This window comes from Myotis daubentonii, chromosome 12, assembly GCF_963259705.1.
Source record: "Myotis daubentonii chromosome 12, mMyoDau2.1, whole genome shotgun sequence".
Classification (NCBI taxonomy): Eukaryota; Metazoa; Chordata; class Mammalia; order Chiroptera; family Vespertilionidae; genus Myotis; species Myotis daubentonii.
The window spans coordinates 39,633,093-39,761,213 of NC_081851.1; the positions used below are offsets into that span (position 1 = coordinate 39,633,093).

A 128,121-nucleotide genomic window follows, 5' to 3' on the forward strand; every position below is an offset into this window, starting at 1 on the left:
ACTGTCATTTCTTGGCATTTCCTGGTTACATTCACAATGTGATATATCTTGTTATCCGTCTGAGTTACTTTTCTTATTCATCCGGACACAAAAACAAAATAGTTCTTAAAGGGAGAGAGGGGCAACGAAGGGGGGCGACTAGGGCACGTCACTGAGCCTCTATTAGGAAAAATGAGTCCTTATCATAAGGAAAAAGAATTAGTGCAGAAAAAGAATAAAACTCATGTAAGGAGCTTGAACAGGCTGCTTTAAAGACACTATGTCTTTTTATAAAACTATTCAAAGGAAAGACCTGTCAACAAGGAGTCTCTGACCACAAAAAAACAATGACAAACTTTCGTTCCCTCTCTCCCACTTACACACACCGGGGACGATCAAGATTCGAAAAGGAACCGCTTGTTAAAATGGTTGCTAAGTATTTTCTTCACTATCCTTCTCACACTCCTCCTGCCGGCTTTTATTTTCCCCGAACATAACTTTCTGTTCCCCCTTCTGCTTTCCTGGACTCCATGCCCCATTGTAGTCTGAATTCTCTGGGCACGGCCACCGGCACCAAAGCGGACACAGCCTTACGAAAGGAACCAGGGGGCGGTTTCCGAAAGCAAACACGGCGGCGCCCTGCAGAAGGCGGCCCGGGGGGGGGGGGGGGGCACTCCGCGCGGGGGGAGGACGCCTGGGCGGGAGTGGGAGCAGCCCGGGATCGCCGTCCCGGGGCTCCCACGCCTCCAGCGGCGGCCAGCGGCTGCGCTCCGCCCGGCCTGCCCAGCCCAGCCCAGCCCCGCTGGGCCAAACGGCTCCTGCAGGGGCGGCGGCCTGCGAGCGCCGCAGCGGCGACAGCAGCGTGGGCGCGCCGAGCAGCGGGTCCCAGTCCGCACACCGATGGAAAGATACCGTCTTCAGGAGCAAACCGAGTCCCTCCAGCCCACGGCTTGGGCTTTTTCTCCCTTTTTGGTGCGGCGTCTGGGTGGTTCTGACACGATTAGCCCCTCATCTGCTCCTCCCCCGCCCCCCACGAGCCTCCCACTCCCGAGCGCAAGCCCCGCTTCGCCCGCGGACCGCGCACCCCAGCATTTCCTCCCTCCCAGGGAACCCTCGCATTTCCTCCTTCCCCGCTCCGCCCCCACCCCATCCTCCCCGGACACCCGCCTCCAGCCACGTGACAGGAAGGGCTTCGCCACGCAACGTCACCGACGTCCGCGACCCCGCCCCTGCCCTAGCCCCGCCCCTCACGCAGGGGGGCGGTGGCGGAGGGGCGAACGCGTCGGCGCGCTCCGCGCTCCCCAACCAGAGCTCGCCGAGCGCCGCGGCCGCCGCCGCCGCCGCCGAGCCGCGCGGGTGCCCGGATGTGCGGCGCTCGCGGAAGCCCCGCCCCCGCCGCCGGCTCCGCGCGCCCCCGCCCTCCGCCCCTCTGCGCGCTGCTTTCCCCTCCCTCTCCCGCCCTCCCCCTTTTTCGTGCCTGGAGGTTGCGGGTCAGCGAGAGCCACTGCAGTGAGTCCGTCACGGCTCCGGCGTGAGCTTGAGCGCGAAGCTACAGCCCGGGAGCCGCCTGGCCCTCGCCTCCATCTCCCGCGCCTCTCCGCCTCGACCCCTGCTCGCCGCTTCTCCTCCCGCTCTTTCGGTTCCTGAATCTCGACCTTAATTTTTCTTCTCCCCCGCCCGCTCCCGCGTGCCCAGTCACCCCGTCGGCGCGGGCCCCGCGGCGCCGCCTCCCCTCCCCCAGCCCGCACCCCCTCCCCCGCGGGTGTCCCGAGGGCCGCAGCCGCCCCAGCCGAGTGCAGCTGGGCCGCCACCGCCGCCGCTTCCTGCGGGAGCCCGTCTGAGCGCCGACACTCTCCTCCGTCCGAGCCAGCCGCCGCCCGCCCGCCAGCAAAATGGTGAGACCTTCGCTTCCCCCGTGCACCAGCCCTCCCCCGCGCGCTGCGTCCAGGGGCGGGGGCGGAGGCGAACCCCGACGCCCCCGGCGGGCTTCCCCCGCTGGAAAATTCGAGACCCGGCCGGGCTACTGCCGCGGCGGGTCCGAGAGCCCTGGGCGGCCCCGGGGGCGTCGGGCCGGTGCTCGGCGGCGCCCCTGCCCTCGCGGCCGCCGGGTTCCGCCTCTGCCTCGACCCCCACCCGCTCCGGCCGTCGGCCTGGAGCCGCCCCCGGGCCGCCCCTTGGGACTCGGGGCGGCCCCTCCTCCAGGTGGAGCCCCCGGCCGCCCCCAGACTCTCTCCAGTCCGGGCTCTTCCGAAATCCGGCGGAAAGAAAATATGACAAATGGCTCTTTATATAAGACTTGCTTTCTCTCCGGGGCTGCGCCCGCTCCCACTCCCACTCCATTTTCGAGCAGGAGCCTCCCTCGGCAGCCATCCTGCCGCCCGCTTCCCCCTCTGCTGTCGGTGCGGGTTCCGCCGCCGGGAGCCGCCGTGCGGGGCTGCTCCCTCGGCGGCCGGTCTCCGCCTGGCGGGCCGGGAAGGGCCGACCAAGGTGCCGATTCACGGCCGCAGACCCGGACTCCGTCTTCGCTAAATGGGGATGCTGTCTTTTTTACGCTTTCTTCCTGCCCAGGGTTTTTGTTGTTGTTGGTGGTGGTTTTTTTTTTCGTTTTCTTTGTTGCCTCGTCAAGTCCCTCTCCCTCTCTCTCTCTCTCTCTCTCTCTCGGTGGTTGTTTTTGAATCATGGCGATTTAAATTTGTCTTTCCTTACCCTCACAGTCATCCCGAGGTAGAACTCCCTGCTGTAGTGTTTCCAGCCGACGCTAGGGGTGTGTCTCCCCGCCGCTGTCACCGCGGCCGAGAAATCCACGACGCCCTGTTAGCCCGTTACCGGTCCTCTGGCCCCGACCCGGGCGGCCGGTGTCGTTGCCTTTTGTCATCAGGGGTTGTGTACCGGGCGGCCGTGGCTCGCCGAGCTCCCCCGGGTGCATCCGAGAGTCGAGCCTGTGATTTGGTTGGCGAATGCTTTTTCCAAAAGTCTCTCCCCAATTTGGCAGAAGGTTTTCAGAAGGATGTGGGGTGGTAATGTCTTGCACCTTTTCGTGGTCATTGCGTTTCACCCTGTGTGCAGAATTTCGGTAGCGTTTCAAAATAGAGTGATGGGTGAGTGAAGACGTTCTGTGGATTGCAACGTGTAAACTCCATTTGGCGTGATTGGGTGAGAAGAAAGTGACGTTAGAATAGTCAAGTAAGTCAGCTTTTATTTAAAATACAGGTCAAGTGATTTAAGTTCATTTACTAGCTACCTTAAAGTCCAACCTAGGAGCGGACTTAATACATGGTCAGTGATGTTGATACGCATAAACTTTTCCCTGCCAACTTGGGAGGCGTCTCGGGCAACTTTGGTCCCAAGAATAACAAAAAATGTAGGCTTTCCAGGTTGTTACAGAAAACATCTTCGTTCAGTCATTCATATACAACTTGCTTATACATGTATTTTACTCAAAAGTCAGGATCTTGAAGATCTTTGTGGATTGCAGGGAATACTTTTATCTGTATTTATAAACTAAATTTTCAGGAACAATCATCTAGCCTTTTGTTGTTTGTACATTATATAGCAGAATGATCTAGTTTGCAAGTGTTTTTCTTTCTTGTAGTGTATTCCCCTAACAACCTCCCCACTCCCACTTGCTGAATTTGGGAAATCATCTTTTAGCTCTTAAATTTTTATCTTCCCGGTACTCAGTGTTTTCTTATATTTTAAAAAGATTTTGAGATTTACCATACAGTATTGTTTTCTTCCAGGTCATCATTTCCCTCTTCTTTCAGGTTTTCTTTTCAGTATTTATTTTCTGATTACTTGGCTCTTTTTTCTACCATCCTTTCAATATTATCTTAGGATCTACATTACTTGTTTTGACAGTGGCTTCCCAACTTTAGTATTATTTTGGTCAGTTGACCACAGCACTGGTTTCAGAGTGGCAAGGCCAAGTAACTATAGCTCAGCTCTGCCATATGGGATATTGATTAACTCGAATGAATTGGGCTTTGGAAGGATCTGGTTCATTTTCCTAGCATACAATTTTGAAAATTTTCACTCCCTTTTGAAAATCTTTATAACTCTTACTGAGTATCATGAACATTTACATTTTTGTCAACATTTTAATTTATGAATTAATTTATGAGTATCAGTGATTAAGTAAGGGGAAGGTAAAAGGCTTATTAGGTTAGATTGAAACAGTTAAGAATCTTGACAGGTATTAATTTTAGTTGCTGTCTTAAAAGTACTGTACTTTTTCTTCTGAAAATTAAACCTCTAATTGAGTTTCATTTTTTTATTTTTTAAATCCTTACCTGAGGATATGTTGTGGTGTTTATTTTGTTTAATTTTAGAGAGAGAGAGAGGGAGAGAGAGAGAGAGAGAGAGAGAGAGAGAGAGAGAGAGAGAAAGAGAAAGAAAGAAACATCAAGTGGTTGCCCTGACTGGGAATCAAACCTGCAACCTTTTTTTTCTTTGGTGTATGGGACTACACTCCAACCAGCTGAGCCACCCAGCCAGGGCTCTATTTGAGTTTTAAACTGCTGAGCACTTGGGGAGGAATAGTGATTATGTATCTGACTACAAAACAATGAGTACTGACCTCCTGGGAATTTCCCCCAAATCACTAAGGGTCAGTTGCCTTTGCTAAAATAAATAAATAAATAGATGTTATTGAAATAAACATATATCTTCACAATTCTCTAGGTAGGCATGTATAGTTTTAGAGTACTTAAATGTTACATGTAAAGTAATGGATAAAGAATAAAAATAATCAAATAGAAGAATGTTTAGGTCGCTGTGATTAAAAACAGTCTCTGAGTAATTTTTAAAGGAGTAAATTTTGTAGAGGCATTTTAAGAAACCTCCTTAACTTTTCACATATCAGAAATAGTTTTTACTATGTGCTTAGTATAATTTAGAAATATGACCAGGCTTTTTATGTCTGTTCTTATTAGACTGGGTAATATGAATTTTGTTTTGGATGAATATATGAACCTAGTGCATAAGTAATTTGCTACTTTAAATTTTGTTACCTAGAGCAACCTTGCATATAATAATGATCTTATGACTTTGTGTTTTTTACCTGTTCATTAAAATTATTGCCATGATACATAAATAGAATTTAAAACACACTTATTGCTGTTTACATTAACTGTACTTAGAATTGTACATCACATAGTCTATCTAGTTCAGATTCTCTGACAAAGAAAGAATAATCATAAAAAAAATCAACATGTCTTATGGCCAGCAGAATTAAAATTCACATCAGTCATGAGGAAAAAATTTCTCCACTCATGTTTAATATTCTCATCATAGTGGATGAAAAAATTAAAAAGGCTCAGAGGTCAAGGTAAAGAAGCTGACTTAAGGGTAGGTCAGTAACCATGGGGGACAGACCACTGTTGGAGGACCAGGCATCTGTCATAGATAGTAAGGCAAGCAAAAGCACAAAGCTGTATAAGGAAGTCAGCTTGGGCCAGAAGGATTAAGCGAGTTAAACAGACTATGGGCCCAGAATCTGGGCAAGCATAAGGGATTCAGTCATCCTATATAATAAAAGGCTAATATGCAAATAGACCGTACAGTGAAATGATGTATCTGTATGATGCACACTGACCACCAGGGGGCAGACTGCTCAGCCAGAAGCCTTGCTCATGGCTGGCAAGAGCCTCTCCCGCCTCTGCGGCAGTGCTAAGGACCCCTCGGGGAATAACTGCCTGCCGGCTTAGGGGAGTGAGAGGGTGCAGCAGGGCTGAGGGACACCCCCCCCCCCCCAATGCATGAATGTCATGCACCGTGCCTCTAGTATTAACAAATATTTGCAGATTTTGTCTGTTGTTCACTGGTTATTGTGCTTGGGTGTAGAGAGTTGTAAATTGATTAAGGCAGGTTTCCTACCTTCATTTATGTAGAGAACATAAGGCAAATGTCAGTAGATGTGAAAAAAGTTAGCATGAGCGATCATATGAATATATACACAAAGCCCAATAGAAATTGAGGAAAAAGCAAGATCAGTTTCATCTGGGGTTAAGGAAAGTTTTATGAAGGAGGTGACAATTGAGCTGGGTCTGAAATGATTATTGGGATTGCAGTAGGCAGAGTTGGAGGCGGCTAGGAAAAGACTCTTAAAATCCTGGAGATAGGAACAGACAACATATTTGGAACACTGATTCTCAAAATGTGGTTCCTGGACCAACAGCATCAGCAGCATCTGGGAACTTGTTAGGCTCTGCACTAGAACAACTGAATTTAAACTTGGAATGGTGCCAAGCAGTATAGATGTTAAAGATCTTTCAGGTAATCCTGATACATGCTAAATTTTGAGAGCCACTACTTAGAGGATAGCATTTAAATACAATTTGAGTATATTTTATGTTTGTACTGACAATGTAAACATAAGACTTAATTGTAATTTCCAGAGAACTTAAGTAGAGTAAATAAACTAAACATGGGTGCTGTAAAAGCACATGTCAGGGGAGAGACTTAATGTAAACTGGGGTGGGGATGGAGCAGGGAGGTGAATGTCACTCAAAGAAAGCTTCTCTAGAAGAGATGGTGTCTGAGCTGAGTTTTAAAATGATGATTATTTAGCCAGTGGGAAACTTGGCTCTAGATGAGAGTTTGATGTTTAAAGTCATGAAGGCTTAAGATATTCAAGCCTGTTCAGCATGGCTGGAGAGTAAGGGTTTAGGGTAGAAGGGAGAGGTGGGTCAGGTAAATTGAGTCAAGATCTGGGGGAGAGGTTTGCATGTCCTATGAAGAAATTTACATTTTTCCCTTAAAGGCTGTGGGAAGCTATTATTTTTAAGCAGGCGAATGACATTATCACATTACAGTAGTTTCTCCCCTTTCCCCAGGGGGATACTGTACAAGATCCCTAGTGGATTCCTGAAACCACAGAGAGTACTGAACCCTATATACCTAAGTTATGTGAATGTGGTCTCTCACATACAACCAAGACTGCTACTAAGTGACTAATGGACCGGTAGCGTATAAAGTGTGGACACTCTGGGCAAAGGGATGATTCACATCCTAGGAGGGAGGGAGTAAGACTGAGCAGGCTGGTGTGGCATTTATCACCCTACTCAGTATGGCACCCAACTTAAAACTTATGAACTGTTTGTTTCTGGAATTTTACATTGAATGTTTTTAGACGTTGATTCACCACAGGTAACTGAAATCAAGGAAAGAGAAATGTGGATGAGGGGAGACTACGGTACTTTTTTCGAGAGATCAGTTAGTTGGTCGTGTGGATAATAAAATAGGATAGATGAATCTGGACATGGGGATGACCAAGATATTATGGTAATTCATGTGAGAAATCAGGACTTGAAAGGAGGCAGTAACAGTGCATATGGAGTGGAGGTATGAGAGACATTTAGGAGATAGGAGATAGGACTTGGTGACTACTGGATTATGGGGAAGAAGAGGGGTGAATCCTGTTGTGGCTTCTGGCTTGGGTGATTGGATAGATGGTAGTGCCATGCATTCAGCAAATATTTATTGAGCATTTACTTCCATGGGAAGTGCTATTCCATCCTCAAGAAACTTCCAGTATGCTGTGATGACTGGATTTGGTAATTAACATTTAGAATGCGAAACATTCTAAGTTCAATGGGACAAGGTGCTGTGAAATATTAATAGTTCCTGCTGCATAGATACAATGGCCCAGGAGATAGCAGAAGGAACCTGATAGCCTAGCCATAGGAAGGAGCAACATGTTTGAGCAGTGATTCTCAAAATGTTGATCCTGAGCTGTTGATGTAGCATTAGCAGCATCTGGGACTTGTTAGAAATAACACTTTGTCTGCCTAGAAGATATAGGACAATGAAATTTGGGAGAGTGATGATTTCTATTTTGGACATGTTGAATTTAAAGTAGTCATAGGACATCTGAGTAGATATGGCCAACAGGTAACTGGCTATATCTGAAGCTAAGAAGAGAAATCTGGGCTTGGATTAAGGATTTGAGCATTGTCTTTGTATTTTTATTAGGTAGTAGTTGAAGCCATAAAACTGGATGACATCCTATAAAGAATATTAAATGAGAAGAGTGCAAACCTAGAAGAACATTGCATTAAAGAGTCAGGATGAGAAACATGTGAAGGCTGTCTGAGAATAAATAGCTAGAGGGATAGTTGGATAATTAGCAGAGTGATGTCAGATCTGAAGGAGTCAGCAGTGTCTAGATATTGCAGAGATGAGGAAAGAGGAGAACTTAAAAGTGTCTTTAGGAGGGATCAGGTAACTTTGGGAACAGTACAAAACACCCACACCATTTTGTACTGGTAGTAAGGAAAGCCAGGATGCTGTGAGTTGAGGAGTGGGTGGTGGTGGCCAGACGTTGAGTATAAACTGTTCCTTGAAGCTTTGACTACTAGGAGAGAAGATGAAAGCTACAGAATTTAGGTTTGAGTAATAATTTATTTGGAGATTAAGGGAACAAGCCAGGAAAGAAGGTGTAGTTGAAGATTCAGAGGGATAAAGATGGAATTACTGATAGTTTGAGCAAAAAGGCAGGAAGGCATATAACTCTTCTTAGACAAGATTTTTCTCATCTGTTAACATGAGGGAAGGAGATAAAAATGAAAGCTATTACAGAGGACATAATCTTTAAGACAGTAACTCAGTTAAGTTTTGGGTAATGAAAATAAGATTTCAAGGGAATTTAAACAAAATTGTCTTTGTCTTTTCATTGTTATATTCCAAATACTTGGTATATTATAGATGGTAAGTAGTGTTTGAAGAAGGAATTGTGAATGAATAAATAGAATAAAAGAGTAAGTTCTAATGAGACAGTGGAGGCAACGAGTATTTTTTTTGAAACATTTGTGAAGAAAGGAAAAAAGAAAAATTAAGTGGTTTACAGTTGGAGTAAGTTTTTTTTTTCTTAGTATAGGCAATATAGGTATTTAAAATTAGAAGAGAAGCCAGGAGAGGGAGCTGTAAGAAATGATTAATAGAATGAGCCCTAGAAGTGGTAGAAAGAGTGATAAAAGGAAAGGAGGGACTTCAAAAGAGGGCGGAAATCAGGGTGAGGAGAGTAGGCCATAGCAACAAATATCTTATAAAATAAAGAGGTAATATGCAAATCGACCATCTCACCATCACAAGATGGCTGTCTACAACCAGGCCAGCAGAGGGGTTAGTGAGGGATGACCAAATGACTGAACAAGCAGGCTGCGTGGGGCAACCAGGCCAGCATGGGGGTTAGTGGGGAACGACCAAACAACTGAATGAGCAGGCTGCCTGGGGCGACCAGGCTGGTGGGAGGGCTGTTGGGGGCGACCAGGCCAGCAGGGGAGTGCAGTTGGGGGCAACCTGGCTGGCAGGGGGGTGTGCAGTTAGGGGCAATCAGGCCGGCGGGGGGGCATTTAGGGGTGACCAGGCAGGCAGGCAGGTGAGTGATTAGGAGCCAGCAGTCCAGGGATGTCCTGGATTGAAGAGGGTGCAGGCTGGGCTAAGGGGAACCACACCCCTCCCCCAGCACGAATTTTGTGCACTGGGCCACTAATGTTTTAATAATGGAGTTCATACCAGGTGGCCTAAATCACCTCAGTAACTTGAGATAGTTTAAGGCAAGATTAACTGCTAAAGTTGAGTTTGAGGCAAATGGGGTGAGATTTAGTATGGAAAAAGATAATATCAGTTTTGGGGAATTTGGTAGACAGGTAGCAGGGTATTAAGTAAATATTACTAAGCTAGAGGCCTGGTGCATGAATTTGTGCATGGGTGGTGTCCGGCCTGCCCACCCTGATGGGGGCCCATGGGGCCAGGCTGGCGGGGGGAGGGTCCACGAGTGGTTGGCCGGCCCCACCCCCAATCCGGGCCCGGATCAGGCTGGTTGGCTGCCACAGTGCATGTCATAGAACAGGTCATTCTGGTGGTCCCACTGTTTCGGTTGCTGGGCTTTTATATATTTAGATAGTAGGTGGACCAAGATGGGGACAGCAGTGGGTCAGTGACCTAGGAAATGAGTCTGGGAAACAGAAGTTTTAACAAGAAAAGAGCTTACTGCCCAGCCAGCGTGCCTCAGTAGTTGAGTGTCAACCTGTGAGCAAGGAGGTTTGCAGTTCGATTCCCAGTCAGGGCATATGCCTGGTTTTGGGCTTGATCCCCAGTGTGGGGCATGTAGGAGGCAGCCAATTGATGATTCTTTCTCATCGTTGATAGTTCTTTCTCTCTCTCTCCCTTCCTCTCTGAAATCAATAAAAGTATATTTTTAAAAAGAGCTCACTGCTTTGTCTTTGCTTTAGTAGCTTCTGAGCAAATTACATGGATCTAAAAGGAACCATTTTCTGAGTTCACGGGGAAACATACAATTGTAGATTGATATTGTTAAAACATTTTTAAAGTTCTTTAGGCACTATTCATTTGCTTTAAAAATTAAACCACATGCCCTAACCGGTTTGGCTCAGTGGATAGAGCGTCGGCCTGCGGACTGAAAGGTCCCAGGTTCGATTCCGGCTAAGGGTATGTACCTTGGTTGTGGGCACGTCCCCAGTGGGAGGTGTGCAGGAGGCAGCTGATTGATGTTTCTCTCTCATCGATGTTTCTCTCTATCCCTCTCCCTTCCTCTCTGTGAAAAATCAATAAAATATATTTTTTAAAAAATTAAACCACATTGAAAAGTGTAAAATGGAAAGTAAATCTTACCTGGTCACCCACTTGCCCTTGTATTGATCACTATTGTGTTTCTTGTATATTCTTCCCTAAAGGGAGTTGTTGTTTTTTCTCTCCCTTTTTTTTAAAACCTTTCTCTGTGTGTGGATTTATTAACCTTTTTATAATTTAGTTTTTATTTAAAAAATTACAAAAGGTCAGACTTGCAGGTTTTAATGATGCCATGCTCTAGTTTTCTCATTACAGTCAGTTTATTTCAAGGTTTTTAATTGTATTTCAAATGTAAGCATTAAGTCAAAAACAATTGAGCATAATTTTTCTAATCAGGTAACAGTTTCATAATGATTGAAGTTGGTACTTTAAAAAGGGTCTGTACTATAACAGTATCCTTATGAAAATACTGATAAGGACAATAACATTTTACTAAAACATTGTACTTTTTTCACTTATAACCTTACTAAGCATTAACTACATGGGTAACATTTTCTGAATATAAAAAGGAAACAACCTCACAAGTGTAGTAGATAAAGCATCTATTTTATTTCAAGTTTGCCAGATTAAAGCTTCTTCCTCACTTTTAACCTTCCAAATAATTATTTTCTTCAACAGCCTACAGCTACTCTCTCCCTTTCTGTGTTTTCTCCTTGGACTTCCTCTTTGTGGTCATGAGTTTGACAATATAATTCAAGCTAATGTATACATCTGGCCCAGGAATAAAGTTTTGAAATGAAATGTGACTGAAATATGTTTCTGTGTTTGTCTTTGGTTTTTATAAACATTTGAAGATTTCTATAGGAAATCCTTTAAAATTTAGCACTGATAATTCAACAAGTTATAGGTTTTTATGGGTTATTTCCTCAGAGGTTTTGTTTGTTTGTCAGTTATAGCCTTTTCTCAAGAGAATCATAAAGAGGGCCATGCTAATAGTCCTATTGCTATCCCAAAAACATTTCTGTAAATGAATTACCACTTTGACTTGTTTTTCTGGTAGCATTATTAAATTCATCTGTGCTCTAGCCAGGTCTCTTGTGTTTTGTAAACAATACAGAGTATTTATTTTTATTTGCATGTTAGTTTTAGGCATATATTTTAACACCTAGCCACAAGAGAATGAAGCACAGCAACCCACAAAAGGATCAAACCTTTACCATTAGCCTTGTTAGAACTATTAGCATTTAAAAAATATATTGTTAAAATTGATTTTTAGAGGTAGAGGGGAAGAGAAAAGTATCGACGTGAGAGTGAGGAATGGCTCCGCTGCCTCCTGGACATTCCCTACTGGGGAGTGAACCTAAAACCTGGCACATGTCCTGACCAAGAATCAAACCAGCAACCTTTCAGTGCATAGGACAACACCCAACTAACTGAGTTACACTTCCCAGGGAATATTAGCATTTTTATCCTTTTTTAAAAACAAATATTTATTGACTTTTACAGAGAGGAAGGGAGAGGGATAGAGAAGTAGAAACATTAATGAGAGAGAAACATGGATCAGCTGCCTCCTGCATGCCCCCTACTAGGGATTGAGCCCATAACCAAGGTACATGCCCTTGACTGGAATCGAACTCAGGACCCTTCAGTCTGCCTAACATGAGGGACTTGTGAGGCACTCCAATATAGCCCTTGTAATAAGTGGATTAAAAAACTGGTACATCTACACAATGGAATACTATGCTGTGGTAAAAAAGAAGGCATTCTTACCATTTGCCTCACCCTCCTGGTGTCTGTGTCCATTGGTTAGGCTTATATGCATGCATACAAGTCCTTTGGTTGATCTCTCCCCCTGACCTCCACCCTCCCCTACTTTCCCTCTGAGGTTTGATGGTCTGATTGATGCTTCTCTGTCTCTGGATCTGTTTTGTTCATCAGTTTATGTTGTTCATTATATTCCACAAATGAGTGAGATCATGTGATATTTATCTTTCTCTGACTGGCTTATTTCACTTAGCGTAATGCTCTCCAGTTCCATCCATGCTGTTGCAAATGGTAAGAATTCCTTCTTTCTTACTGCAGCATAGTATTCCACTGTGTAGATGTGCCACAGTTTTTTAATCCACTCATTGCAAGGGCTATATTGGAGTGCTTCACAACTTCCTCATGTTAGGCCACTGTATGTGCCTTTTTATGTCTTTGTAGCACATGATTAATCAGTTTGTAGGTGTTTGGTTGTTATCTGTCTTCCCATGATTTAATGTGAGCTTGCTGAAAGTGGGCCTTAGTTGTATTGTTCTTTACTCTTATTCTAGAATATATCCCCTGCTGCCAGCATAGGCCTCTCTATATAATAGTAATTGTTTGTTTATTCTCACAGTTTCATTACATCGTATGTACTGATGATTCATATTTTGAGCCCATATCATTCTCTTCTGCTTCAGTCCATGGATCACATTTTTTACTGGATTTTTATCTAAATAAGGGTATCTGTAAGAAACCAAACTCAACATAACTAAAATTACATTCATTATTGTCTTCTTACTAGTGCTTCATCATTCTCTAGTTTTTCTTAATGGAAACCCTATCTATCCATTTACTCCTATCTGGGAACCTGGCATTCCTTTTTCTCCCCTTTACTACTACCTAAATCTTTATTGATTGATTTCAGAGAGGAAGGGAGAGGGAGAGAGAGAGAGAAACATCAATGATGAGAGAGAATCATTGATTGGCTGCCTTCTACACACCCCACACTGGGCATGTTCCTTGAACAGGAATTGAACCATGACCTCCTGGTTCACAGGTCGATGCTTAACCACTGAGCCATGCTGGCCAGGCACTAGTACCTAAGTTGTAAGCCAGTGATGGCGAACCGTTTGAGCTCGGCGTGTCACCATTTTGAAAAACCCTAACTTAACTTTGGTGCCGTGTCACATATAGAAATTTTTTGGTATTTGCAACCATAGTAAAACAAAGACTTATATTTTTGATATTTATTTTATATATTTAAATGCCAATTAACAAAGAAAAATCAACCAAAAAAATGAGTTCGCGTGTCACCTCTGACACGCATGTCATAGGTTCGCCATCACTGTTGTAAGCAGTCATTAGTTGCAGTCTGTACTAAAAGAGTAAAACATAGAAACATAGCCTGCCTGGTGTGGTGGTGGGAGGCTCAGTTATTTACTTGAGGGACTTTTGAGACATTACAGTCTGGCTCACATAGTGTTGATGAAGAGGAAAATAAACGTATTTATAACGTTCCCAGCATCTTAGTGCTTCGTGCCATGAATTAGTAGCAGCTGAATCCAAAATATATTAACACAGTTGAAAGCAGTGAACTGAAGAATGCAGTACTTTATAATATCCATATAGCCTACATTTTTTCTAATTACTCAATTTGGCCATATATTAGTGTTAGAAAAATTAATTTCACAATTTCCTCAGATGTTTGTGCATTTTTCCTTTGTTTTTATAACTTAACTTGAAATACACCATATTCTTTTTCCTGATACTTTGATTGGTACCTTTAAAAAGTTCCATACTTAACGTCTTTCTCCAATTATTTAGACACTAGAATTCTATATGCCTATTGCATTAGCTTTCTAAAGTCTTCAAAAACTTCACACGTTTACTGAGACCTTTCCCCATACCCAAGTCAGCCCTAATACCACCCAGAAACTACCAACTTCATATTTTAGTGCTTATCGTTCCACAGATTTTTAAAATCCTCTTTCTATAAATAAAAATTGGTTCAAACTGCAAAAAAAAAAAGTTCCATACTTATTTAGTACATCTTTATGTTAATATGCTTATTAGGATTTTTGTTGATTTTGTTAGTACTCTGGTTACTGAGTTGCTTAGGTTTTGAGTGTCTGCTTCCATCTTTTTTCCTTAAGCCATGTTATTTTTAATGTTAAGAACATGAAGTTTTTTCAGGAACATAAGTATCATGTTATAGCAAACATGTCCTCTCATTTAGATGCCAACTGCCTCTTGAATCAGCTTCTTTATTCCCATTACCACTGGCATTGTTGCATTTCCATTTACTTCTCATCAGGACTGTTTCTATAACCTATTTAATGCTTTGGGTTTTTTTGCCTCCAGTTTCTTCCTTTTTCCTTCTATCCTTAGTATTAGCACCAGAGTTTTTCTTCTGAAGAGGAAATTTAGTGTCACTACTTTATTTAAGTCAGTGCTACTAGAATTAATATTCTAGAATTAAAAAGTTAAGCTCCTTTCATGGCACTCATGTTCTATTCCTTATTTCTGGCTATCCTTATGCTATATCCAAGTCATGTCACTTGGTTCTCAGATGCCTCATCCTTTTTTAAAAACCCACCTCTTCCAGGCAAGTAATAGCCATTTGTAAGTAAGTTATATAATAGTGCACCATACATTTCATTGTGTTTAATCGCCTTTCCTCCTAAACTGTGGGCTCCTTTAGAGCAGGGGATATGTTTTTATTCATCTTTGTAGAGCCAGTTCCTATTGTAGTGTCTCTCATGGAATTTAAATGTAAGTGATGGATGGGTGAGTAGACCCTTGTCCTGCTGGCTTGGGAAGCCAACAGAGGTGCAATTGAGTTAAGTTATATTTATCATTAGCACTGTAGGCAAAAATGACAAAACTGAAGCTGTCCTACTTCAGGCACATCGTGAGGATGGGGATTCTTTGAAAAAGATAATAATGCTGGGAAAAGTAGAAGGCATCAGGAAAAGAGGAAGGCCAAATAAGTGATGAATTACTTCCGTAAAAGCAGCCATAGGCCTGAGTCTGTATTAGAGCCATTATAAGGTGCAAGATTTATTCTGGTCACTGTGCTTGCCCAGTTTGAACCTAACATGTAGCAGCTTTTGAGCATTTTATTATTCGTTGTAATTAGTACTTTACTCATCAAATAGAGTTGTATAATGTCAAACAATTATTTAAGTGCTGAAAGAATACTGTAATCATTTTGTTGGTTATGTTGCTTTCAGTGAATTTTTTGATACCATGAGATATAATATGATGTGATGAAACATGTATGGAATATAGAATTGGAAGACACATATCAGAGTAACCTGCATCTATAAAATGGCCATAAGACTGTCTGATTTAGAGTTCTTGTGGGTATTGGGTAAGATAAAGTGCAAAATTCTGTTTAAATTTCTGAAAGTCAAACTACTAAAAAGCAATATGTAGTACTCTTGGCAGATCTAGAATTGATATACTTCATTCTAATTTCTGTGTAGCTAACAAAGTAGAAAATATGTCAATGTTTTGGGTGACAAGTAACAGAAACCCTCCCAAAAGTGGTCCAAAAATAGGGAATGTATTATTTCACAAAATGAGAAGCCCATAGCCAGAGTTGGTTCAGCTGTTCATCAATTTCATCAAGGACATAGGATTTGGTTTACTTTAAAGCTGGGCATATCAGGAGAGAGTTGATGCAATTTCATATACTAGCATCTGTCTGAAGAGATCACTTCCTCAAATTTCTCTTGGCTTTACAAAGATGAATGAAAACACATTCTTAATATCCACACCAAAAAAAAAAAGAAAAGAAAAAAGGAAACAGTCTAAATGTCCATCAACTGATGAATGGATAAATAAATGTGATATACCCATATGAGGAAATAGTTTTTGGTAGTAAAAGGAAGAATTTTCTTATAAGTCTCATAGCAGGTTTTTCCTTAAGTCCAATTGTATTCTCCATGTGTTCTTGTATAACAAAAAAAGATAAAATTCCTTTCTCAGGCAGTTAAGTTTTTGTTTTGATTTTCAGTTTTATTGAGAAATAACTGACATATATCAGTATAAGTTTAAGTTATACAGTATGATGGTTTGATTACCACAGTAGGTTCAGTTAAAATCCATCCATTTCATGTAGGTACAATAAGAAATTTTTTTTCGTGTGATGAGAACTCCTAGAATTTACTTTATTAACTTTCCTATATGTCATATGGCAGTGTTAACTATAGTCATCATATTGTACATTACATCCTTTGTACTTACTTATTGCATAACTGGAAGTTTATACCTCCAGGGCAGTTAAGTTCTTAAAAACTGGTTCTAGCTTACAAGAGGTTAGGCCTTATAGAAAGTAGTAAAAACCTCTTCAGTGTTTTATTTCATACTTTGCACAATATTTTATTTGGTACGCTGATGGGATTGTAGGTACTGAAAATTACATTTGGTGTCTGACGGTATACTTTATACTGTACCTCTTCCCTCACCAGTTCATAGCTATTACCCTTGTATTGTCTGTCTTTTCACAAAAAGTATTTTCTGTACCAGGTTAACCATAACCAAAATTCTGCTACCGTTCAAAGGATATCATCTCCCATGCAGCCCCTTTAATTGGGCGAAGTCTGCTCATTTTAAGTTAGGGGTGGGTGGGAGTTGTTGGCATTGTGATAGATTAGGAGTTGGGAAACTTTTTCTGTAAAGGGCCAGATAACAAATATTTTAGGCTTTGTGGGCCATACAGTCTTTTGCAAAGTCTCACCTCTAGCATTGTAGCTTGAAGCAGCTATAGACAGTACTATATAACAAAATGCTAATATGAAAATCAACCAAATGTGGAATGACTGGTCACTATGACGCGCACTGACCACCAGGGGGCAGATGCTCAACACAGGAGCTGTCCCCTGGTGGTCAATGCATTCCCACAAAGGGAGCGCTGCTCAGCCAGAAGCCAGGCTCATGGCTGGCGAGCGCAGCGGTGGTGGCAGGAGCCTCTCCCACCTCCAGGATAGCGCTAAGAATGTTCAACTGCTGGCTTAGGCCTGCTCCCCACAGCCCTTGGCAGTCGGACATCCCCTGGGGGCTCCTGGACTGTGAGAGGGCGCAAGCTGGGCTGAGGCATGCGTGCCCGCCCCCCCAACCCCCAGTGCATAAATTTTGTGCACCAGGCCTCTAGTATATAAATAAACAAGCTGTGGCTGTGTTCCAATAAAACTTAAATTTACAAACACAGGTGGCAAATTGTTTCTAAAAGCACAGACAACAAAAGATTAAAAATAAATTGAACGTCACCAAAAATTCACAATTTAAGTACTTCAAAGGACACCAAAAAAATGAAAAGACACCCACAAAATGGAAGAAAATTTTTGAAAATCATAGATCTGATAAAGGACTTCTATTCAGAATCTATAATAATAAAAGCATAATATGCTAATTAGACCAGATGTCCTTCCAGACAAACTTCTCTGAAGCGGCGGGTGCCAAGCCCCTTGCATGAGTTTCATGCATCAGGACTCTAGTACAGTGGTTCTCAACCTTCCTAATGCCGCAACCCTTTAATACAGTCCCTCATGTTGTGGTGACCCCCAATTTCATTGTTACAAACTGAACATAATTAAAGCATAGTGATTAATCACAAAAACTATGTAATTATATATGTGTTTTCCGATGACCTTAGGCGACCCCTGTGAAAGGGTCGTTCGACCCCAAAGGGGTCGCGACCCACAGGTTGAGAACTGCTGCTCTAGTATGTAAATAATTCTTAGGATTCAGGAACAAAGAAACACCCAACTAAAAAATGGGTAAAGAATCTAAGTAGACATTCTCCAGAGAAGATAAACTAATGTTCAATAAGCACATAGATGCTCAACATCATTAGTCATTAGGGAAATGCAAATCAAGCCACCTGAGATACCATTTCACAACCACTGGCATGGCTGTAATACAACAAGATAAGTGTTAGGATATAGAGAAATCAGAGCCCTCATAACATTACTATGAAAAATGCAAATGTTGTAGTTGCTTTAGAAAACAGTTCTCAAAATGTTAAACAGAGTTACCATATGGCCTAGTAATTCCATTCCTAAACAATATATACCTGCAGAAATGAAATAAAAAACTTGTACATGAATGTTCATAATAACATTATCTTAATGCCCCCCCCCCAAAAAAGTAAAAGAAACAGTTTAAATGTTTATCATCTGATGAATGGATTAATAAATGTGCTATATTCATACAAGGAAATAGTTTTTGGCAGTAAAAATATTGATTCTTGCTATTATATAGATAAACCTTGAAGTTACTCTGCTAAGTAAAACAAGGAGCACACAGTGATTATACATAATGTCCAGAATAGGCAAATATATATAGAGAGAAAGAATATTGGTTGTTTAGGATTGGGGTGAGGCAGGAAAATTGAACTGCCAGTGGATGCAGTCTTGCTTCTGGGGCAATGAAAATGCTCTAAGTTTGATTGTGGTAATGGCTGCACAACTCTGGGAATGTAACACATAGCATGATGACAGTTAATGATAATGTATTGCATATTTGAAAGTTGCTAAGAGAGTAGGTCTTAAAAGTTTGCATCACGAGCCCTAGCCGGTTTGGCTTAGTGGATAGAGCATCGGCCTGCAGACTGAAGGGTCCCGGGTTTGATTCTGGTCAAAGGTACATGCCTGGGTTGTGGGCTCAATCCCCAGTGGGGGGCGTGCAGAAGGCAACCAATCAATAATTCTCTCTCATCATGGATGTTTCTCTCCCTCACCCTTCCTCTCTCAAATCAATCAAAATATATATTTTTTAAAAAGTTTGCATAATGAGAAAAATTATCTTTGTAGATGTATGGTAACATGTTAATTGTAATTACTTTGATCATTTTGCAATATATACAAATACTGAATCATGCTATACACTTGAAACTAATATGATATGTCAATATCTCAAAAAGGATACAGCAGACAAACCCCAAACAAACCCCAAGAGGGTGTAGACCTGATTTTGCCTGGGGGCCATCATTACTTATAACTCTTGTGCAGTCATTTCCTTCTATCTGACTGCACTTTTCTTTATTTCTTCTCATTGCTACCTAAAATCTTTCTAAATGCTCTAGTTTTTCATTCAGAATTTAGATTCCTGTGTCACATTTTCCTACTAGGTTCCACCATCACTTTAAATTGTTATGGGCATCCTTGTTTTAGTGTTCCCTGACCTCCATTTTACTAACCTACTTCTGTCTACTTCCACTATTCCTGTGGCCATAGTCAAGATGGTCTCTTACCATTATCCAGAACTGTTCCACTGCTAGGACTTCATTTGCTCTGTTTTGAGATTATTTTCTCAATGATAATGATTTAAAATGCTATGTCTAGAATTTTCTGTTGTGTTTTGGGATTATATGTGTTTTTAAATTAAAATATAGTACTAAATTAGTATTGTTCCTACAGGAAGTTATTGGATAGTTTTCATGTAATAATATTTTATATTTTCCATCCCTTTACTCCTCCTCTTCTCAACTGTCTCCACCTATCTCACACCCTCTTACTGTCATGTTTCTGTGATTATGACTACTGTGTTAGATATATGAACAACACCTTTTAAGTTGCTGTGCCAGTGTGAGTTGGCAGTGACAAACCACTTGAGTTTAAGTGTTCTGAGATGAAAAGAAAATGGCTCCAATACCTTATTGCTTTTCCTGTATAATATAGAAAGGGTGTGGCTATATGATATACTATTGGCAATAATACTATGGGAATCACATTAGCTTGAATTCAAATTTGGTCTCTGCCACTACCAGCTGTGAGACCTTGTGCAAGCTGCTTACCCATAGCACCCTTGTTTATCCAGAAGATTGTTTGGAGAATAAATTAGATCATGTATATAAAGTCTGTAACAGAGTGTCCATTATCATTTTCTTTTATTCAGTGAGTTTTCCTTTGTCCCATTTATGTTTGTATTCACAAAGATAATTTTTGAAGGTTACTTTCTAGATCCATCAGTTTTTATCTTTTAAAAAAATCCATTAGAACTTGACAGAGGAACAACACTTACTGTATTACACATTTGGTTTGAACTAAAGTAGTTACTGAAATTTAAATTAGTATATATGAAATGTCTGAAGGATTTTAGGACTTTGTATAAAGAATTGTTTTAGTACGAAGAAAAGTAATTTTATTGTTAGAATAAAACCAGATAATAAGAGCCAGCAGGTGTGCTGTTTTTACATTGTTTTTAAAGAGCTCTCTGCTTTAATAAAACTTTTGGCATGTGTCTCTTGCTTCTGGAGAGATACTTTGTACCTTTAGGAATGAAATCTTCTTAAATCCTTGTCTTTATTAATTGCTTACAGTGTATAAGCACGTTGTAAGATATCTTTCTTAAGCTTTTTGGACAACTACTCTGTCTTTTAAGAGTTTTCTTAAATGTTGGAAGCCTCATTCCTGGAAAAATTGTTGGTTGGCATAAAGAAGATGGTTAATTGGCAAATGGACTATGTATAAAGTTCATATACCAATTGGAACTCAAAACATTTTTTCAAAGAAACAACAAAGAGGGATAATAAAGAGTTACAAAAGCATACTTTGGAGATAATTCAAAATATTTTTTCTATACAGTATATTGTTTATATATAATGTTTTCTATATAGTATGCACTGAAGGATAGTGAAAAAAAGTGCTTTGCTCTTATGGAGCTTACAGTGTAGTAAGGTAATCATAATGGGAAACTAATTCTTTAAAAGCAACTCCTCTTTGCTTTTAACTTAAGTCTAGTTAAGGTAGAATCTTGTTCCATCCACAGCCACATTAGTTGTGTGACTATTCAGAAAATATTTTTTTCTGACAGAGACCCAGAATAATTTGGTCCATCTTTGTGTGTTCATAAAATAAGGAAGTACTTACAACTGTGTGTTATAGTAAATCGGCAGCTGATTTTTAAAAATGCCATCCCTTAAAGTCATTTTAAAGATAGTTTTGTAGGGCTAGTTATTGGTTAATTCTCTTACATTAGCAATATGCATAAGTTAGAGTTATTGATCAAATTAAAGTTATACTTTGCTTTTAATATTATTTAATAAAAAGAGAATAATTATTTTGTTCCTTTTGTGACTCTTAACTCCTTCCTACTTAAATTTTTTCTTACATGACTTCTAAAACTATATAAGAATATGAACCATAATTGAACCAAAGTAATATGTTTCATAGTATAAGAAAACTAAAAGAATAATATAGATTATGATAAATTCATAATAGAAGATTAAACTATTAGACTAGAACCATAGTCTACTGATTCTCTTCCACTGTTTAGTCATTCCTTTGTATTTGGTGATTTCTCTTGTATTAGTTTTCTATTTTAATTTCATTTTCCATTTTTTATGAATTCTTCTTTGAGTGCTGATCATTTCCAAAGTCATTTTCTAATATGATCTTTAATTTTTATTTATTTACTAGTGCTCCGATGCACAGATTCGTGCAAATTGAAATGAAATCAATTAGAGGGTGGCCGGCGGGGTGGGACTGGGTGAGATGGGCCGTACACACCCTGGAGCCAATCTCACATGGTCCCTCCCCAGCCAGCTGGCCGCACCTGGGATGGTGCTGAAGCTCGAAGGGCATCTGCAGAGAGAGCGGGGTCCCTCTGGCAGGTGGAGTCCCTCAGCCTGGCCTGTGGGGATCGGGCTGAAACCAGCTCTCTGACATCCGCTGAGGGGTCCTGGATTGCAAGAGGACAGTTCTCGGGTGACGCACCCTGGAATCAAGCTCCCTCCTCTCTGGTTCCGGGGTTTGCGTCACCCAAGAACTGCCACTGCTAAGTCACCACAGCTCTTGCTTTGAGCATCTGCCCCCTGGTGGTCATTGCGCATCATAGGTACCGGTTGTCTGGTCGTTTAGCCTTTTATATATATCAGTGATGGCGAACCTTTTGAGCTCGGCGTGTCAGCATTTTGAAAAACCCTAACTTAACTCTGGTGCTGTGTCACATACAGAAATTTTTTGATATTTGCAACCATAGTAAAACAAAGACTTATATTTTTGATATCTATTTTATATATTTAAATGCCAATTAACAAAAATCAACCAAAAAAATGAGTTCACGTGTCACCTCTGACATGTGTGTCATAGGTTCGTCATCACTGATATATATACTAGAAGTCTGTTGCATGAAGATTCGCACAATAGGCCTTTCTTCCCCTGGCTGCTGGCACCGGTTTTCCTCCAGCACCCAGGACCCAGGCCTTTGGTCCGCTGTGACTGCAGTGAGGCTTGGCTTCTCTGCTGCGGCTGCAGCGGAGAAGCCCAAGCCTCTTCAGTCTTCAGTCTTCAGTCTTCACTCTTCATTCCGGCCGGAGCCTTCAGTCTTCGCTCTGTGCCTGCGTATGCAAATTAACCGGCATCTTTGTTGGGCTAATTTGCATAGTCACTCTGATTGGCTGGTGGGCGTAGCGGAGTGACACCAGTTTGCATGTTTCTCTTTTATTAGTGTAGATAGATTTTTAAAAATAATTCTTTATTGTTAACAGTATTACATATGTCCCCTTTTTCCCCCAATGACCTCTTCTGGCCCTCCCCCTCCCTACCCCAGGACTTCACCATCCTATTGTCTGTGTCCATAGATTATGCATATATGCATATGAGGTGTTTGGTTGATTAACTTCCACCCACCCTCCCCTGCCTTCCCTCTGAGATTCTGTTCTCTGTTCCATGCTTCCATGTCTCTGGATTCACTCTGTTCATCAGTTTATTTTGTTACTTAGAGATCAAAATGTGGGACAATTTATACATCAAATTTGATGATAATAAAAGATTATAACTATTAAAATAAAATCTGTAAGTCCACACTGTAATATATACAGAAATGAAGGAGAAAAGAAAGTCTTTCCCTACAGGAGAAAGCCAAATAATAAATGTTGAAGAAATGAAAGAATTAGAAATCTACCCTATGGCAATTGTATGAGTTCATCTATTGCTCCATAACAAATTACCCCAAAGTGTAGTGGCTTAGAATAACACACATTTATTATTTCACAGTTCCTGTGGGCTTAATTGGGTTCTCTGCTTCATGGTATGTCAGAAGGCTGAAATCAAGGTGACAGCTTGGGATTGGGGTGTCATATGAAAGTTTGATTTGGGGAAGGATCCACTTCCTCACTCATTGATTGTTGGCGGCATTCAGTTTCTTGTGGGCTGTTGACTGCAGGCCGCCCTCAGTTTCTTGCTGTGTTAGCTTTATTAAAACATGTAAGCTAACAAAGCAACTCTTGGCAAAATAGAAGTCAGTCTTTTGAAACCCAATCACAGAAGTGATAATATTGTCATATTCAGTTGGTTAAAAGCAAGTTACACAAGGGAAGGGGATTGATTATACAAGGCTGTGAGTACCAGGAGATGGGGATCATGTTAGAGGCTGGTTATACCAGCAGTCATCATAATGTAATTAACTGAGACAAGAATCATTAATAGATGTTAAAATGAATGGGCAAAAGTTTTAGGAGTAACTTGGATATTTACATAGGCTAAAACTAACTTCCCATAGTATGCTTATTAAAAACAAAGGGGAAAATTAACTTTACAGTGGAGAAACCTGGCAGACCTTAATTAAGTAAAGTTAACATTACCAGTAATGTGAAAAATCAACATTATCTGCTTCCTGCTATCAGAAAAGAACATACTACCACCTCTGTGATATTTTACTGAAGGATATAATCTGAATCTAATCAGGAGGAAGTATTAGGCAAATCTATTGAGGACAGTCTACAAAATAACTAGGCAGTACTTTCTAAAAAAATCAAAGTCATGAAAGACATAAAACAGGCTGAGGAGTTAATTGTTCCAATTTACTATTTGGAATTAATGCCAAATAGAGACATGACAATTCACTACAATACATAATCTAGGGTTTTTACTTTTTTGCTATAAAGAATGCTATGGGCATATTTATGTATTACAGAGTAATATAGAGTATTATTATGAAACCATAATAGAATATTAGCACTATTAGAATAGATCCATAGTGTACTGGTTCTGTTGCTATATTGAATTTTTTTTTTTTTTATTGGTGAACTTCTCTTCAAATTCTTTAAATGTCAATATTCCCTATTGGCAAAATTTAAATCAAGATCTTTAAATTGAATCAGCTGTTTTTCTCAGGAACACTAAAACATCATTTGTTTTGCTCACTGTGTTTACATTTGCACTGATGGTGCAAAACCAGTGGCTGGTAATACCAATGGTTGGCAACATGCTGAATTAGTAGTTCTTGAGTTCTTCACTGCCATGCAATTGCAGTTTTAAAAAACTCCAGCTTCATGTAAGAATATCCTTGGTAAAGCAGTAAAAAAAAGTATGTTATTACATCTAATCATTGTGTATATATATCTTACTATTCCGAATGATAACATGATTTCTTTACAAAGCACCACTTCTGCATACTGAACTTAAGAGGATTATTTTGAGAAAAAACAAGTATGTGATTTTCAAGGTGAATTAGCTGCCTTTTTCATAGACCACCAAAACTACTTGAGAACATGTGACAAAATTTGGTTATTCACATTTGAATATTGGCAGACATTATGAGCAGTGAGCCTGTCACTTCAATGAAAACAGTTGATAGACATGAAACATGAAAAAAAATAGAAAATTTTAGCAAATAAATAGAAGATATAAAGAACTGAAAAATAACGGATAGAGTGGCTCAGTGAATGGCAGAATAGAGCATCTAGAACAAAAGGAAATGCCTAATCTGGACAACAGAAAGAAAATAGATTGCAAAGAATTATCCACAGAACATCAGAGAACTGTAGGATTATAAAAAAGATTTCACACTTGTGTCATTGGGTTCCCAGGAGAGAAAGAAAAAGGACAAGGTTGAAAAAGTACTTAAGGAAATAGTGGCTGAAGATTTCCCAGATTTGGCAAAAGATGTAAATCTGCAATTTAAGAAGCTGGTGAACATTAAACAAAATAAACCCATTGAAATTTATACCACGATACTGCATAGTTAGACTTCTGAAAACTAAAGACAAGTTAATGTTGAAATCAGCACAAGAGAAATGAGATTTTTTTTAAATTAAATCTTTATTGTTCAGATTATTACATTTGTTCCTCTTTTTTCCCCCCATAACTCCCCTCCTCCCAGTTTCCGCCCCACCCTCCGCCCTCACTCCCCACCCACTGTCCTCATCCATAGGTGCACGATTTTTGTCCAGTCTTTTCCCGCATCTCCCACACCCCTTTCCCCCCAAGAATAGTCAGTCCATTCCCTTTCTATGTCCCTGATTCTATTATGATCACCAGATTATTTATTCACTTGATTCTTAGATTCACTTGTTGATAGATGCATGTTTGTTGTTCATAATTTGTATCTTTACCTTTTTCTTCTTCTTCCTCTTTTTAAAGGATACCTTTCAGCATTTCATATAATACTGGTTTGGTGGTGATGAACTCCTTTAGCTTTTCCTTATCTGTGAAGCTCTTTATCTGACCTTCAATTCTGAATGATAGCTTTGCTGGATAATCTTGGTTGTAGGTTCTTGGCATTCATCACTTTGAATATTTCTTGCCATTCCCTTCTGGCCTGCAAAGTTTCTGTTGAGAAATCAGCTGACAGTCGTATGGATATTCCCTTGTAGGTAACTGAGTTTCTTTCTCTTGCTGTTTTTAAGATTCTCTCTTTGTCTTTTGCTCTTGGCATTTTAATTATGATGTGTCTTGGTGTGGTCCTCTTTGGATTCCTTTTGTTTGGGGTTCTCTGCGCTTCCTGGACCTGTAGGTCTATTTCTTTCACCAGGTGGGGGAAGTTTTCTGTCATTATTTCTTCAAATAGGTTTTCAATATCTTGCTCTCTCTCATCTTCTGGCACCCCTATAATTCTGATGTTGGTACGCTTGAAGCTGTCCCAGAGGCTCCTTACACTATCTTCGTATTTTCGGATTCTTTTTTCATTTTGCTTTTCTGGTTGGGTGTTTTTTGCTTCTTCGCATTTCAAATCTTTGCCTTGATTCTTGCACTCCTCTGGTCTGCTGTTGGGAGTCTGTATAGTATTCTTTATTTCAGTCAGTGTATGCTTAATTTCTAGTTGGTTCTTTATCATAACATCGAGGGTCTCATTAGATTTCTTGAGGATCTCACTACATCGGCGGCTTCTAGACAGTTCTTAAGAGACCTTAAAAGTGTGGTTCTGAACTCAATATCCTCCATTGACAGTTTTGTCCTGTTTCTTTGTCTCTGCATTTTTTATGCTTTCTTGGTGCACCCCCTAGTGGTCTTTGTGCGCAGTCTTGTTGTAGTTAAGCCTTGATTGTTGTCGGCAATACTGGGGGTGATTTGACCTCCAAGCTAACTGGCTATGAGAGTCCGCTGTGTCTGCAGTGGGAGAGCTTCTGTGCTGGATCTCTAGGGCGGTGCTAATCTAGCGTTTGCCTGAGGCTATCCGGCAAATGGCTCTGCGCAGGGCTTGGGCGGGGCGGGTCCCCGGGGATCTACAGGGCGGGCAGGAGCGAGCAGTTATGGCTGCTCTCAGTCCCGTCCCTAGGGGCTCTGCCTCACAGAGTCCCAGCAACCGCTGCAAACCTCGGAGAGAAAGCTGCCTTCAAGTTCCAACCGAAGCCAGACAGTCCCGCTTCTCCCATTTGAGTCTGGGTCCCTAGAGACTCTCCCGGATCTGGAGCTCAGAGTCTGAAACTCCCTCCGGATTGAAAACAATAACCATGCCCTCCGCCTCCAGCCCGCTCCGCGCGCGCACTCCGCACCTTAGTATTTCACTTCAGCACTGCGCCTCCTCTGAGTCTGGGTATGATATTCTCTTTCCTCCTAGTTGTAGAATTTCCACTCAGCCAGCCTTCCTGTGGTTCTGGATGATGTCCGTTCTGTCTTTTAGTTGTTTTTTGAAGTGGTTGTTCAAGGCAGCAATCTCCGGCGTAAACCTATGCCGCCATCTTGGTTTTCCTCTACCCAGAGTTGGGTGAGAAATGAGATTTTATATAGATAGGAGAAACAGTTCAGATGACAGATTCTTATCAGAAACCATAGGAGTCAGAAGGAAATGACACATTTCTCAAGTGCTTTAAGAAAAGAACTAGCACCTTTAGCCCCAAACCCTATATCTAGAGAAAACATTCTTCTGGAATGAAAGGGAAATCAGGACATTCTCAGATGAAAGAATTAAGGGGATATGTCTCTACCCTACTTAGCCTAAAAAATTGCTAAAATAATTTTTTTAAAAAATGAAAGAAACAATAAACGGATCTTGGAAAGAATAATTCAAAGTGTAAAAGTTTGGCTGAGTACAATAGATTTTCTTTTGCGTTTTCTAAATTATGTTTGACAGTTAAGCAAAAATTTATAACACTTGTGGTGTGGTTCTAATAGTATGTAGAGGAAATATTTAGGATAGCTATAAGTGGGGAGGGTAAAATGATGACAGTAGTATTCTGTGAAAAGTTAAGTTTATATAATGTAATACATTGAGCAGCCATTAAGAAAACTACATAAGGAGATATACTTAAAAACACTAGGTAAGTCAGAAAGGGATTTCCAGAAATATTCAAGTAACCCACAGGAAAGCAGGAGAAAGAAAACAAAGAACAAAAAGGAAACAAATGGCATATTAGCCCTTACATACTCATAACATTAAAAATAAATGGTGTAAATGTACCCATTAAAATACAGATATTGCCCAAGTAGATTAAAAACGTGATCCACCCCTGTGATGTCTACAAGAAACTTCAAACATAATGATATAAGCATATTTAAAGTACAAGGAAGGAAGAAGGTGTATCATGCAAACATTAATCCTAAGAAAGCAGGAATGACTATATTGATATCAGATAAAGTAGTCCTCAGAGCAAAGAAAATTACCCAAAACAGTAAATGGCCATTATATAATGACAAAAGGATAAATCCATCAAGAAGGCATAGAAATCTTAAATGTGCTTGCATCAAACAATAAAGCTGCAAAATACCAGTATATGATGCAAAAACTGATAAAACTGATTGCAGAAAAAGAGACATGTCCAAAATTATAGTTGGAGACTTCAACACCTGTTTCTCAACAAATGATAGAACAATTAAGCAGAAAATCAGCAAGAATATAGAAGTATTCAACAACAACCATTAGTATATAATTGACACTTATAGGACACTCCACCAAATTATGCTGTATACCACCTTTTCAAATGCCTACAGAACTATACCAATAAGCTAGCTATATACTGGGCCATAAAAACAAACCTCAACAAATATAAAAGAATTGAAATCATTCTGAATGTGTTCTCTGACCACAGCAGAATCAAATCAGTAATAGAAACATAACTGGAAAAATCTCTGAACAGAACAACTAAATAATCCATGGTTCAGAGGAAGTCTCAAGGGTAATAAAAATATTTTTAACTGAATGAAAATAAGAATGCATCCAATTGAAGTTTGTGGGACATGGCTAAAGCCATGGTAAGAGGGAAATTTATAGCACTAAATGCACATTTTAGAAAGAAAAATATTTGATTATCTAAGCTCCTACCTCAAGAACCTTAAAGCAAAAAGCAGCCTTGGCCAGGTAGCTCAGTTGGTCAGAGAGTCATCTCGGTACCCAAAGGTTGCAGGTTCGTTCTCCGGTCAGGGCACATACAAGAATCAACTAATGAATGCAGATTGATGTTGTGCGCTTTCCCTCTTTCTCTTCCCCCTTCCCCTCTCACTTTCAAATCAACAAATTAAAAAAAACCCAAAGAACAAAATTTACCCAAAGCAAGGAGGAGGAAGGAAATAAATGAAAGCAGAAATCAGTAACATTGAAAACAGAAAAACAATGGAGAAAAATCAATGAAAAAAAGAGCCAGTTCTTCAAAAAGATCGAATTGACAAACCTCTAGCAAGATGGAGAGGAATAAAAGAAGTAAATTACCAGTATCAGGCAGGAGTGAAATGGAGGATATCACCATAGACCTTGCAGACATGAACACCAGTAATAAGGAAATACTAAAAATAACTTTGTACAAATAATTTAACAACTTTGATGTAGTAAACCAGTTCCTTGAAAAATACAAACTTCAAATGTACTACATCTCACCCAGTGTGAAATAGATCATTTGAATAGCCCCTATTGCTTTGATGGCAAAAAAAAAAAAAAGTATCCCCCCCTCCCCCAGTAGATTTGTATTCCCATATCATTACAGATGGGTAAATCCTTAACAAAGCATAAGCAGATAGAATTAACCAATAGGTAATTTTGCAGGGATGCAGGGCTGGTTCACTATTTTGAAATGCAATATAAATAATTTGCCATATTAGCATGCTAAAGAAGAAAAATCACATGATTGCATCAGTTGATGGAGAAAAAGAATCTGATAAAAAAACAAACATTAAAAAACATATATATACAAAAGGAAATAACTCACTTGGATAAGGAACATTTATAAACACCTACAGCTAATGTATACTTAATGGCAAAGATTGAATGCAGTAACAAGGCAAAGATAATATGCTCTCTCAAAGATAATATCACTCTTTAAACATAGTGCTGAAAGTCCTAAGCAGTTCAATAAGGCACGAAAAGAATACAAAAGGTATATAGGTTGGAAAATAAGAAAAAATGTCCCTATTTGCAAATGACATGATTGCCCATATAAAAAATCCTGAGAAATCTACCCAAAAAAGCCCCCAGAATCCCACACACCTTAGAATAATGAGTTCAATAATATTTCAGAATACAAGATAAACATTCAAAAAACATAATATTGAGTAGTAGAGAAAAATAGGATTGGTTAGGTTATTGGTTATTTAATAGGTACATTTTAAAGTATAAAGTTGAATAATAGGTATGATTATTTCAGGGCCCATTATGCAATAAGATCTTTAAAATAGTTAACATATATACCTTCAAACATCCGCTTGGATGTAATTTTGGCAGCATTTATTAAGCTAGAAATTTTTAGTCCCCCCCCCCCCCCTTAAAATCATGTGAAAAGTACAGTTTTTTACTTTTGTTGTATTGGAAAACTCGTCACTGTTTTTAAAGTAATATACTGTTTTAATATTCCTGCCATACGATGAGCATCATAACTAATTCTTATAGAGTGTCCACAAAAAAACTATCTTTTGCCAGATTTGTTGCTCTAAGGTCATATTTGATTTATATTGCCGACAACTTGTGCTTCTGAGGTTTATTGTCTTTTCCTTTTTCACACTGATGTTTGTACTGGCTTGTGAAAGAAAATAAAAAATAAAGTATACTCTACAATATTTGGGAAACTTTTTGTCTCTTGGACCAACAGGGTCCTTTAAGGAGTTTCGGTGTTCTCTCTATCTTCCTCTGTCTTACTTTTCTTTCCATATTTAAATATGACTAGCATCTTATTTAATAGTAAAACAACTTAATACAGCTAGAAGGACCCCTTGTACTCATCTAGTCTAAGTTTCTTATTTCCTTCATGGAGAAGTCAGCGCCTAAAGAGATGGGTACTTGTAGACTCAAAGCTTGATAGAGACAGACTTGTCCATGGAATGCTATTGATATCAGCCATTTCTATTTTTTGCTTCTGCCCTTTGATCTTTTCACTTTCCCCCAAATTCACCTATCCAGTTTCATACTTCGTTTTCTAAGAACAAGGGATATCTGTTCTAGAACAGTTATTAAGGTGGTCATTGATTTTTACCATAGGAAAAAAATTGATTTCATTATTATAATTCAATTAATTGGGAAGTTGGCAAGCTTTATCTTTCAGCAGATAAAGACATTTGGATATATTTAACTTTTTCTTCAAGTCAATATTCAGTATTTTAAAAATTTTATTATTATCAGGTTTGGTACACACTAAGTAAGAATAGAAAAGTATTTTCTAAAGAAAATTTCTGGCAAAGAAATGAAAATATTTTATCTTATTTTGTTTAGAGTTACTTTGATCTTAGAGTGTCAAGATATGAGAATAAAAATAAAATTTATAAGTGCATACTGTAAAGTTTAGAATATTTTCTAAGGCATGCTGTCAGAATATTTAGATATTTATCTTTATCGAGTAGACTTAAGAGATGACAACATTGTCTTATTTGGTTATAGGCTCTCCTTGTGAACTATAAATATTACTTCACTGTTAAGAGTACTGCTTATTTAAAGTGTACGTAGAACCAAATGCTCAATAGATGCTCATTATGAAAAGTGAGCATCAAGGGAAGTGAAAATCTAAAGTTCTTTAGTAACTTGACTTTTAAGAATTTCTTGAATCTGGCAATAATGCCCTTAATCTAACCACGTTCTTTAACACATTGGTGCTTAAAATGCTAATTAAACCAAGTGCCTTAAGGTTATCAAGAGCAGTGACGGCGAACCTATGACACGTGTGTCAGAGGTGACACGCGAACTCATTTTTTTGGTTGATTTTTTTTTTGTTAAATGGCATTTAAATATATAAAATAAATATCAAAAATATAAGTCTTTGTTTTACTATGGTTGCAAATACCAAAAAATTTCTATATGTGACATGGCACCAGAGTTAAGTTAGGGTTTTTCAAAATGCTGACATGCCGAGCTCAAAAGGTTCGCCATCACTGATCTAGAGTTTTACATGCACCTATAAAATTCTTCCTTGAATATAGGACATTGTTAAATCTGGCAGGGGATATCAAAAGATAAGACAACTGTTGTCTTCATAGAATTTAAAATCTGAGGAGGGGACTAACTAAAGGATGAAAGAATCATAGTGGTAAAGATTACTATTACTAAGTTTCTGGCTTCTCGTGGTTCTGCAAGAGTAATCTGAAAAATATATATTTGCTACCTTGAAATGTATAGGTATCTTATAAAAACTATATTATTATTTTAAAGAAAATGATATTTTTATCTTTTTTAACTGAAGACTTTAAGTGTTATGAAACAATTCCATTATACTTGGACTCCATGTTGAGTCTTTAAAAAATCAGCTTTATTGAGATATAGCTTACATATAGTTTAAGTGTACAGTTAACGTGTCTTAACATATGTATATCATTTTGTAAGCACCATCACAATTAAGATGTAGATAATTTCTTTTACCCTAAAATATTAACCCAGTACACCTTTGCATTGAACACACTCCCCTCCCACCCGTCACGCACACAACCCCTGATATTTCAATAACTGTAGCTTGCCTTTTCTAGTATTTGTAAATGCAGTCATGTAGTATGTAACCTTTGTATCTGGCTTTTTTCACTTAGCATATTGCTTTTGAGATTTATTTATGTTATTGTGTATATCAGTAGTCTTTTCTATTCATTACTGAGTAGTACTCCATGTCTTAAGACACCACAGCTTGTTTGTCCATTTGACAGTTAATGGATATTTAGATTGTTTCTTGTTTGGACTGTCCTATCTAATAAAGAGGGAATATGCTAATTGACCCTCACGCTGTCGCAAAGATGGCGGCACCCACAGCCAATAAGTAGAGAATATGCTAATTGACTGCCCCGCACCCAAAGATGGCGGTGCCCAGTATCCTCAGCCTCGCCAGGGTGGCAGGCTTGTGGCAAGGCCGGGCCCATAGGCCGGGCCGCTCCACGTGCCTGCCTTCGGAGACCCCCGGACCCCTCAGCTCCCCAGCTGCCCAGGGCCGGCCTGAGGTGCAGGCAAGCATTGATGGTGGCTGCCCAGCCACCCAGGGCCGCCCCAGGCTCAGGTAACCAGGGCTGGCCGAGGCTTGCGCTGCTGGCAGTGGCAGCAGCAGAGGTGTGATGGAGTGTCGCCTTCCCCTGATTGTCAGGTCGCCTCCTTCCCCTGAGGGCTCCTGGACTGTGAGAGGGGGCAGGCCGGGCTGAGGGGCCCCGCTCCAGTGCATGAATTTTCATGCACCGGGCCTCTAGTTAACAATAAAGCTTCTATGAAAATGTGTGCATAAATCTTTGTTGAATGTTATGTTAAACTTAAGATCCACCAAACTTTTTTTCAAAATGGCTGTACCATTTTGAGTTCCCACCAGCAATGTATAAAAATTTCATCTGCACTCCACATTTTCACCAACACTTGGTATGTCAACATTTTTATTTTTAGACACAAATACTATATGTCTGGGTGTTAATTTTCTGTTGCTGTGTAACACATTTTCATAAACTTATTTGCTTAAAACAATACCTATTATTTCATAGTTCTGTAGGTCTGAGTTCAGCACAGATTCTCTTCAGGGTATCACAAGGCCGAAATCCAGATGTCAGACTGAGTTCTCATCTAGAGGTTCTGGATAAAGTTCTGTTTCCAAGCTCTTTTAGGTTATTGGCAGAATTCAGTTTCTTGCTCTTTTTGGATTATGTCTGTTTCCTTGGTCATTGTCAGCTGGAGACCACTCTCAGCAGCTCCTAGACACCTTCCACATTCAATGGCACATAGCCTACTTCATCTCCCTTATGTTGAATTTTCATATTTTGCATCTCTGACTTTTCTGTTTTTAAGACTCTTATGATTACAGCAGACCCACCTGAATAATCTTACCATAAGGTCACCTGATTTGGAACCTTAAGTACATATACAAAATTCCTTTGCAACAGTACCTAGATTATTGTTTGAATAACTGGGAGAAGGTGTATACCAGGTGCTAGGAATTTCAGAAGGCCATCTTAGAATTCTGCCCAACACAAAACCATTTATTTGTTGTACGTTTTCAGCAATACTTCACATGTTGGCATTTTTTAGCCATATACATACTAGTTGCACATATCCTGGTAGTTTTAATTTGGATTTCTCTGATGTCTAATGATGTTGAACATCTTTTCACGTTCTTATTTGCTGTGTATATATCTGTTGTTGTTAAATGTCCAGGTCTTTTGTCTCTTCTATTTTTTTAAATATCCATTTGTTTTAGCATCATTTGTTGCAAAGATTGAATGTGGTTATATGGATATGTGACTGACTGTGTGTGGATAATTCTTTAAGTCAGTGTAAGTTCTTCAACATAGTTGATTTTAAAAAATTTTGGCTTCTTAGTCCCTTGCATTTCCATATACAATTTCAAAATTGATTTACCGACGTCTTTAAAATATTTTACTGTAATTTTGATTGGGATTGTGTTTTGTTTTTGTTTTTTTAAATAGATCAGTATGTGGAGATCTGTCATCTTAACAGCTAGTCTTCTGATCTGTGAACATGATATAGCTCTATGTTTTTTAAGGTAATCTTTAATGTCTGTCAGCTGTGTTCAATAGTCTTTATTGTACAATCATTACATATATTTTATTAACTTTATCACTAAATATTTTGTATTTTTGATGATTTTCTGAATGGAAGTGTTAATTTCCTTTTCCTGTGCCAGAATTTCTTGCATCTTGTCTTATTGTACTGGTGCAAATATCTTTATGTATCTTGTTTCTGCTTTTAGATAGAAGGCATTTAGTGTTTACCATATTAAGTATGATACTAGCTGTAGGCTTTTTGTAGATAGCCTTTATAGATTGAGGAAGATCCTTAGTTTGCCGAGTTCTTATTTTACCATGAATGGGTGTTGGTATTTGGCAGATGCTCTTATTATATCTGTTAAAATGACTATTAGTGTTTTTTTTTATTTTGTACTGAATTCCATTAATTTTGAATATTAAACCAACCTTGCATTGCTGAATAATTCTGAGTTGGTCATGATGTTTTCTTTTAATGTTTTTCTGGATTTAATTTGCTCAAATATTTTTAAGGATTTTTATATCCATGGTCATGAAGAAATATTGGAATATAGCTTACTGGGTTTTCTATGTTTGTTTGGAGTGTCATCTGATTTTGGTATCAGGGTAATGATGTTCATAAAATGAGTTAAGAATTAGTCCTTTCTCTTTTACCTTCTGAAGGAATTAATGTAGGGTTGGTATGTTTTGGAAATTCAAATATATGATAGAATTGACCAGTGAAGCCATATGGGTGTAGTTTTTTTGAGGGAAGGTTTTTTAACTCAAATTCAGTTTAACAGCTATAGAGGTGTACAATTTTTCTCTTTTTCCTTGACTTAGTTTCAAGAAACTCATCTATTTTAAGTTATAAAATTGATTTTTATATATTTAGACTATATTTAGAATATATTTTATATATTTAGAAAAACTTACATAAGTTTTTGGTTTTACTAATTTATCTTTCTGTTTGTTTACTTTCTATTTCATTAATTTATTTTTTCCCCTCTCCCCTTGTTTTGGGTTTAATTAATTAATTTTTACTATTATTTTAGTTTTTTAATGTGGGAACAGATCATTGTATTTTAGATTTTCTTTGTAAAATAGTATTTTCTTCAAAACACTGCTTATCCTGTATTCAAAATATTTTCTGATTTCTCATAATTGCCTTTGTGACTTATAGCTTATTAGAATTTTGTTTTATTTCCAAATACTTCCATAATTCCAAATATCTTTCTACTTTAATTCCATTGTAATGACAGAATATATTCTGTATACAGTGTTGCCTTGACTTACGAGTTTAATTCGTTCTGAGACTGAGCGTGTTAAGGAGCTCATTAAAAAGCTTGTTGACTCAAATTACTCTATCAACTCAATGAAAAATATCGGCCAAGAGACAGCTGGTATCTCAAAAACTCGTTAGTCGGGACACTCAGTGAGTCAAGGCCCCACTGTATTTTAAACCTTTTAAGTTTATTGAGAGTTTTTTTGAGGCTCAGAATAATGTCGTCTTTGCCAGTGTTCCATGTGAACCGGAAAATAATATTCTGCTGTTTTAGGATCTGTTGATTGATAGTGTGCTCAGATCTTCTGTACCTTTACTGACTTTTTTTTGGGGGGGGGGGGGGGCGGGGGTGAGTGTCTACTTTTATCTGTCAGTTACTGTGAGAGAAATGTAAAAATCGAATATGATTGTCTATTTTCCTTTCAGTTCTGTTTGCTTTTATTTATTTGAAGCTTTATTAAGCATATATATAAAAGGCTCTTGGGACCCAATTACTATGTGTGTGTGTGTGTGTGTGTGTTTTCTCACATATCACACAATTATGAGACATTAATTGGGTGCCCTACAGTTTAACTCAATTCTGACACTCTACCTGGAAATCGCACCAAATTCCACAAGTTAAGGGGTCAGTCCTACAATACTACCCCCTTTTCGCCTCTTCAGATGCCAGTTGCAAGTCCAGGTTGTTACCTGGGGTTCTAGATGTTCAACTGGCTATGGATTGGAGGTTTCAAGGACCTCTTCTTTGGGTTTAATTAATTTATTAGAGCAACTCACACAACTCAGAGAAACATTTTACTTACTAAATCACTGGTTTATTTTAAATTAGCTAACTCAGGAACAACTAAATGGAAGAGACACATAGAGCAAGGTACAAGGGAAGGGGTGAGGAACTTCCATCTTCTCTCTAGGTGTTCCACTCCCCCTACATCTCCATGTGTTCACTAACTTGGAAGCTCTCAGAATGCTGCCCTTTTGGGTTTTCATGGAGGCTTTATTACATAGGTGTGATTGATTGGATCATTGGCCATTGGTGATTGATTCAAAATCCAGCCCTCATGCTCTGCTTTTAGATAATGTTTTTCTCATAGTGTAAGATATTGACAATATATATCACATTTGTGCTGCCATTGTCAAAGAATTTATTTCTACATATTATATACCACATAATGCATTGTTAACGTAAACACTGTTTGTGTTAAATAGCTATGTTTTAAAAACCTTTAAAAATGAGGATAAAGCATTTTACCTTAATATTTGAAAGATATTTTTGCTTGGTATAAAATTAGACAGGTTGAGGTTGAAATAACTTTTTGGATATATGGATTTGAAGCCTAGGAGACAGATGAAGCATTCAGTGATGGTAGAGAAGTTCTGAGGAGTCCTGCTATTCCCTGGTCAGGCTATTCCTTGGCTCTTAGTGGATGCTGGCTAGCAGGGAGTGATATAAGATAGATGATATAATTTATAAAGAATTGATAACATTGTAAAGGTCAGGGGGCTAGAGAAATAAGGACCTGGTTTCGAAGCCTTCACTGAAATTCATATAAGCCTTTTGTCATCACATATAAAACAATTATAGCATTAATTATTTTTTTAAAACTCCCAATGGTAATCCAAAGTATTATATTCTTCTTGGAGCCTTGAAAGAAACATAATTTTAGGTTGTGTGTAATAAGATTTTTTTTAAAGATGTATTTAAATATTTTAAGCATGGAAGAGTATGGTAAGAATTTCTTCCATCGTTAGTATATATTTTATATTTAAAGTGACCTAAAATTAAATTAATAGGTTCTGGAAAATTACAGTTACCCACTATAATTTTCAGTTATTGGCAAAATGATACAAATTGAAGATACTGATTTGCTGATATACTCTCATAGACCTTAAATTATGGAGAATAAGAGATACTTTTCAGAGTGTACAAGCTAGCCAGACAGATTAAATTGTTTTTTCAGGAAGTATTCAATAACTTAGGGTATATAAGTATATACAGGGGTGGGCACAAGTAGATTAATAATAATAAGTACAATAATTACTAAATAAATAATAAAAGAATAAACTCATAACTGTAAACCTACTTGTGCCCACCCCTGTATTTAAATGTTGATTCTATTGTACACTTAATGTCAGTATTAGATTGATGGAATATAGGATGCATGGTACACAATTTTATCTCTGAACTTTAAAAACTCAATTTACATTACTTTAAATTCTGTGGTCTTTTTAAAGAAGATCTTAATGGCTTTAGTTTTGTTTTGTTTTTCCTCACCAAAGGATATGTTTTTGTAATGATTTTAGAGATATGGGAAGAGAGAGGGATATATATATAGAGAGAGGATATATATAGATAGATTGCTTCCCATAAGCACCCTGGTCTGGGATCAAACCTGTAACCTGGATAATGTGTCCTGACTCAGAATTGAATCAGCAACCTTTTGGTGTGCGGGATGACGCTCCAGTCAACAGCCACATTGACCAGGATGATCTTAATGGTTTTTGCTTCGTGTGAATATGATAGTTGGAATTTTGACCATTTCAGATTTAGAACTACTACTGGTTCCATTACTAATCAAATGGTTTAGTTATCAAGATATTTTTCAATGTAAGCATTGGCTCAGGTCTGTAGTTTTTCTAGAGCCTTTTTTTTCCTAAATAAATTTCACATAGAATCCTAGTAAAAAAAACAGATACTAGTGGTTTTATATTTCTTTATAAGTTAGGGATTCAGATAAATTGTATTAACTTAGACCAGAGGTGGGCAAACTTTTTGACTCGAGGGCCACAATGGGTTCTTAAACTGGACTCAGAAGAAGGAGCTGCGGCCATGTTTCCCGACGTTGCCATGTTAACACTGCTGCTGGTGAAGGAGCGGAGGGGAGAGCAAGAGAACCCTCCGCTCTTTCGGCTCCGCGGGCCGGATAGAACAGCCGAATGGGCCGAATCCGGCCCACGGACCGTAGTTTGCCCATGGCTGACTTAGACCCTAACCATGAGATAAGATGTCCCATAAGAAGAAAAATTGGAATTGGCTGTCTGACATTGGACCCACTTCCCTTCTAATATAGAAAATTATATTTCAATATAAATATAAACTTGTTAAAGAAATTTACTAATGTTGTGTAACTAATAACTTTTTACTTTTTTTTTCCTTCAGGGAAATGAGGCAAGTTATCCTTTGGAGATGTGCTCACACTGTAAGTCAAATATTCTTGTTAATTTGTCTTATACTTACATTTTATACTTATATATCACATACTTCTATATGTTTGTGTAGCAATGTTAGCACATGATTATTTAAAATGGGTAGTGAATTTGACTTATAGTCTTAATCAGAATAGAGAATTAGAATTTTTTTTTTACAGACTTTTTTATTATTGGGATCTGCAGTATGCTATAGTTACAAACCAAACCTCAAATATCAGTGGCTTAATTGAACAATTAACTTATTTTGTGTTTACATAAAATAAAGTACTTGCTGAAGGCAAAACTTTGGTAGTCCAAGTAGCTATTGCAAAAAATCTTTTTTGGGGGGAGAATGAGGAATTTAAGCAGTGTGGGTGGGTTTGTTATTTCTGACTGTATTGGAGAATGTAAAAGCAGAACATGACACTGTTAGATGTCTATTCAAGGATCAGTCAAAAAAACCAAAAGGTTTTTTTGTGTGGAAGGCCATTGATAAGGGAAAGGGAGATCCTGAGAATTGGAATGGAGACATTTGGTAAATTTAGATGTCATGAGGCGGTCACAGAACGCCGAATCATTCTAAACCTTCCTTGCCCTTTTCATCCCTGTTTGATGGAGCTGCTCCTGCCTTGTTTGGAGACCTCTTACCTTGCAATGAGGTACCTCTTCCCTTTTTTTTTTTTTTTTCTTTATTTAAAACCATTTTACTTGTTGCTCATTATGTTTCATTAGTTTGCTTTCTTTTCCCCAAACACTTGTCAATTTCTTTCATTCTCATCAACACCTTTGCTTGCTTCTGAGCTCTGGGTAGAATGCTCTTGTGTCAAGTTTTTGTTTTGTTTTAACAATTGATAATATATTAAAAAGGTTGATTTAAGTATCGGCAATGGTGTCTTAAGCCTTGACTCCTGTATCAATACTATTGGAAGTAGTATATTTAACAACCTCTAACAATCTCAGAAGGGCTATACAAGTTAATGAGTCACTTGTGGGTCCTCATCTGAAATGGATCCCAAGTCTTAGAACATTTCCCACAGGGAGTTTTTCTTGTAGTGATCCTTAGAGTCTTGGTGGACATCCAACCTGGTCTTTTCACTTTTCCTTTGCTCCTCTGATCAAGTCAGCACACACCTTCTCCAAAGACTACATTGCAGCTAGTTAGAGTAATTCTAATTCAGTGAATCGCCACCTCTGGTTCCATGGATATCTTTCCTGTATCTTTAAAAGCCATGGCTGTGGCATGGTTTCCTGATGGATTTATTCCTCCGTAAGAGCAAACAGTGGTGAGTCAGGAGCAGAAGCCAGTGGAACAGAGCTCTGCTGCAGCTTCAACCTTGTCTTCTTTAAAGAGTTGTATCAAGTTCCTTACTTACTTGACTTCATTGTCTTTTAACTCTTAGATAAATGTTATCTTTCCTCTCCTAAGAATCTATCATGGGTAGTAAGTACCCTGTTTATTTCCTTGTAGCAAAGAAATTACTTGTTTTTATTCATCCATTTCTATCTTCCATTTTGTAAGTTATATAATTTATTTTAAAATGAGTGATACTCTATGACCAATTACCCAGAATTCTGCCATTTGAACTGCATACATTTTATTGTTTTTCTTCTCAGGCTTTCCTTTATAAATTTCTTACATAATTATGTTCACATTCAAATGTATATTTTTATTTTAATACTAGAGGCCCAGTGCATGAATTCATGCACCCGTGGGGTCCCTTCAGCCTGGCCTGCACCCTCTTGCAATCCAGGACCCCTCAGGGAATGTCGGAGAGCTGGTTTCACCCTGATCCCCGCAGTTTTCTGTGCACTAGGCCTCTACTATGCATATAAGATCTTTGGTTAATCTCTTCCCACCCTCTCCTCTCCCCTCCCCTCTTCCCTCTGAGATTCATCAGCCTGTTCCATGTTTCCTTCCATGCCTGTCGTTTCCACTCCTGCATTGAGCGTCTGTCTCCTGGTGGTCAGTGCGCATCATAGCTACCAACCAGTTGCTTAGGCTTTTATATGTATAGATAAAGATAAAATGTTGCACCTAGCATATTGTAAAAATTGACCTAAACGAAACCTGATTGTGACTATACTACCACCTATCGGCAGTTTCGTTAATAAAGTTTTATTGGAACACAGTCAAGCCCATTTGTTTACATATGGCTGTTTTTATGCTACAGTGGTAGAGTTGAGTAGTTGCAATGGAAACTATATGGTCCATAAAGCCTAAAATATTTACTATCTGGCCTCTTACAGAACAAGTTTGTTGGAACCCTATTATAGACAATAATGGTCTTTGAATTTGAGAACTGTCACCTCTATCACTGCCTAACCTATCTGAACTATGGTCAAACTAGAGTTTTTACAAGCTAATGCTTTAGGTGTTAGCTAGATCTAGAATTCTTATTTCTGGCAAAGTTAATATGTCGGTATTATAGTTTCTTTAGAATCAAAAGGGTGTGCTCAAAATTGTACCTTGCTACTTTGAGCGTGTGACAGTTATTCTTGCTAATGGGCAAGAGGGAGGTTTGGAAGTCTAATTAACCAGGCTTCTTGCTGCAAATGGAGTTTAGATTGAGTTTTGGAAGTATTGTACAACTCTGATTGGAATGAGGTACTAGGAAATTAGTTTTTGTTTCTTGGTCAAGGAACAGAGGTCCTAAGTATTTCCCAGGTTCTTCTCTTCGCTTCTTTTACCTGGTTGCAAAGAAAAATATATCAGGGCAAAAGGCAAGATGGATGGCCTTCTGCACATCCAGATGGCAAAAGCCAAGTCGTTTTTTTTTTTAATGTGTGGTATTTGAAATAAATGTCATACACTGTAATAGTTTTTTCCCCCCTCTGTTCCCTACTTGGTTCATCAGAATACAGTGTACTTTTGTATATTTTATACATGATTTGGATTAATTTCTCCAAAATGAATTTGTCCACATTAAAACCAACACTTTTTCCTGCCATCCATACATTGTAAATTTTTTTTTCTTAGTTACAAACCTCTTCATTATTGGAAGAGCTTAATATTATCTATATATAAGATAAGAATGTTAAAATCAGTCTTTGAGGCACTTCAATATTTATAGTTCCCTGTTTAGGTTAAACCCTGTCATGCCTTCTCATTCCTTTAAGACCCAGTTTGATTGATTGTTCTCAGTGAGGCCTTATAATTGTCCCAGTTTTCATTGGCCCTTCCTGTTCTTCAAGTAGTTATTGTCTGTTTTGTTCTTTTAGTATTTAATTGTGCTACTTTTTAAAAGGTAAGGTACTGTCTTCGGCCCATGACACAGATAAACAACACAAGTTGCTTATGGTCTAGCTACTGGGAAAAAGAGGAACGCATATATTATTATAGTGGAACTAAATCTTTATGAAAAACAAAAACAGGAGTCCCAGGGAGTGGAAATTATCCTTGGTTAAGGAAATTAAGAAAAGCTTCACAGAAGGACTGACTTTTGAAATTGTTTTTGAAAGCTGTATTAGTTTTCAATACTGATTAATTCTTTCACTTGTCTGGTCATTTGTCCCTTTCATTCTCCTTAAATTGCATCTAGATTTTCATCATTCTATCCAGACACCCTGCATAGTGATTCCCAATATCCTACTTTTACTTACTGATTTCTCTCCTAATTCTTAAGAAAACTGAGAATATTTTAAGTGTTAAGCTCATTATCTCCTTATCTCCAACTCCCCCTACTTTCCACTCCTCCCCACTGCACACAGAAACTTTCCCAATCGCATGCTCATACCCCCTTATTCTAGGTCAGCCTCCTTGCTTGTGCTTTGGATCTCATCCACTCTCATCTACAGGACTGTTTTGTTAGGTTCTCCCTGTTTTTCAGCTGCTCCATCTCTCTTCAATTTATAGACAGGATTAACTTCCTTGATCCTGACCCTTCATGCACCTCCCAGTTTTTCTCCATTTTTTCCTCATATTTGAGCTTCCTAGAAGAGCATATTCAGTTATCTCCATTTCAGTATTTCTGCTAATTTCACGGCCTGTAAACTGACTTTTATTCCCTACTATCTACTGAAACTTTAAGGTCACCTTCATTTTATTGCATAATTGCTAAATCTGATGGATTAAAAACCATGTACATAAAGCAGATGCTGAGTAAGTATCTCTTGACTGAATAAGCTAGTAAGAGCTCACAGCTGAACTAGCTGTGTTGGATAGAGACAACTAGTTGGGTAATTTTAAAGGCTGTACCTTTAGGAAAATTCCATAGTTACCAATCATCACACTTATTATTTGTTTCATGAATAATAAAACAAATGTGCCAGGCACTATTCTAAGCATTTCACATACATCAGTGTTTTTAATCTTCATGATAGTCTCATGAGAGAGGTATTATTACTTAATCCTTTGTACAGAAGAGAAAACGGGCAGAAGATCTCAGTCACACAGCCGCAGGTAAAGGAACAAAGACATGATTTGATCTCAGGCAGTCATGCTCCAGAGTCATATGCTTAATCCCAATCCTATACAGCCTCCCTTATAATAAATGTTATAAGATTATGTTATGTTTGTCTACACGTGAATTACTTTAGGCAAACTGGACTTGTCTAAGACATAGAAGTATTCTCTGAACCCCCCACTTCTCAGTTCAGTGTTCACTTTTCATTGAGTTAAATTATTCTAGGCCATTGTGACTTTGTTTCTGTCTGTTAGCTAACCTGTCTGGACTATAGTGGAAATGTATACTCTGTTGGGGTAATTTGCTCAAAGTTGAGACCTTACTTGTAACTTGGCATGATAACTTGGAAAAGTGACTGTGTAAGATACTACTTTAGATAGTTTAAACAGAGAACTAGATTGGGGCACAGTTGAAAGTGTAAATTGAAAATCAGATTCAGCTATTTATTACTGTTGATAAAACCAGTGTAATTCTGAATGGTTTTGATAAAATGAAGTACAGGGCCTATTTTGTAGACTAAATGTAGATGAAGGACTGATGATAGTTTTTTATCTAAAAAGATTTCTCAATTTTCTTTGATTAGAAGGTGACCCAGGAAGAGCTGGCAGATTCTTAAGCAATGTTTTCTTTTGCATAATGAAGTATGTGTAGAAACCCTGAATACATCTTTAGCCATTAGGATAACTGCTCTAATTTTAAGTAAACAACCTCATATTCAAGCAATTTTTTTTTCTGATGTGAATATTTACAAGTGACTTGAAAATATAGAGATAATTGACTTTGTGCTGTTAATTTCTGCTCTCAATCAGATTAGACTAGGGTTTTTCTTTGTTGTGAAAATAAAGCTTTTTCAGAGAAAAACTTAATCTGAACTTAATTTGATCTTTTCCTTCATATCTGCATTCCTTTGTTTCCTTTCTTAAATGGGACTAGAGCAGCCGTGGGCAAACTACGGCCCGTTTGAAATGAATAAAACTAAAAAAAAAAAGACCGTACCCTTTTATGTAATGATGTTTACTTTGAATTTATATTAGGTCACACAAACACTCCATCCATGCTTTTGTTCCGGCCCTCCGGTCCAGTTTAAGAACCCATTGTGGCCCTCAAAAAGTTTGCCCACCCCTGGACTAGAGTAACTCCAATTTTTAAATAATGTGTGTTCTAATGACTAATATCAATAAAAATTCAGTTTGAATGTGAACAGATACAAATGTTCTTAAACATTTTAAGCTAAAATGCCATTTGTTATTTACAGATTTTTTGTCATTAACTTTGAAATTGATATGTGCTTTTGTCACTTTAGATTAAAAACCTTCATAAATGTGTCACACAGTTCATGCTTAAGCAATCTACCAACCTTGATTTATCATTTACTTAGTAATTTGATGATCCTAAATTCTAATTTCACTTAGTTCACTGAGAATTACTACTATTCTGCTTTCTTTCAGTAAAGCTTTAGAGCTGGAAAGAAGAGAGGGATGAATGGTTTTCTAAAGTTTAGTGCATGAACTTGAACATCTAAGCTTTGAGTTGTTACCTTATTTTGCTCTTACAGGGCCTTTTATTAAATACCTGGTTTGTCTACTGTATTCTAAATATTTCAGGTTTTTCGGTCCATACCGTCAAATTTTGATATTATGGCAGCACTTACCAATTTGTAGATTCAGCAGTGAAGTCTATGACATAGTATTTTGGTAGTCTGCTACAAATTTGAATAATCTTATATTTGTGATGTAGAAGTCAGTTTTTTAGCTGATAAAAGCCTAGCTAACCATTTAGCAAATGTATAAATTCTTGGCTCTCCTTCAGAATGTTAGAGCAAATAATATGGAAAAAAAATATAAGAAAAGAAGGACTTGGGACAAATAGAGAGAGTAATAGCATCTGTCTAAAAGAAATTTAAGGAAATATATTAGCTAAGATGAAAGCACAAATAATCAATGAAATAGTGGGTGAAAATTTCCCTCTCCTGAAAAGTCAAATCTGATTGAAAGAGCATTCTGATAGTCAAGAAGGTTAGATGAAAAAGACCTACATTTAGTCTCAGCCTATTTTAAAATTCCAAGAGTAAGCCCTGGCTGGTGTGGTCAGTCCATGCTCCAAAAGGTCGAAAGTTTGATTCCTGGTCAAGGGCATGTACCAGGGCTGCAGGTTTGATTCCTGGCCCCGGTTGGGGTGTATATGGGAGGTAACCAATCAATGTCTCTCCCTCTCCTTCTCTCTTCTTCTTTCTCCCTCCTTCCCTACCTCCCACTCTCTAAAAATCAATGGAAAAATATCCTCTGGTGAGGATTAATAAAAAACATAATAAGATAAAATAAAATTCCAAGAGTAAAAAGAGAACCCTAAACAAGGGGGGAAATAAGCTGCCTAAAAAAATAGGCGTCCACTGGCATTGGATTTCTTAGCAGCAACAGTAGATAATAGAAAACGTGCCTGACTGGGAATCGAACCGGGGACATCTGGGTTCATGAGTCCATCCTTAACCACTGAGCCCACTGTCCAGACCAGAATTTATTCTTGTATTGTCTATAAATTACTGTATTATTTTCCATATAAGCAACTATAAACCTGCTTTTGCCCTATCCTGAATATAGATGATAGAAGAGATTCTTTATTTTACTACTTTGTATAATATAATTTAAATTGAACACAGAGGTATTTTCAACTATTAAAAAAGATAGTTCTCCCAAAGGTATCCTTACAAAAAGGAGATTAATAATATGTGTTTCAACTTGACAAAACTTATGAAAATGAGTATCTATCTGAGTCACAAGATGAGTCAAGAGGGTAGGGTTTGTTTTTATTCCCCTTGCCCATCTGTTTTAAAGGGAGTATGATACCAAGCAGTAGGAAAAATCTTTGATGAAATTTGATGACAGAAGTTGGAATTTGTTCTTTAATATTTAACTTGTACTAAGTGCAGATCTGAAACATTTAATGGTGCTGCCAAGATGGGTTCGATCTGTTTCAGAGATCTGTGCCTAATTTTTAGGAGATTGGTAAATGCTGATATTTCGAGACTTGAGACCTGCTTCATACTTTAGGATATGTTTAGTTCTTTAATACATCTAGTCTGCAGTGCTGACAAGTGGGAGTGCTGATTGACTGCTTCTCTGGCAGCAGTAACAGCCAAATAAGTCCGTCTGTTCCTTCCATTCCTAAAAGAGGTATTTTTACCATTTGTTTTTGAAAGCTAGCTTTCTTAGTCTTGGCTTTTAAAAATATTCACGGCATTGCCTTCTAAACTAGCCACTTAAGAATATTTTAATTGTTTAGGTATAGATTCCTTCATTGCTCAGCTAGTTCCAACTAGATAATAAGTACTGAGTAATGTAGGGTGTCTTACTCCTCATTGTAATCCAAGCAGGAAGGGATGGACAGAAAGGAGGGAATAAACGGGTGGTTGGAGAATAAATAGGTACTGCCTTCTTAAAGCTCAAGGTGAATCTGGGCTGCGTGAGGTATGTGAGAATGATTAGATAGAGCTTGTTCCCTTCAAGTCATACTTCAGGGTCTTTTTAAAAAGCCAGTTATTGGGGCGGGCGCGGACACCCGCAGCAGCTGCTGAGTGGGCGGCCTCAGGCTCCGAACGAGGCAGCGGCGGCAATGGCGGTGGCCGTGTGCGCCATGGACTCGGACCCCAAGGGGTACGAGCTCAACGGTAACCTGCGGCGGGACTCGGCTGCAGCGGCTGCAGCAGCGGCAATGGCGGTGGCCGTGTGCGCCATGGACTCGGACCCCAAGGGGTACGAGCTCAACGGTAACCTGCGGCGGGACTCGGCTGCAGCAGCGGCAATGGCGGTGGCCGTGTGCGCCATGGACTCGGACCCCAAGGGGTACGAGCTCAACGGTAACCTGCGGCGGGACTCGCCCAGCGCCCAAACGGGCGCCCTGCCGAAAAAGCCCCTCAACTTGAACAGTTACGCTAACAAGAAGAGCGCAGCAGAGAGCATGCTGGACGTCGCCCTGCTGATGGCCAACGCCTCGCAGCTGAAGGCTGTCATCAACGAGGGCCCCGGTTTCCACTCCTTTGTCCCCCTGGTGGCCCTGATCTCCATCTCCCTCGTGCTGCAGATCAGCGTGGGCGTGCTGCTCATCTTCCTTGTCAAGGCCGACCTCAACAACCCAGCCAAGCACGCCAAGATGAACTTCCTCAACAACCTGACCACTAGCCTTGTCTTCATCATCGTCGTGGTCAACATCTTCATCACTGCCTTTGGCTTCTAGCACCTGTAGTGGACCTGGCGCCCCGGCAGTAGGGCTTAGATGCCCTGGATTGTGCCTGGTCACAGCCACACAGACCCCAGAAACTGCCTCAGCCTTGGGGCCCACCTGCCTCTGTGCTGCACTTCCTGAAAATGCCAGCGTCAAGACTAGACTGGAGAACAGTCTGACCAGTGTGAGTCCTGCTCCATCCTTGGCTCCTCCTCCCCCTGAAGCAGGGGCAGCGAGGCCCAGAGGCAGAGCTAGAGATCCCCAAGCAGGGCCATGGCCAACATAAGACATACAGCAGGCCTGAGGAGGGGCAGTTAGGGACCAGGGCCAGCCTTAGTCTTGGGATATTTCTAGAAGGACAGGAGATGCCCCTCCTCAGCCAACGCACCCGCTGGGGGACCCCTGGCCCTTGCCTTTCCTGACCTGGTACCATGAACCACCAGCTAATGTGGCACCGCTGTGGCCGTGGACAATGCACACACCTTCCATCAGCCCCGCTTTTCTAAGCACAAATGACCAATAAAACGAATGCATCTCCTGTGCAGCTTCCAGCACTAGTCTCCTTCCTGAGCCTGGGCCTGGGCCCTGCACCTGCCCCAGGCCAGGCCTGTAGTGGTCTCTCCTCTGCTCAGGGCAGTCAGGGGGACATGGTTGACACCTCAGGTGCCTTCTTCAGGTTGGCATCTCCAGTCAGGTTTCCAGGTGGAGACCAGGGTCTTGGGTCTGCATTGCCTCAGTGTCTTTATTTTTACAGAATGATTTAAAGAGCTCCTGTAACCCTCGCTGGTTTGGCTCAGTGAATAGAGCCTGTGGACCAAAGGGTCCTGGGTTCGATTCCGGTCAAGGACACGTACCTTGGTTGCAGGTTCCTCCCCAGCCCGGGCCCAGGAGGCAACCAATTGATGTTTTTCTCTCACATCAGTATTTCTCTCTGTCTTTCCCTCTCTCTTCCACTGTTTCTAAAAATCAATGGAAGAATATCCTTGGGTGAGGATTAAAAATATAAGTATGTATAAATAAATAAATAATAAACAAGAAAGAAAGAAAGAAAGAAAGAAAGAAAGAAAGAAAGAAAGAAAGAAAGAAGAAAGAAAATAAAGAGTTCCCATAGCCCCGGTCATCATTGGCTCTATTGGGAGCCTTCCCACAGGTGTTTCCCCCTCATCCAGCTGGGGCTTCAGTGAGTGATACGCACACACTGTGCTGTCAACAACTTTAGCTGTAGCCTGGACTGCAGCTCAGTTGGTAGGAGCATAGTCCCGATATGCCAAGGTTGCAGATTGAATTTCCAATCAGGGCACATACCCAGGTTGTAGATTCAATCTCCAGTGGGGCAAGTATGGGAGGCAACTGATTGATGTTTCTCTCTCTCCCTTCCTCTCTCTAAAAATCAATAAACACATACCCTCTGGTGAGGATTGAAAAAGTAAAAGAAACTTCAGTTGAGAAAAGAAGAAAAGTCAGTTGTTGCCCCACATGTGGCTCAGTGATTCAGCATCTACCTATCAGGAGGTCATGGTTCAATTCCCAGTCAGGGCACATACATGCCAGGGTTTCAATCCCCAGTAGGGGGTATGCATAAGGCAGCCAATCAGTGATTCTCATCATTGATGTTTCTCCCTCCCTTTCCTTTCCTCTCTGAAATCAATAAAAATATATATTAAAAAATAAAATAGCCCTAACCGGTTTCGCTCAGTGGATTGAGCATCGGCCTGCAGACTGAAGGGTCCCGGGTTCGATTCCGGTGAAGAGCATGTACCTTGGTTACGGGCACATCCCCAGTAGGGGGCATGCAGAAGGTGGCTGATCGATGTTTCTCTCTCATCTATGTTTCTAACTCTATCCCTGCCCCTTCTTCTCTGTAAAAAAAATCAATAAAATATATTTAAAAATAATAATAAAATAGTCAAATGGTTAAAAAAAAAAAGCCAGTTATTGTCAAGTTAAAGGATCGTCACTGTTACGTTGCTTTGCCTTTGAGGAAGGTTTAAATTACTCATCCAGAACAGGTATCAACAGTTTATAATATTTCATAAGATAGTTAAAGCTGAAGAAAGTGGATAGATTTTAAATGTTGCTTTTTAAGGACTTTTGCCAGAATGTGTGTTAATGATACTCATAACAACAGGATATACAATTAATAATCCCCCCTTTTAATTAGAAAAATTGATAGTGGTTTCATAAATGGAGAATTCAAGGAAGGACATCCCATCAGAGGATTTATAAGGAAATGGAGGCATAAAATTTATCCTGTTGAATTGTGCCAAGAGCATTGTAGCTAAAGTAAAAGTAATGGGGTAGAGAAAGATGGAAATTTAAATTGAGGCTAACTATTGTCAAGGACTTAAGACTTTTTTACCCTGTTTGTATTAGGAAGCCACTAGAAATTTTTAAGCACTAGCAATTAGGCTGAATATAACCTTTAGAACGAGTGCTATTGACAGTGTAAAAAGGATGGATTGAGCCAATACATTTATTTGATGGTTTATGATTAATTTTTATTATCTTGATATTCATAATATTCCTTATTCATTCATTAAGACTGTGGAATACTGTCTTCTGGATTTCTGAAGTTCTCCAGGTAATCTACACTAATAAAAGACAAAGATGCTAATTGACCATACCTTCGCTATGCCCACCAGCCAATCAGCGACTATATGCAAATTAACCCAACCAAGATGGCGGTTAATTTGCATATACCAGCTGGGAGCGAAGACTAACGACAACGTAGAAGGAAGCCAAGCAGCAGAAGGGAGCAAAGTAGAGGCGGCGGAGACAGGAACGGAGCCAAGGCGGCGGAGGCGGGAGGCGGGAGGCAGGAGGCAGGTGGCAGCTGGGAGACAGAATAGGCCCTTGACGTCAGGGAGGGGCGGGACCTGAGCACTTGGCACAGAGGGATAGGACAGGCTCCTTGGGAGGGAACAGAGCAGAGCTGCGCTCACACTCAGCCTCGGACTTCATTTTCCTGGTGTGTCAGGTGGCCCTCCCTGCCTTCACCGGGTTGTAAGGTTCAGCTCAAAAGACTGAGAGCCTCCAGGGTGGTTGGGAAGGCAGTTCGGGTGAGGCCAGTGGGCGAGCAGATTGGCTGGAGGTGGGGCAGCAGGGCTCCCGGATTGGCTGGATTCGACAGGGCAGGGCTAACCTTTGAGAGGTGTGAGGGGGAGTGTAAGGGAGTGTGCACTCTCGTGTGCCACCGGCCTGCCAGCTTTACTCTTTCTTGCACGGCGACTGTGGTGGCAGCGGCGGCGGTTACTACCCGAGCCCAGATGGAGCAGAGGCCAGTGGAGCAGAAGGACATCCCATCATCCCAATACCAGATGGCGTGGCCCGCAGGTCATGGCCAAAGGGGAGGATGCCAAGAGCGGCTCCACAATGGGGCTGCTGCCTACAGGCATCCTCCAAGTGGGTGAACGCCAGGCCTAGGGAAGGTGAGAACCTGGCATCTGATGGAGGGCAAGTGGTGGCAGCGTCCGCGGAGCATGTGAGGTGTCAGGGGCGGTGGACATGGCCCTGATGGCAGGCTAGGCCCTGGGAACCCTACACGCGCACGATTTAATCATGCGCTGGGCCTCTAGTCTATATATATAAAAGCCTAATGCAAATTGTCCCCACAGGACTTAGACCAAGGAGACTGATCGCTTGCTATGACATGCACTAACCACCAGGGGGCAGCTCAGAATAAAGGGAGGCCCCAGCCAGCAGCCAGAAGGCCCTGATCGGCCTTGATCACCAGCCAGGCCTAGGGACCCTACCTGTGCATGAATTTCATGCACCGGGCCTCTTGTTAAAACATAATCCTTCAAGCACTTCATTTTCAGTTTTTTAATGTAACTTTACAAATTGTTATTTATGTTCCTATCTCAGTAAATAGAATTTCACAGATAGTTTCCATAAATACATGGCACTGTATTTCTACCTTTCCTCTTTTCCATTAATTATATATTCTAGAGCTATTGTTAAATGAAAATGACCCCTGATTCATCTGTGTACTGTTTGTGGAAACACTGTCATCTGTCTTTCCTTTTCTACTTGTAACCTACTTTAGTCATTCATTAATGTTCAGTTTTCTCATCACCTTTTGTGGTTTGTGGTTGTAAACTAAAGCAAATTAAAGATTGCTAGAAGAAGATAGTTAATTAATCCTTAGTATATAAATAAAATTAAGGCAAGCATAGAGAGGTAGCTTTCAGCAACATGTATGAACTTTGAAAAAATTCTGAAAGGCTTGCTGATTGGTGTCTGGTTAGATAAATGGTTTTACTTCAAATACTGATGGCATTTTGATCAATAAGCTTAAAATATGAAACATAGAATTAATACTCATGTAAGCATTTATTGAGCACCTGTTATATGTAATGTACAGAATGCCATTGAAAAAGTCATGGGCTCTGCCCTGAGTGGTGCGAGACGCATGTAAATAAGTAAGTCAAAAGCATTTGTGGGACTTTATTATGTTCCCTACATGGTTATCTAATTTCATCATGGGAAATTGGAAAATAAGGTTTAGTTGAACAGTTCTGCTTTTATCATCTATTCCATTAAAGAAGGAATATTGTTTCATAAGGGGATAAAATGCCCTATGAAGTTAATGTGCTTGTGAGGTTTTGATTGAATTATTATATGTGTATTTTGCTGTTTGAAGCAGGGTTTAGATGAATCATTAACACATTGTTTGCGGGTAGTTTTTATCGCGCGCTAACAGGTGGCGCGGGCCATTTTTGCTAATTTTTTGCGCAAATGGCAACGTTCAGTAAAATTACGATAACTTTAGTTTACGTATTTATACGTTACCCGCATTCTACCGCTAGTCTATAAAAAACGTATTAATACATGTCCTGCGCTCTACTACCAGTCAACATAAAAGGTATAAGTAAAACATAAATACGTTTCCCGCATACAATGTGTTAAAATAATGAATGTAAAGGCATTTCTACTATAATACAACATGTGCATTCCTGAATAACCTCATGTGCTGGGTAAACATGGCTAAGGAGACCACTCCTTTAGTAGCTTTGTAACCAAGTGCTAACAATAAAATACTAACACACACTTCCTCCCTCACTCCCTCCTCAATAAAAAAATCCTATATAATAAAAGCCCAATATGCTAAGTGTCTGGTCATCCATTCAACCAATCAAAGCATAATATGCTAATGATATGCTAAGGCTGCTCAACCACTCACTATGATGTGCACTGATCACCAGGGAACAGTCAACCAGTTGCTATGATGTGCACTGACCACCAGGGGGGCAGAAGCTCTAACCGGTAGGTTAGCTTGCTGCTGGGGTTCAGCTGATCGGGACTGAGCGAGAATGGCCGGACACACCCTGGAGCCCTCCTGCAGTCCCTCCCCAGCTGGCCAACCTCCTGCGTCTCTCCCCGGCCCCAATCGTGCACTGGTGGGGTCCCTCAGCCTGGCCTGTGCCCTCTCGCAATCCAGAACTCCTTGGGGGGATGTTGAAGACCCAGTTTTTGCCCGATCCCGCAGGCCAGGCCGAGGGACCCCACTGATGCATGAATTCGTGCACTGGGCCTCTAGTAAAATACTAACACGCATTACCTCTGGCATTTGTACCATAGTTGTTCACTTACTAGCCTTAAACTTCAGCTGTGCTTTCTATTTTGAGATACAGGTTCTTGAGGGCATCTGCTTCAGCAGAAACTAATTTTATAAAAAGTAATGAACCAGGGTATAGTCACCATTGTTAATTGCTATTTTGGGGGGAGAGGTGGTAGATAAGAGAAATTGTCTTTGCAACTTGTTCATTTGCACCTTGTTTCCACCAGATAACAATGTTGAAAAGCCTGAGTTCTTAAAGCCACTAAAGATGCTGTTACTTTCTGTTAAGAGAGATATTTGTTGTTCTCACCTTTTTTCTTAGAGTTTTCATATTTTACTTAGACTTTCTCTTTTAATCTTAGAGAACTTGTTCCCGGTCCCTTTGTAATATGTCAGAAAAAAATCCCTATGAACCAGTGATAATTCTGTGCTCTACTGACATCACTCCTTTACCAACTGCATATGAACTAATTTATATTGGAGGAGCCTCTTGTTATACAGTGTATACCTTAGTAGTACATATAATTATAGTTTTTATTCCACTTTAACATATTTTTAGATTTTAAAAATACATGCTTTACCTTTGAAGATGCCATATATATTTGAACTTTCAAAACAGTTTGGAATTTCAGTCTCTAATATTGTGGACCATAATACATGTATACATAATACATAATATATGACTGAGAAGAGGGGCCTTAGCTGATAATGTTAGGACCCTGATCTTGGACTTTCAGCCAGCAGAACTGTAAGAGATAAGATTCTGTTGTTTATAATCACCCACCTTTCCCCTAATACATAATACGTGACCATAGTACTCATGGGCAGCATAACATTTAACTTGTTAATTTTTTTTACTGGTGATTGTATTTAAATTTTTGTATAATTGTTTTGTTTCTATTAAGCCAAGATCAAAATTATTTATATGAATTAGTTTTTTAAAGGAATGAAAATAATAATGTTATTTAGAAGACAGTGAAAACACCTTTTTTAAGAATGCATATGATAAGAGACCTGATACTGAATTTTGATAGAGTAATTATAAACTAATGCAAACATTTTTAAGTTGTTTCGTTTTTATTTTCTCCTTTGAGCATTGAAAGGTGAATTTTGTTAGCTGTGGCTTGTGGGTCTGTTTTTTCTTACTATTTTTTGTTAAAAAAAAAAAAAAAAAAGCAAAGCTGGATTTTATTTGCTTGTACTTACAAAGAAAATTTCTGGAAGAATATTCAGGAAACTGGCAACATTGCCTCCAAGAAGGGGAATTGGATATCTAAAGGGTAGGATGGAAGGGGAGCTTTGAATTTTGAACCATGAACTATCTATACCAGTGGTTCTCAACCTTCCTAATGCTGCGACCCTTTAATACAGTTCCTCATGTTGTGGTGATCCCCAATTTCATTGTTACAAACTGAACATAATTAAAGCATAGTGATTAATCACAAAAACAATATGTAATTATATGTGTTTTCCGATGGTCTTAGGCGACCCCTGTGAAAGGGTCGTTTGACCCCCAAAGGGGTCGCGACCCACAGGTTGAGAACCGCTGATCTACACTAATAGAGGAATATGCAAATTGTCCAGGACACTGTCACAATAATGACTGAACATCAGGCTGTGTGGGGCGACCAGGTCGGCAGGGGTGGCTAGTGAGGAATGACCGAACGACTGAATAGCAGTCTGTGTGGGGCGATCAGGCCAATGGGGGCGCATTTAGGGGCGATCAGGCAGGCAGGCAGGTGAGCAGTTAGGAGCCAGCAGTCTCAGATTGTGAGAGGGATGTCCTGGATTGGAGAGGGTGCAGGCTGGGCTGAGGGGGAAACCCCCTGCCCCCTGTGCACGAATTTCATGCACCGGGTCTCTAGTCCTATATAATAAAAGCCTAATATGCTAAATGTCCAGTTGTCCTGTCGGCCATTCAGCCAATCAAAGCGTAATATGCTAATGATATGCTAAGGCCGCTCAACCACTTGGTAGAACGTACACTGACCACCAGGGAGCAGTCAGTCAACCGGCCGACCAGTCACTATAATGTGCACTGACCACCAGGGGATAGACACTTCGACCGGTAGGTTGGTTTTCTGCTGGGGTCTGGCCGAATTAGGACTGAGCAAGATGGGCCGGACACACCCTGGAGCCCTTCCGTGGTCCCTCCCGAGCTGGCCAACCTCTGCATCCCTCCCCGGCCCTGATCATGCACTGGTGGGGTCCCTCGGCCTGGCACAATCCAGGACCCCTCCCCTGAGTGCATGACTTTTATGCACCGGTCCTCTAGTTAGAAACACAGTAGGTCCTCGGGTTATGTCAGAGATCCGTTTCTATAGTGCGACGTAATGCAATTTTCGCTGTAAGTCGGAACCCACCTACATGAGCACCTACGTCACTAACATGGAGCACATACACAACAGTAATGAAGTGAAACAGTAAAAAAATTTAAAAGAAAGATAATTCCTGACCATTATTTGTGGTAAATAAATAATAAAAAAACATACGTTGAAATGACAGAACTTTTTTATATATATAAATAAATAGGAGATGGCGACATAAACATGAAACAACGTACGTCAAGTCCAACGTAACCCGAGGACTGTCTGTAAAGTGAATCTGCCTACATGTAGGAACCACCTGACTGCCATGATCAGCTTAGCATTGTCAATCCTATTTAATGTCTTGGTGTACTCAGCATGTAGTTGGCTATCTGTTATGGCAGGTGCAGAGAAGCAGAAGGGTAACCAAATAAAAATATTTATGATGTACTTTCTCTGTTAGAAGGAGCTAGTCAATAGTGTATGTAGTTCTTTTAATTAAATTGGAAATTAAACTATTGGTTAACTGCTGAATCTCCCTCCCCCCATAATTACTATAAAATCATTTTATGAATCATACTATTATTTTTGTTTACTTTTAGTTGATGCTGATGAAATTAAAAGGCTAGGAAAGAGATTTAAGAAGCTTGATTTGGACAATTCTGGTTCTTTGAGTGTGGAAGAGTTCATGTCTCTGCCGGAGTTACAACAGAATCCTTTAGTACAGCGAGTAATAGATATATTCGACACAGATGGGAATGGAGAAGTAGACTTTAAAGGTAAGAAAATAGTTTTTAACACCACAAGTTAGAGTCTTAAAAGCCTTATGTACAAAAATGTTTGAAAACTTTTAGCTTTTCTTAAATGCCTTTATATTACTGGTACTTTTATAATAATACAGTATGTTAAAATCTCAAAATCTGTAGCATATGAACCTTAATGAACTAAAAATCATTTACATTTTGGTTCATAAAGGATCAAATTGTTTTCATAAGATAATTTAATGAGATTTAGTATTTTGTTTTTAGAAAATTAGTCTCACATGAGGGAAACTTATCACATTAGAAGCTGCATTTTTTTAAACCTTTTTTACAGAATGAGACTTATACCAAGTCAGCAGTAAAAAATTAGTAATAAGCATATGGATATTATCATAAAATGATTAATTTAATTAATCTAGATTTCACAAAGACATTTGGCAGTGCTTTTGCTGATATTAACATGATGCATAATTTTATACTTGATTCTTTACTTTAAAGTAAATAAACATTTCATTTCACTGTATATAATCTTTTTTAAAAAGCCCTTTTTAATAGTCATGTTAAAAGAAGAAAGGGTTAAATAGTTTGTGAATAAGTTTTTGAATGTTATGCTCTGTGGTACTCAGAGAAACTTCAGGTTCAAATTTTTAAAAAATTAGAAATTATTTGTTGAAGTTTCAAGTTTGGCATTTTCCATCTTAACCATTGCTAAGTAATATTTTCTTTTGCAGCAAGAATATATCCTTTGGTGGATATGTAAGTTTTTTGAATATGTATTGTTCTATATAAAAAGTTGAAACTTCAGATTTGTAAATGTTTTCTATTCTTATTCAGAATTCATTGAGGGAGTCTCTCAGTTCAGTGTCAAAGGTGATAAGGAGCAGAAGTTGAGGTGTAAGTATTTTTTTTCGCTAAGGTATTCTCTCTCTTCTACCAGTACTACCCCATACTGCATTATAAACTCCTTTTAAAATAGTCTATAAATATCTTTTATTCTCAATCCTTAGTAGATATAATAGAAATTTTACATTCTGGAGAAAATCCTTTAGGACAGTGGTTCACAACCTTCTGGCCCTTTAAATACAGTTCCTCATGTTGTGACCCAACCATAAAATTGTTTTCGTTGCTGCTTCATAACTGTAATGTTGCTACTGTTATGAATCGTAATGTAAATATCTGATATGCAGGATGGTCTTAGGCGACCCCTGTGAAAAGGTCGTTTGACCGCCAAAGGGGTCGCAATCTTCAGGTTGAGAACCGCTGCTTTAGGACATTTACAACTAGTACTTTTTAACAGTGTGTCGTCACTTTTTAATTGGATAGAAGGAAAATCGAATTCCCTTCTATTGAAAATAACCATATAAATGACATATCTTGAATAAGAGATTTTTTTAAATGAAAGTGTGTGTGAGTAGGTTAATTTCGTTTACACATACTGTTTTTAGCAATATTTAGCCAGAAGTCCACTATTTTGGTTTATGTAGTCAGCCTCTATTATAGTGAACTTCTGATACCTTTTTAAATTACTCAACTCTTAACTAGGGAGACGGTTTATTCAATAACATTTCTCTGAAGCACAGGACATATGCAGGCATCCTTTGCAAATGAACTCGATTCATTTTTACAGAGTGAGACTTACAGTAAGAGCAAGTGCTATCTTGTTGAGCTTTTACTATGTATTAGACACTTCTGAGCAGTTTACATGTGTTATTTCATTCAGTACTCTGAAGAACCTAGGAAGTAAGAACTATTTTTAGCCTCAATTTTATATGTACAGAAACAAAATGCTTATTGGTAAGGTTAAATAAGTTACCCTAGACCAGTGGTCGGCAGAGTGTGGCTCTTCCACAAAATACCACATGCAGGCGCACACCTACAGTGCGATTGAAACTTCGTGGCCCATGCGCAGAAGTCGGTTTTCGGCCTGGGTGAGTCTATTTTGAAGAAGTCGCGTTAGAAGAAGTGGGGGTGTCGGTCGGGAGACGCGGCGCAGGTGGGCCACGGGATACGCAGCGCAGGGGAGGCACGCGCAATTCATGCACGAGTTGAGTGAGCCAGTCAGTCAGCAGTCTCATTGTGCAGTGGTTAGTGCTAGTCGCGTCCACAAATTGCATGTGGGTGACAAAAGTACCTACTCGAAGAATAAAGTTACCTATATTTTTCCAACCAGCTGCAAATCCTACAGGTATTTTTGTCATCATTTTAAGAATTGTAATTATTTTGTGTTGGTGGCTTTATTATTATAAAATGAACCATTTTTTTAGGTGCCCTGTTTGACATGGCTACAAAGAAGAAGCAAACTACCTATATAGTTTAAGTTTAAAAAATTTAGCTCTCAAAAGAAATTTCAGTCATTGTACTGTTGATATTTGGCTCTGTTGACTAATGAGTTTGCCGACCACTGCCCTAGACTATACTAATTGGCCCAAGCACCCTTGATTCCATTGCCAACACTCTTAACCAGTTTGTTAAACTGCACTGAAGGGCAACATCTGTGTTGTAGAAAGGAGCCGTCCTCATAGTTACAATTCTAGATGTTTGGCAACTTAACAGGTGTTTTTTTTTCATTGAAAATATTCCCTTATGATTGCCTATACTTGTCATTGATTTTTTTCCTCACTCTTTTTTTAGTTGCTTTCCGTATCTATGACATGGATAAAGATGGCTATATTTCCAATGGGGAACTCTTCCAGGTGCTGAAGATGATGGTGGGGAACAATCTAAAAGATACGCAGTTACAGCAAATTGTAGACAAAACCATAATAAATGCAGATAAGGATGGAGATGGAAGAATATCCTTTGAAGAATTCTGTGCTGTAAGTACACAAGATCTGATTCTTCTTTAGTTTTGAAAACATTTAAAAAACCCTTAATAGAGAATTCCACTGAGCCAAACCGGTTTCGGCAATAGAGAATTCCTTGTAGTTATTTTGCCTAATTGCCCCCATTCAAAAGTTTTGAAGTGTTTTTTGTTGTTTTTGTTAGTGAATAACAATGTATTCTCAAGAATTAATACGGGGATGGGTAAAAGTAGGTTTACAGTTGTATGGAAAATAATTAACAAATAATAATACAAGAATAAACTCTGTGTTTTATGTAGTCACAACTATAAACTTACTTTTGGCCACCCCAGTATTCTCAGTGATTGATAACATGCCGTAAGACAGGTACTAGTAACTTTTTCTAATTGTTGGTAGCTCCTCAAATTACAATTTATGTTTTTTTGAGGTTCATTTAAAAATAAACATGCTTCAAAATCCATTTTTTGGGAAATACGTGTTCGTGACTTTCAGCTAGAATCCAGAAGCTTGATTTCGTGAGGGCAACAGAGATGGAGTCCCTGTCCATCTTAAACTCACCGATTAGGCAGTGTAAAAGGTGATTCCCTGCCCCTTCCATTTCCATACTATTTAATGGGTAGTTCTTATGTTTAGGGGCAAGGGCTCTACAGAGGTGAGGACTACAGTTAGGGGAGCCCTAGAAAACTAAGTCTAGGTTGAGATGGGCAACAGTTCAGCTTCCAACTTACTGCTTTTCTTCAGTAGATCCTGAGATTTGCCACCACTCATTGCTTCTAAGTAGGCTTCTCTTCTCTACTTCTAATGCAAAGATGTTAGCTTTTTTGTTATAACTGCAAGCTAGAGATAATAGTGAATCCAGAAGAATGACAAAGGTAAAAAAGTTTTGAAGTTTTTCAGAGAGACTGGATGCTTTTATAGGAAGGTATTTCTTCTCCCTTTCTTTCCATTTTTTATTTAGACCACACAAGGAAAAATAAATAACTTTGGTTGTATTTTATGTAAGGACTGAAGTAGCTATTTGTCTTTAAGTAGAGGTTCACACTATCCTTTGCCATCTCAAGAGAATACTGTCTTTGCATTTCGTTTCAAAAAGTAGAGTAGTGCTCTAATTAAAGAACAGGCTGGGTCTTTTTGGAAGAGTGTTAGACTTGAGATTTTGAACTCTTGCCAGGTGGTACTGCTACAGGTGTTTGCTATCCCTTCACCATTGCCAAAGATCACCGTGGATTGGCCTCTGATTGAGTAGAACATGAAATGAGGTTGGTAGTGGCATCATAGAGAGCAGCCTGACCTATGACCTAAGAGGTCCCCAATTCCATTCCGTCAGAGTACATGCCCAGGTGCGGGCTCGATCCCCCAGTAACGGGTGTGCAGGAGGCTGCCAATCAATGTTTTCTCTTTATTGATGTTTCTCTCTTTCCCTTCCTCTCACTCTAAAATCAATAAAAACCTTTTTTAAAAATGTAACTTAAAATTACATATAAGTTACCTGTGGTGGAAGGAAATTATAGTTTTAGTTATAGAAATACTATTTACACTGAAGACATAGCTAAGCTTTGAGTTCATTTTCCAGTATTTTTGATAAATTGCTTTTATTTGTGTTTTTGAGGGGTATAGGTCAGGAATGGAGAAAAATGTTTATTTTGTGTTTTAAAACAACCTTTCTGAACATTGATCAAACCCATAATTTTGGCTTCATTGTAATCTTTGTATTCTGATTTCTCAAGCAATGACAGTAAAAGATGTGAGAAAAGCTATTTTAAAAGACTATGTACACTGTATGTATCTACTTTAAAATTTTCAGAATACTTAATATATACAAATAAAATTTGTAAATAATTAGTGACAAGATTAAAGTTGGTGGATTTAACATCTATTTTCAATGTTGTTTCCTCTCAAAACTCCAATGAAATTAAATGAATTAAGAAGAAAAGGTTATGAATTCCCAGGGACAAAGTGAACAGCAGAGAGGATAGCAACTAGATTTGGCAACTTATAAGTGAGTAAACTGATTTAGCAGACAGGAGAAAGTATGAATTCTAATTGTCTGCTTGGAAAGCTGAGAAGCAACCTGGTATATAATGCAAACAGGGCCAGAAATTGGTGTCACAAGATGACTGTAAGTAGGGGTAAAGGTGAGGTTCAAAACAGGAAAACTGCGTAAAGTTTAAGAAGAAATTAGAACACTAGATCTGCTTCCCTACTCTGTTCAGACTCTGGTGCCCTTTAAGTGGGAGATTGGAGAGGGTGAAATAGAGTCTCTAGGCAGGGAAACACAAGACATAGATGAGGGGGTTTTTCTGGGTTTGTGTGTTGAGGTGTTAGGTGAAGATAAGCATATTTGCATTTTGACAACTCCAGCCTTCTTCCTGACCAGGCTCCCTGCCAACTAGACATATTCTCCAGTCAAGAGAGGAAAAATTCTCTTTGAGAATCTGATCTTCCCAAAGCAGATCACTCAGTGTACCCATACATAATCAACAGCCCCACCATGTACATGAAGTTCCAGTGTCCTTTCTACAGAAGCAGAGAGCCAAGGGTCACCAGACATGAGAGGAAAACTTCTAATACGAAATATAAAGATGAAGCCAAGCCCCAAAATGAAGCTTGGAAAAACTTTTTTATGAAAATATGTCATTATCCTCAGGGACATGATATATTGAATCATTGAAACAAAAACTGCATAATATTTACAAGAGCTCTTGAAAATTTAAATTTAGAGATTCATTTAAAGAAATTTAACACCTAATTGCCAGGTGTTCCAGAAAGAAAATGGAGGGAAGGAACTCATCAAAAATGAATCAAGGATAATGAATCAAAAGTAATGAGTTTCCTGACTGAAAGGACTCACTGAAAAGTACATAGCATAGTATACAAAAATAATCTGGACCTAGGCACATTGTCATGAATTTTTAAAACAATGGATACAGAGAAGTGGTTCTACAAATTTCCAAAGAGCTGGGGTGCTAGGGTGCTGGGGTGGGGGAGGAGCTTTGTACAAAGACTCAAGAATCATAGTGCCAATTTCTCAGTAGCAAATTAGAAACTAGAAGACAATGGAGCATTGCCTTCACAATTCTGGGGAATAGTTATTTCCAAACTATAATTATCTACAAACTCAAACTACATGGAAGAATAAAGACATTTTCAGGTGTGGAAGGCCTCTCTTTTTGGCAAACTACTGGAGGATGTGCTCCCAGTGAAGTAAAGTTGTAAATCAAAAAAGAAATAATGTGGGGTCCAGGAAACATAGGGTCAAACATGAGAAAGAAGGAAATCTCTAGGATGGTGAAGGGAGATTCAGAGATGGAGGGCCTGGATTGCAGCAGGTTGGAAAGTTTTGGGAGTGACCTAATGACAATAAAATTGATAGAATTACGTAATATAGTTGAATGTATTTAGAACAAAAAGTTTGAGATTGAATTAATGATAAATGCATAGAAAACCCAACAAAGGAAAAGAGCAGATAATTACTCACTAGCAAAACAAATGTTGGGGGGGGGGATTACAGTATGCCCTTCTGTTGTAAATAGTATTACAAAATGATAATTAAAATGAGTTTCTGTCCAATCAAAATAAGGAGGTGTAAAAAAAAATAAGAAAAAAAGGAGGTGGGAAGTATTACATGGGGTAGGAGATAGACGGGAGTGGTTTGTGAGAAAGAGCTAAATCTTCTGTGCTAGGAAGTCAATGAATAATGCTTATAACTTCAGACAATGTAGGAATGTTTACATAGCAGAAATTGTAGAACTAATTGATTTTAACATTTATTATTCAGGTAAACATTTTTTAATCAGTTAATTTTTAACTTAATTTTTAAGTTAAAAATTAATACAGATGTCACTATAAATGGCAACATGAATTAATCTCACAAACATAATGTTGAGTGAAACAAGCCAGACAAGAAAGAGATTTGATTTGTAAAAGTATAAATACTTCTTAGAAATAGTATACTTTTTTAAAAGTAATGTATAAAAGACCCAACTAAAACATGGTGGTAAAGGCATGAGAGTGGCTAGCTACCTCTCTGGTGGGGCAGGAAGAGGGTGATGGCTGGTGCAGGACGGGGGCTGATTCTCAGCGTAGTGATCTGGATGCTGGTTACTTGGGTGTTTACTCTGGGAAAAGTCATCAAACTATGAACATTTATGACAATGCACTTTCTTTATGTAGGGTATACTTAATAAAGTTTATTCCCCAAATAATCAGATAATTACATGATTAGATTTCCGTGTTAGTATTAACTGAGATGTCTATAAGAATTTCATGTATATTTGATTGCATGGTAAAATAATGTGCAGAAAACCTTACTTGGTACTTTTTAATTTTTCTAAAATAGACTGAGAGTGAAGCCCATATTTGGTTTTCGAGCACAACTTTTATGGTAACATTTGGTGATCATTTACTCTTAAACTACTAAGGGTAGATTGGGGTCAGCAAACTACAGAGTGGACCAAATCCTGCCTATGACCTACTGTGTGCATCTTTGAGCTAAAAATGTTTTTGTTTTGTTTTGTTTTGTTTTGGGGGTTTTCTTTTGCACTTTTAAGGGAAAAGAGAAAATGCAAGAGAAACTATATATGGTCTACAAAGCCTAAAATATTTACTATCTGGCCCTTTACCGAGTAAGTTTGCCCACACTCCTGAAAGAAAGAAGCCATGAAAATTCTAACTAGAAGCAATGTAACTTCAACAAAAGAAAAAACACAGCTTCTGAAAATGGTTAAAATAGTATGTTTTTACATTATAGTTTTAATAAAGTGCTTAGACTAGTAAAAAGGAATGTCTCCAACATGGCTAAGCTTGATTTGTTCCATTGCAGGTTGTAGGTGGCCTAGATATCCACAAAAAGATGGTGGTAGATGTGTGACTCTTTTTTAAAGAGTACCACCCAACACTTTTGCTTTCTTCTCCATCTCTGAAGATCTGCTCAAGACGTCCAGCAATGCTCTCTGTGTATTTAAATGGAAGTATTTTTCTCTGTGAAGCCACATTTTCCAACATGAGCCTCATGAAGCCAACTAAGTGTTATTGAACTCTTATTCTCTCAATAACTCCGTGTAGCACTTTAAAGTCTGAAGGACAGCAACATGAAAAGAGCATATCAATGTGGTGAAGAAAGGGAAGGGGTTGGCTTTTTAATTTATTTTTCTTCATCTTTTATAACAAAGTATCTATATATACATATGTAAATATTTATATATAGATATATGTAGCTTTCTATATGTGTAGTAGGTTGGCTTTAATTTAATATACTTGATTCAGAAACAAAATGATAGAGTACAAAAGTGCCAAGCAGAACATAAAACATCCTTACTTTTATTTCACACAGTTTTTTATATAGGTAGAAGATTGTACAATTTGAGCCGGGTGTTAGGCCAGCTACTTTCTTTCCTGTGCTTTCTCCTTTGAGAGATTGACAAAGCATTTGTTAACGTCCTATTATTTACCTTAAGTACATTTTTGTAACAAAGGAGTTTGTAACTTTATTTATACCTATGAATATATTTCCAGGGACTATGTCTCATTGCTGAGCAGCTTTTATTACATCTTTGCTTGAGGAGAAAGTATAGTCAGTGCTACTGCCAAGAGCTCGTTCTTGTGTTCATATAGTGCCTGCACAAAGCTTGTGGCTGCTTCATTCTGTTACTTCATAACTGGGAGCCATTACATTTATTAAATGTCCCTAAGTACATGTAAGTTTCAGTTGTGATTTCATACATAAAGGCCAGAAGCTATGTGAGGCAATCATAATTTATCTTTGACATTACTTAATGAAGAGTACCTGAAGTAATCACTAACTGCATATCCATTTGTTTTATTACGTGGGTAAATAACTTGTAATTAAACCTAAGTTTGAACTGCAAACTTCCCCTCTGTGTTTCAAAAGACTTGCAGCTAATTTGAAACTTGGGTGATATTTAAATTGCATGTATGTATCTAAACACCCAACATATATTTGTGACTTAAATGGGAGAAATCTTACTCATGTGTATGCCACAGAAGAGAAAGTTTTTATCCAAATTTATACCTCTTAAATTTCTTTACCATAAGGCATAAAGAGTGCATGAAAATTTTCTTCCTTGATTTGCTCATATTTGTAATGGGTAACTTAATAAATTTGTGTGATATAAAAGTAGTATATCATGTTCCACCACTTGTTATTGTCCCTTCCCTTTTCTGCAAAGGTACTGTTGGCTGGAAGAAAACGTTACGGCTAGCTTTCTAGGACAGTAGTCTTTCCCTATATAGTTTTTCAGTAAAACTGGTTTTATAGTCATGAGTGGGAAAGGGCAGGTTGAGTCAAGGTGATTCTTAAATTGGGCGTACCTGCCTGCTATTGCTGTTCCTTCAACTGAGTGCTGCACATCATGGGCTCTGTCTGTGAGAGAAAAATCTCGGTGCTTGGTGTCCTTGCATGACATGGAGTTTTGCATGTAGATCGATTTAAAATGTACCTCTTGTTTACATAATTTGCATAATTTTAAAAGATAATGTTGCCAAACTTTGGAAATGTTAATGTTCAAACTGAAAATCTCCACTACATGTAACTTTCTTCCTCTGGATCAGTACGTGGTTTATAATCCCAGCCAGTGGTTTGATCTGTTCCAGTGTCAACTGCCATGTGCTCTGCTTCAAGGGGGAACTAGTCTTTTGTGAATTTTTTGTACATAAGTATTTGTTACAGATGTTTTAGCAAATGCTTTCTATTTCTCTTGCTTGTGCATATCTTGGCTGGCGTTACAGAAAAATAGTGCAAACATTATTTCCTTACTGGGGAATGAGGGTTTTTTCCTTTTTTTTTAAGTGTGTGTGGGTGGGGGGAGGGTGGTTTATGTTGAATGTTTAGTTTTCTTCTGCATGAAACATCATGTTGTGGGATCTTTAGACGCTTCATACGGTATGAATAAAAAATAAAATACTTGGAACCCGAGCGTGTTCACAGGGTCTTTGGTGGGCCTCCACAGCCATTAGTCTTTTTTTCATTCTTCTGGATTTTTAAAAAACTGGTAAATTGATGTAATCCATAGGTAAAAACAAATCTGCGTTATCACTTCTAGGTGTACATACCCTGAAGTTAAAAAGCAGGGACTGTAACGGGTGTGCCACAGTCTTTCCACAGCAAGGGTTTGCTAAGTACTGTTCTTTAGCCTCCAGCACGGGTGTTTATTTGTATACTCACAAATATGTTCATAGCAGCAGCATTTACAGTAGCCAAAAGGTAGAAGCAACCCAAATGTACCTGACAGATGGTATACATATAATAGAATATTCAGCTTTAAAAGGAAGGAAATTGATACATGCTACAACAGGGTGAACCTTGAAGACATTATATAAAACTAGAGGCCCGGTCCGATGCATGAAATTTGTGCAAGGGGCTTAGCCCTCGCAGCCCCGGCTGCCTCGGCCAGCCCTCGAAGCCCCAGCTTCATCCAGGTCGTTCTGCTGTTTGGTCTAATTAGCATATTAGCTCTTTATTATATAGGATAAGCAGTTATAAAAGAACAAATATTGTGTGATCCTTCTTATATGAGTTTCCGGATTTCTCAAATTCAGAGAAAGTAGAATGGTGGTTGCCAAGGGCCAGGAGGAGGTATTGGGGAATTAGTGTTTCATGGGTACAGTTTCAGTTAGGGAAGGGAAACTTCTGGAGATGGATGATTATAATGATTGCACAACAGTGTATACTTAAAAATGGTTAAAATGTAAACTTTATGTGTTTACCACAATTTAAAAGTGAAAAAGCATCTCAATCTTTCTGGATAGTTTCCAGGACTTAAATATTGTTCAAACTCATGTGTCTTCAAACATTATTCCTTAGTCTTCAAAAATTCCCACAAACTCAAAAATCTTATTGCATTACATAATGTTTAAAGTCCTTTGCCATTTCAACCTTTCACTTCCCCTGGGCATTATAAATCTATCAGCTAACCAGATCAAATGAGCAATTCCTTGTTCTCAAACCTACAGATTTACTTGGTGTATTTGACCAAATAAGTAATTAACATTTCCCCATGAGCATTTTACCAGTTGTAGGATGGCCATGTACATTGTCACTGTATACTTTCAGTAATCTAACATTAAGCATGCTGGCCCAATCTTAACATGGTTGAGATCAGGAAAGTTAGGTCCTTTTCCCAGATTCCTGAACATGAGCTTTCTTCTGTATCATCCTAATTCTAGGTAGCATGAGTATTGGAACCCAAATCTTCTGGAATGACTAGGAGGAAACACCAGCCACTAAGAAAAGACTACTCATGTCCATTCTCCAGCTAATAAGTAAATTGTTAGTCAGAAATTGTGCTAGATAGTAGGAGGAGAGGCAGACACTATAATTACAGTATAGCATGACAAATGGCATAGAAACATACACCATGGCTAAGGTTGAGGTGTTAGATTTAGTGACTTGATCCAGGATCTTAAGATCAACTATCGCTGTGATAATCAGATTTATCTCTTGATTCCTTCTTTGTTATTCCCATTACAAGAATTGAGTTTCCTCTAACATTTTGTCTCCCTTTCAAACCCCAAGTACTACTGCTCCCCTAGGGAGGTACCCAGAACTCAAGGTGCTAAATCAAAGTTCAGTGTCCCAAGTTTATGAATATAAAGAGATTTGCTACCATCTTACATACTCTTCGTGCTGCTGCGTCCGCAAAGGATAAAAAATTATTTGGGGTGGGAAATTCTTCCAGCAATTCCTCAATGGATTCCTACTAAAATATGTAAGTATATCCAATCCCATACAATGTACAGACTAGACTCTAACAGTGGCACGTGTAACTGATATAAATGAAACAGCAGCTGAATACTTTTTCTTACATGAACTTTAGTTATTTAGGCAGACACTAGTTAAAACAACTATTACACTTGTAGAACATATTTTCTTAGGAGTAAAAACATTACTACTTAGAAGAAATAAACCCAACTTATATACTTATGTGGAAAATAACATGTCAACCTTGTATTGTGATAAAAATTTTTAATTTTACAAGTGGCAGAACAGGTAGATTAGCCTTTTGGTTCACACACTGTAGCCAAACTGCTGCTTATAACCTGATTCTAAAATAGTCACATCACCAGTATTGAGGGACATGATTCAGAGAGGTTTTCTGGGAATAGTTCTTTAATTACAACTCGGAAGAAATGTTTATAAATCTATAATTTAAAAACAAATTCAAATAGAAAAATAATATTTCCTCCAAATAAGAGAACTAGAAATTATGCATGTAACTTAAAATAAGAGAAATTGTAATTAATGTTTAAGTATAATAATGGTATGAAATTTTGATACTTAAATTATCCTCAAAGCTGTTGAATGAATACTATCAAATTTTTCCTTTCGGGTTTATGCTTCTGGCTAAGAACTGACAAACAGAGACTGAGGTTTAAAGCGACCAAAAATTCTTCACATGGTTTCTTGGGACCATTTATAAGCTCTTTTTCTCTACAGTCCAAAGACAAGAAAAAGTTTCTGATTTGAAATCAGAATCGATCTGCTGCTCTGCTAGCCACAGCTCGAATATTGCCATAAACCTTTGATGGAGGATTTCCTGTAGAGGAAACAAAACAAGCTTATTTATCTGTAGAAATATACTCACATATATAGAAACTACATGGAAAATGGTCTACAAAACTCTAAAAGAACAGGAACATTTTCCATTGGATCTATCTTTAATCAACAAAAGGCCTAAAAAGGAAACCATATCCAAATATTCTCCAAAAAAACCCATTTTAAATCATAAGAGCCAACATATTTAGGAAGGAAGCTAGTCAGAAATGGGCACCAAGGGAGAATCTCCAGTGTTTTCTGAGTACATTGCTACGCTCCCTATAACTCCTGACCGAGTTACTGACGCTGATGCCCTGTGGGAAACGGGACCAAGTGGATTAAGCTGACTGGTGCTGATCAGCAGCTCCCTTTTCATTGAACCTAAAATACGGTGTCATTGCCTGATGCTCTGGGATGGCTTTTCTGTGCATGTCATTCATCAGGGAAAGGCAGTGAAGATTTAAGCAATATAAGCCAATAAATCCTTTTGCTTTAGCAGACATGGAATCCAAACAAAAAGATTCCTACTTCTCTCAGGTTCTCATTTGCCAGCCTCCAGGAGTCTCTATTTGCTATCTTTAACATTTCTCTAAACTGACTTGCAAATCTGGTTTACTCTAGATCCTCTATTCATTGTAGAGAAAATACAAAGAAAGAAACTATTACCCAGGATGAGGTTGCAAATGGCAGTTCTTGCCATCTTGATGTTTTGGAAAGAGCCAAGGATATGAACTTTCCTGTAAGAAAAAGTGAGACAAGTTAGCAACAAAATACATTTCCTTTACTAAGTCTTGTAATCCAGAAACTGAAAAATCATAAATACAGATTTCTAAGTAAAGGCTGTGATGATGGCTGCAAACTCTGCAAATATGCTAAGAACCCACTTTGAAAGGGGGAATTTTATGGCATGTGAATTATGTCCCAATATAAAAAATATTAGAAAATACATAAACATAAAAACAAAACTAAGACATTAGATTTTGGATAAATAATGACCAAAATAACGTGTTAGGGCTTCATACACTTGTTCTCCTTTAATCCTCACAGGAGAATCATTAGGTAGATGCTACTTACTGTTTTACAGATAATGAAAATGTTTCCAAGAAACCTGTTCAAGATTATACATTGGCAGACCTGGGATTATTGATTACCCAGAAATGCAAGAAATACTGTACTTACTTAAAACATCTTTGGATTTCTACTATATACCTTTCTAAGATTATCTAAATCTCTTCAGTACTCACACTCAGACCATTTAATGAGAGTTCCTTGCTGAATGACTTAAAGATCTAAAGAGAGCATTCTGCCTTTTCAACTCATCTTCCAAAATTTCAGTAAACCATCCGAAATCGGCATTGGGAACATCAAGCAGAACCCCCTCCCCGCTCCCCCCGCCCCACATAGGCTCAGGTATTTCTGAAATTGGGGTAAGAGTGAAGCTACTAACAAGAAAATCAGTTAAAGTCTACTCAGATGATCCCCAGGTTTTCTTCCCCATTCTGTGCAAACAGGCAACCACCCCTCTGTAACTCTGACGAAATTATTGGGGGGAGAGGGGAGTTGTTTGTTGGAGAAGGTAAAAAACATGGGTACCAGACTCGGCTGAGGAAGAATCATAAACGGGCAACGTCAAGCAAACATTTGCACACTGTCTTCCATAACTGGGCTCCAAAGCCTGGCAGCAGGTAATGCTGAACACTGGTCTAACAAAACCCACAGTGTGCGGACAGGACGGTTCGGAAGAAGAGTAAACTGGATCGTGGGAAAGGCTGAGAGTGTGGAGGGGAGGGGAGGGGTGAAAGCAAGCTAAATCCTTATCATTTATAGCAGTCAACAATGAATCTGAAAAAATTAAGAAGCTGGCATATAAATAAGATATTTGGAAATATGGAGATAAATAATTTTTAAAAATTCGCTGAGTTGAAATTGACTCCTCTAAGGAGGAAATGGAGGTAGGCAGTAGAAATTTTTCGCTTTTTAAAATATGTGTATGTCTAACAAAAATAGAATTCTTTAAAGCATGAAAGATGAGAACACAGAGACAGCAAGAATATATAAAGCGTCAGTAGTTTTCCTACTAAAACAAAGTAATGGGGCAGTAGTTGGAATGGCATGGAGGTCTCCGGACATACAAGCAACATGACTTCTTCTCTGATTTATCTGCATATATATGGAGCAAGTAGTTTTTAGTTTTATATCTTGCTCACATTATCTTGTATTTTACCAGATTAGCAACTCATCCAAAATAACATTGAGAGGTGTATAACAGTCCACTTTATGGCTAGATCATAATTAATCTAAATTGTTCAACTTGTGAATTTCCAATTAGCCTATTTGTAGCAAAAACTACCAGATAGTACATTTCTTTAATTTTGAGTAATTCAATTTACAAAAACACACACAAAAGATCTAAGAAGCAATTCAATAGCAACATTATTCATAATAGCATCAAATTGAATATCCCAATGTCCATCATCTGTGGGTGGATAAACAAAATGCAATATATCCATACATTGGACTGGTACTTGGCAATAAAAAGGGATTACTGATACATCCAACAAAATGGAGAGTCAAAACAACTAAATGAAGCCACATCCCAAAGACTACAGACTGTGACTTTCTAGGAAAGGCAAAACTGACACGAAGTAGATCAGTAAGTGCCTGGGTATGGGTGCTGCAAAGGTACACGAGGAACTTTTGGGGTGAAGGAACTGTGTGAGTAAAGTGGGATTACAGGACTAGAACCTCTGCCCAAACTCACTGAACTGTGTACTTGGAACAGGTGAATGTTATTGTATGTAAATCATTCCACAATAAAGCTGTTAATTTATGTCAATGAGTACATTTTTTAAGGTAATGCTTATAAATACTTATAAGTTTACCCATAATATGATTAACAAACCAGTTCATTTTAGATTTCTAAATTAACAAGTTTTTAGGGCTATCCTATATAATAAAAGGCTAATATGTGCCCTAACCGGTTTGGCTCAATGGATAGAGTGTCGGCCTGCAGACTCAAGGGTCCCAGGTTCGATTCCAGTCAAGGGCATGTACCTTGGTTGCAGGCACATCCCCAGTAGGGAGTGTGCAGGAGGCAGCTGATCGATGTTTCTCTCTCATCGATGTTTCTGACTCTCTATCCCTCTCCCTTCCTCTCTGTAGAAAAACCAATAAAATATATTAAAAAAAAAAAGAAAAAGAAGAGGCTAATATGCAAATTGTCTCCTCGGGAGTTCAACTGCTCGCTATGATGTGCGCTGACCACCAGGGGGCAGCGTGGAACGAAGGAAGGCCCTGATTGGCCCTGATCATAGGCCAGGCCTAGAGACCCTACCTGTGCACGAATTTCATGTACCAGGCCTCTAGTATTTTAATATGTGGTATACATTTCACAATTTCTGAAGTTTCTAGTTCAAAAAAACTTTTCCCCTGGCTCCCTACTCCCAACTCTAGACTCAATTCATAAAAGATCAAAATTATAATGCACCTGTCCTCAGGTACAGAGGTCCAGTCCACCAAAGTAGTACTATGGTTATTCTTTAAGTACAGAAATAGTTGAGCCTCTCAGTTTAGAGCAAAGATGAGACAATTTCAAATAAAATTATTTTTGGATTCGGTAGCAGGCAACGGCTTCGTCTCCCAACTTTGTGCATTATATAATCTCTGAGCCATCTGCTAGTTATCCCAGCCTGGCAACAGAGCAGCTTCAACCTCACGGAGGGGTAATTAGACTTCCTGCACCCTTACATTAAGCCCGTCTCATCTTATTTATGTCCCCATATGTTCTCTAGTTTATGCCCAATGTGACTACTCACCTTCCTTTTAGGAAGGGCCTTTAAATACATATTTTAAAAAGAAATCTCACAACAGCATTTGCTCTCCTCTACTGACTTAATAGATTCCCCTGAGAAACTATTTACATTTTCACCTGTCCTATAATTCCTTTTAATACTGGTTCCAAACATTCCCTTCATGCTAACTGAGGAAAATATTTCTAAGATTTTCCTAACTTAATCTGCTTTCAAAGTAAGTAACTATTCATCCAGAACCATATGCTGACAAAGATTTAGTGGCAACCGTATGCATAAAATACAACTTTTATGACCTTCTGAAAGGTCATTTTATCTTTATGACCAAGCAAAAGATCAAATGTAAATTACAACAATAATTTTCTTCAGATCACATACTTACACATCAGCTAGAACTATCCGTGTCCGTGTCACGTTCTCTATGGTGAATTTGGTTTTTCCTCCTTTGCCAGCGATTCTCCCTATTGCCCTTGACAGGTGGTCTCCCTTTAGAGGCTTCACTAAATGAGAAAAGCAAGACCTCAAGAGGCGAGCCATTCCAGTACACCACCCACTTCCACATAAAGTGTAATCTTTAACACAATTTCCCTCCTAACAGACATGAAGTATGCATTTTTTTAAAAAAAGCTGCTAATAATCCAGCTCAACCAAAGCTTTAGGAAAGCTGAGAAACACACAATACAAAAGGACAGTATTTCATTACAAAAGACCGCCATACACTCACCATCTGTAATTTCAAAGGACTCTAAGAAGAGGTCATCCAGCCTAATGAGAGCAAGTGCATCCTACAATATAAAAATAAACACTGTGAAGCCCTTCCATTTAAATCCCTGAGAATGAGTATTAAGCTAAAATACACAAATTATGGAATTAAAAATTCATATTTAAAAAAATCCCAATTCATTGAAACATTCATTTGGAGTATTTTTCAAGCCCCTATTTCAGATGTCATGAAATCACTCACCTCTACCTGAAACCCGAGAATAAAGGCTTTCACAAAATCGGCGGCTTTTGTCAGGGCGCTAACATCCTTGGTTTCTTTACAAGTCTGTTTTAAAAGAGGCACACATTACAGGTGGTGATGGAAAAGATAATATTCTAACAGAATACTAGGAATGACCTTTCCCTTTATTGTAATTTCCTTCACCACCACCCTTTCCCCAGTGTATTCTCCATGACCCAGTTTTTGCTGAGGTAAGTACTGTTTAACTTGCAAAATAAAACTTTCCCAACTCCAGAGGTAGACAGTCCCACCAAAATGCTGTCAAACGACTGTACTCCATCCAGATCTGACTTGGGCTGAACAGCAAGATCCCCCTGGCACAGCCGGAATGCACGCAGGCTGAAGAACGTCCTCAGACCAGCCCCTCAATGCGCCCAGGCCCAAGCCAGTGGTCTTATCTTTCAATACAGTCTTCCCTGCAAGTTGTGATCTAATCTCCCAACTTCAATCATGTGTGTACTGATGTTTCCCACAGCAACAACCCCAGTACTAACTACTGAGAGTGGTTTAAGCAGGGATCCTGCCCTCAAAGAGTTCACTGGATAATCACAGAAACAGCTATTCCTAACATGCCTACCACTGTAAATGACATGCTTTATGAAGGTGCTTTCTGTACTACAGCTCTAAGCTTCATGACAACCCTAAATATTAAGTGATATAAAGACTGATGTTCGAGGCAACTAAAGTACTAAAAGGTGAAAAAGGTAAGATTTGAACATAGGTCTGATTCCAAAACTGTTCATTTCCACTCTCCCACATAAGCTCACAATCTAATTGAGGAGACCACATCCTTGACAAATTTGAAACCATACAGGGTTATATAAAACTAGACCCGGTATGAGTCTGGTTTTAAAACTGGATCCTATCCCAATCCTCTACATGACCTGGAACAAGTCCCATAAATACTCTAGGTCTTAAGTTTTCTCATCGTAAAATAAGGGTGCCAGGGTAGGAGATCCCAAGAGGTCCCTACTAGTATCAAAATTCACTTATCAGCTTAATGACTTTGGCCAAGATACTCCTTTGACCCTCAGTGTCCCCACATCCATAAGATGGGGATATGTCACCTCCCTAACAGGGCTGTCCTAAAGACCAAAATGTGTAGCATGTACTAAAGCACCACCTTGTGCCTGGCGTATAACAGCATCACAACTGTTAGTGGGACCCAAACTGAGGGTGCTGCAATCCATACGACAGCGAAACACAATACAGTTTTGGCACTGAAGGCATGACTGAAAAATGGACTGATCATAAAGGAGAAAGGACGTGAGCTAGACCCTAAAAGATGAAGGGGACTGAGACAGGACGACAAAGGGGGTGGGGAAGAGAGGGTCTTCGTCACAGAGGAAAGCCACCCGTACATATGGACATAAAAATGTTCAGAGAGCTGGTGGGACAAACTTGGGACTGGGACTCCTACTTGAAAGGCAAGTTCAGTCCGAAACTTAACTCTTGTGTTTCAGAGATACTGAAGATGCCAGGTCATCAAAATAAAAGCAGTGTTGTCTGGGAAAATTAATCTGGCTTGGCACAGAGGACGGAGTGGTGAAAGATGATGTAAAGCAACGAAGCAAGGGAAACCTATAAGGAAACAGGAAGTTTTGGCATGACGCCATGGAAACCTGAATGAAAGTGGCAAGGAAGTCGACTGTCAAGTTCTCTCTTTTAAAGGTTACCAACTATTTAGAGTGCCTCTCGGCTTTATTCCATTGTTCTAGTCCAGCCGTGGGCAAACTACGGCCCGCGGGATTCGGCCCGTTTGAAATGAATAAAACTAAAAAAAAAAAAAAAAAAAAAAGACCGTACCCTTTTATGTAATGATGTTTACTTTGAATTTATATTAGTTCACACAAACACTCCATCCATGCTTTTGTTCCGGCCCTCCGGTCCAGTTTAAGAACCCATTGTGGCCCTCGAGTCAAAAAGTTTGGCCACCCCTGTTAGTCTCTCAGTGGAGATGAGTCTATAATAGTCCTGATGACAGACAGCACAACAATCCTCAAAAAGACAGATTATAATTGATTTTGGTCTTTGATTCTGATACAAAGTTGGCACTCAGAAAAAGAAGCTCTAAGTCAATTAATTTTGATTGTCGAACCACTGAGCTGACACCATGGGAAAAAATATATACACGTGTGTAGTACTGTATGTATGTGTATACAACATATATGTATATATATATAAATTGTACTTATTTCTAAGATACATTTTCCCCAAATACCAATAAAATAAATAGTGCAGCAAGTACTTCAGCTCATTATTTACAAACTTCTGTTTGTGATGACCTCTCTTCAGCTGGCCTTTTCTCAGTTCAACACAGAACATTATAAAAAAAAATATGCAGAGTATAACCACTATTTTGGTATGATCTCAGGCTCAACTTATGAACTCAACTAATATGTGTGTTAAATGCAAACTCACTAAGTTAGAAAACTGGGAGAAAGTCATTTAACAAAACAAGTCCCACGGAGGAAAGTCTATTCCTGCATGTTCATCCCTGTAAACCGTATTTGGAAATAGTTGGCATTCTCCATACCCTGATTTCTACATTCCTCGATTTCAAGTTAAAGCGAATCTGAAGTCCCAAATGTTCTACGATAGGAGTAAATATCTTCATCCAGTTCTCTTTCAATGGTGTGTATCTGTTAGCTGGGACTGGAATTCTCCTTGTTTCTTCTTTCCCATCCTGCAAGGAAAGAACGCACAATTGAGATGCCTGAAGGAAGGGGGGTGGAGCTGTAACTTGACAACTGATCCGCACAAAAAAGCTCCCTTTCTCTGAACGAATTAAACGTCAGCGGAGTCACGTCTGCAGCTTCAGAAGAGCCCACGCAGTCTCACCATCACCACCGACTTGGCCTCCCCCAGGTCCCTACCCCACTCCCGTCCCGGGTCCCGCCAGTACCAGGAACCCGTCCCCGGAGAGGGGCGGGAACACGGGCCTCTTCGCCGGCCGGGCCTCCTCGGTGTCCATGCGGCTCGCGTCCCCGCCCTCCCCCGCCGCGGACAGCTCCTTCGCCTGCCTTTTCTTCGCCCTCCGGCCACCCTTGCGGGTGACCTGGGTGAAACCGTCCTCGGCCACAGCGCTCTGTGCCTCCATTGCGGCGGCCATCCTCAGGAATCTCCAGCCTCCGCAGGCGCTTCCGGGTGGAACACGTGCGCCGCTGCACTGCGCAGGCGCACCATGTGCTCGCCAACCAGCCGCAGGGCTCCGCCCCCTTTCCTAAGAGGTCCCCACGCCGGGGACCTGAAGCAGGATTTTTGTGTGAGTTTGCTGGGGAGGGAAGGGGGCTGTCCTAGAATATGCCGTATTCTTATGGTCGCCTCTGGCCCCGCCACTCAACGCCAAAGCATCTTGTGGCCTGGAATCTGTGTATGTGCTAAAGGCAGTAGGCAAAGGCGATACCTAAGTTTGTGTCACCGGTGAAGGAAAAGCTCGTGGGATTTCAGTAACGCATCTGGTATTATCCGAGACAACTAAGGCCAACTGGCAGGGGGCGAGTACGGCGAGCGGAAGGGACAAACCGTCCGAACTGTTTGGGGTCTGGTTTCCAGGTTAGGGTTTGGGCAGGGGCTGAAAGTACCCGTTGGCGGAGGACAAGTCGGCTGGACCATGTCGGCCTTCGAGAAGCCCCAGATCATTGCCCACATCCAGAAGAGCCTCAACTACACGGTGTTTGACTGTAAGTGGGTGCCCTGCAGCGCCAAGTTTGTGACCATGGGCAACTTCGCCCGGGGCACCGGCGTCATCCAGCTGTACGAGATCCAGCACGGGGACCTCAAGCTGCTCCGGGAGGTGGGTGCCGGGCGAGACTGTCCTTGTCCAGGATCGCTGGAGGTATCGCTGGGGGGCGAGTGCGGATTCGGAGTGCGGGGTCTGCATTACGCCAACGCCTCCGTCCAGGGTCCCACAAAAGCACCGCTCGAGCGGAGCGGAGTTGGTCGCAGGTGGAGCCGTGCTGCCGACATACATGCTGTTGCCCGAGCCCAGAGTTCTCCTCGGCGGCGAGTCCATCCGCGCCCGCCCGGCCCCTCCTCCAGCGGCCCCTGCGGTGCAGCGCGAGGCCTCTGGAAGCGACGGGACGCGTCCGGGTCTGAATGCGAGGCCCTTCGGGGCAGCGCGCAGTTAGTGGAGAGTCTGCGAATGGGGGCGCCTTGTTCGTAAAATGCTTTTTCGTGCAAACAGAGCCAGAGCTGGCGCCGGTTTGCCTGCCGCAGGTGTAGTTGCAGGAGACAGATCCCCTAACTTCACATTTATTCTTTCCACAAGTGTCAGTTGACTGCCTGGTATCCCCGGGCGTGTGAATGACAGTGTTCCCCAATCTCAGGGGGTTTTCCTGCGGGAGAGAGAATCGGTCAAATAATCACACCAACAATGCGTCAGTGCAAACCAAGATGAATTCTCAAACATGAAAGAACACGGTGCTGTGAGAGTAAGAACAACCCCCTGTCTTCCTCGCTGAAATCAATAGTAGAAACTAACGAGGCCGCACTAACAGTCAAGGACGAGGTTTCCCTGGGAACCGGCCGGTGCGGAAGCTCAGCGACGGGAGAAAGTCCCTCCTTAGGAAACAGGAGTGGTAAGCAGGGACCGAACGTTGCGACACCTATACATACATCACGTAAAGTTTATGCCTGTCTCCCCCTGAGAATAACGGCATCATTGAAGGGCTTTAAGCAGTGTGTGGCATGATCACGTTTACACGTTTTGAAAAGATCAACAGTGAACGAATTTAAGAATCACGTTAACTAACGTTTTTTATACCTGTTTACCGTTTTAAAAAGCGCCTTGATTTGGGTTACCTGGACAAAACGATCGTGCTCAGGCGTGTAGGGTTGTCATAGGCTACGCAGCGGTTCTCAACCTGTGGGTCGCGACCCCTTTGGCGGTCGAACGACCCTTTTTCACAGGGGTCGGCCCATCCTGCATATCAGATATTTACATTACGATTCATAACAGTAGCAACATTACAGCGATGAAGTAGCAACGAAAATAATTTTATGGTTGGGTCACAACATGAGGAACTGTATTTAAAGGGCCAGAAGGTTGAGAACCACTGGACTACAGGGAAGGTTGACAGCTCCGGGGATCAAAAGCTATAGGGAGAATCTGCTTGGAGGAGTCGGAGGTTAAACTGGTAAGTGAAGGATGAATGTAGTTTCAATAGGAAGCTTAGACTAGAAGGGCCCCATCCCACTTTAAACGTCTGTGAGTGTCAGTTTTCTTGTTCAGCTTGTCTTCTCTAGTCAGGGACTCAGTAAATGTGGCTTGTTCTTGTCTCTGTTTCCTTAAGTTGCTCACCACTTGCCCCCAGTCATCTGTTGCTGTTGTAAGGTCCAGTTCAGATGATTTGATTTCTGGAGTCCCTTCCCGATCCCCACACAAAACAACCTTTCTTACATTGCGTTGCTGAGGTATTTACTCTCTGTGCCTGCAACACATCATTCTGTTCCATTTATCTCTAGATTGTAAGCTCCTGGAGAGTAAGGATGGTGTCTCTCTTTTTTTAAAATTTTTTTATTGACATTTTAGAGAGAGGGAGAGGGCCAGAGGAGAGACTGAGAGAAACTTCAGTGTGAGAGCTGAACATCACTGGGTTGCCTCCTGCACGCCCCCTACTGATCCCCAAACCCTGGCATATGCCCTGATCTGGAATCAAAACCAGTGCAAGGGACGACACCCAGCCAACTGAGCCACACTGGCCAGGGCAGTGTCTTTCTTTAATATGGTATGTAAGGAGCAGTAACTCAAATTACTTGTTAAAAGAATGAGTAAATGTATGTCTGTAAAGGATATAACTTGGGTAATTTATTTTTTCCCTTTAAATTTTGTTTTTTATTGGTTTCAGGTGTACAGCTTAGTGGTTAGATAATCATACACTTTACTTAGTGTAACTTGGGTAATTTAAATATTGGTTTATTGATTATACGATTGGGATCAGGGGTCTAAACAAATGGGAAACGTTAGAATAGCAGAAAGAAATTTAAAGGTGAAGTATTAGAAACAAATACCAACCAAAGCTCAACCAGAGAGCATCTCCAGACTTGTGACTTCTTTTTTATATATATAAATATATTTCTTTATTGATTTCAGAGAGGAAGGGAGAGGAGAGAGAGAGATAGAAACATCAATGATGAGAGAATCATTGATTGGCTGCCTCCTACACACGCCCTACTGGGTATCGAGCCCGTGACCCAGGCATGTGCCCTTGGCCGGGATCGAACCTGGGACCCTTCAGTCCGCAGGCTGACGCTCTATCCACTGAGCCAAGCTGGCTAGGGCTTGTGACTTCTTTTTTTATAAGACTATGATTTGTATACATTGCAGGAATACACTTGTTCCAAAAGTGAAATAGTGCTCTTTGGTCGTTTCTAGAGGATTCTAACGAGTTTTTCAAATAAACTTGCTTTTTAGCAAAAGTAATGTGTTAATGATAGAACATTTCAGAAATATACAGGGTGACCTCAAAAATGTATACACACTTTGAATAAGGCAGTCTTTATTAAAATACATTTCATTTTCAAAATGTAATAGAATCAGCTGTTACAGTGTCTATACATTTTTTGGGGGGGGGGGCACTCTGTAGATAGGAAAAGAGGAAAATTAGTATCACCCATGATCTCATATTTCACCTGTATCTAAGGACTATTCTGAAGAAGGACCAGAACTATTTAATTGATGAGTTCTTTCTCCTAAAGAGCCTGTTGTCTAAAGAGGATAAAACAAATGGGAAAACATTTAAGAATTTACCTTGTATTTGGATGTGATGATGCACTGGGAAAGAATATAGATTAAGTACATGTTCAGTGATTCTCAACTCTTAACGTGTATTGTTGCTGTTTGTGTGTGTGTGTTTTAAGATATTCATGCCTTGGTCCCACCCTTAGAAGTTCTGGTGCACTGGGACTCTTGCATTTAGACTAGGGTGAGGCCTGGACATCGGTATTTTTTCAGCTTCCACCAGATGATTCTAGTGAGTACCAGGGTTGACTTCAATGGGGCTAGAGGAATTATTTTATTACAATATTAGATTCTATCATTGTGGGACCACCTCAAGTCAAAGCTTGTGCATCCAAGACAAAAAGGAAGGAAGACAATGAATCTTTGTTGGTGCCTTCCTTAGCTTGTTATTAAAGATTAATGGGAATGACAGCAAGGCCTCCATATACAGTTGAGCAGTTAGTTGCATCACCCATGGATGTCTGGCCAAGAGTACAAGAGCTGAAATCTACCTCTTTCATCAAGCCTCACCCGTGAGACTTCATCAGCCTGTAAAAGGCACCTTTTTTCTAATTGGCACAAAGGACTGGGGGTAGTCCTGAAAAATGGCAATATAGTTGGGGATGTTTACACTTTAAAATTTAGTAATGAGCTAATACAGCTCTGCTTTTTAGCCCCTGTGGCACTGAATTTGCTGCTTGTTAGCATTTGGTGGCTAAACCTTTTAATGTTAATTAAGTAGTGCCAGGATGTGGAGGAGGAAATACTGACAAGCTGTACTAGACCCACCCACAGACAGAACAAAAATACCTCTCACTAGAATTATCTATCATGGGCTTCTTTAATCATGTTAACTTATTGTAGCAAAGAGAACCAACATCTGGGTCAAATACGACCATCGTGGATGGTTACTTCCACTACCATATAGCAAAAGTTAATATATACTAACTAGAGGCCAGGTACATGAAATTCGTGCATGGGTAGGGTCCCTAGGCCTGACTGGCGATCAGGGCGGATCAGGTTCCCTGCCTCCCCGCCTCCTCCTTCCCTTGCTCCCTCAGCGCCCTGCCACCACCACTGGTTGCCCACCATGGTCCATGCCGCCCCCTGGTGGTCAGCGCACGTCATAGCAAGCGATTGAACTCCCGAGGGGACACTTTGCATATTAGTCTTTTATAGATGATAGATAGATAGATAGATAGATGATAGATAGATAGATAGATAGATAGATAGATAGATAGATAGATAGATATGAGGCAGGTCCCCATGGCCTTCTAACTCTCTGAGTTCCTGGCACCATATTCTTGTCCATTAGGGCCCACCTACTTCTTACTGAGAGGGCTGTCTTCACCCTCTACCTCAGACTGTGGAAGCCGTTACCCATGATTTAGAGCTGGGGAGACCCAAGCCCACTGTGAAATAAGTGGGAGGAGGGAGTGTGGAGCTGTTTCATCAGTTGGCATAAGCTGGAGCTGTGGATTAGTTTAACCATAGAAATTGTGTCCTCACATTGATTAGGTGTTGTATCACTATTACTATACTAGAGGCCCAGTGCACGAATTCGTGCACCAGTCAGGTCCCTCGGCCTGGCCTGCGGGATCGGACTGAAACCGGCTCTCCAACATCCCCCAAGGGGTCCTGGATTGCGAGAGGGCGCAGGCCAGGCTGAGGGACCCCACCAGTGTGTAATCGGGGCCGGGGAGGGAAGCAGGAGGTTGGCCAGCCAGGGAGAGACCATGGGAGGGCTCCAGGGCATGTCCGGCCTGTCTCAGTCCCAATCAGCCAGACCCCAGCAGCAAGCTAACCTACCAGTTGGAGCATCTGCCCCCTGGTGGTCAGTGCACGTCATAGCAAGCAGTTGAGAAGCCTTAGCATATCATTAGCATATTACGCTTTGATTGGTTGAATGGCCAACTGGACACAGCCTATTAGGCTTTTATTATATAAATATAGGATTATTTCAGGTACTTTTATTTGAAGGATTTGATTCTCGGTATTATCCCATTGTAAGATACTCTTCTTCATAAAATTGGAAAAATAACTGAAATATCAACCTAATACAGTGAATAACTGATGTTATCTTGGACAGCCTATGCATTAAAAAGAAAAACAATTAACATTCTGTGGTTCTGTGCTTCTCATCAGTATGGTCCTTTACAACCATGTTATTGTAGATGACTGGTTTTTTTTTTTTAATCTTTATTGTTGAAAGTATTACATATGTTCTCTTTTTTCCCCCATTGACCTCCTCCAGCTAGATAACTAATTTTGTTTAGGACAATTCCAGGGAGTCTGTGAATGCTTTGTTTTATACCTGGCTACAGAGTAACTGCCAATTTATCTAGATCCCAAGCCATGAGAAAGCTCAACAAGCTGAGGATTTCCAAAGCTTTGTACCATATAGCGATGTCTTTTTAATCATGAAAGAAAAGTTTATAGTTTGTGTGAAGTGAATTTTCTTTTCTTTTTGTTTGTAAGTTGCTATGTAAACCCTATATGGAAATGCCCAGCCAAACGTTGAAAGTGGCAGGGAAATTATTTTTTAAATTGTGTGAAGCAGGCCCACCTTAATGGGAGGGATGAAGATTGGCACAGGAACTGAAGGTTTACAAGGGGAGGTGCCCTAGCAACTGGAGAATTCTGTGTAGGGAAAACAGTTTATCTGGATATATTGTTTGTTTGTTTTTTGTTTTTGTTTTTTAAATATGTTTTATTGATTTTTTACAGAGAGGAAGGGAGAGGAATAGAGAGTTAGAAACATCAATGAGAGGGAAACATTGATCAGCTGCCTCCTGCACACCCCCTACTGGGGATGTGCTCACAACCAAGGTACATGCCCTTGACCGGAATCGAACCTGGGACCCTTGAGTCCACAGGCCAACGCTCTAGCCACTGAGCCAAACCGGTTAGGGCTGGATATATTGTTAAGTGGAAAAAATCAAGTCAAAGGCCAATATATGATGATCCTCTTTATACTAAAACAAACTTATGTGTGTTTGTAAGTGTACAGAAAAAGGTTTCGAAGGATGGGGATTACTTCCGGGGAGTGTCAAAGGGAGACTGACTTTTTGCCCTTTTGTCTTGTTTTGTTTGAATTTTTAGAGAGAACTATATTATATAAACATTAAGAATAAAAAATATAAAAGGTGTAGAGACCAAATATGAGGAATAGTTTTGCCCTATTGAGGCTGACAGTAAATGGAAGGTGATATTATAAGGCCAGAGTATAGTGTGGGACAGGCATCCACTAGTGGCCTCATCTAATTACAGATTGTCCAGAGTTTCCAGGGGCAGAACCAGAAGGAAAAGCAGAGTGCAGGAGGATGTCAGTGACCTGGGAGGTGAGGTTGGGGTCAGTGGGGACCTTGGAGAAATTAGAAACATCAGGAAGTAAACGAGTAATGAAAGTTCCTCAGAGGTGTGGAAGTAGGTGAGAGTAGCATAATGCATGTGTATATGTAGGAGGAGTCATGTAGGAACTGATCCTATAGTTCTCCCCACCCCCCATTCGCGGTTTTTGTTTTCCACAGTTTCTATTACCCATGGTCTAAAAATATTAAATGGAAAATGCAATAAATAAACATTCATAAGTTTTAAATTGCATGCCAATCTGAGTAGGGTGTTGAAATCTCATGCCATCCTACTCTGTCCCACAACTGTATCTGTGGTGTATATGCTCCCTGCCTGTTAGTCACCTCGTAGCTGCCATGGTTATCATATTGATGGTTTCAGCAGCACCACAGCACTTGTATAAAAATAACCCTTATTTTTATAATGCCCAGAGCCACTCACATAACTCTTACTACAGTATATTGTTATAATTGTTCTATTTTATTATTAGTTATTGTTAATCTCTTATTGTGCCTGATTTATAAATTAAACTTAATCATAGGTATGTATAGGAAAAATCATATGTGTATATAGGTTCAGTACTATCTTCTGTTTCAAGCATTTACTGGGGGTCTTGGAACATATATCCCCCATGGATAACGGGGGACTACTGTATTTGGGCTGTAAACTCCTTGAGGGAATGGTCCATCTTACTCATCTTTATGTCTTCTTCTGCCTAGTTCATTGACTTCCATATAACAGGGACTCATTACTAGTAAATGTTGAATGCTCGAGTTGGGCAAATCTATAAAGCTCTAGACTTGGATATCTTTATCTATGACGGGGGTGGGAGGGTAGTATTAGATCATTTCAAGGATCCTTTCTGTGATATGTTCTTCACATGACTTCCATAAGCCACATGCCTTAAGTAGTGCATTGGTATATACAGTGGGGCCTTGACTTCTGAGTGTCCTGACTAATGAGTTTTTCGAGGTACGAGCTGTCTCTCGGCCGATTTTTTGCTTTGAGTTGCGAGCTAAAATTCGGGTTACGAGCCAGTTTCAGATATCCCACCGCTAGTTGGCACAGCTAACGTCACAGTGAATGCCACAACATCAGCCCAGTATCACGTGTCTCACTCGTTCACTTTTTGATTTGACATATGAATAATTTGAGTTACGAGCTCCGTCACGGAACGAATTAAACTCGTAAGTCAAGGCCCCACTGTAGTTATTTTACTAATGTAATTATATATAATACTCGGAGCAGTAGCCTTTTAAATGAAAGGAACCTGAGAAGATTGGCTAACCTATACTAATAGCAGTGCCTTTGGTACACACAGGTATACAAATCTCTATGAAAGGGTCCCACAGAGAACAGGACATAAACATTCTCAGTTTAGAGGGTTCTGCAGGGAAAACTATGAGATACTCATAACAATTTTTGTTCCTGTAGCCATCTGGAAAGAGCAATATCTTCATTGCGTTCTCATTTCTACAGAGGATCTTAAAGAAGAATACCACATTAAATGCCGAGATGTTCATATTTGCAAACCAATGGAGATGGTAGTTATCAGCATTTGAAAGTCTCATTAGCGAGATGAAAGGAAAGGCAAAATTAAAACTCATTCTTTTTGACAGTTATATACTTTTAAACTATAGAAGAACTAGAGGCCCCCTGCACGAAATTCGTGTACTCGGGGAGTGGGAGGGGGGTAAGAGGGGGTTCCCTCATCCCAGCCTGTGTCCTTTTGCAGTCTGGGAGCCCTCAGGATGTTTGCAGCAGTCGGGCATCCCACCACTGCTGCTGTGCTTGCCAGCCATGAGCCCGGCTTCTGGCTGAGCTGCGCTCCCTCTGTGGGAGCACACTGACCACCAGGGGCAGCTCCAGCGTGCGTCTGCTCCCTGGTGGTCAGTATGCATCATAGCGACCGGTTGGTCTGCTGTTTGGTTGATTTGCATATTAGTCTTTTATTATATAAGATGACTAAAGGAAAAGCATGATCATTTTTATCATAATTTTAATTGCTTTTTATATTACCACCTTATTTAAACCCTTTAATAAGGCTGTAAATATCATGATTATAAGTAGCTGACATAAATAATGTATCTTCTCTCCCTCCCTTTTATCAAGATTGAAAAGGCCAAACCTATTAAATGTGGAACATTTGGTGCAACATCCTTACAGCAGAGATATTTAGCTACAGGAGATTTTGCTGGAAACCTTCATATATGGTAAGATTACTTAATTAGTAGTAAGACCTGAGATTACAGTTTCTTTGATAGTCTTATTACTCTTCTTCTGAAAGAGATTTCTAATTTTTCTTTAGGTATTTAAAATAATGTTATCAGTACATTAATGTTCTAGAGAGAAACCATCTTCCCTACCTGTTTTCTAATGTGACCTTTTTTGACTTCTCACTTAGAATCTGCTACTTTGTAATTAAATTACTTTGATCTATTTATCTGTCTTAGGCTCCAAATATAAAACATAATGAAACTATTTTAATTTACCCTTGCTTTAACTGCTTAATAAGTAAGTTAGCATTTATTACAATGCATTAGTCCTCACATGTTATGTCATATACTTTCAAAGAAATGGGGAGAGAGACTAGTCTGAATGTTATTTTTTAAAATAAATATATTTCAGCACAGGAATATAGAACAAATGTAACTGTTGACTTTCTTCCTAATAGAGTAGAACAGGTACTACTGACTTGTTTTCATTGATAATTCTTTTAATTATGTTTTTAAAAAGTAATGTTTTTTTTAAATCTGTAAAAAAATAGTCTTTTAGCCTAACTGGTTTGGCTCAGTGGATAGAGCGTCACCCTGTGGACTCAAGGGTCCCGGGTTCGATTCTGGTCAAGGGCATGTACCTTGGTTGCCGGCACACCCCCAGTGGGGGGTGTGCAGGAGGCAGCTGATTGATGTTTTTACTCTCTATCCCTCTCCCTTCCTCTCTGTAAAAAAACCAATAAAATTTATATATTTTTAAAAATAGTCTTTTGCCCTAACCGGTTTGGCTCAGTGGATAGAGCATTGGCCTGCAGACTGAAGGGTCCCAGGTTCGATTCCGGTCAAGGGCATGTATCTTGGTTGTGGTCACATCCCCAGTAGGACGTGTACAGGAGGCAGCTGATTGATGTTTCTCTCTCATAGATGTTTCTAACTCTCTATCCCTCTCCCTTCCTCTCTGTAAAAAATCAATAAAATATATTTAAAAAAATAGTCTTTTAAGTAGAACCTCAATCCTGTTTAGTCTCCTGTTTCTTTCACAGTAATGCTATAAAGATAAATATCATATCTCAAATAGGTTGAACTATCTCAAATTTGCTAAGTGAAATTTTACAAATTTTGGCTCATAAGTTGGGATTACATCATGAAAAGCTACATTCATTTTTGTTTAAGTGTAAGTTATTGAAACCTGACTTGTTAAAGAGAAATGTGGATAGAAGCTCCAATAGAAAAGCAAAAGAAGGGGAGCAAGCGAGAAAAGGGATGTATCGCTATAACCTACTTGAGCCATTCATTATGCAACCATCCCTTGTAGGCTCAAGCACACATAGTAGTAGTTACTTTCCTGCATTCCTTTCTCTTAAATAACCTAGAATTAGACAAATTTCAGCCAGTTTAACTCTCATATTTGTGACCAGCATGATGATAAACTGAAAAATACATAACTAGATGAAAATCAATATGGAACTCAGTGAGAAAATAGTACATGATAAAGTGGAAAATGTGTCCTAGTACACACTATTCATATAATAAAATAACCCTCAGAAGATCTCTAGATGAAACTACCAAGGCCAACTTTGGAAACATTCTAAATCCTTCTACTTTACTCTATATTTAAAGCAGTAATTATCAGACTTCAATCAGCGAAGAGTCCACAGGTTTGGGACCCCATCCCAGAGATCATAATTGATGATGTCTGGGGAGGAGCCTGTGAATCCGCACTTATTAATAAGCAGACCTGGAATTCATCTTTGAAGAACACTAAGTAAAGTGGACATGGGTTTGAATTCGAGGTTGAATAATGACCATTCTCATTGATGGCTTAAAAGATGCTAAAGTGGAGGGAAGAAATTGGGAGTATTTGTATAAATTCATAGTCAAATCCTTATTTTTAAACAAAAATCTAAATATGGTATGCATTCTTACATTTTAGTAGTGAGCTACATGTTTGGGATATGTGGTGTAAGTAAGAAACTGTCTTCTGTTGTTTAGGAATTTGGAAGCTCCAGAGTACCCAGTGTATTCTGTAAAGGGCCATAAAGAAATTATAAATACTATAGATGGTGTAGGTGGACTAGGAATTGGGGAAGGAGCACCTGAAATTGTGACTGGCAGCCGAGATGGTAAGTCAAAGTATTTTATATACAGTGTTTTAATATTTTTAAGATAAATCTCTGTACAACAGTATATCCTCTCTGAGTGGAAATCCTCAGTAACCCTGACCCACTAAATCTAACAGTCTGCTTTTTTAATAGGCAGGTTTGATGGCATATCCCTAAATTGTTTCATTCTTGAGTATTTTGAGATAGAGGAAAAGCACTTAACTATTTTAGTTTTGAGCAAGTTCAACTACTAACAACCATAGTTTCATATGAACCTTGAAGGATTTCAGATTTCTTTATCGGTTTTTGAGGCAGCTGACTATAATGTGGGTGGCAGCTTTTCCTTTTTTAAAAAGCAGAATCAGTACTTGTGAAAATTGTCACGTTGACAGCTGTTGAACCCTGAAGTTCTGTGATCCTTCCGCTGAGCACTGTAGAAAGCTCCTAGGACACCACGCGCTTTTCTGCCTGCGGTGACCACAAATGGACAGGTCTTAAAAGAAAAGAGAGGTGAATTTTCTGATGGTTACTCAAGAGCGGTTCTGTTTTTGAAATGAAATAAATTCTTTCCCACCCTAGAAACAATACAGAATATAGAAGGAAAAACAGCATTCAGTCCACCATACCAGCATAACTGTTAGGTGTGCTTTTCTTTCCAGTCTTATATAGAACAATGAATAGCTGTCAGTGTGTGTATGGTTTTGTATCTTACTTTTTCCATTTAATGTTTTGTCATATGTAAATGTTGCTGTTTTCATACTTACATGTTAATGACTACATCACATTCTATCCTATGGAGATGTCACAATGTTCTAACCTGTTAATAAGCATTCAGTTTTTTGTTTACCTCAAATTTTTTGTTTATTGTTTTGGGAGAGTGACTTAAAAATAATAAATAAGTATCATTATGTCTATAACTCTTTTGGAATAAATGTGTGCTGTGGCTTTTAAAATTTACTGTCAATTTTTCCAAATTATCTTTTTACCTTATCAGCTACAATGGAAGAGATAGATTTCCAGTCTACCCTACCAGCATTGATTTTCCTAGTTTTTTAGATAAAAATGGTACGCCATTCCAACTTTATTAATTTCTTTCTGTATTTGTTTACCAGTTAATTTTGCTTTGTGAATTGTCTGTTTATGTTTTTTGCTCATTTAATTATTACAAACTTAATATAAATTTTATCAGTTTGTATGAAGCCAGTGGAGTGATACCTCTTGTCATATTTGCAGGAATTTTTTTCTCCTTAAGGCATCTTCTTAATAACCTATTTTATTTTATTCTTGGAGATAAATCAAGTGGAATAGTGCCCCCTTTTCTACATTAATTATCCCTTTTAAGGATTTTTTTTTTTAATGCTTTTCCTATGCTCTCTCAGGTACTTGCCTTTTAGTCATTTTATTACATGCATTTGTATTTCTCATAAACAATGACATCATTTACTTAGCAGTCCTATAATTTGCATTAAAATGAGGAAGTTGAAATTAAATTGAGAAGAATTATTTGTTAATTTTAAAAAATAATTCTTGCCCTAACCGGTTTGGCTCAGTGGATAGAGTGTCGGCCTGCGGACTCAAGGGTCCCTGGTTCGATTCCAGTCAAGGGCACGTACCTTGGTTGCGGGCACATCCCCAATAGGGAGTGTGCAGGAGGCAGCTGATCGATGTTTCTCTCTCATCGATGTTTCTAACTCTCTATCCCTCTCCCTTCCTCTCTGTAAAAAATCAATAAAATATATTTTAAAAAAATAATAATTCTTTATTGTTGGAAGTATTACATATGTCTCCCTTCCCCTCATCCCCCCATTTACCTCCTCCAGTCTGCCCCTGCCCTGTTAATTTTATTTAATATTTCCCTGTTCTCTATTGCTACAGGGAAATTAAACTTCATTATGTATGAAATAGTATTCTAAAACCCAATGTAAGAAATCGTAGATGTAAAAATTAGTTTATTCCTCTGTATAAAGAATAATGCCAATGATTATATGAGTAGTAAGGAAATAATTTAAATGGCACTGGTATTATCTAAGTAACTAATAGATTAGTTTTAGGCTTAAGCAAAGAAAATGAAGTGTGGTTTGAATTGCATAACATCTGTGTTTGCCTTGTCAGTCATACCTTGTTGATAATTTAGGAACAGTTGTTGGCTTTTCTATATATCTGTTTGGAAATTTAAGTCAGACATATGGGTTGTATCTCTGATATTAAGTACAACTTACCCACTTCAAAGTTAGAAAAATGTGAATACTTTTTCAGATGTTAGAACATCTATAATAGTACCATGTATACAGGAAGCCATAGGAAGAGAATGCAGAAAAGAAATGTCATTATTTGCTGTTGAATTTTGCCAGTGCACTTTTATGTATGGCAGGAACTGTGAAGGTGTGGGACCCAAGGCAGAAAGACGATCCTGTTGCTAATATGGAACCTGTACAAGGAGAAAACAAGAGAGACTGTTGGACTGTGGCATTTGGTGAGTTATTGAAGAACTCTTGGATTTGAAGTATCCAATGGTAAAAGCTTCAAGAAAGTCCTCCTGGTGGTCTATTTATAGTCTGTTTGTGGATTATTTCTGGCAGTTTATTGAGGCAAATAGACGTGGTGGTTGACGTCACCCTCTGAGGCCTGGGTTTGAAGTCTCACCGTCTACTTATTGACTGTGTGATTTATTGGCAAGTTATGAAGGATCTCTGTTTCTTGGTTGCTTCATTTGTAAATGGAAGTAATAATAGAATTTACTTAATAGTGTTGTTATGAGGATTCAAAAAGTTAATACATGTATAGTGCTTAGAATTGTGCTTAGATTATTAAGTGCTCAAAAATAATTTGCTGTTACTATGTACTTCTGTTTAACTAGATGATATTGACCCAGTTAGAACCAAATGCCAGTAATGGAGCTAAGTAGAGCCTCAAGGGCAAATGGTAGCTTTACAGATCTTACATTATACTCTCTATAGAGTATGTTTATTTTCTAGGAAGCAGTTATACCATTACAAAGTTATTTCTTATAAATCTGACAACTGTGTTTCTCTACTAATATATTTAAAATGAATGCTGGTTTTGTAGGGCTAATTGATGTTTACCCTTGTATCTCTTGCTGAGCATCAAAATTAAAATTAGTTTTGCTAGTAAGAGGTACAGACAATATTTAGTTTTAAATCTCTATTTTCTTTCCCCGTTTTCTTAGTATAATCCTGTGTAGATAATAGACATTAAAAGTAGGATTTAACAATATATGTGATTTGTTCAACTTTTTATGTTATTTTAAAATTGCAGTGTTATTTAATTAGAGGAAAGTTTTAGACTTCCACTATAAAAAAATAAATTATTGTATGGGAATTACTATGTGTGTATATTTTATGAGCAATTATATAAACTTAAGACATATGCTTGGGGAGAAATTTCAGGGTTAGTATTTGGAATCATCATCTAAAACTTGGTATAATAATTAAAAAGTAATTACCTTTGGGTTCATTAAAGCCTTTCATTATTGATCTAAGGAACATAAGTACATTTTTAAATATAGGTGCTTAAGTTTAAAAAGAAAATCCATTGATTTGACAAATTTTTATGAATGCCAAGTAGGTGCAAAGCAGTGGGCATATAAAGGTTAGACAGATGTGTTATCTGCATGAAGATGCTTATAGTTTAGTAAAGAGGACATGATATCTACATTAATTATAGTGCAGCCCTAGCTGGTTTTGCTCAGTGGATAGAGCATTGGTCTGAGGACTGAAGGGTCCCAGATTCGATTCTCGTCAAGTGCACATGCCTGGGTTGTGGGCTTGATCCTCACTAGGGGATGTGCAGGAGGCAGCTGATCAATGATTCTCTCATTAATGTTTCTCTCTCTCTCCTCTCCCTTTCTCTCTGAAATCAATTAAAATACATTTTTAAAAATTATAATACAAGGTAGGAGTGATAAAAGGTCATGAAAGACATGAACAAATGCAGAAGGAGTCCCCAGGGAAAGATGAACAGGGTGAGAGGGCATTTTTGACCAAAAGGATATATAGAATTTGAACCCCTGAAATTGGAAGGAAATTTCAAGTATAAGGAATAGCTTGGAAAGTGTCCAAGTATGTAGAGGAAATACTGTAGTGGTAGAAATTGCTTTAAAGATGGTTCAGGCCCACAGCCAGAGGTGTTTAGAAGCCAATAATAGTCTCGCATATCCTTTCAGTAGAAAATGAGCTTTAAAATAACTATATCAAATACCAAATTAATAATCTGATGTCCTGCCAGGATCGGATAACATGAGATTCTACCCAATGTGATTTTGTAAAATCTGATTCAGTACAAATTATATGCATCGGTTCATAAAATTATTTTACCAGCCTTCAGATTAGCATTTATAAAGATCTGAAATGATGTGTCTTGATCTGTAGGTAATGCTTATAATCAAGAGGAGCGTGTTGTTTGTGCTGGCTATGACAACGGGGATATCAAACTGTTTGATCTCAGAAGTATGTCATTGCGGTGGGAGACAAACATTAAAAATGGGGTAATGTACATTTGGATTCTTTTAATTTTATTTATGTATGTATATATGTATGTTAATCCTCACCTGAGGATATTTTTTCAATGATTTTTAGAGAGAGTGAAAGGGAGAGGGAGAGACAGGGAGAAATACTGATGTGAGGGAGACACATCGATTGATTGCCTCCTGCATGTACCCTGACCAGGGCCAGGGAACCTGCAACCAAGGTATGAGCACTTGACCAGAATTGAACCTGGGACCCTTCAGTTCGCAGGCCCATGCTCCATCCACTCAGCCAAACCAGCTAGGGCTATCTGGATTATTTTTAATTTCTCTGAGTATGTTGTCACCTACCTCTGAACTACTACAAAAGGAAGGTGATTCTAATAACTCATCCCAGTATAACCACTCTACCAGTGGTTCTTAACCTTTAGGGGCTCTGAGCCCTTTGGGAATCTGATGAAAATCATGGATCCTCTCTTGTTAAGTGAGCACACACCCAGATGTGGTATAGCAGAGCTGGGGAGTCGCCAGCCCCTGTGGCGGACTGTGGACACCTGTGCGCTGCGCATTGTCATATCCAAATGAACACGTAAGAGGCCTTTTTCTGCTAATAGGAAGCCTGAAATCAGTAAGAGCCTCTCAGATTTTAGGGTCCTGAGTTGTACGCCTCTCAGGAGGAATGGGGCTCCTTCCTGTTTCCTAACGTCAGCCTTGCCTTAACTGTGTACAGTAATTGGGGAACTCAGGTGGTTTGATCTTATTAACCAAGAATAATTTTTTTTATGGTTTAAAAGTTTTTAATGTATTGATTCAGTTTAAATGCTTTCACATGAGCTAATTATTTTAAAGTTGTTTTCCTTAGCTTAAAAGAATCTACTGAATAATATTCATTGGACCGTCAATAATAAATATTCTGTATTTTCAGGTATGTAGCCTGGAGTTTGACAGAAAAGATATAAGTATGAATAAGTTAGTGGCTACGTCTCTGGAAGGGAAGTTTCATGTTTTTGACATGAGAACACAGCACCCAACCAAAGGTTTTGCTTCTGTTTCAGAAAAGGTAAATCTGAGGGGAATGCCTTTCTATGAAGAGGAATGTTCTTAGCTTGTTTTAGACTAATAAATAGACTTAGTCACTAAGGTGCCTTCCAGGTCTTTATGGGAAGGGAGCTATTTTTAGTATATTCTTGTGGGATCTTGACAAGGTTTTCTCGGCAAAGAGTACTTTCAGAAAGCTTACCAGTTTTAGACTTCTTGATTATAATAAAGGCCTCAGTTGGCTAGGAATCTTATTTTGTAGTTAAGGAGCAATCATAGAAAAAGTAGCTGATGACAAGTATGTGATAAACAAAACGTAGCCTTGCATTTCCTAATAAATATATAATATTTGTATTTATACCTAATTATATACTCTTAGGTGTATACCAGTATACACCTTAGTATAATACTAATTATATACTTTTCAAAATATATCAACATATATGTATTGTCATTTAACCACGTTTTATTTTACATTCCACTTTGTTATATTAAATAAAATTATTTAAAGTGTTAATCACTCTGATTGATACATAGTAGGTGCTCAAAATGTATTTATTCTTTTATTCACACTTATATACATACATACTTTGCCTTGTTTTGAATAGTATTTGACGAAGCTTAAAAGGAAATGTGGTATACAATGTTAGAAAAATAGATGAAGAAAGCGGGGCAAAGGGAAAATACTTGTTAAAATGGTGTCAGAAGTAAGGGGATTGCATAAAATTCATGCTGAAACGTCCTCTCATTTGCAAGGGAGGGGTGAGAAATGGGAGTCTGAGCTTTCTACGTTTTAAAAATAAAGGTCGGTTACAGATTTATAGTTTCCATGAGATTAAAATAAATAAGGTGTTCAGGAAATAAAAATTCACTCCTTTTCTCACTCTACTATGGATTCAGTAGTACTTCCCAAATGTTCCTATTTTGTCTTATTATTACAGCAATTATTATTGCATGTAAATTACTCCCACTGCCTGATGAACTAATTTCTTAACAAGATAAATATATTTTGTAATATTGTTTTTACTGTTGTTTCAAAGTATATTAAGTATCTATCAACATAAATCACTCTACTAAGTTGTTTTATATGCAATTGCAACATGTTTCTTATTATCTACAAATTATAGTGTTATCTTTAAAATTTTTTTCTTTTTTTTAAAAAACATATTTTTATTGATTTCAGAGAGGAAGGGAGAGGGAGAGAGAGATAGAAACATCAATGATGAAAGAGAATCATTGATCGGCTGCCTCCTGCACGACCCGCACTGGGGATCGAGCCTGCAGCCCGGGCATGTGCCCTTGACTGGAATCGAACCCGGGACCCCTGAGTCCCCAGGTCAACGCTCTATCCACTGAGCCAAACCAGCTAGGGCTCAAAATTTTTTTCTTACATTTAGTTAATCTAGTAATTGCTTAATCTGACAAATAACTTGTATTTTAAGAGATCATATCTCCTCTTGGTTTGGGGGTTTTTATCATCTTCCAGCTTAATTTTTTTAAAACTACAAAACAAATTAAAATAAGTTTTAAGAGCTTGAACCTAATCACTTGAGGACTCACACACTTAAAGTGTATGTTTTGAGATGTGGGTTTTTTTTGCAGTTTTTTTTAAAGTATTACATGTCTCCTTTTTTCCCTATTGACCCCACCCCAAGCCACTCCCACCCCCAAGGGCAAGCTCCCACCGCCCCAGTGTCTGTCCATTGGTTATGCTAATATGCATGCATACAAGTCCTTTGATTGATCTCTAACCCCTTCCTCCCCTGCCTTCTCTCTGAGGTTGGACAGTCTGTTCAGTGCTACCTTGTCTCTGGATCTATTTTTGTTCATCAGTTTATGTTGATCATTAAATCCCACATATGAGTGAGATCATGTGATACTTATCTTTCTCTGATTGGCTTATTCCACTTAGCATAATGCTCTCCAGTTCCACCCATGCTGTTGCAAATGGTAAAAGTACCGTCTTTTTTATAGCAGCATAGTATTCCATTGTGTAGATGTAGATGTGTATTATGACCATAAACACTGTACATAAGTTCTTATGGCTCTTATTTTGAAGACCAGACAAGTCTAATGGTGTAGATTGAAAATAAAGCTCTAGGAGCTTTCAGTTAAATTTCATTCTGTCTGGGAACTCTCAGTACTATCCACTCAGTTTTGCTGTGAACCTAAAAAACACTAAAAAATAAAGTTTATTATTTTTTCAATATATTTTTATTGATTTCAGAGAGGAAGGGAGAGGGAGAGAGAGATAGAAACATCAATGATGAGAGAGAATCATTGACTTGCTGCCTCCTGCACGCCCCCTACTGGGGATTGAGCCTGCAACCTGGGCACGTGTCCTTGGCCGGAATCGAACCTGGGACCCTTCAGTCCGCAGGCTGACGCTCTATCCTCGGAGCAGCCGGCCAGGGCAATAAAGTTTATTTTTTAAAAGTTCAATCTACCTTTATTTTCCCCTTAGGAAGAAGTATGTGGTTTGTATTTTACTTTTTTTTGTTTGTTTGTTTTTGCTCTTCAGAGTGAGCTAGAGACATAAATGTATGAAATCTATTTGCATAGTTTATATGGTACTATAAACTTAGACTTTTAATCTGATAACGTATTTTTTTTAAAAATCCAGTACAACTTTGTTTCATAAAGCAATAAAGAAAAATTATGTTTTTCCTGATTTCTGATGGTTCCTTCTAAATCTTTGGAGCCATTATAAAGAGAAGGGCCAGAAAATAATTACTTTTATAGCAGTTGAAAAGATAGAAGGAAAATTTCCTTATTTGCAGGGTTTCTCTTCTAGGGCAGCCTTTGTCATAAAAACTTATAAACAGGTTGTGTGCTTCTCCTGCTGTTTAGGCTCATAAATCTACCGTGTGGCAGGTCCGACACCTGCCCCAGAACCGAGAGCTGTTCCTGACAGCGGGAGGCGCCGGCGGCCTCCACCTCTGGAAGTAGTAAGTCTCTGCTGTGCACCCGGCCCTTTGTGGGTCACTGGTGGGCATGAACTAGGACTAGAGTGAACTTTCCCCCCTATTTTCCTCCTCTGACTTAGTTCATTTTGCTATGATTTTAAATTTTATTGTATTATGTAAGTATTATTTTCTAAGCATTTTTAAAACAAATTTACTTCTTTTACACATACTAAATAGTAACCTTTTGACTCATTTAATATGTTTGTTATTTAGTTGTCTTCCCTATATTGTAGTGTGGTCAGGGGCCAGGAACAATTCTTTTCATAGATTTGAAATCAGGGATTTTTGCTATATTTTTTTTAAAGGAAAACTTTCACCAAAGGCTTTTGTGAAATATTATAATCAGGTTTTTGGAACGCTACCTCTAGAAGATAGGAAAAGGGTTGAAATTGTTAGTTTTATTTATTTATTTATTTTTTAAATATATTTTATTGATTTTTTACAGAGAGGAAGGGAGAGAGATAGAGAGTTAGAAACATCGATGAGAGAGAAACATCGATCAGCCGCCTCCTGCACATCCCCCACTGGGGATATGCCCGCAACCCAGGTACATGCCCCTGACCGGAATCGAACCCGGGACCCCTCAGTCCGCAGGCCGACGCTCTATCCACTGAGCCAAACCGGCTTCGGCGAAATTGTTAGTTTTAGATCCTAGTAATTCAGTTGCCCAAGTTCAGATAACATCCTTGTGATAGAACCAGAACGGAGCCCGAGGACCCTGATTGGTCTCCAGGAAAAGCCTTGTCGTTGAGTTTGCTTTCTGCATACCACAACCATGCGCTGTGCTCTGAATTCCAAAGGCCTGAAGAGGGCAGTTACTAGTAGCTACTCATTTAAAAGGCATGATAAAAACTGCATTAATGGTTATCTCTTTCTGTAAACATCACCCAAGGGGGGGGGGGCAGGGGGAAGAAATAAGCACAAGCTATAAATGAAAGATAATGTTTGAAAAAAAGAAATAAAAGAAAAATACCATCTTTAATGCTTCTGGGACTTTCACATTTACAAAATACTTTCTTTTTTTAAAAAATATGTTTTTATTGATTTTAGAGAGAGGGGAAGGGAGAAGGATAGAGAGATAGAAACCGATGAGCGAGAGAGACATTGATTGGCCGCCTCCCGCATGTCCTTCGCTGGGGAGTGAGCCCACAGATGGGGCATGTGCCCCCTTTGGGAATCAAACTGGGGACATCTTGGTTCATGGGTCAACGCTCAACCTCTGAGTTACACTGGCCAGGCTACAAAATACTTTTCTATTTATTAGCTCCTTGTAGATGTTAGAAGGGGTTCTAAAAAATAGGGCTACAAAAGCATTTAGGAATATAGCTGACCAAAAACCAGGAGTGAATGCTTTAGATCAAAACGATATAGTTTCTGTGAATAAAAAGCAGAGGGAAAGTGTTGAGATCTAGGAGAATGCCTGGTAGATAGGTCATTTGGTAATTTCCCTTTTCTCAACACCTTTGTCCATTGTTCCTCCCTGATTGTTCCAACCCCGTCTTTCCTCTGGGATCAACTCTGCAGATCCCTGTAAGCCATGCAGTGGCACCTCACTGTTGTACCTGAGGACCAAACTCTTTAGGCTGCTAAATTGAAGCACTGAGTCCAAGTTTTCTTAGCAATCCACACATGGAGTTGTTTTCCTTATGATATGCAACCACATTTATAGCTGGAATTTTGGACTCTTGTGGATTTAATTAATATCAGTGAAGTTGGGTCTGTATGCATTAGAAATTTGTAGCTTATCTCAAAATAAACTTTAACCTTTACCATAACAGATATCTAGTCTAATCTTCAAATTGGTTTGGAGCTTTGCTCTCAGGTATTATACCAGCAAAGGAGATCTGGTTTTTGCCAGTCTCCCTTGGTAGTAATTCCATTAAATTCTAAGTATTTCTTAAGCACCTAACCAAGAATTCCTAAGGTAACTCATCTAGTTATTTAGAAATTGTTTTATGAATGAATGGCCCCCAACATGCTGATTTTTTTGTTATTGTTTTATATTTTGAAAATCTCAAAACATTAACATACAGTCTGGTGGGTTTAAAAAGTCTTTGTTGCCCTGACCGGTTTGGCTCAGTGGATAGAGCGTCGGCCTGCGGACTCAAGGGTCCCAGGTTCGATTCCGGTCAAGGGCATGTACCTTGGTTGCGGGCACATCCCCAGTAGGGAGTGTGCAGGAGGCAGCTGATCGATGTTTCTCTCTCATCGATGTTTCTAAATATCTCTCTCCCTTCCTCTCTGTAAGAAATCAATAAAATATATTTTTAAAAAAATAAAGTCTTTGTTATTTTTTAAATACTAAATTGCTGCAGCTTTTGCCAAGAGATATGAAAAAAAATCTGTTGACTATTTATTAAAAGGAATTGTAGAGTCTGAGAGGAAGAAAGAACAGTAGGTTATCTACCTACCGCTTCTTGTATTTCTGCTCTGCTTCTCAGTTGCTTTGTATCCTGAAACTCGGCCTTTCTTAGCATTTATAAAATACAGATAGTATCATAGTTGATACCTCATAGGCTTTAAAAGGCCTTTTAAGGAGGAGCAATACCCCAGTATTTCACTAGGAACACATCTCCATGTTGGGAGGGATGTTTCTTTTCCCCCTCTCTCAAATTTAGCCCAAATAGTATTTATAACTTGTTCACCTTCAACTCTTCTTATTTATAAATTTATATTTTCAGCTGAGAGAAAATCACAGGATTCAGAATGGCTTTTTTTTTGCGTTTTGAAGCAATGATGTTCAGGTCTAAAATCTCCTTCCAGCAGTGCCTGCCCATAGAGTGGTACACAGAGGTCCTAGGATCTGGCCTGGAGCTCAGGGGATGGATGGATCAAGTGGATCAGGTGTCTGCCATCCATTCTGGAAGTGTTTGGACGGGTTCTGCAAATGGTAGTTGCAGCTTTTGCCTTTGCACACGCTGTATACCTTCTTTGTTCTTGCTTTCAGCGAATACCCTGTTCAGCGGTCAAAGAAAGATTCTGAAGGAGTAGAGATGGGAGTTGCGGGTTCCGTCAGCCTTTTGCAGAATGTTACGTTGTCTACCCAGCCCATTTCCAGTTTGGACTGGAGTCCAGATAAAAGGGGCCTCTGCATCTGTAGTTCATTTGATCAAATGGTGAGAGTACTGATTATTACAAAACTCAATAAAATTTGATCTGAAGATTTTGGACTTTGAAACCCTCCAGCGGAACACTCATAGAATTTTGAATGTACTCTGCATCCTCCGACTCTCCTTGGACAAGGCTGGATTTGACTGATGAAAAAGGCACAGACGCAAACCTCAGGCTCGCCTCTCGGTGTGGAATGCCCAGCGGTGAGCTCCAGCCACCTGGCTGGTCACTGCTTTGCTGCTGCACAGGGGGCACCACGGTTTCCAGAGCCAGCTCCGTTCCTCTCCCTCCATTTGTGATAAAAGTTGGTCCTTGTCTATATTTCACCAGATTTAAATTTGTTCTGCGTCCCCAAAGTCCATATTTCATAATAAACACCTGTGTTGCATTTCAGTGTTCACACGAACATGGTAGGGATCACTTAGTTTGGTTTAGGATGGTTTGTTTTGGTGAAACTACTGTGAATTAACCTTCATAAATACACTTTGAGAGCTTTCACAGTCACTAAGTTTCAGTACAAAACATTACTTCACAAAATTACTATAATGTGCAGTCAAAATAGATTTGGGTAACTGTGTTTAGCATTGTAACTCATAAAATGAAATACTGTGATTTACAGAGACCTCTTTTTTACCTAGAAACGGAGTTAAATTAGTGAGACTTTCCATTGTTGACTATGGTAAGTGATGTTGAGATGTTCAAGTTTTGGGGGTTTTGTAACCTTTTTGTCAAACTTTTTAATATATTTTATGAATAAATTTTTGTTTTTGAAATCTATGGTAGATCTGATTCTTTGAACTTAGTAGTAGTAAAATAAACACCATCACTTATTTTGCTTTATAAATGCTTAATTAGTACCTCTTACTCACTTTGTTTCTTCACTGTCCATATCTTTGGCTAACTCAGGTATTAATTGTATCACAATTTCATTAAGCCTACCCTCCTCCTGCATTCCATAGACAGCGCACCTAAAAAATTTGCAATATATGAAATTCATGTGATTTCAGGGGTTCTTGGAAAGTCACTTGTTTGGAATATTAAATTCAGAAAATTAACTTTTAAAAAAAAGCCCAAAGTCTTGGATAGAACAACACTATGTACATAATTATGAAAGTAAAATTAAATTGAACTTTAAAAATACCTATCCCTGCTTTTTGTTTGGTTGGTTTTTGTTTGTTTTAAATCCTTACATGAGGATTTTTTTCCCATTGATTTTTAGAGAGTGGAAGGGAGGTGGAAAGGGGGAGAAAGAGAGAAATATCAATGGGAGAAAGACACATGGATTGCCAGACAAGGACCTGGCAAAAACTTGGAATTTTCAATTATGCTGAGACTCTACTGTCCATCTGCCTGACCACTTTCAGTGAATTGTCTTCCCCTGGAAGGAGGCACTCACCTAAGGCAAAGACCCTGTGCTGCCCTGACCTCTTGTGGGGAAATGTGGGCATTGCAAAGCTTTCACCACAGAAGAAAATGATTTTTGTCTTTCACATGCAGCTGGCAAAATGTTTCCTGTTCAGTTTACTGTAGGCACACATGTCAAATTGGGCCTCAAAAAAGACATTATCTTAGGAGTTTCTTCCCCAAGTGGGAGTGTTTATGAAAAGTCACATTCTGTATGTGATAACATTTCAAAAGTCTTATGATTAGCTTTATTCTAGATTTAATCTTGTTTTTAGTGCACCATGAGAGCTGACTTCCAGGAGGAAACATTGGGCTTTTTATAAAGTGAGGGCTTACCTTGTACACTAAAATAGTATATATGCCTCCACCTCCCACCACCAATTGATTCTATAAGTTCTCAGTATAATATGAAGAGGTATTTCTCAAAGTAAGGACTTCTTTGTACCACCACCTAACTTCCTGCAAACATTCTAGAATCCCCTCCCCTGCCACCTTCCTTGCTCTGAATTTGCGTGGGATGTGGTCATTGTTTTTTCAAGCTATTTCTGCAAGAACAAGCCAATGAGCAGGCCTCCCATCTAACCTCCTTTTGGCTCAGTGGACCACACAGCTAAAATAAGCAACACAAAATAAACAGTGTGGTCAGAGACTCACAACTCTCCCTCACCCAGGAGGCTGAAGGCACTCACACTTTCTGCTCATTTTAAATCTTAAACTTCCTTCTGCTGAAGAATGCTCACACTGGGTCTTTTGTAGCAGATTGGAATGTCAGCTCTGAGAGAGCCCTTGCAGTCCAATGAGCCCAGAATCCCTTAGAGACAGGCTCAGGTGAGAGAGACTCAGGTGTGGCATCCCCTGACCCCCTCGTCCAGCACTCTTCTCCCTGTGCCACCTAAGGAGTCCGCTCCACACTCCATTCCGCGCCCCTACCGCCCCCCCCCCCCCCCCCCCGCCTCCCCGCCCCGAGGAGCAGGGCACCTCTCAGTCTAACCAAGCCAGAAACAGATCAGGTGGAGCAAACAACACCACAGGTCAGAGGCGATAAGAGTAAGCAAATAAAGGACCAGGAAGGAACAGAAGCAGCAGTTTGGCTTTCAGCACCCTGCAGATAAACAAGTGTTTGATCTGGGCTGGGCACAGTCCCTTATCTGGTGAGAGATAACATTCACACTCGGAGGGCGCCTGGAACAGGTTTGGAACCCTTTGAGTGCTGGCCTGGCCCGCACTGGCTGAGCCAGGGCTCCCACAATGGGCCAGGGGAAAAGGTTACCTCCCACCCAGGGTCCCCGAACTCCTGGGAGATCACGGACCCTGAGGAAGACAGACCCAGGAATCTGAGAAGAGTCTACTCACCACTGGGCCAATGGGGCTGCAGATTTCCCAAAGCCGTTCGCAGAGCTCGGTGGACAGGAGAGACCGCAGAGGCCTCGCTAGTTCTCCTCTGCAGCTGATGGAAGAGAGTGGTGAGGAGTGAGACCAGAAGGAAAGCCGTTGGCATGTCTCTGGAGAGGCTTGGCTGAGAGACCGTACATAAAGATAATATTGACAATAGCAGCTGCTATTTCCTGAGCACTCACTCCGTGCCAGGCACTATGTTACGTGTTCCTGCTGCATTATATTCTTTGATCTTCACCACGGAACTCTGAGGTCAGTACTATTGTAGACCTTGGCAATTGAGAAACAACCCGGAGAGGCTAAGCGGCGTGCCAGAAGCCCCACCACCGCTGACAGGAGTAGAAACATGGCTTGTGCATCTCTAGTACTCAGACTCTTAACCTGTATATTTTTAATACAGTGGGGCCTTGACTTACGAGTTTAATTCGTTCTGAGACCGAGCTCGTTAAGGAGCTCATTAAGGAGCTCGTTAACTCAAATTACTCTGTCAACTCAAAGCAAAAAAATCGGCGGAGAGACAGCTGGTATATCAAAAAACTCCTTAGTCCGGACACTCATAAGTCAAGGCCCCACTGTATATAGATGGCAGGTATTTGATGCATTTTTCCCAATCAGTTTCAGTATTTTAAGGTCATAAATCCTATTGATTTGGAAGGGATTCTGATGAAATCAGGAGAGAGCAAGGAAGCGCTGAAATGGGAGGGGTGGAGAGACCTTGGGTGGGTGGCCTGGCAGGGGCTGGCACCGGTTCCCATCGCACCCTCCCCGCAGCCCAGTTATTGTCTCCCACTGTGCTCCCCCACGGCCACTTTCCTCCTTCGTCGGAGCCCCATTTCAGCACACAGTAAAGATGACATTGCCAGCCTCCCTCTCAGCTCGGTGTGGCCACCACAGACCGTGAGGATGAGCCTGTGCTGCAGGGGTGGCAGAACCCAGGAGGTGAGGAGCCTGGTGCCTGAGGATTTGGGGGCCACCAGGCCTGCCCGAGCCCGTTCACCTGCACTGCCTCTCCACAGCTGGCAAATGAGCTTGTTTCTTGTTGAAGCCAGTGATAGCTTGTACGCATGGGTACCTAGCTCTTGTTATGGGTTCACTCAGCGAGATAGACCACCGACTCAGAATTTAAATTTAGGAGCCTTTATTAAGCTGCCCAGCTGACTACAGTCATAGCACCCTGCGGAAGCAGAGGCTGAACTACAGCCCTGACTGCAAGAGTTACATTTTATTATTAAATTTGGTGGAGGCCAAGAGAAAAATGTGTCTTTCAAATTCTGGGCCCCCCAATATGGAGGACACTCTCTTTATTTATACTTTTTCCAGTCCTTTGTCTCCCAAATTTGGAATGAGACTTCCGGGCCTTCTGAGAAAGAAAGCCTGCGTGCTGGGAAGGGGCCACGAGACCATATCTCCAGGCCTGGCCTGATGTCAGTACCTTCCTATCTATGTGTTTTAGGAACAGACAGCACAGAATGACCCGTCTGGCCAAAACGCCAGATATGCAGCCCAGCACATTCCCCACTGGTTTTATGTACATGAGTCAAATCATTGACTCTTTTGGGTCATTGTTGGGGAGGGAGTTGTACTGACCCCTCAGGACTATAAGCTTGCTAGGATTAATGAGGGCCAGGGGTAATCTTCAGAGGGCCCGAAGAGTCCTAGGCTCTCCTGTGCCTGGGCTGTCTTAAGCCGAGTGTGATGAAGCCACATCAGGACCCCGTCGACCTGACTGCCGTGGGAGTGGGCCTTTCCAGGCAGGAGTCAGTCCTCGGGTGGCAAATTCTTTACCCAAACAGGGTCACCAGGTTGGAAGGGATGAACCGGATACAGGCAGAGCATCTCGGATGTGCTTCTGCTCTGCTTTCTGGGTAGACTGTAAAGCCTGAAAGAACTTGAGTAAAGATTGGTTATGGATTTCAGCTTTTCTAGATTGGGTTTTTATGTAAGCTGGTGAGGTGGGGAGGTCAGGGTCTGGAAGAGTCACAAAAACCTGTAGAGTCCCCGCTGGTTTTAGGGCAGCCTAGTTCCCTCTTGCTTCTGGGGAGTCCGTGCCCGTTGGCCCCTCGTCCTTGCTCTGCTCATGTCTGTCTAACTGTCTCCTATATTACCTCAAGGATCCTGGCTCTGATTCTTTCAGGAAAAATGGGCGTTGGATTTCTTCTGTAACTGCTTCGTGCTGAGGAGGGTCAGAAGTTTCTCTCAGAGCCAAGAGATCCTTGCTGCCTGCCAGAGGTTACGTTGAGGCCTGGGCACAGAAGGAGGAGGGCTTGTGACCAGGAGAGACAAACTATAACAAATGGTCTGGTGGGAGGGAAAGAAAACATTTCAGTTTTAATAACCTCTATTGAACTAGATTTTTTCTCCTTAAAATTACCTCTATGTTTATCAAAAAAGCCAAATCAAGACCAATTTATCTATTGTATTTAATTTGGCCTGATCGTCTGCATAAACATAACAAGAATGGTAACTGACTACCTCTGCTGGAATGCCCCATAGGACCAGGAAGCCAAGCCATCTAGCTGCCATCAGGCCTGCCTGAAGTATATGCTGCCCATTGTTCTTGCTTTAAGGCCCATCTCAGTAGCCCTCCTACTCGTCAAGGCTCAGAGTGAGTGGGGGTTTCGTGCTCCCCTTCTACTCGGACCAACTGCCAGTGGTAGGGCATGGGCCTGACACTCCAGTGCCAGCTATTTTCAGGGCTACCAAGCAAGATACCAGGCTTTCTCCATGGCACTCTTACTGGCTTGAAGTCTTCAGAGCTTAGACAGGGCTCTTTAAAACATGATACTCCAGTCAAAGTTTTCTGTCAATAAAACCACTCTAGATAACATACTACAGAGGACTCTATTGGGAGGATGTGCATGGTGTAGCAGTCGGAGAAGCCAGGTCACTAGGGATTTATTGTAGGGGTTTGATTTTAGAAAATCGTGGGAGCTGGTGAAGCAGCTCTGTAAGGCTGCCGTCCAAGGTCCGATGCTGGGGCGTGGAGTCCACAGGGAAGACAGCTGGGAAGGAAAGTGAGTACTAAGTGGGGCAAAGCCAGAACCAGCTGGGACCAATACATGCCAGCTGGGAACCGCAGGAATGGGCCAAACTCCGGGGCCTCTGACCTTGGCCTCAATCAGGACTCTGCAGTATGGTGCTCAGCACACATGCCTGGCCCAGATGTTGCAGATGCTGAAGGAAGGGCCTGGGAAAGGCAGGGTCATGGAGGCAGGCCGCTGCGTCATGCTAGCCAGGTGAGCCAGCAGATGAACAACGACAGGTGCTTGACAGAGCGAGAGACGTCTTGACCTGGGGTTGAAGGGGGTCGGACAGATCGGGGGAGGTTGCTTGGAGTGAGGATGCTGATGATGGATGAGTGTGCAGGTCGAGGAGAAAGAGGGATGGCTCAAGAGAACAGAAGGACACTGAGCCTTTTTGGGTTCAAGACACAAGAACGTAACTCACACTGGGCTAATTCATTAAAAAGGGGAGTGTGTGACAGTGAATTCCAGGGTAAGTGATCTCCAGAGGTGGCTGAAGCAAGAGGCAAAGCTCGCAGGCTGTGTCCCTGCAGTTCCCACCTGGCTGAACCTATGCCCCCATCCCCTTCCTGAGCTAATTCTGATGGCTGGGGAGAAGGAGTATTCTCCTTTTCAGGCCCATGGATATGCCCACAAATTCCAAGCAGCATGGAGGCGGTTGGGGTGGCTCCCACAGCTGTCAGGCTCACGTTGTCACAAGGAGCCAGGTGCCGGCGGGTGGTGGCCAGAGCAGCAGACGATTTCAGGAGGCTCAGTCCCCGTACTGCTGCCTGCTCCTCAGGGGCTCTGGGTCTAGCTCCAGGTCGGCACCTATAACCTATAAAATGGACCCATCAAATGGGATAGGATGTGCATAGACCTTCTGGAAACTGAGGCAGCCCCTCTCATACCTAAAGGGCTAATGAGAGGAAACAAGCCAGCCCAGACAAGCGAGAAGATATCTAGAGTGAGAACATGGGAAATAGACACTGGGGTAAGTGTGGGCAGAGCCCTGAAGAGGACATAGACACAAAGATGGCAACTCCCAGGGGGTGAGGGTTTGGGGGGTGGTATGCCCCAGTGGTGTCACCTGTGGGTGCTGAAGAGTTGTTTGATGTTGGCCACAGGGCATATACCCCCGAAGGATAGACAGCTGGCAGAAGAGTCTACAATGGCTGCAGCTGCAGGCCTCAGCCCATACTCATTAGCCACGGCCCGGAGGCAGGGCTGCCGTTCTGCCTTCTGCGCTGGGGCCTTCTCTCCTCGCAGTGCTGTCAGCCAACCTAAAAGCCCCGGGGCAAGGGGACCTGCTGGCCACGGGAAGGCGGCGCCCTGGCAGAGGCTGGTCCCTCGGCTGGGCTGTTACTCACCAGGCCCCCCCGAGGCCCGAGGCAGGAGCACTCAGGGGAAGATGGCGCTGGTCCCCAGGGAAGAGCCATCCCTGAAGCCAAGATGGAAGGCAGTGGAATCCAGTGAGCCAGGCACTCAGCAGCTGCCAAGACACCTGCAAGGGCACATGGCAGACAAAGGGCTCCAAGAGAAGCCATTGAAATCTACGTGCCAGTGTTGCCCCATCTGGAGGGACCACCTTTCCTGGGGGCCGCTGGACTTTTAACGTGAGAACCAGAAGAGTCCCACGTAGACGGGGATGCGTTGGTGACCCTACAATGCAATTCACCCTCTTTAGGCCTGAACTGTACTCCGACCCCTGGGGAGCGCAGCGGGGCGCGCCACAGTGTGTGTGAGGGGCCAATTCAGATCCTGCCTGCTCATGCTTTGGTGGCCTTAAAGCAAGGAGAAAGCCAAGTTGCCTGCCCTCTTGTGGCCTGTCATGATCTTCAATGCCGGCAACACCATCTTGGCCATGGAATATGGAAGACTAGCAAGCCCAGAGAGGGTCCCTCCGCCAGTTCAGAGGGGAGCCAACCCCCTGCCCACCATAATCCATGGGCCAAAAAGAGGGATTTCCATCACAAAAGGAGGAACAGCAATAATAAAATGTTATGGAAGTGGGGGAGGGGAACGGGAAATAAAGATAGAACTATGGATCATTAGGCCCAACCCTCCTTGGGGCACAAGGCTCGTCCTGTCAATGTGCTCAATAGATTCAGAGCCACTAACTTTTCTGAATATCTGCTGTGTGCCAGAGGAATCACCATACACCTTCTTTTTAAAATATATAGATATATCATCCCTATTGTACCGATGAGCAGCCAGGATGTCCCTGTGTTCTGGAGCAGTCCCAATGCCGCAGGTAGCAATGACACATTACTCAGACATCCCCTGGGTTTCCCTGAGGTGACTGGACTTTGGTCCCTGTTGATTACCATTTGACAAATTCTACAGAACCTCATGCAGATTAAAAAGGGATTTTACTTGCTGTCCCTATTTGCCAAGAAAAGTGGGATTTGGTTTGGGGTCAGAACTCTTTTGTTGGCACTGCAGGGTGGGGTTCCTGACATGGGGTAGGTGAGGACCTGGTGAGGGAGGTGATGGCTGCTACAAGGGTCAGGAGGGGTCCTGTGGGGAAAGGTTATCACTCCCCACCAGGGACATGGACAGGGACAGGTCTGTTCATCTCTGGACGGCCACAGCATGCACATTTACTCAATAGCAAGTATGGATTGTTAGGCCAAACCAACCATAACTCAGAGCAGCAGTCTCTAAAGTGTGCTGCTGGTGGTATTTATCACCGTAATAAAATTGTCTAATTGAAAAAGGCCATATTGACAAACCAACAGGAAATACATTGATTTAACAGCAGTTTTGAATGATTGATTCTGCTGTTTTCTTATGCCATAGAGATGCTACATTTTTTTCAACAGATGGATCTCTTATTTTATTTTATTGATTTATTTTTTTAAATATATTTTTATTGATTTCAGAGAGGAAGGGAGAGAGAAATAGAAACATCAATGATGAGAGAGAATCATCAATTGACCGCCTCCTGCACGCCCCCTACTGGGGATCGAGCCAACAACCCAGGCATGTGCTGTTGATGCCTATCGAACGTTCCCCGGCTGCTGCCATTATATTATGTAATCGGTGGATTTGTGTCCCCCTAAAAAGACATGTTGAAGTCTGTATTAGTTAGGGAAACAGAGAAACAGAACCAATATATAGAGATAGACCGAAAGAGATGACTCGTGAGGGATAGACTCACATGATGATGGAGGCTGAGAAGTCCCACAGTCTGCAGTCGGCCAGCTGGAGGCCCAGGAAAGCCTGTGGTGTAGTTCCAGTCCCAACCCAAAGGCCTAAGAACCAGAGGAACCAATGGTGTAAGTCCCTGATGGAGTCTGAAGGCCCAAGACCAGGAGCAACCGTACCTGAGGGCAGGAGAAGGGGCTGTCAGCTCCAGCGGAGATCAAGTTTTCTCTTCTTCCACCTCTTTGTCCTAGTCAGGCCCTCAGCAGACTGGATGATGCCCACTGCATAGGTGAGGGTAATCTTCATTCTTCTCTCTACCTATAGAAATGCTCATCTCTTCCGGAAACACCCTCCCAGACATTCCTAGAAGTGATGTTTTGTCAACTATCTGGGCATCCTGTGGTACAATCAAGTTGACACACAGAATTAACCATCACACACCCTTCCAACCTTACAAGTTAGGTGCAATCACGAGCCCGATTCTGTAGGTGAGGAAACAAGGGCTGAGGGTTAAGCAGGTAGCTGGTGGTCCCCCAGCTAGAGAGTGGGAGGGCCAAGACTCAAGCCAGCAAGTCTGACTACAGGGCTGTGCTCTTGGCCCACTCTGCTGGGAGGCCCACCAAAGGTGCTGGGGTGTGGTAGGCCCTTGGAATCTGTCTCAGCTGACAGCTGGGCAGTAGCCTGGGCAGCCCCTCTGAGCAAGAATCACCTGGGGGCGTGGGGCAGCTACTGGTGCAAATTTCTATCCACCCAGAAAGTCTGGAGAACGGCTAGGAGTCTACATTTTTAATCCAGTGGTTCAGTAGGAGATCTACAAAGTCTGCAATTACAAGATAAACTTACTTTGAAGTAATGTTAGTTACTAAAGGGGTTTTGGCACCAATTCCAACGTGAGGAGGGAATTTCCAAGCAATGCTCTGGACACCAGGTGAGTCTCCAAACAATTCAATTAAATTCTGACACTATATACCCAGAGATAGCTTCAGTCCCTACAGGTGAAGGGCTCACTCCTACAAAACTGCCCCACCTCAGACACAGTCACAAGGTTCTCACCTGTACTTCCGACCTACGGGCTACAGATCAGAGGTTCCCACGACCCTGTCCTTGGGTTCGGTTCATTTGCTAGAGTGGCTCACAGAACTCAGGAGACCTGTTTACTCACTAGATTACTGGTTTATTATAAAAGGATATAACTAAGGAACAGCCAGATGGAAGAGATGCCTAGGGCAAGGTTTGAGGAAAGGGTGTGGATTGAAGCCCCCAGAGGCAGAGCCTGAGACAGGGGTTCAGGTGTGGGTAGTTTATTGGGGGGGGTGCTCCTCAGAAACAAGCAAGCAAGCAAACAAACAAATAAAAGAGGCAGGGAGCCCTGATCAGCATGACTCAGTGCTTAGCGTGCCAGCCTGACACCAAAGGGACTCACGTTCGAATCCCAGTCAAGGCCACGTACGTACCTGGGTTGCAGGTTTGATCCCTGCCCCAGTTGGGGCTTATGTGGGAGGCAACCAATTGATTTCACTCTCTCTGAAAATCAATGGAAAAAATATCTTTGGGTAAGGATTTAGATTAAAAAATAAATAAATAAAAGAAAAGCGAGAGAGGCAGGGAAGCAGGATAGGGAGGGGGGAAGAGTGAGCAAGGACAGTGCCTGAGGTAAAACCTTGGCCTCATCCATCGGATGGACACTGGAGCAGCGCTGTCCAGTAGATGTTACTGCAGTGATGGGCATGTTCTGTATAGTTGGCACTGTCCAGTCCAGTGACCACTAGCTACCTCTGGCCATTGAATGTTTGAAATATGGCAAGCTGACAAACTGAATTTTGAATTTACATAGCTATATACGGCTAATGGCTACCATATCAGACAACGTAGTTCTGGGGTATAAACCTCACGACAGAATTGAGGGGAGGAGGCTGGCCTCTTGTGCTGTCATTGGCAATGGGCCACCCTGGCCTTGGTGGGAGGGTGGGGCAGGGCACAATTTCCCAGGCAAGGCTGGCAGGACTGCACAGAGTGGAGGGGGGTGTGCACTGGCCAAGTAAAGGGGAAGGAGCGCACCAGAGCGCCCACTACAGGTCATTCTCACCTGGGTCATCCTGTCATCCTATTTTCATCCAACTTCATAGTTTTCTCCAAGAATTGAATTTTAACCATAGAATAACTCAAAGCTGACAACTGGCTATGTACCTCATACAGCAGAACGGCCTTCCTAACCCTCCCCCCCACCCTGAGCTGTTGTTTCCTCTCCCCACCCCACTCTCAAATCTCTACGGGCAATTCTACTGGTTTGGGAGTTTCAAGAGGAGGGTGATGATCTTTTGCATAAGTACACAGAAGGAATTTTTCTGTAGACTTATGATTTTTAGCTGTTTCGGCCACCGAGCGGAAATGTTTTGATTTTACAATCTCTCCTATAATCTTAGAGACAGCTAGCCCAACAGCGCTAAAAAATGAGAAAAGAACAAAAACAACTTTGCCTTTTCTACACTGACATGTCTTAGATATGAAGTTATAAATGAGGAAACCCGGGCTCATGTTTTATTTATACCTACTGCACATGATTTATGGTGTTGATACACCCATTCAGCTTAATTTATGCAGAAATTAACATTGGTAGAGATTAATTTTGAATCTATGGCACCTTCCTAAAGTATATTATCTTTATTCATAATCTTGGCTTGCAGATAGAGATGATAGTGAATAAAAAAAAGAAGTAAAATAAAAACAAGACCATAAATAAAAAAAAGAAATAAAGCCCTTAAAATGAGGATAACAAGTTGTTTTTTAAATTAGGATACCTTGGAGTTCACTGACACAGCCAGAATTTAGAATTAATCTAACTGTCCTTTCCATTGAGTTAAGCATTTCAGTAGAGAGTTTTATGTGAAAAGTCATAAAAGAGAAGAAAATAAAAACAAGACCTTGCACATATTAATATATTTATTATTTATTTGTGGGTTTTTTTTAGAGAGTAGAAGGGAAAAGGAGAGAAAGAAAAAGAAACATCAATGTAAGAGAAAACATTGAGCCCTAGCCGGTTTGGCTCAGTGGATAGAGTGTTGGCCTGCAGACTGAAGGGTTCTGGGTTCAATTCTGGCCAAGGGCACATACCTGGGTTTCAGGCTTGAGTGGGGGCATGCAGGAGGCAGCCGATCAATGGTTCTCTCTCATGATGTTTCTATCTCTTTCTCCCTCTCCCTTCCTCTCTGAAATGAATAAAAATATATTTTTTAAAAAAGAAACATTGATTGTTGCCTCCTGCATGCACCCCAACCAGGGATCAAACCGCAATCCTGGCATCTGCCCCTACCTGTATCTGCAACTCCTGGGTGCATGGGACGACGCTCCAACCAACTGAGCCACACTGTCCAGGGTACATATTAATATTTAGTAATAATAAATTAAGAACTCTGAAATATTAACCAGTATTATATCTATGTTACCTATGTCACATCTATACAGACTACCAGGCAAGTGTGTGTGTGTGTGTGTGTGTGTTGGGAGAGGAGAGCGTGGGAAGGGAGAAAGATAGCTGTGTCAAAAAAATCAAAGGGAAACACAAAATACAGCTTTGAGCCTCTTGACCAGGGGTCCTCAAACTACGGCCCGTGGGCCACATGCAAATACAAATATTGTATTTGTTCCCGTTTTGTTTTTTTACTTCAAAGTAAGATATGTGCAGTGTGCATAGGAATTTGTTCATAGCTTTTTTTAAAACTATAGTCCGGCCCTCCAACGGTCTGAGGGACAGTGAACTGGCCCCCTGTTTAAAAAGTCTGAGGACCCCTGCTCTTGACAGTCAAAGGAAACAGGGAACATAGACCTCATGCCTAATACAAGAAAACATACTACTTTGCCGAGAGGAACTAATTTTGTTTTTGTTTCAGACTATTGTCTTTATTTTAAAAAGAAAGCTTTCTTTATTAAAAAACAAATCAATAATATTGTAGACGTCCTTTTTTCTGATGCTTTTTTTAGACCCCCCCCCCCCCAAACCCTGTATTGCCTTACATCCCTTTCACTCCCTGACAGCTAGCTGCCTGTGTTCGTGACCCGTGGTCCTGGGGATGCTGTTCAGAGTTATCTCCTCCCCCCTCCTCCCCCCCCCCCCAGCCTCTTCCTGCTGAAGCCTGGCCAGTCAGAGTGCCTCAGAGGGTGGAGGAGACCCAGTGAGTGTCCCTCCCCCACTTCCCATGCAGATGACACTCTCCCCACAGCTATTTGGTTTCCCTGACGTTCCCCAGCCCCCAGGCACTGTCGTCCCCCCAGCAGCCAGCCTGGGCCCAGAGCGCCAGGCCATCTCTAGTGATGGGCTAGGGGTGCCCCAGGAGGGTGACGGAGGAGAGGGCACCCAAGAGGTCTCCCTCACAGATTGGGGTCTTGTCTGTCAGTTTTACTTGTAAAAAAGGTAGGGGCATTCTACCTGGCCATGCGTTTTGCTGGACAAAAGCGGAGAGTGTAATTTTTTAAAAAAATATATTTGTATTGATTTCAGAGAGGAAGGGAGAGGGAGAGAGAGGAACATAAATGATGAGAGAGAATCATGGATCGGCTGCCTCCTGCACGCCCCACGCTGGGGATGGAGCCTGCAACCCGGGCATGTGCCCTTGGCAGGAATCAAACCCGGGACTCTGCAGTCCGCAGGTGGGCACGCTATCCACTGAGCCAAACCCTCTAGGGCCAGAGGGTATAAGCCATCTGATAGATCCTGCCTTCCCCCAACTGGTGGGCGGAGTATGACGTAACCTGCAGCCCAGAAATACCTGAGTGACTAACCATGTACCTTATATGGACTATACATTGGACCACCAATCCACACCTGCCAAATACCCTAAGCCCTTGTCCTATATGGACAATGCAGTAAGCCACCAATCAGTGTGCGCCGAGTACACTAAGCCCCCACCCCTTCCCATTCCGCCCCTCAAAAGGCGTGCTCACCCCTGCACGTGCTGCTGTCCTTTCCTTTCGAGACAGCCCGGCAGGGGCTTCTCCTCTAATAAAGCCTGTAGTCTGGTTTTCGGCCTCCGTCTGATTTCTCACCATCCAGGCTGGTTCATCTGTTCAGTCCATTCTCAGTCTCGGCCTCTGGACTCCATAGGAGGGAGCGATTCCAGTTGGTTTCCAGTGGTTCTCAACCTTCCTAATGCCGCGACCCTTTAATACAGTTCCTCATGTTGTGGTGACCCCCAATTTCATTGTTACAAATTGAACATAATTAAAGCATAGTGATTAATCACAAAAACAATATGTAGTTATATATGTGTTTTCTGATGGTCTTAGGCAACCCCTGTGAAAGGGTCGTCCACTCCCAAAGGGATCGCGACCCACAGGTTGAGAACCGCTGGCTTAAACGGAGTCCTTGCGGGGGTGGGGGTGGGGGGGGGGAAGCGGGCGGGGGGTGGGGGGTGGGGGAGCGCACCTTTCCCGCCACCAGCAGCCGCCAGAGCAGTGCGGGGCCGAGGTCGGTGCGGGTCAGGTGCGAGCCCCTGCTGGGAACTTCCTGCCACGGAGGGGATGGCTGGCCCCTGACAGCGCTCGCTCACGGGTAAGAAGCAGGTGGTAAGGCGACTGGACACGGACGTTCGCCGGCCCCGCTCAGAACGGTGCCAAGCGCAGCCTCAAGGGCAGCATGTCAGGAGGTTCGGACTGGAAACGGTGTCGCTTTATGCTGCCGTTTTCCTTTCAGGCTTCTCCTCGGGCCTCGCCATGGCGCCTCTGCCCCGTCCTTTCTCTCCCCGGTGCACACACGCAGGTTGGCGATGCTGCTCGCTTGCAGACTGAGAAGAGCCGAGTGAATTCGGTGTGACCGACGGCATAGTCCCGGCTCCGCGGCATGTGCTTGCTGCGGGAGGAGAGCACGCGAGGAAAAGACGTTGCCCTGAAGGGCTGGGCCTGTCTCAGGGCAATGGCTCACTTTTATCCATCCCTGGGGTCTGACGGAGTAGGTTACTGAAAAGCTGGCCCTGCGGTGGGAAGCCCTCCCCGCAGCAGCCCTGCCCTGGGCCCATCCCGGCCTCCTCCTCTCACCCAGGCTCAGCAGCGCAGGCCCCCTGGGTCTCCTCTCGGTTCCTGACCCCCTCCCCTAAGGTTCTCTCCAGGCTCCAGCCCCTGGGCTCCTGGCGGCTGAAACAGAACCGCAGAGAAATCTGCTTAGCTGTCTGCACAGTGCTGAAAGCCCTCCACAGCGAGGGGCCAACCCCTTCATCTCGGGTCAGGGGCCTGCTGGAGCCACCGGGCTCAGAAGCCCGAGTCATGGCCCTGGCGAACAGGAGGCCAAAGTCTGCATCCAGAAGGAAAGAGCAGGTTCAGGCCCCAGCCCAAAGTCGCCTGTTTGCTGAGAGCAACCTCCCATCTCAGACTTCCGGAGCAATCCTGCTCCAAGCATCCTGATGTTGGGAGCTCTGAAGGTTCCCCGCCTTTATTGGAGCACGTGCTCTCACTGTGGCTGGGCGGGTGGAGAGGTTGGGAAAGATGTAGGTCTAGGAGCTGACAGAAATCCAGGTCGCAGTTCAGAGTGTGCCTGGGGCGTCCAGCCCCACTGTTAGGTCACTGGGTTGCTTAGAAGGGCCACGGGCTGGGGCAGCAGCGGGCTGGGACAGCAGTATCCGTTTAGCCCATTCTCAGCCTCGGCCATTACACGGAAATTGGGGCTCTGAGGAGTGTAGGAGGAGGAAGCCCAGCAGGATGTGGAGCTGGGAGCACTAGGAGGGCCAGGAGCCTCTGACAGGATTGCGTTGGAGCGATTCACAGGCAGAGGCCCTCCCCAGGGGCCTGGGTACCTGGGATAGAGGCTAAGAGGGAAGGGAGACCCAGCAAAAGGGAGGACTAGGATAAGCTGTGCCTGTTAAGTCATCCTTAACCCCTGGGATTTAACTTTTCATCAGGAATTAAAACTCTTACCACAAACAAATGACCTCAGACTTGGATACCGATGATGTGACACATTGCCAGGGCCATTGGTCAGTTCTTAGCAGTCTTCCTGGCATGTGTGTTTGAAGATGAAAAGATACCACTGTGGTGTGCCCCAAAGGGTTTGGCAATCTGGCCCCAGTCCACTTTTCCCAGTTCATCTTTCCCACCTTCCCATCAACCCCTTGCTCTTTTCTTAAAATTATTTGTTATTGATTTCAGAGAGGAAGGGAGAGGGATAGAGAGAGAAACATCAACAACAAGAGAGAATCACTGATTGGCTGCCTCCTGCACAGCCCCAGACTGGGATGGAGCCCACAACCCTGACATGTGCCCTGACCTGGAATTGGACCGTGACCTCCTGGTTCATAGGTCGATGCTCAACCACTGAGTTATGTTGGCAGGGCAACCCCTTGCTCTTGTCCTTGGGAACTCTACCTGGTTCCCATGCACACCTGCACTCGCACTGCTGTGCTGAGAGCGTTGTCATGCCTGAGACAAGTCCCTCTGGAAATTTCTACTTTGGAAATTTCTTGTTATCTATTCTTCATGTTTCCCATTGAGTTCCTTCTATCATGATTTTTCTAACTCCCCAGACAAAATTAATCCAATCCTTCTCTGAACTTTCATTTTTATGCTACTTTAGCATATGCAGAATTATAATTATTCTTCATTGCTATTGTTCTGCTAGATCACGTATGCTTTAACCAGGGAGACCAAAGTTAAATTGAGCTGCCTTGTCCTTCATTAAACTAAATAAACAGTCTGAGATATGCTAGTGCTCTCTCAGTATTTGGCAGGAGGGGAGAGAAGGGAAGTAGAGAATCTCTATCTCTGCTATCAAGGTTGCATGTTGGCATACACACACACTAATTTAAAAATACTTGTGTGTATACAGACATACACACATATATAGATGTATAAAGATACTTACTATGTACCATGTATGCGCTAAGCAATTTTACAGGGACATTTTTATTTAATCCTCACAAGGCAGGAAATAGTGCTGCCTCTGTTTTAGAGGTGAGGAAATAGAAACCATTAAGGATTTAAGTAATTTGACCAATGTTATATAGATAGTGATAGATATAAATTTAAGTTCAGATAGTCTGGCTCCAGAGCCCAAGACTTAATCTGTTATTATTTACTAGAGACCCAGTGCACAAAATTCATGCACTGGGGTGGGGGCCTGGGTACCTGGGATAGAGGCTAAGAGGGAAGGGAGACCCAGCGAAAGGGAGGACTAGGATAAGTTGTGCCTGTTAAGTCATCCTTAACCCCTGGGATTTAACTTTTCATCAGGAATTAAAACTCTTACCACAAACAAATGACCTCAGCCTGGCCTGTTTCCTCTCACAGTCCAGGAGCCCTCGGGGGATGTTCCACTGATGGCTGCAGGGAGCAGGCCTAAGCTGTCAGTTGGACATCCTTAGCGCTGCTGCAGAGGTGGGAGAGGCTCCTGCCGTGGCAGCTGCACTCGCCAGCCATGAGCCCGGCTTCTGGCTGAGCAGTGCTCCCCCTGTGGGAGCGCACTAACCACCAGGGGGCAGCTCCTGCGTTGAGTGTCTGCCCCTGGTGGTCAGTATGCATCATAGCGACCAGTCATTCTGCTGTTTGGTCGATTTGCATATTAGCCTTTTATTATATAGGATTACCTCCCTTAATCACACCTGTAATGGGCAGCTGTCATTTCCTTAGCTGCCTGTCTCCCACTTTAGAAGCTGGAAAATCTAGACATTGTCACAGCCTCCCTTGCAGCTAGGAAGTAGGCATGTGGCTCAGGCTTGACTAAACAGATGTACCTGCTAATGACTTTGGCTTGGGAGCTGGTGACATAAAGAGGCAGAGCCAGTGGGGAATCCAGAGGAACCAAGGTGATGGCAACGGGAGCAGCATCTCCCAAAGCTCAGTGCCTGTGTCTGCTGGGCAACCTGAAGCATTCATTGTTCAGTGGTCGGGGCAGTGGTGGTGGTTCCCTCACTAGAGGCGTTAGGTGGTATGCTTTTGGCTGGGTTCCACCTGCTGCCCAGTTTTCCTTCTAAGGTCTCTTTTCTAGCCTGGTCTCAAGAATGTTGGACTATTCAACAACAAACACTTTTTTCCTGCTTAATCAGCCAGTTAGTTTCTGGTGTTTGCAGCTAACAACCCCAGCTGCTATAATATTGAATATAAGTTGACCCTCACATACATCATTCCTACCTAGAAGAGAAAACACATATATACCCAGAATTTTATCAAAATTCAACAGAGTGGAGGGTGAAGGTGGCAGATTGTGTATCACTGGGAACGCCTTCTAGCTCACCTATGCTACTACCTATTTATGATTTATATTGCTGTTTGCATGGATGATTACAAGACTTTTCAATATGTTGCAAAACTACTATCCAGACATGGATTTTCACCTTGCAAGTGGAATTTGATCTCCAAGTCTAGCTCTGGGCTTTAACATTTTTGTAATGAATTTGGCTTTTACTTTACTAAATCTTGCCTGCTCATTACAGGCAAAACGGCTTCCCAAAATTGTAGTATTTAAAAAACTAAGATCACAGAGACAGTTGAATTGCTGAATTATGTAATATAATCTGACTCATTAGAGCCTTAGCTTCTGAGATGGAAAAGATATGATAGCTTAAATAAAGGTTATCGATAAATTCCAAGATGAAATTCACTTTGAAGAGAATGAAATGTGGTCAGCGGGGTAACTAATCTCTGTGGCCTAATGCGATGAGGGAGTCAAGTTTACAGTTTGAGCAAAGGTTTATAATTACAAGGCATCTCTGAACTTCTGGAAGAAGCTCCTGAATCAGATGGCCAAGTGGTCTACTGAGATGTCAGATAATAGATAGGAATAAACCTTACAGAAGCCAGGGGTTTGACCTTGGTGAGTCTAGACATGCTAACCTGATTATCATCACTCTAATCAGATTATGAAGTAAACACACACTCTGCAAAGCAAAGAATCTCATGAGGTTGTTATTTAGAAAACGATGACAAGCTGCTTTCTGTCTGTGTTGAGGACTCGGCCAGAAAGAAGGGGCTGGTTTGCAGCATAAGACATTCTTGGTTAGATCAACGGCTCCCAACCAGGGGTGAATTGGCAGTGACGGTAAGGGGTGGAAAGGGAGGGCGCTAAACATCCTATAGGGGACAAACCCCCACCACAAAAAGTTATCTGGCATCCAAAATGTCAGTAGTGCCAAGGGTGAGAAACCTCAGGTTAGACGCAAGTAAGGAATTTCTGAATCTGGAGTTACATAAATATCGAAATGGGTTTACGGGTCCAGGGCTAGTGTGAGGTGAGGAAAGCACTTGACTCTGCCCTGAACGTCAGGATTCCAGATAAATGACATTTTTAAAAATAAAAATCAACGCAAAAAATCCTTTATGAACAACATATCAAAATTTTAAGTAAAGGCAGCATCAACAGAGATGGGGTTTGGGTGGAGGAAGTGAAAATATTATTTATCTTGATTACTAAGGTTTGGGATATCTCCCCTCCCCCCTCCCTCCCCCCTAAATTTTGTGCCAGAAGCAAGTGCCTCCATCCCCTCACCCTAGTCCTGGCCTGTTGGATCATGCAGTATGGAATCATATCAGCTAAAAGGTGATTTCTTGCGATTATTACTAAACTGGGGTAATTAAACCTAGTGAAGGCAAATGAGAAGGTCTTTTCCAGCTCTAGACTTTTAGGTTTTTGTGACCATGTTAAGGAAGTGACCCCCGTGTTAACTGCATAGAATTTCCCTAACATGGATTTTTCACTTCTCTGATTTATAGCCTGACTTGATTAGCCAATAACATCTTCATTGTGAAGGGTAATATATGAATGGCTTCCCAAAGAAATATGTGGCTTTAACTGTGGTCTTTACAGCACTCTTCTATTATAACTCTACTTCCAGAAAAAGAACCACGGCGTGACTTCTCCACTTTACTTAGCAAGTAAACTAGTCCCACTTCGTTGATACTGACATTATTCCACATGACTTGCCCCATTTGCCCCCCAAATGTCTTCAATGGAATTTTTTAGGGAGGTATGTGAAACATTTTTTCTTCTAATAGGGTTAGGGAAATCGTCTGTCTATATCTAATTACTAGGTTCATGCATGCGGATACAGAGTACTTACAGCATAATGCTGACCCCATCAGAAATGTCAGATGAAAGATTCAAAAATAATTTACTATCCTGAGCAGGGCAAGATAGACAGTTATAAAAAATTATAGCAATATTACTAATTAGGAGAAATGTGGTCTTGGATCCATATCAGAACAAACACACTAGCTATTATAGATCGCCCTCCATTAATTTCCCGGTTTCCGTCTAGGCAAGGCTACCCCGTTAGAGGACCTGCATTCATTCAGCAAATGCACTTGTGCATAAAGTAACTGGATATGGGACCCACCACTCCCCCACATCCTGCCACTTAATCTGACATACGCACAATTCTTTTTGATCTATGCTAACCATCTTTATCTCAATGCAGATCTCAGCTTTCTATCTGTTACTTTAAAAAATGCTTTAATCAGAGGGTAGTGACAAGTTGGGTTAAATTATAGGGTTCGGGTTTAGGATTTTTTTAAAAATTCTGTTAGAAACAAGGCAACATCACACTTGGACTCCTTCTTCCCAACCTCTTAGTCATTGCTATTTTGATGAGCTATTTTGTGTTTATTTCTTTTTTAAAAAGAACAAAAAGAAAGAAAGAAAAAAAACCGGACCTAAGTGGTAGATGGGTGGATGAAGAATAATTCTAATTTAATGTGAATTACCAAAGCTAGACATATCCAAATGATTTCTTCTCTTTTTTTCCTTATTCATTTCCCATTTTCTTCTCAGTCCAGAGGTGAATAGAAGTTCATGTATGTCTGCCCCCTTACTGCTTGAGCAAAGGTTGCATGCAATTGCCTAGGATTTGCGACTCTGAGCTACTTGGATGTGCCCTTTACTTCACCAGGAGAGGGCAGTGCAGAGTACTAAGTGGAAAGACTTAGGGCAGAAGTTCTGTACCCACCTTGAGGATAATGCATTTTGACCAAGGACACATTATAGGATCTATATTATATTTCCTATTCACAAAATGGTGATGAATATGCTTAAAGGTTCTTCTACAGTAAACCTTCTATGTGAATATCAGGTTTGTGGGCTGCCTACTGTTCTGTGGCAGGAAAGAAACTATGAGCCCTGGAGAATTTCAGTTAGAGTTTCAGAAAGATCAAAAAAGACAAATTGGATGTGTTTTTTTTGGTCTTGTTTTCTATATTCCTGTCCTCTAAACAGATGTTACTCTACTAGTTTATATAATTGTATTAATACTAGAGGCCTGGTGCATGAAAATTCATGCACTGGAGGGGGAGGGTCCCTCAGCCCGGCCTGCCCCCTCTCACAGTCTGGGAGGCCTCAGGGGTGGTGACCTGGCGATCAGGGGAAGGTGACGCCCCCATCACACTTCTGCTGCTGCCACTGCTGGCAGTGCAAGCCTCAGCTGGCCCTGGTTACCTTTGCTTTGGGTCGGCCCTGGGTGGCTGGGGGGCTGAGGAGACTGGGGGACTCCAGAGGTAGGCGTGCGGCAAGGCCAGGCCCGCCTATGGGAGTGGACTGAGGGGACTGAGCACCACCATCTTGAGGCTGTGGGGGCCGCTGTCTTTGAGGGTGTGACAGTCAATTAGCATATTCCCTCCCTATTGGCTGTGGGTGCCACCACCTTTGTGATGGGGTGAGGGTCAATTAGCATATTCCCTCTTTATTAGATAGGATAGACTGAATAAATAAAGGAGCAAGTGAGTAAATCAGAGTTCCTTGTCAATAGTAAGTATTCTTTCATCAAACTGTGGTCTTGGTAATACATCAAGTATGGATCATAAAGTAATATGTGTTTCTTACTGTGGTTCATGCTAATCACAGCTGATAAGAGAGTATCATACAACATTTTTAACAGAATCGTAGAACTACAATTATCCCTTAAAGGACACAGGGGGTTAGCAGTGCTGTGTCTCCCACAGTAGAAAATACATGTATAATTTTTTTTTCTCAACTGAGGATATGTTCTTATGGATTTTAGAGAGAAATGGAGAGAGAGAGAGAGAGAGAGAGAGAGAGAGAGAGAGAGAGAGAGAGGTCAATGTGAGAGAGAATCATTGATCAGTTACTTCCTGTACACACCCTGACCAGGGATTGAACCTGCAACCTAGGTATGTGCCCTGACCAGGAATCGAACTCGCAACCTCTGGTATATGGGATGACGCTCCAACCAACTCAGCCACCGGCTAGGGCTCCACATATAACTTTTGACTCTCCACTATCAATCTACAAGTGATAGAAGAGTAGGGGTTGCCTAGGACACCAGTAGGGAGATTGACTGGAAAGGGACATGAGTGAACTTTCCAAGAAATGCTTTATAGCTTGATTGGAATGGTCTCACATTTGCCAGAACTAATTGAATCACACAGTTACAAAGAATACATTTCATTGTATTTAAATTATACCTTGATAAAGTTAATTTGAAAAAAAAATCTTGCGACCTAAAGTACTTTCCCCCTTAGGTGCTCATAATATGTTCTCAGCTTTTGATACATTTTTACGTGTGGGCAGGCATACACTGGTTTTAGGCCTAAACTTCCTGTTTGGGCCACCTGTGTAGTCCACAAAGAAAAATCATTGTATTCATTCCCTGGGGCTGTGCTAACGAAGTACCACCAACAGGGTGGCTTAAACAACAGAAATCTGTCTCAACTTCTGGGGCCAGAAGTCCAAGAGCCAGATGTTGGCGGGGTTGGCTCCTTCTGAGGCTGTGGGGGAGAATCTGGTCCATCCTCTCCCCTGCCCTCTGGTGACTTTCTGGCAGTCTTCCATGTTCCTTGGCTTTAGGTGCAGCACTCTGATTTCTGCCTCCCCACTGGCTGTCTCAGTGTCCATTTCCCCCAATTTTATAAGGACACCAGGCATAGTAGATTAGGGTTCACCCTATAACCTCATCTTAGTTGGATCATCTTTAAAAATTCTTATTATCAGATAAGGTCACATTCACAGGCGCTGAGGGTTAGGACTTCAACATCCTTTGGGGGTGAGGGGGAAGGAGGGCACAATTCAACCTATACCAAGTGTTTACAAATTAATGTAGAGATATGGGATGTGGCCTTATGACTGGTCGTTTCAACTAGTTTACTTTTCCTTAAGCCACAGTCTTTGGAATCTTTGACCATCTTTTCTGGCTCTTACATTATCTTGATCTAAGCCAAGTTCTACAGTGTTAGCACAATTGAATTGATTCAGTTTGAGGCAAACATTTAAACAGAGAAAAGGCAAACATAGGTACCAACCATTCATTGATTGGTTTACATTAGGGCTTAATGTAAATACCACCTAGTCTGAAAACTTGCCTTATCTGAAATAGTATGGCTGCAGCTGCAGCTGCCTTTACCAAGTCTATTTTTGAGACCTCTGACACTGTAATATCCCGAACACCCCCCACTGGGGATTGAGCCTGCAACCCGGGCATGTGCCCTTGACTGGAATCAAACTCAGGACCCTTCAGTTCACAGGCTGACACTCTATCCACTGAGCCAAACTGGCCAAGTCTCTTTATATTTCTTAATTTCGACATAATAGAAAACTCTCACAGAATATTTGGGAAATAGAATAAAAAATTCATCAAAATGTCATTACATTATAGAACTAGGAATTTTTTCTAAAGTTCTTTGCACATTACATTTAGATGTACTTATTGAACAAAAGATATTCTTTTCCTTCATAATATGGATGTACTTCTTCCTGCTAACAACTTTATTAATATAACATTTCCACTCTATTTTTGTTCAAGGTGAGGAAAATGATGCCAGGTTTCCTCTTTTATTCTAACCAGTTTACACACTTCTTAGTCTTTTCTTTGCATGATAGCAAAAAGAATAAAAATCTAATGGTCAACTAACCAGTCAACAACTAGATGGGATTATAGTAATGTATCAGGTACTGAAAAAGAGAGGCAGAAAGAGGTCACTGTCCTTAAGAACCCCAAATCTAGGTGAGGAGTTTACAAATGAAGTGCCAGATCTGAGCGCAGATCAAATTCCCTCCTGCGTTTATCTGCGCATTATACTTTTATGCCACCTGCTCTCAGTTGCTATTAGATGATTGCAGCGATGGCCAAAGACACTGAGGAAAGTGAGAGTGAGAAGGAAGCAATCAAGGAGTCAGCCTGGGGTGGGGGGCAGGCTACCAGAGGAGAAAGACTTGACCTTGTCAAGATTTTTTTCTCCAGAGACTAACAGGCACTTGGGGGAATGTAGTGAAAATAGTATTAGGGCCATCTTATTACTTGATATGAAAGGAAAAAATACGCTATTGACATAAGATATAAAAGCAGATATTCTGGCCCGGCCAGTGTGGCTCAGTGGTTGAGTGTTGATCTATGACCCCGGAGGTCATGGCTCGATTCCTGGTCAGGGTACATGCCCAGGTTGAGGGCTTGATCCCTAGTGGGGGCATTCAGGAGGCAGCCGATCAATGATTCTCTCTCATCAGTGATGTTTCTATCTCTCCTTCCCTCTCTCTTCCTCTCTGAAATCAATTTAAAAAACCCCAAAACAGATATTCTACCCCCATTTGGAATTAAAGAAGCAGGATGCTTGCTAGTGAAAATGAGAAATGTCCATTACGCATTCTGTAAAAGAAAGCAAAACAAGCAAATAAAGTTACACAACACCCTATTCGTCTTTTGAATTAAATACTTTGTGACTGAATGTGGAGAGTTAATTATTTTGCTGATAAGATTGAGCCAGTTTTGGTAATTAGAATTTTCAAAACCATTATCTCTGCTATCTAGATGCAAGCATTTTACTCCATGGGATTTTATAGGAGATCTATCAGAGAATGAGGCCCTCTTCATGGATAGCTATTTATTTTTTAATTAGCAAAAATCACAACTTACAGCAAGTTTGAAATAGTACAAATTACTTCAAATGCCTCTACTCGAACATTTCCAAGGTGAGGAAAATGAAGGCAGGTTTCTTCCTTTATACTAACTGGTTTACACACTTCTTAGTCTTTTCTTTGTATAATCGATAAAAGGACAAATCTAATGATCAACTAACCAATCACCAACTACATGGGATTATAGTAATGTATCAGGTACTAAAAAAGATATTAGAGAGGCAGGAAGAGGTCATTGTCCTTAAGAACCCATTGTCCGTAAGAACAAACATTGTTTGTTACCAGGATAATCATTTCTACAATTTAGTTTATTTTAGCATAAACAGGTTTTTTAGTTTATCTGGATAATTTTTTCAACTTCAAAGTTCCCTGGCTTGTCTGGTCCCAGCCTTTTTCTGGGAAAGGGCACAACTCAGCACTTCTTCAAATATTCATAGTAATTTATGATTCTATAAATTAATTTGTTTGATAAGGGCTACTGGGGCCTGAGTTTCCAGCAAGGGCACCCCAAGTTCCCAATACATTGAAGAAATTTGTGTTGACCTGCAGTTTTCCCCTACTTATTCCCCACGCCCAAGTTTTGGGGTGTGTGAGATTTGCCCCTCAGAGGTTTTCTGTTTTTGTGGAAACTGGCAGATAACCCGTCCCGCCCTTCAACATTAGCCCAGTTACTGAATCACAGTCATAATTAGCAACATACCCATTTTCCCATTTATTTTGAGAACCAGAAGTACTTTGTAATCATGAATTACTGAACCAGGCCAGGTCCTGGTCTTGTTGTCCTATCCCTGCTGCTAAAACTAGCCATACTGAGTCAACTAAGGAGAGTTTTTAATATATATTATCATTTGCAGATACCTTCTCCCAAACATTTATTGGTAAAGATGTATGTACTACCTCTATGTGCTTTGCAGCACTATTCAAATAGCCAAAGCATGGAAACAATCTAAGTGTCCTTTGACAGATGATTGGGTAAAGAAGAGGTGATAAAGATGTAATGGTGTCCTACTCAGCCATAAAAAGATGAAATGTTACCATTGGCAACAATATGGATGGATCGTGAGGGTATCATGCTAAGTGAAATACATCAGATGGACAAGGACAGAACAGTATGATTTCACTCAGATGTGGGATGTAAAACAAAAAGCAACAAACAAACCCATAGATGACAGACAACAGAGTGGTGGTTACCAGAGGTGGGGGGAGGATGAAGAAGATAAAAGGGTTCAAATATGTGGTGACGGAAGGAGACTAGACTTTGGGCGGTGAGCACACAATGGAGTATGCAGATGTTGTGTCATAAAGCTGTACCTGAAACGTATATAATGTTATTAACCAATGTTGCCTAAAGTAAATGAAAAAAGAAGACCCAGCTTCTTGGTGGTTCTGGAGTCATGGTCACAGACTGCAGGGGGGAGCCTGAGGAACCACAGAACACGTTTGGAAATAGAGCCGTAGAATTCCCTCAGCCTCAGAGGACCTGCTCTGGGGCAAAATCCCCAAACGAAACAATTCCTAACCACCCATTCCTGGAACAAGAAGAAACTCTGCTTTAAGGGACATTTAATTGAGCCACTAACACATAGCAAGGAGCAGAAGAAGCTCATTTCAGCCTCTGGACTCACTCACCTGGCAAACTAGGCATAGCATGTCATAACGCTCTCGTAAAACACACCCAGTTGTCCTTTATTCCTTAACGAACGCCTTAAAAGCTGACAATGTGATGATGATCACACCAAACCAGAAGTGAATTGGCACGTTTATCAGCCAACACCACAACTTCCTCACAGAAACCGAAGAAATCGTGTGGAGAGGAAAAGGGCTGCTGACTACAGAAGGAAAAGGCAAAAAATAGTGTTATCAGGAGCTCCTTTCAACCTCTGAGGAAGAAAGTAACAAAGTACATGCAAGCGAATGCTGTCCAGTGGGAAGGAATCTTAGCCCTGTGACCCTTTCGTCAGCTTCCCCTCCTTAGCATAGACTGGCTGAGTATGGAGCACTTAGAGGGAGTCAGCAGTGCCTTCCTTTCTTAGATTGTCTCACTTAATCCTGCTAACACCCCATGAGGAAGATACCATTTCCATCCCCTTTCACAGAGGAGGAAACTGAAACACAGAGAGGGAAAGTAATTTTCAGAAGGTCACACAGCTATTAAGTTCTGTGCCAGGGTTACAAGCCAGGAATTCTGATTTTATAGCTGTGTTTTGTGCCACTACACCAGTGATGGCGAACCTTTTGAGCTCGCGTGTCAGCATTTTGAAAAACCCTAACTTAACTCTGGTGCCGTGTCACATATAGAAATTATTTGATATTTGCAACCATAGTAAAACAAAGACTTATATTTTTGACATTTATTTTATATATTTAAATGCCATTTAACAAAGAAAAATCAACCAAAAAAATGAGTTCGCCTGTCACCTCTGACACACATGTCATAGGTTCGCCATCACTCTACTACACTATACTGCCTTTTCCTCTGCTACCTCTTAAAGCAATCTTTCTCAACTTGGGAATTAGCACTTAGCGAGCATATACCTTTCAGGATAATCTGAAAACAAAAACAAACAAACAAAAAACACAGCGAACACAAGCCTTTTTGGGGGACCGCATGACACCTGGGTATGGGCCTATGTTGAATTTCCATTTGCCTGTGTGAATTCCTGCCTTCTATGGAGCCATAGCCTTGCAGAGACAGGGATTTGGTTATTGCTGTCATTTGCTTCTGAGAGTCTCATGGCTAATTCTCCATGGACTGAAGACAATCTCTGAATCTAGCTTGTACCCCTTGTTTACATCTCTCCTGGGCCTTTTGCCTTTGTTTTCATTGGCTGTCAATTCTCATCAGCTGTTTTATTTCCTCAGTTCTTTATGAATTTAAAGTGTAGGGAAAGTGGAGACACAGGGTTCCCTGCCTTCCAAACCTTAATTAATTATCTGTGTTCCTATCGTTTTGAGGTTGTACAAGTCATTTTATAAAAAACTGACCACGTATAAAATCAGTCTCCGCTCAAATATCTCTCTCACCCTTCTTAACTCTAGGTTCTAGCACAGGGGTGGGCAAACTATTTGACTCAAGGGCCACAGTGGGTTCTTAAACTGGACTCAGAAGAAGGAGCTGCGGCCGTGTTTCCCGACGTTGCCATGTTAACACTGCTGCTGGTGAAGGAGCGGAGGGGAAAGCAAGAGAACCCTCCGCTCTTTCGGCTCCCGGGCCGGATAGAACAGCCGAATGGGCTGGATCTGGCCCACGGGCTGTAGTTTGCCCACGGCAGTAGCACCTTCCTTCCCAATGCCCTGGACGAAAACGCAGCATTACTGCAAAGTGCAATCGCAAATGTTGCGAAAGATGCTGCATTTTACGTAATTGAGCAAAGTAATGGGGGAAATGTCAAGTCATGGACAAATGGGGACAGGGCAGAGTTAAACCAGGTATTAAAGAGGAGGAAATCTGCAAGGATTAGGACAGATCGATGATTCAAAAGAGAAAGATTTATTTCAAAGGAGTAAGAGAGACCCTTGGGAAAACTGGTACAGCTTTCACACATATAAAATAAATCTCTTTGTGGTTGTGTGGTTAAAGTAAATGAAGACTGTTATGCCACCAAACAATTTTGAAATGACCTTTTAATTATGGAATAAGGCTAGATTTATAGAAACATTCCAACTATAATACAGGGAATTCTTTTCTACCCCTCACCAGTTTTCCCTAATGTTCCATTAACATGGAACATTTGTTAAAACTAAGACGTCTGATTAAATATGCTGAAAATTTTCTTCAGGTTTCAACAATATTTTATTATAATGCACTTTGATGTTGCTGGATCCAATTTACCACACTGCACTTAACATCTAGTAATTTTGTAAGAAAACATAGTTAACAAAAATCCCAACCAAAATTTGATTCTGTTCGGACTCATTCTAAGAATTACTGTGCTGCAGTTATAATCAGAATTATGTTAGTATTTGATATAATAAAATTTTGATCCTATTGTTTTCTGTCACTTTTCACACTGGAGAACCGATCAGACCATTTCTTACACAATTTATGCTTCCAACTATGCTTAGATAACTACAATAGATGGTTAGCGAGGCTTCCTTAAAATACGCAAAAGAGGATGTGATTAGGATCTGTGG

The 128,121-nt window shown here is 40.8% G+C and overlaps 3 protein-coding genes and 2 pseudogenes across 7 annotated transcripts; 3 read left to right on the top strand and 2 right to left on the bottom strand.

Moving 5' to 3' along the window:
• Positions 1–1,427: 1,427 nt before the first annotated feature.
• On the top strand, positions 1,428–64,993 carry PPP3R1 (protein phosphatase 3 regulatory subunit B, alpha). Of its 2 annotated transcripts, XM_059659598.1 has the most exons (7): positions 1,428–1,874; positions 38,774–38,813; positions 55,892–56,068; positions 56,885–56,944; positions 58,682–58,866; positions 60,023–60,110; positions 63,674–64,993. In XM_059659598.1, the coding sequence occupies exons 1-6, from the start codon at positions 1,872–1,874 to the stop codon at positions 60,095–60,097; spliced, it is 540 nt and encodes a 179-aa protein (XP_059515581.1). In that variant the 5' UTR covers positions 1,428–1,871; the 3' UTR covers positions 60,098–60,110; positions 63,674–64,993. The 2 variants fall into 2 exon arrangements, with proteins under 2 accessions (XP_059515581.1, XP_059515582.1); XM_059659599.1 differs by lacking the exon at positions 60,023–60,110 and having other exon boundaries at positions 1,435–1,874.
• Positions 39,676–40,033, bottom strand: LOC132213877 (small ribosomal subunit protein uS10-like; annotated as a pseudogene).
• LOC132213274 (ninjurin-1-like) lies at positions 44,336–48,480 on the top strand (annotated as a pseudogene).
• A 2,668-nt stretch (positions 64,994–67,661) lies between the features above and the next one.
• PNO1 (partner of NOB1 homolog) lies at positions 67,662–76,389 on the bottom strand. Of its 3 annotated transcripts, XM_059659596.1 has the most exons (7): positions 76,122–76,389; positions 75,753–75,902; positions 73,178–73,261; positions 72,938–72,998; positions 72,596–72,713; positions 69,071–69,141; positions 67,662–68,405 (listed from the first exon to the last, which is right to left on the bottom strand). In XM_059659596.1, exons 1-7 carry the CDS (start codon positions 76,326–76,328, stop codon positions 68,338–68,340), a joined length of 759 nt encoding a protein of 252 aa, XP_059515579.1. In that variant the 5' UTR covers positions 76,329–76,389; the 3' UTR covers positions 67,662–68,337. The 3 variants fall into 3 exon arrangements, with proteins under 3 accessions (XP_059515579.1, XP_059515578.1, XP_059515580.1); XM_059659595.1 differs by lacking the exon at positions 67,662–68,405 and having other exon boundaries at positions 68,423–69,141; XM_059659597.1 differs by lacking the exon at positions 67,662–68,405 and having other exon boundaries at positions 69,038–69,141; positions 72,592–72,713; positions 76,122–76,387.
• A 107-nt stretch (positions 76,390–76,496) lies between these two features.
• DNAAF10 (dynein axonemal assembly factor 10) lies at positions 76,497–99,981 on the top strand. Of its 2 annotated transcripts, XM_059659593.1 has the most exons (8): positions 76,497–77,012; positions 85,401–85,501; positions 87,497–87,627; positions 89,978–90,079; positions 91,995–92,110; positions 93,015–93,149; positions 95,978–96,075; positions 99,041–99,981. In XM_059659593.1, exons 1-8 carry the CDS (start codon positions 76,830–76,832, stop codon positions 99,246–99,248), a joined length of 1,074 nt encoding a protein of 357 aa, XP_059515576.1. In that variant the 5' UTR covers positions 76,497–76,829; the 3' UTR covers positions 99,249–99,981. The 2 variants fall into 2 exon arrangements, with proteins under 2 accessions (XP_059515576.1, XP_059515577.1); XM_059659594.1 differs by lacking the exon at positions 93,015–93,149.
• The last annotated feature ends 28,140 nt before the right edge of the window (positions 99,982–128,121 follow it).

Coding starts and splice junctions, on each gene's coding strand:
- PPP3R1 (XM_059659598.1), top strand. Junction 56,069..56,884: donor TGGAGAAGTAGACTTTAAAG/GTAAGAAAATAG, acceptor ATTCTTATTCAG/AATTCATTGAGGGAGTCTCT. Junction 56,945..58,681: donor TAAGGAGCAGAAGTTGAGGT/GTAAGTATTTTT, acceptor CTCTTTTTTTAG/TTGCTTTCCGTATCTATGAC.
- PNO1 (XM_059659595.1), bottom strand. CDS start 76,328: ATGGCCGCCGCAATGGAGGCACAGAGCGCTGTGGCCGAGGACGGTTTC. Junction 75,903..76,121: donor TCTCCGGGGACGGGTTCCTG/GTACTGGCGGGA, acceptor CTTTCCTTGCAG/GATGGGAAAGAAGAAACAAG. Junction 72,999..73,177: donor TTCTCGGGTTTCAGGTAGAG/GTGAGTGATTTC, acceptor TTTATATTGTAG/GATGCACTTGCTCTCATTAG.
- DNAAF10 (XM_059659593.1), top strand. CDS start 76,830: ATGTCGGCCTTCGAGAAGCCCCAGATCATTGCCCACATCCAGAAGAGC. Junction 87,628..89,977: donor TGTGACTGGCAGCCGAGATG/GTAAGTCAAAGT, acceptor TATGTATGGCAG/GAACTGTGAAGGTGTGGGAC. Junction 90,080..91,994: donor CTGTTGGACTGTGGCATTTG/GTGAGTTATTGA, acceptor CTTGATCTGTAG/GTAATGCTTATAATCAAGAG.